The 144179-nt window shown below is 42.9% G+C and overlaps 1 protein-coding gene across 1 annotated transcript; it reads left to right on the forward strand.

Annotated features, from left to right (window-relative positions):
• Positions 1–1208: 1208 nt before the first annotated feature.
• On the forward strand, positions 1209–110466 carry LOC147748031 (uncharacterized). The gene is made up of 3 exons (XM_086926795.1): positions 1209–1313; positions 5384–11090; positions 109970–110466. Exons 2-3 carry the CDS (start codon positions 5423–5425, stop codon positions 110464–110466), a joined length of 6165 nt encoding a protein of 2054 aa, XP_086782921.1. The 5' UTR covers positions 1209–1313; positions 5384–5422.
• The last annotated feature ends 33713 nt before the right edge of the window (positions 110467–144179 follow it).

Genomic DNA, 144179 nt, shown 5'->3' on the forward strand with positions numbered 1-144179 from the left:
CTTAGGAGGCTCATAAACGTAAAAAAAAAAAAAAAAATTCTTTAATTTTTCGCGGGGGTAGCGCCTGGTGCGCGCACCTTTAAGCGTACCCGAAAGCGTACTTTGGTGAAAAATAGTGAAAAAAGTTAGAAAAAAATAAACGCTTTGAATGATCAGAGTTAGGGTAGCTCTGAAAAGAGCTTTTGGGTTCTGTGGTTGATTTAGGTACCTACAAGTAGGTTCCAATACACATTCTTAAATTCAGGAGGAATATTCTATTCCCCTCATCTGAGAAGTGCACTCCATCTCCTCTGTAGATGTCTTGCATGTTGTAACGCAAGTTATTATTGTATAATGAACCCATTCCATAGTCTCTCATGTAAGCAGAAACAGATTTATTTACATGTTTCCGTGCTTTCTCAAATTGTGGACCAAATTGGTTGGACCAGTTCCATTTCTGTCTTTGGCATATATTGGAATATACCAAGGCAGTGTGGGGAAAAAGTATCATCAATTGATGAAAGGTGTCCTTTAATAGCATTTCCAGACCTACCCCAGTTAATGTGCCTAGATCGTTTCCACCACAGTGCACAATTATAAGGTCAGGTTCTGGCAGATGCAAAAAGGTTTTCACCAATGGTATCAATTGGTGACATTTTAATCCTCTGTGGCCAATCCACTTGATTTCCACATTTGATAAATCAAGGTTATGAAAATTTCTGCTAGCTGCATACCTTTGAGCCCAGTGGATGTAGCTATGTCCAATAACCCAAACAGAGTACATGATGTGAGAAGGTTCTGGTCCAGTCAGATGAAGTGTGGGAATGAAATGGCAGTTGGAACAGTAGGAGTTCACAAAAAAATAATTGTGGAGTTTCTGTGCTCTTGAATCACTAGCAATGATTGGTGGATTCAGATAGTTGAAAACTGAAAGTTAGGGTGTATGGTTATGTTGTGTGAAAGAAGCAATTTGAATGGTTTAAAAAAAGTCACCAAAAGCAAAAATACCCTGTATAGGCTGCTGTATTGACAGGTCAAACATCCTTGCTGAGTTAATTTGCAACATTGTAAGATAAACTTTTGAACCTTACAGTTCAGTTAGGAGGGAGTTGCTATGGTAACAGATAGAAAGGTTTGAGAGGGGGATGGGTGTTGGTTTGAAAATAGTGAGGGAAGAGTTTTCATTGGTTGAATTAAGGCATATGTGTACAAAGATAGAGATTTTCTATGCCAGTCTTGGTTTCAGTGTATTGAGAGCACACCTTCTCCTCTGCTAAAGAAAAATTGGTGTGTGTGTCTGACACTGTTTTCAATCTCCAAAAGCATTTCTAAAGGTAAGTAATGATTCATTTAATTTAGATAGAGATTTATTTTCTCTATGGAGAATATTTGGAAGCAGATAGTTATGTTTTAGAAGTGAAATTGTATGTTAGTATATAAGTCCTGCGCAGTGTTTTTTACATGTTATTTAAAAATCGATTTTGGGTGCAAATGAATGGTATTTTTATTTGGCCTTTTTTATGATTGCCATGTGCAGTTGATGCATGACTTTAAACATGGGTAATAAGTGATGCACTGGTGGCGCCAGGCTTTTATAAATGAGGCCCTGACTTTGTTTGATGATATTGAGTGGTTGTAGTTAGGTTCTGTGCAGTGTTTCTTACATGTTATTGAAAAATCGATTTTTGGGTGCAATTGATTGGTATATGTATTTGGCCCTTATTTATGAATGCCATGTGCAGCTGATGCATGACTTTAAACATGGGTAATAAGTGACGCACTGGTGGCGCAAGGCTTTCATAAATAAGGCCCTGACTTTGTTTGATGATATTGAGTGGTTGTACTTAGGTTCTGTGCAGTGTTCCTTACATGTTATTCAAAAATCGATTTTTGGGTGCAATTGATTGGTATATGTATTTGGCCCTTATTTATGATTGCCATGTGAAACTGATGCATGATTTTAAACATGGGTAATAAGTGACGCACTGGTGGCGCAAGGCTTTCATAAATAAGGCCCTGACTTTGTTTGATGATATTGATTGGTTGTACTTAGGTTCTGCGCCGTGTTTCTTACATGTTATTGAAAAATCGATTTTTGGGTGCAATTGATTAGTATATGTATTTTGCCCTAATTTATGATTGCCATGTGCAACTGATGCATGACTTTAAACATGGGTAATAAGTGACGCACTGGTGGCGCAAGGCTTTCATAAATAAGGCCTGACTTTGTTTGATGATATTGAGTGGTTGTACTTAGGTTCTGTGCAGTGTTCCTTACATGTTATTCAAAAATCGATTTTTGGGTGCAATTGATTGGTATATGTATTTGGCCCTTATTTATGATTGCCATGTGCAGCTGATGCATGACTTTAAACATGGGTAATAAGTGACGCACTGGTGGCGCAAGGCTTTCATAAATAAGGCTCTGACTTTGTTTGATGATATTGATTGGTTGTACATAGGTTCTGTGCAGTGTTCCTTACATGTTATTCAAAAATCGATTTTTGGGTGCAATTGATTGGTATATGTATTTGGCCCTTATTTATGATTGCCATGTGCAACTGATGCATGACTTTAAACATGGGTAATAAGTGACGCACTGGTGGCGCAAGGCTTTCATAAATAAGGCCTGACTTTGTTTGATGATATTGAGTGGTTGTACTTAGGTTCTGTGCAGTGTTCCTTACATGTTATTCAAAAATCGATTTTTGGGTGCAATTGATTGGTATATGTATTTGGCCCTTATTTATGATTGCCATGTGAAACTGATGCATGATTTTAAACATGGGTAATAAGTGACGCACTGGTGGCGCAAGGCTTTCATAAATAAGGCCCTGACTTTGTTTGATGATATTGAGTGGTTGTACTTAGGTTTTGCGCAGTGTTTCTTACATGTTATTCAAAAATCGATTTTTGGGTGCAATTGATTGGTATATGTATTTGGCCCTTATTTATGATTGCCATGTGCAACTGATGCATGACTTTAAACATGGGTAATAAGTGACGCACTGGTGGCGCAAGGCTTTCATAAATAAGGCCTGACTTTGTTTGATGATATTGAGTGGTTGTACTTAGGTTCTGTGCAGTGTTCCTTACATGTTATTCAAAAATCGATTTTTGGGTGCAATTGATTGGTATATGTATTTTGCCCTAATTTATGATTGCCATGTGCAGCTGATGCATGACTTTAAACATGGGTAATACGTGACGCACTGGTGGCGCAAGGCTTTCATAAATAAGGCCTGACTTTGTTTGATGATATTGAGTGGTTGTACTTAGGTTCTGTGCAGTGTTCCTTACATGTTATTCAAAAATCGATTTTTGGGTGCAATTGATTGGTATATGTATTTGGCCCTTATTTATGATTGCCATGTGCAACTGATGCATGACTTTAAACATGGGTAATAAGTGACGCACTGGTGGCGCAAGGCTTTCATAAATAAGGCCTGACTTTGTTTGATGATATTGAGTGGTTGTACTTAGGTTCTGTGCAGTGTTCCTTACATGTTATTCAAAAATCGATTTTTGGGTGCAATTGATTGGTATATGTATTTGGCCCTTATTTATGATTGCCATGTGCAGCTGATGCATGACTTTAAACATGGGTAATAAGTGACGCACTGGTGGCGCAAGGCTTTCATAAATAAGGCTCTGACTTTGTTTGATGATATTGATTGGTTGTACATAGGTTCTGCACAGTGTTTCTTACATGTTATTCAAAAATCGATTTTTGGGTGCAATTGATTGGTATATGTATTTGGCCCTTATTTATGATTGCCATGTGCAGCTGATGCATGACTTTAAACATGGGTAATAAGTGACGCACTGGTGGCGCAAGGCTTTCATAAATAAGGCCTGACTTTGTTTGATGATATTGAGTGGTTGTACTTAGGTTCTGTGCAGTGTTCCTTACATGTTATTCAAAAATCGATTTTTGGGTGCAATTGATTGGTATATGTATTTGGCCCTTATTTATGATTGCCATGTGAAACTGATGCATGATTTTAAACATGGGTAATAAGTGACGCACTGGTGGCGCAAGGCTTTCATAAATAAGGCCCTGACTTTGTTTGATGATATTGATTGGTTGTACTTAGGTTCTGCGCCGTGTTTCTTACATGTTATTGAAAAATCGATTTTTGGGTGCAATTGATTGGTATATGTATTTTGCCCTAATTTATGATTGCCATGTGCAACTGATGCATGACTTTAAACATGGGTAATAAGTGACGCACTGGTGGCGCAAGGCTTTCATAAATAAGGCCCTGACTTTGTTTGATGATATTGAGTGGTTGTACTTAGGTTCAGCGCCGTGTTTCTTACATGTTATTGAAAAATCGATTTTTGGGTGCAATTGATTGGTATATGTATTTGGCCCTTATTTATGATTGCCATGTGCAACTGATGCATGATTTTAAACATGGGTAATAAGTGACCCACTGGTGGCGCAAGGCTTTCATAAATAAGGCCCTGACTTTGTTTGATGATATTGAGTGGTTGTACTTAGGTTCTGCGCCGTGTTTCTTACATGTTATTGAAAAATCGATTTTTGGGTGCAATTGATTGGTATATGTATTTGGCCCTTATTTATGATTGCCATGTGCAGCTGATGCATGACTTTAAACATGGGTAATAAGTGACGCACTGGTGGCGCAAGGCTTTCATAAATAAGGCCCTGACTTTGTTTGATGATATTGATTGGTTGTACATAGGTTCTGCGCCGTGTTTCTTACATGTTATTGAAAAATCGATTTTTGGGTGCAATTGATTGGTATATGTATTTGGCCCTTATTTATGATTGCCATGTGCAACTGATGCATGACTTTAAACATGGGTAATAAGTGACACACTGGTGGCGCAAGGCTTTCATAAATAAGGCCCTGACTTTGTTTGATGATATTGATTGGTTGTACATAGGTTCTGCACAGTGTTTCTTACATGTTATTCAAAAATCGATTTTTGGGTGCAATTGATTGGTATATGTATTTGGCCCTTATTTATGATTGCCATGTGCAGCCGATGCAAAACTTTAAACATGGGTAATAAGTGACGCACTGGTGGCGCAAGGCCTTTATAAATCAGACCCTGACTTTGTTTGATGATATTGAGTGGTTGTACTTAGGTTTTGCGCAGTGTTTCTTACATGTTATTGAAAAATCGATTTTTGGGTGCAATTGATTGGTATTTGCATTTGGCCCTTATTTATGAATGCCATGTGCAGCTGATGCTTGACTTTAAACATGGGTAATAAGTGACGCACTGGTGGCGCAAGGCCTTTAAAAATAAAGCCATGTGTTGCTATTGTATAAACTTAAATATGTTGCAATTTATTGTTTATATTGTTTGCTTTTTAACATTACTTTGTTGTTTGCTAATAGTGGTCTTTCATGTGTTTTTTTAACAGAACAACAGATTCAAATCAACTTCTGAAAAGGAAGCAAAAATGCCTTCAAGGCAAAGAAATATCAAAAATACCATACGGAAAAGGAGAACATCAACAACAGAGTTTATGGAATCCTCTTCAACAACTACTTCAAAAAACACCAGAAAAGCTTCTGGTAAGCCAATTAAGTCTTTTCTTCGCAACATATGTCGTAGGAAAAAAAATGAAATTGCTAATGTGAATATACAGAAAAAGTCAACAAATCTAAAAAGGAAAGAGAAGCCCACAAAAAATGTTTCCATTGGACCAGGAGAGAAGAGAATGGTTAGCAATAGAAGGGTAAATGTTTTTAGGGACATTCGTAGGCGAATGTTTCGCAATAGGGTAGTTTTAAATTTGCTAAAAAATGAAAAGAAAAGTAAACTAAAAGCTGCTTTTTACAAGAAAAAGAAAAGTGTAGAAAAGATTGTTGATCAGGCTTTTGAAGTTAAGAAAAAATTATTTATTTTAATAATCAATAGAATTAGGATACTTAATAAGGCAATGGATGTTTTCAAATCGAACAGTAGATGGAAAAGAATTATTAATCGGAGTAATTTTTGTGAAGTATTTTCTGGTGAATGGATGCATAGTTCAAGTTCTGAGCCTTTTTTTAATGAGGAGAGTTACTTTCAGGAAAATGATTTGGTGCATGCAGTTGACACCAGTGGTCGTGCATATGAGGTGAAAGATAGTTGTGTGATGGAAAAAGAGAAACTTGTATCTAGAGATGCAGAAGAGGTCTTAGCTGATGAAGTTTTAGGGAGACGTACTAAGGGTCCAGTGTACACATGGAAATGCAGTAGTATTTGTAGTGTGCGACAGGAATCAATTGATTTGCTTCGAAATTTCTTACGTACATATAGTAAAAAAAGTCTCAAACAAAAAATGAAGATCCTGCAAGAGTTAGATCCTTGCAGAGTGAGAGAAAGCACAGGTTTGCAAGGGCATTCACTAGCATGTCTTTCTAGAAAAGTTTGTCGGAGTGTTTTTCATCATTTTAGGATGTTAGCAGTGCATCATAATAACGTAAGGAAATTAGTGAGGAAGTTGTATTATGCAAAAAGTCCTGCACTTAAGCTTAAACAGTTAAATAGTGCTCTTTTGCATGGATCTGAAGTGGATGTGAAGACTATTTGTGAAGAAATTGAGTTTTGTTATTTTGGGAACAAAGAGGACAGTGTAGAAATAGATATAGTAATGGATGGTAATGCAGAAGATAATGGACAAATTTCAAGTATTGAAAAGTTTGATGAGGAAATTATCAAGTTTAAGGTGAAATCAAGTGAGAGGCCTAATGTAACTTGTGTGTGTTGTCGACGGACTCATTATAAAATTCAGACTAGGTTAGTTGATTTATATGCAAAAAGTGAATTGGAAAATAATAGTGAATGGGAGGATTTTGTAAGTTATTTGTTGGTGGAGAATTCTTTTGATTTGAGTTTGGATCAGCGTATTTGCACTTATTGTTTGAAAAAATTAAATGAAAATAGAATGCCTGCAAGAGCAGTTTATAATAATCTTCAGTTGATAGATATTCCTTCTGAATTGATGGATCTAAATACTTATGAATCTATTTTGATTCAATGTGTCCATCCTTTTCAGGCTATTGTTCGCATGGAGCCTAAGACAGGGAAATTGCCTCCATCAGATTTACTGAGAGGATTAAAGGGAAGAGTTGTTTATTTGCCTCTAGATGTAAAGAAAAATATTAATACAATTGGTGTAGAAAGAGTAGAAGAAGATCCTTTAGTTATTCTAGTTAATGGGGTTCCAACAAAGAGTAAGAAAATTTGGCAAGATTTAGTGGATGTTAAAAAAGTCAAGAAGGCAACGTTGTATTTAGTTAAAAACAATGAGTACTACAAACATGTAAGTGTTGGAGTAGAGGAAACAGCTACAGAAGAAGATAGTGATTCTTCAGTTGGTCAAATTGAAAAAGTTGATGTGTCTAGAACTGAAGAAATATATGAACATTATACTGTTCATCCTTTGCATTCCAAAGAAGTAATGGGAAATGCAATTGACTTGTTTCAAATGAAGGCAGCAAAAGGAAGTCCCATTAGTGTATGGGAAGAAAGTTTGGAAGCTCGTTGTTTTCCACAATTATTTCCAACAGGTTGTGGTGGACGATATGATGATCGACCAGTTCAAATTCCTGCAGCTGAATACCGGACTCTAAGATTATATGCAGAAGATCCAAGGTTTCGTCAATGCATTCCATATTTATTTCATCTACTGTTTGAAAGTGATTTGTCTGGGCTTTCTTATGCAGTTAATCATATATTAAAAAGTGGACCTCATTTGCAAAATGTATGTGCAAGGGACTTTATGGAGAAAGTTAATCTGCAAGACAGTATTTTGGAATCTCAGCTAATCAATCTCATGGCATGTCAACGTGGAACCAACGAGTATTGGTTTCGTCGTCATGGAGAATTGAAATGTATGCTAAGAAACTTAGGAACTCCTACATGGTTCCTCACTCTTAGCTGTGCTGAGTATGCCTGGGACGATTTACTTCAATTTCTACGAGAGGCAAATGAAAACATACCAAATATAGAATTGAAAACACCAGGAGAACTGTGTTCTTTAGATCCAGTGAATGTTTGCAGATATTTTAATCATAGATTTGAAGCTATGATGTCTTTTATTACCAACAAAAAAAATCCTCCCCTTGGAGAGGTTTTGGATTTCTTTTGGAGGAAGGAATATCAAGCGAGAGGTGCTCCTCATATACATATGTTGTTGTGGATTAAAGATGCACCCAAATTTGGATCAGATTCAGATGAAACAGTGATGAGTTTCATTGAAGAGTATTCAACATGTGCTGTTCCAAAATCTACTGAAGAAAACAATTTAAGGCAACAAGTTTTACGTTTTCAATCTCATCGTTGTGGAAAGTACTGTCGTCGAAAATTTAAAAACAAGGAAAAGTACTACACGAAATGTCGTTTTGCATTTCCTCGACCAGTGATTTCTAAAGGAAGAGTAAATAATTTGATGTCATCTCTACGACATACTGTGACGAGAAAATCTCCCAAAAACACATATAATTTGAAAAGAAATGAAGAATCTAAGTACATCAACGATTACAACCCAGTGATTTTGTCCATGTGGAATGCTAACATGGATATTCAGTTCGTTGCTGACAACTCTATTGCTGTGGCTCGATATGTGACATCTTACATCACCAAAAAAGAAAAGACAGAACTGAAGGAAATGTGGGAGGACATTTCACATGAAAAGAGTCTAAGCAAGAAATTATACAGTTTCAGTCTGAAGATGTTGTCGCATCGAGAAATTGGAGCATATGAATGTTCTGATCGGTTATCATCAGCAAGTCTCTATGCCAAATCAAGAACAATCATTTGGGTGAGTCTTGGTCTTGCTGCAACACGAAACCGAGTTTTGAAATCTGTACAAGAAATTGAATATTTGGCGGAAAAAGAACCAAACAGTACAGATATTTTGAAGACAAATATGTTGGATACATACTATCCAAATAGAAGTACTCACCTTGAGAACACATGTTTGTATGAAGTTCTTCAAAACTACAGTTATAAGAGGAACATCACAGAAGATATCAATAATGGAAAATATGCACTCATTGGCTATGAAGGATGTCTAGTGAAGCAGAAAAAAGGCCATTTGATTAATCATCGAAAATTGAGTTGTGAAGTTCCAGACAAAAGAGAATTTTACTATTTAGCTCTTTTGCAACTCTTTAAGCCATGGCGTACAGAAGAGGAACTACTTGGAGATTTTCTCTGTTATGAAGACTCTTTTAATGCAACTAAGGATACCATAGAATGTCCTATTTTTCTAAATTATCTGCAAATGTTGAATGAAGAAATGGAGCAAGAAACCACAATTGCTGAAGAGATAGCTAGAAACAGTTCTCAAGATAGTCAGAGTTCTACTTCATTGAGCCAGGATCCACTAGGAGGACCAATTATCCAAAATGAAGCTGCCACTGCCATGGATGAGGTGGAAAGAGCTATGGAACAAGCTCAAGAGGATGGAGTTAACTTAGAAGATTTGGTAACGCAACTAAACATTGAGCAGAAAAAGATATATGATGAAGTCACAGAGCAGATTGAACATGGATTCAGACATGAGAAAAAAGAGTGCTCATGTATATTATTTGACCCTGTCCGACTGTATGTAAGTGGAGAAGCGGGGACAGGAAAAAGTTTTCTAATTAAAGCCGTTGCAAGTTATCTGCAGAAAAGGACTGATTCACCACTGTCTTGTGTTGTAACTGCTCCAACTGGTCTGGCAGCACATAACATTAAAGGGATTACTCTACATCGTTTATTGATGCTGCCAGTTGAACATGATAATAAATTGCATTACAACAAGCTATCTGGAGATGCGTGTTCTGAAGTTTCAAGAGTCTTGAAGAAAATGAAACTTCTTATCATAGATGAAGTAAGCATGGTCTCAAATCTAATGCTTGCTTTTGTGCATTTGAGAATGCAAGAAATTCTTAAAACAGACTATGATGTGTTATTTGGAGGAAAACACATTATTGTTTTTGGAGATCTATTGCAGTTGACTCCAGTAAAAGGACAACCAGTGTTTAAAATGCTCACGCATGAAGATACCAGGAAGTCCCTTGGAAGCATTGGAAATGTTAATATATGGCTAAATTTTAAATATGCTGAACTGCTTCAAAATATGCGACAGGCCAAGGATGAAGATTATAAAAATATTCTACAAGATGTAAGAATTGGAAAAATGACTGAGAAAGGGAAAAAAGCTTTGCATAGTCGATTAATTTCAAATTTGTATGCAAATGAAAACATTCTTCCAGAGAATATTTTTAAAAAAATGACTGAGAAGAAATCTGGGATATGTTTGATGCCAACTCTGCAAGAATGTTCCATCTTCAATCAAAAAATGTTAGACTTAGAAAATGAAGAGATTGTGAAACTGGAAGCAATAGATAAAATAGAGCATATGGGTGCAACAATTGTTTTGTCAGAAAATTTGAAAACTAAATTGCATTCATTGGAGAAAAGTATTTCAAAAACAGCTGGTTTTGAAAAGACTCTGAATGTGTGTTTAAATTGTCGTATCATTTTGAGAAGGAATTTAAATGTTGAAAGCGGTCTGGTAAATGGAGCAATGGGTTATGTTGTTGATTTTGTGAATTACAGAAATAGAGATGGAATTGAATTTTTAAAAATAAAATTTGATGGCATTGAACAAGTACAACAAATAAGTCGTTGTTCTGCTAGATTTTTACTTGTAAAAGACTTATATGTTCGCCGAAAACAGTTTCCTGTTTGTTTGGCGTATGCAGTGACAATTCATAAATCTCAAGGTTTAAGTGTAGATAGTGCATTGGTGAACATTGGAAGATCTGTGTTTAAAGAGGGTATGGCATATGTGGCATTATCTCGAGTCAGAACTTTATCAGGATTGTACTTGATTGCGTGTGATGAGACAAAGATTTCTGCCGATCTAGATTGTGTTAAAGAATACAATAGGTTAAGAAGAGAGTATGCTCCACATTTGCCTCAATATCCTCTGTTTGAAAAACGTGTGGTAGGCCGAAAAAGAAGAAATGAGGATAATTGTAGTGAGGTAGTTGCAAAAAGACAAAAAGTAGAGAAAACTGTAATTGAAAACAGGAAGAAAAAGAATTGTGGAGAAAATGTTGTTGGATTTCAGTTTGAAAACAGTTCTGGTGTCAACTGCTATGCTAATGTAGTGGTTAATGTTGTTTTTTTTCTTAAAAGTTTACAAGAACAGATTGTTGAAAATCGGGATCAAAGATTGTGTGGTTTATTGAATTCTGTGTTTCAGAAATGTAGCAGTGTTACAGCACAAATAGAAAGTGTAACAGAAATTCGAAATATTTTAGATTTGTGTTCTGGTCAAGATAAATTTTCACAGAACATTCAGCAGGATTGTCAGGAATTTTTAATGTATATGTTTGGTGTTTTGGAAGATGAAGGTGTAGATGTAGATAATCTTTTCAGTCTTTCTTATCAATGGCAGCATGACTGCCACAATTGTAGTTTATCAAGTACTACTACAATAGACACTGAAAGATTTATATATTTGACTTTACCAGACTGTAAATCAGTGTCTTTTAAAAATCTAGTTAAAGCAGCAGATCATAATATGGTGTGTACCCAATGTAACTGTACAATGCTGTCCACATTATTTATACAAAGGTATGGGCAGTATATTATTTTAGTTTTCCAACGATGTAGACCTGATGGAACTAAATTGACAACTTCTATCAAAAATTTTGTGGCTTCTCAGTTATCAATTTCTGGAAGGACCTTTACAACTGAAGCTATTATTTATCATGATGGATCTTCGACCACCTCAGGACATTATACATGCTACTTAAAATCTGAAAATGGATGGAGTTACTGCAATGATTCTCATTTAACTTATAAACAACGTTTGCCTTATGACTCTACAAATTCTTATCTAGTGTTTTTAAAACCAAAGTTTTAGTAAAGGGAATTGGCCTTTGAAGACGGGAATAGTTAATAATAGTTAGTTAGTTAGTTAGTTAATCTAATATTTGAAATTATTTATCTCATGTAGATACTTTAAGTGGATCTCAAAGTAAAAAATACTGATATATCTGACACAAATTGGCCGTGAGGAAAATGTAAGATATGATGTTGTTAGAAGTTGATGAAATCGAAGTTATAGAGCACAGCAGACTTTTTTTCACCAAAAGGACCTTCACTATCTGCAATCTCATGTAGATACTTTAAGTGGATCTCAAAGTAAAAAATACTGATATATCTGACACAAATTGGCCGTGAGGAAAGTGTAACATATGATGTTGTTAGATCTTTTTTCATAGGAAGTCGATGAAATGGAAGTTATAGAGCACAGCAGACTTTTTTCCACCAAAAGGACCTTCACTATCTGCAATTTGGTCTCACGGAAAAGTAAGTGAATCAAAGATTAGTGTACTTATATGAGATGTATGTTTGAATGGGTTTTTTTAAACACAATCTTTTAGATTGTGTTTTTTTTTTCCCGCTGTTATATGATGAAGACTTTGATCTCACTAATTTAAGTGAAATTCAATATATTCTGAGAACAGCAAAAATAAATAATGTAACATATTGTAGAAGTTATTGTGTAGTTTGCATTGTGTAATTTATATTGTGTTCACATTGTCTTATACTCATTTTCTTTTTCACCCTTATTTACCTCTCTTTACTAATTTACACTCTTTTTTCATCGCTGTTTCTTTAGTGCACTTCATTCACAACTTCTTAATCTAATAGGAACTGTCTGCATTTCCTCTGTTCCTTCCACCACTTTTTATCTTTTTCATATTCTCACAGTACCACTGCTTTAGTTTCCTAACCCTCTCTTTCTTTTTCTCCTTTTTTTTTCTTTCGCATCCATTGTACTGTAGTTCACTTAGTTCTTCCTTTTGTCTTTCTGTGTACTTACTCTCTCACTCCTGTTTTATCCATCGTTCTATACTAACTTCATTCCTTTCATCCCTTCACTCTGTTACTTTACTTCACTCACTCTCAATCATCTTCTATTCCTCTTTTTTATTTATAGTTTCTCAATCAGACTTCTCTCCTTTTCACTCATTTTTCTTTTATTTTCTTATCTTTACTGATTTTGATTTGATATCTTACATTCTTTTAGTATCTTATTTACCTTTAGGAATTTGTTCTCTTTCTATTTCTTTTTCCTTTTTTTTTCTCTTTCTACATTACTTTCTTTCTGTTTTTGTATCCTTCACTATTGCATCATTTCTTAGTAAACTTTTGTAGATTTTTAAACCTCATGAACTGTTGTTTCTATTTTATTATATATTTTTAAGAAATTATAACGTGTTTTTTCTTTTATCTTTCATAGATACAAGTTTGCATTGATTATATGGTAAGTGTGTTTACAAAATCTTTTTTGTTATCACCTTTTGTTTTATTTTCACTATTTTTCTGTCACCCTACCGCACCCCTATTTCCTTACTTTGCTTCCCTCACTTATTCTTTTGTTCCATGTTTACTTCCGACCACATTCAATTTCTTTCAGTACTTCTGCCTATGCACACTCCTTCACTTACCTTTTTTACTGGTTCACTTAGTCCCTTTGTGACAGTCCTTCTTTTACTCTCTCTCTTGTTTGTCTCTATTACTCCCCATGTGTTACCCTTATTCACTTACATGTACCCTCTTTCACCCCTTTTTACTTATATTCACTGATATTTACTTTCCCTCAATCACTGCTATTCTTTTCCTCTGATTCCGTCACTACCTGACATTCCCATACTTAACTGTCCTTCTTTTTACTTTCAACATCCATTTACAATCTCCCTTAACCTCTGCTTTAGTCTTCTTCCTATTTCTTCTTTCTTTTGCTCCCTTATTCATTTTTCTTTTCTCAGTTACTTCCTTTTACACTTTTTATCTGTCTTACTATCTATTACACAGTCCCTCCTTCATTTTTTTTTCTTTTTTTTTGTTAGTGCGCTGACGGTACGCGCACCGGTGCGCGCACCGAAAGCGAAATATAAAAAAAAATATTTTAAATTAAAAATATTATCTCAATATACATTATAGTGTTCATTTTTACAAAAACATACTTTAGCAATTCACTAAAAAACACATAGGTATGAGTCTGTATAAAAAGTTAGGAATTAGCATTAAAAAAACCTATGAAATTCACTGAAAAAACCAAAGGTTTCACACCAGTTATAGTTAGGAATTAGCATTTAAAAAACCTATGAAATTCACTGAAAAAACCATAGGTTTCACACCAGTTATAGTTAGGAATTAGCATTTAAAAAACCTATTAAATTCACTGAAAAAACCATAGGTTTCACACCAGTTATAGTTAGCTGGAAATTTTACTGATATAAAACCATTGAAATTCCCACGTTATAGTTAGTCGGACTCACTATAACTTGCGCGTGCAATGCACTGCTGATGACATCACATATTACATCACTCATGACATGGTCAGTGACATCACTCATGACACCATCCTTGTGACATAGTGACAGACCTCCTTTCACTATAATGTAACCCTTGAGACACATATTCAAAAATAGAAACTGAAATTTTTAATAAAATGGAGATACCTATATCAGTTACAACAAGCAATTCAGTAATTCCACTATCTATATACACATCCACTCATTCACCAACAGTTCTATATAGTCACTCATACATATACTCACTCATCATATGAAGTGATACACCTATACATCCTGTTACACACCGACATTCATCCAAAAGTTACTCACACACATATTCACACGTGCAAATAAACTATTGAACATCCATTTATTTGAATATAGAGTTATACACACACTTCCACCTTACTTCTATTTAAAATTACACATATTTATTCTCTTAAACAATCACTTATAGAAACACATACTTATTTAAACAGGAACTCTTACAATCTCTTACTCTCACATATACTCACTTATATACATCAATATTCATATATACTAGATTAAAACATATGTAGTTACTGATAAAGACACTAGTGAGACAGTCATTCACTCACTAACAAACACATATAGACACTCATCCACCCATACAGTCCTGTACATATGTTGTCTTCAAAACACATACAAACAAAGAGTCAGTCACTCATGCATCTATGTGCTAAGTAATACCCCCACCAAACCATATAGACACTCATACTGATACTAATAAAAATATCTAATAACCCATATACATACACATGAGTGGATGTGTATTAGATGGTGATATTACTGAATTGGTTGTTGTAACTGGTATGGGTATATCCACTTTTTTGAAAATATTAGTTTCTATTTTTGAATATGTGTTTCATGGGTTACATTACACTGAAAGGAGGTCTGTCACTGTGTCACAAGGATGGTGTCATCAGTGATGTCATGAGTGATGTCACTGACCATGTCATGAGTGATGTAATATGTGATGTCATCAGCAGTGCATTGCACGCGCAAGTTATAGTGAGTCCGACTAACTATAACGTGGGAATTTCAATGGTTTTATATCAGTAAAATTTCCAGCTAACTATAACTGGTGTGAAACCTATGGTTTTTTCAGTGAATATATATATATATATATATATATATATATATATATATATATATATATATATATATATATATATATATATATATATATATATATATATATATATATTGTCGCTCCAGGTTGTCCACCTTTGAGTAGCACCCGAGCAGCAGCTTTATTTATGCGTAGGTGAGGACGGGGATCCGCTTGTAGACGCCGCTCCGTAATGGATCTGCCCGACGCGTTTCGAAGCTCCATCTGCTTCTCTTCAGGGGCTTTAACGGAAGCGGTGTGCGCACCCGTTACACTTCTCCAATTTGATATAACTCAGCCATCGATGGGAGGCTCCAATGAGACTTCTGGGAAGTGTAGTGCGGAAAGCACACAATCAAGTCCTGTATGGACTCCACAAGTGGGCCCGTCCTCGATCCCATGTACGGCTGCTACTTCACTGCCGTGACCCCCACGTTAACGGGGTGGTGCAAACTCCGCGGCTGGACTGCCGCGTGTAAATTGTCGCTCCAGGTTGTCCACCTTTGAGTAGCACCCGAGCAGCAGCTTTATTTATGTGTAGGTGAGGACGGGGATCCGCTTGTAGACGCCGCTCCGTAATGGATCTGCCCGACGCGTTTCGAAGCTCCATCTGCTTCTCTTCAGGGGCTTTAACGGAAGCGGTGTGCGCACCCGTTACACTTCTCCAATTTGATATAACTCAGCCATCGATGGGAGGCTCCAATGAGACTTCTGGGAAGTGTAGTGCGGAAAGCACACAATCAAGTCCTGTATGGACTCCACAAGTGGGCCCGTCCTCGATCCCATGTACGGCTGCTACTTCACTGCCGTGACCCCCACGTTAACGGGGTGGTGCAAACTCCGCGTCTGGACTGCCGCGTGTAAATTGTCGCTCCAGGTTGTCCACCTTTGAGTAGCACCCGAGCAGCAGCTTTATTTATGTGTAGGTGAGGACGGGGATCCGCTTGTAGACGCCGCTCCGTAATGGATCTGCCCGACGCGTTTCGAAGCTCCATCTGCTTCTCTTCAGGGGCTTTAACGGAAGCGGTGTGCGCACCCGTTACACTTCTCCAATTTGATATAACTCAGCCATCGATGGGAGGCTCCAATGAGACTTCTGGGAAGTGTAGTGCGGAAAGCACACAATCAAGTCCTGTATGGACTCCACAAGTGGGCCCGTCCTCGATCCCATGTACGGCTGCTACTTCACTGCCGTGACCCCCACGTTGACGGGGTGGTGCAAACTCCGCGGCTGGACTGCCGCGTGTAAATTGTCGCTCCAGGTTGTCCACCTTTGAGTAGCACTTCACGGCAGTGAAGTAGCAGCCGTACATGGGATCGAGGACGGGCCCACTTGTGGAGTCCATACAGGACTTGATTGTGTGCTTTCCGCACTACACTTCCCAGAAGTCTCATTGGAGCCTCCCATCGATGGCTGAGTTATATCAAATTGGAGAAGTGTAACGGGTGCGCACACCGCTTCCGTTAAAGCCCCTGAAGAGAAGCAGATGGAGCTTCGAAACGCGTCGGGCAGATCCATTACGGAGCGGCGTCTACAAGCGGATCCCCGTCCTCACCTACACATAAATAAAGCTGCTGCTCGGGTGCTACTCAAAGGTGGACAACCTGGAGCGACAATTTACACGCGGCAGTCCAGCCGCGGAGTTTGCACCACCCCGTTAACGTGGGGGTCACGGCAGTGAAGTAGCAGCCGTACATGGGATCGAGGACGGGCCCACTTGTGGAGTCCATACAGGACTTGATTGTGTGCTTTCCGCACTACACTTCCCAGAAGTCTCATTGGAGCCTCCCATCGATGGCTGAGTTATATCAAATTGGAGAAGTGTAACGGGTGCGCACACCGCTTCCGTTAAAGCCCCTGAAGAGAAGCAGATGGAGCTTCGAAACGCGTCGGGCAGATCCATTACGGAGCGGCGTCTACAAGCGGATCCCCGTCCTCACCTACACATAAATAAAGCTGCTGCTCGGGTGCTACTCAAAGGTGGACAACCTGGAGCGACAATTTACACGCGGCAGTCCAGCCGCGGAGTTTGCACCACCCCGTTAACGTGGGGGTCACGGCAGTGAAGTAGCAGCCGTACATGGGATCGAGGACGGGCCCACTTGTGGAGTCCATACAGGACTTGATTGTGTGCTTTCCGCACTACACTTCCCAGAAGTCTCATTGGAGCCTCCCATCGATGGCTGAGTTATATCAAATTGGAGAAGTGTAACGGGTGCGCACACCGCTTCCGTTAAAGCCCCTGAAGAGAAGCAGATGGAGCTTCGAAACGCGTCGGGCAGATCCATTACGGAGCGGCGTCTACAAGCGGATCCCCGTCCTCACCTACACATAAATAAAGCTGATGCTCGGGTGCTACTCAAAGGTGGACAACCTGGAGCGACAATTTACACGCGGCAGTCCAGCCGCGGAGTTTGCACCACCCCGTTAACGTGGGGGTCACGGCAGTGAAGTAGCAGCCGTACATGGGATCGAGGACGGGCCCACTTGTGGAGTCCATACAGGACTTGATTGTGTGCTTTCCGCACTACACTTCCCAGAAGTCTCATTGGAGCCTCCCATCGATGGCTGAGTTATATCAAATTGGAGAAGTGTAACGGGTGCGCACACCGCTTCCGTTAAAGCCCCTGAAGAGAAGCAGATGGAGCTTCGAAACGCGTCGGGCAGATCCATTACGGAGCGGCGTCTACAAGCGGATCCCCGTCCTCACCTACACATAAATAAAGCTGCTGCTCGGGTGCTACTCAAAGGTGGACAACCTGGAGCGACAATATATATATATATATATACATATATATTCACTGAAAAAACACTTAGGTTTAGGTATTTTATAGTTAGGAATTATTATTTAAAAACCTTGCAAGTTCACTAAAAAAACCATAGGTTTTAGCCTCGTTATAGTTAGGAATTAGCATTTAAAAAACCTTAGAAATTCACTGAAAAAAACATAGGTTTCACGCATGTTATAGTTAGCTGGATGTTTCACTCATACAAAACCATTGAAATTCCACCATTATAGTTAGTTCAGCTAACTATAACTCGCGCACCCGCAATGCACTGCTGATGACATCACATATTACATCACTCATGACATGGTCAGTGACATCACTCATGACATCACTCATGACATCTCAAATGACATCACTGATGACATCATGCTTGTGAAAGTGGCAGACCTCCGCTCACCCATTGGTAAACTGTGGTTCTTGACCCACTACTCCGCCCGGTGGGACTACGAGTACCAGCATCCTTAGGACCTTCCTCGTGTCCTCCTTCGCTTTCCATGTATCAACCGAGCTAGCATTTAGAAGCACCCAAACCAGCCCGCGTCATGGACTTCCTTTACGTCCTCGGCATCTAAAAGGATTGAATCCGTAGTGCACACGTAAGTTCTTTCCCCGAGGCCCCCAGCCGACTTTGTAGACTAATCACTCACTGCTGTAGGTAATATCGAACGCGCCTCTCTTTTCCTTGTCTTCCAGTGGCTCCGTGCGGCTGAATAATACCCGCGTAAGACAAAACAAAAAAACGAATAAACGAAAGACTCCCCGGCTCCGTCCCAAATACAGCCGTTCAACTTGTCATACGGCGTGCAGGTAGGAGACGCACTTTGAATTAAGGTACCAATCCGCGGCCACTTAATGGGTTCCCGCGGTCTGATGTGGTGTATATATTCTTTCCTTTCAGTTGATCTAAAGAATGTGAGCCAAGTCACGATCCAACAGCGCACCGCTTTGCGGGCGCCCTGTGCCTTGACATCTCCACAACTTTATACAGGTATTTCACCGTTTAGAAGCACGAAAGCTCTCTATGTGCCCTTGGTGTGTGCGCCTAAGCAGCACATTCATTTGCCCTGATTGCCACTCATTTTATTTCTACAGATAGTTTCCCCTGATTCACAGTCTTCCTCCACTCCTGCAATCCCTTTGCTTGCTGTGCAGGTAAATTGCCTTTATGTTATTGTGGACAGACGGAGAGGTTCCTTAAATTGTGACACTACCAGTTTGACACCACCCTTTCTAATTTTTTCACAGTGAAGTCTATACCCAGTCCCTGTCCTGAGGAGAACCTGTAATTCTTTTTGGTTCGAAACACGTTGACCCCCAGCCCGTGACAAGAAAGAAGGGTGCAGCTAGGGATCAACTAATTCCACTGTTGTGGGCCCTTGCTTGCAATCATATTAAATACTCCGTCACAGGTTTTGTGAGACAGGCAGGCAGTCTTATTCCATCTCTAGTTCCGCCTGTCCACTGGTATTTTATTTAAAGGACTGGCTTTTCCCTTTATGTCTTCTGTAATGTTTTTTGATCGCAATTGATTTGGAATGTATGTACTGTGTATCAAGTCGTATTTTGGTGTCATGTCATTTTTGAGTATTCATTATCAATGTCTGCAAATTTTGTATTTATTGTGCACACAATTGTTTGTGTTTGCTTTTGACTTGACTGTTTTTGACAGCTGTTTCCTTTGAAGACATGTTTTTATGAATTCTTGAAGCTTGATTATAAATGAAAATAAATGTTTTGCTAAACAAATTGCTGGGTCACGCAGCATACATGGGCTGTGTAGGTTCTAACTTCCCCTTAAAGTATCCTGGCTAGCCACTTTGTTCTGTTTTGCAACTGTTGAGGTCCAGGCTGGTCAGTTGTAAACTACGCCAAAGTTATTAGCAAATCAAAAAATGTTTTTCCTGTGTAAACTAGGTTGTAACTATAACTACCTACTGGCAACCACCAGTAGGATATATATATATATATTACCTACTGGCGGTTGCCAGTAGGTATATATAGTTAGGATTTTTTCTCTATGGAACTTTTGAAAATTCTATGTCTAATAACTTTGGCGTTTGTGGACGGAATCGGCTGAAATTTTCAGGAAAATGGCACATTCTGTTTCTGAGCAGCCACTAAAAATGTGGGGGGTTTTCGTCAAGGGGGGGCCGAGAAAAAAGGGGGGTCCCAAAACGCGTTTTTCCCATTCATTTTTCCATAGGGCGTTTGGCCTCACTTTTAGCTCGAACGGCTGAATGGATTTACACGAAACTTGGCAAAATTGTAGGGACTGTTAGCCCTATGTGCCTTTGCTGGGTCTCAATATATGTGCTCCAGTGGATTTCGAGAAATTAACATTTAAAAAAACAGATATATCTGTGACAGCGTCCTGGATAGCGCTCGAGATCGCGTACTTTTTGCGTAACGGAGCTTTGCGAAGCGAAGCTGATTGGCTCTCCGGTGTCTGTCAACATTCTAAACAGTCCGGTGCGGCCGCCATCTTGTCTCTCGGTAGGATCGAGAGACAAGAGGAGGAGAAAAACGAAGGTGTAATTTAATGAAAGGGGGCAAGGTAGACCCCTCTTGACCCCCTAGGAAAGATGTTGGGGTTATTAAAGGGTCCCGTGGGGCAAATAAAAAAAAAAAAAAGCGGTAGAAGCGCTTCCCGGTTCGTGAACCGGGTCGCAAACTGGTAGCGAAACGGGAATTCGCCATTTTGTGTTTCGATTTAATTAAATTACAAGATGGATGAAAAACAATGTGAGAAATGGGTATAAGGGGGTACGGGAGATGTATCCTGACCCCCTATGTTTTCTGAGGGTGGTTGAGGAGGCTCATATATGTTGATACTTGTCTTCCAGCGGCTGCGCGTGAGCTTTTTTTTTTTTTTTGCTGCGTGACGTCTGTTGACGTTCGATTCGAAGGAAATCAGGAAGTGTTGACCGCCATTTTGACACTGCGAGTAAATATATTGTTAAAAATAATTGGTATAAATTAATCCGTATTGATAAACATTGTGTGCGCCATCTTGCTTTTTTTCCAATGCCACACTTTTGTCGTGCACGGCAGCCATTTTAGATGCTTTGACCAGACCCACTCTCTGCACGCTGCCGATCCTCAGCATGGCTCCCCACCCTTGCAAGCATCTCCCCCACGCACTGGTCACCCCCGCTCTCTGTCTTATGCATGGGCCATAAACCTCCCCCCATTTGCGCTGCTCTTCCCTGAGAATCACACCCTGTGCCCGTCCGACACCTCCCTTTCACCCTATTCACTACCGCACCCTCTGACACTCCTCTTCCTCTGTGTCTGATTGTCCAGGCCGGTCCCAGGCTATCACCTAGCCCTGCGGATGTAGTTTATGGCCTCAACTGTAAAGAATCACCCCTCTTCAAAGGAGTTACAGTAGATCAAGGCCCCCACCCGATGAGATCCGTCACACTACACGCGTTCCTACAATCTGATAACCATCCTGTATTGTGATTGGGGAGGGGATTCTCACTGTGAGGGTGTGTGGGACGGAGCCTGAACCGTAAGATTCCAGGGATGCCTTTTTGTACATCAAAGTCTTCACAATGATGTGTCACATTAAAAATATATAGCACTCCAACAAAGTAGTAGGATTATAACACTTTAATAACTTATAAATATATACAACTTATATATAACTTTTATGCCCAAATTACGAAAAGATTTAGCTAATTTGCTAAAGGGGGGAGTCGCCATTTCTTTACAATAATCAATAATGAAAAATCGACATCAATAGGGTTGTCCGTATTCCCGATGCAGCACTATAGTGCAACATACACAGCACCTGGGGTGTCAAGAGTGAACAGGTCCTAGCTGCTTTACCAATGACTGACAAATGCTATATTAAACACTTACTATGTATAATACTTTCGTTCACAATAGTTTTACTTTACAAAACAGAACAAAAGATGTCCCCTGTAAGTAAACCCATATTAGCTGTTTCAGTTATTGAACATCCTAAGGTTTTATGACATGGGGAACAGTAGTGATATCCTGGGCGGGTGATGGAACTGGGTTTGTTAATGGAAAAACATCTACAGAGAAAACTATTGGTAAATTATACTTCTCCGGAAATTTAAAACTCACAAATGTTTCATTTGTGTAATCGTTTCAAAAACATGTACATTAAAAAACTAAATACGCTCCACTGTTTTAGAAAATCTTTACAGTTTGCTACATCACCCTTTAAAGTTACAACTACGAAAACCTACTTACTTAAGCTGTTAAATTCGGCTTCAAATGTAAAGCATAAGTTCAAGCTAGCATATCATATTTTTAAAAGGTTAAACATAATTGATATGCAAATTTAAATACTACCCTTTCTTAATGGTGACACCTTATCTGTCCTATATCCCACAATTTCGATGAGCAAAGCAAAAGAAATTCTGAGGCCCTGAAGAAATAAGGCTTACTGTGGGGTTCAACTCAATCTGGTGTTTGGGCGCTTTCATATTTTGGGGTGATATTCTGTGATAGGGTGCAGGCACCAGAAGAATTTTAGCCTAGTTCATCACATTGGAGAATGAGGGTCTGGGTAAATATCTAATCTGGTGAAGAACCATCCCTTTTTTAAACCCCATGGTGACCAACTATAGTTTATTCTCTATTTCGTTTCCTTGCCATAACAAAATAAAAGTCTTGGGTTATTTATGGAAGGGAAGACTTTTTGTTTCTTCCAATTTTTTTTAAAAAACAAAGGTTTAAGGAAAGGCAACCCTTAATGTGCATGTTTTCAACAGAAATTTGCTTTTGAAAACTAGAGGCAATAAATAAGGCCGAAATCTGTATTTTGTTTTTGGATACACATGTTATTTGTGTCTGTGTATTCATTTTTATGCATGACTTTATATGGAATGGTTAAAATAACTTATGATGCAACTTAACAGGAAAGATCACAAACATTCCAATGAGTGCTATGTCCCATGTTTTACATAAAGTAGTGTTTACCTAGAGTGGTGCTGTGTAGGACACTCTGAATGGAAATTAACCAGAACTATAACCATCTACTTCCAATAATATAACTTTTATGCCCAAATTACGCAATTATTCAATTTTCGATGATTAATCAAATGGCCTTTTTTCTGCTTCACTAGACATCCTTCATAGCCAATGACTGCATATTTTCCATTATTGAAAAAACTAAAGTGACAACTTCCTCATCCTTAATTTGTCTTTCTTTGTTCCTTAAGATGTCATCTGTGTCAACCTCTTCCGAGAATGCAGATGCGTTAGGGATTTCCTTGTGTTTCTTAATAGCATTGGTGTCTGCACACTTCTTTGTCAATTCTGTGAACATGACAGCTGCTTCATAGACAGACAATATCTTTGTTAAGTCATTAGTGTTAAGTGTGTCTGAAACTACAGTGACCTTCTCTGTTTTACTTTCCTCAGACACTACAGAGTTTTGTGTGTTGTTCTTCTGAGCGACAATGATTCCAGATGTTATTCTAGCGTTGTTCTAGCATTTCACTTGCCATTCAGCGGTTTTCCGCCCGCTTTTGCTGCACTGTGTCTCGTCAGTAGCGGTCTGTTGTGCGAATAGTCCCAAGGCAGCAGAACGCGCTGAGATCTGGACGGCACCCAGGTCATGTCCAGTAAGTTGCCGCACTGGTTTTGGTATCCTACAATGCTGTTCCGAAAAACGGCGTGGGGCGCCCCGGGGGGGGGCGGCGTGAATGGGCCTCCCCAGGTGGAGGCTCGTCTGCTGTAGTGGGGCACCCCTTTACCGTTTCAGTTGCCATTCCGCCCGCTTTTGCTACACTGTGTCTCTTCCGCCATTCAGCTGTTTACCGCCCGCTCTTGAAGCTACAGCGTCTCGCTCACCATGTAGTTGAGTTGCTTCCACTCTTGCAATGCAGCGATAGGCGGCTGCCACAGGACTCTTAAAATGGCGGCCGGCTCTTCGGATTTGGGCGTGGTCCACTAAAATGGCCATGGGACACCTTGGAACTCGGACACTTGTCTGCTAGGGCATGGGCCCCATTCCCGAAAGCGTCCCCTCAGACTTGAAGATTCTATAAAAGTCTTGGGGTCCCCCGACTCCCGCAGGCTTCCGGTGGGGAGCGGCTGCCATGATTGCTTGCGGAATGGCCACGACGGAGCTACGAGATGGTGGTGCTCTCATGCTGACGCCAGCTTCAGTCTGAAACATCCAGAAACACTGTAGACTATCAATTCGATGAGTTCCAGTGGAGCCCCAACGTGACCCGGTAGGGAAGAACTTGCCCTCCCCTTTTTTGAGTGATGGTTCTTGTTGCCTGTCCCCTCTGTTGTCATCTAAAGTAATCTTTTTTGATTGCTGAGTGAGAAAAAAAAAGGTGGGTCTTTCATCGTTTGGGAAAAAAAAATGTTTTAATCCAATGAAAAGGGTTATTTTTAGGTCATATGATCAAGCCTTCCATCATTAGGAAACCAAAAGTAAAATGAACCAATGAAAAGTTTTATAAACAAGTCACATGACCTGTTATGCGGCTTTGGGTTATAAAAAGCATACAAAACTCGTTGGCCCATGAGGCGGCGTCAGTAGCGGACCGATGTGCGAATAGGCCGAAGGCAGCACAACGCGCCGAGATCCGGATGGCACCGAGGTGGTGTCCAGCAAGTTGCCGCACTGGTGTGGCCATCCTACAATGCTGCGCCGAAAGACGGCGTGTCTTCCACTCAAAATATATAAAATGGCGAAAGACGGCGTGTCTCCCACTCAAAACATATAAAATGGCGAAAGACGGCGTGTCTCCCACTCAAAACACATAAAATGGCGAAAGACAGCATTTCTCCCATTCAAAACACATAAAATGAAGTCTAGACTAAAAGGCAATGATCATATTTTCTACTCTTGCTATAGTTGTTCATGCACTGAGGGTGCTGTAGAAAAAAAGTAGAAAAATTTACCCAATTCAGCACTATAGTGCAACATACACAGCACCTGGGGTGTCAAGAGTGAACAGGTCCTAGCTGCTTAACCAATGACTGACAAATGCTATATTAAACACTTACTATGTATAATACTTGCGTTCACAATAGTTTTACTTTACAAAACAGAACAAAAGATTGTTTATTAGCATAGTGATTGGAGCAGTTATATACATATTCGGGCATAGCAATAATCAGAATGTCACATTCACATGTCTGCTCAGTGTTTACAGGTACTTAGTATCATTGATTTTTCATTTTCGTCTGGACCATGGTGACCAACTATAGTTTATTCTCTATTTCGTTACCTTGCCATAACAAAAAAAAAATCTTGGGTTATTTATGGAAGGGAAGATTTTTTGTTTCTTCCAATTTTTTTTTAAAAACAAAGGTTTAAGAAAAGGCAACCCTTAATGTGCATGTTTTCCACAGAAATTTGCCTTTGAAAACTAGAGGCAATAAATAAGGCCGAAATCTGCATACACAGCACCTGGGGTGTCAAGAGTGAACAGGTCCTAGCTGCTTAACCAATGACTGACAAATGCTATATTAAACACTTACTATGTATAATACTTGCGTTCACAATAGTTTTACTTTACAAAACAGAACAAAAGATTGTTTATTAGCATAGTGATTGGAGCAGTTATATACATATTCGGGCATAGCAATAATCAGAATCTCACATTCACATGTCTGCTCAGTGTTTACAGGTACTTAGTATCATTGATTTTTCATTTTCGTCTGGACCATGGTGACCAACTATAGTTTATTCTCTATTTCGTTACCTTGCCATAACAAAAAAAAAATCTTGGGTTATTTATGGAAGGGAAGATTTTTTGTTTCTTCCAATTTTTTTTAAAAACAAAGGTTTAAGAAAAGGCAACCCTTAATGTGCATGTTTTCCACAGAAATTTGCCTTTGAAAACTAGAGGCAATAAATAAGGCCGAAATCTGCATACACAGCACCTGGGGTGTCAAGAGTGAACAGGTCCTAGCTGCTTAACCAATGACTGACAAATGCTATATTAAACACTTACTATGTATAATACTTGCGTTCACAATAGTTTTACTTTACAAAACAGAACAAAAGATTGTTTATTAGCATAGTGATTGGAGCAGTTATATACATATTCGGGCATAGCAATAATCAGAATGTCACATTCACATGTCTGCTCAGTTTTTACAGGTACTTAGTATCATTGATTTTTCATTTTCGTCCGGACCATGGTGACCAACTATAGTTTATTCTCTATTTCGTTACCTTGCCATAACAAAAAAAAAGTCTTGGGTTATTATGGAAGGGAAGATTTTTTGTTTCTTCCAATTTTTTTTAAAAACAAAGGTTTAAGGAAAGGCAACCCTTAATGTGCATGTTTTCCACAGAAATTTGCCTTTGAAAACTAGAGGCAATAAATAAGGCCGAAATCTGCATACACAGTACCTGGGGTGTCAAGAGTGAACAGGACCTAGCTGCTTAACCAATGACTGACAAATGCTATATTAAACACTTACTAAGTATAATACTTGCGTTCACAATAGTTTTACTTTACAAAACAGAACAAAAGATTGTTTATTAGCATAGTGATTGGAGCAGTTATATAAATATTCGGGCATAGCAATAATCAGAATGTCACATTCACATGCCTGCTCAGTGTTTACAGGTACTTAGTATCATTGATTTTTCATTTTCGTCCGGACCATGGTGACCAACTATAGTTTATTCTCTATTTCGTTACCTTGCCATAACAAAAAAAAAGTCTTGGGTTATTTATGGAAGGGAAGATTTTTTGTTTCTTCCAATTTTTTTTAAAAACAAAGGTTTAAGAAAAGGCAACCCTTAATGTGCATATTTTCCACAGAAATTTGCCTTTGAAAACTAGAGGCAATAAATAAGGCCGAAATCTGCATACACAGCACCTGGGGTGTCAAGAGTGAACAGGTCCTAGCTGCTTAACCAATGACTGACAAATGCTATATTAAACACTTACTATGTATAATACTTGCGTTCACAATAGTTTTACTTTACAAAACAGAACAAAAGATTGTTTATTAGCATAGTGATTGGAGCAGTTATATACATATTCGGGCATAGCAATAATCAGAATGTCACATTCACATGTCTGCTCAGTGTTTACAGGTACTTAGTATCATTGATTTTTCATTTTCGTCTGGACCATGGTGACCAACTATAGTTTATTCTCTATTTCGTTACCTTGCCATAACAAAAAAAAAGTCTTGGGTTATTTATGGAAGGGAAGATTTTTTGTTTCTTCCAATTTTTTTTAAAAACAAAGGTTTAAGGAAAGGCAACCCTTAATGTGCATGTTTTCCACAGAAATTTGCCTTTGAAAACTAGAGGCAATAAATAAGGCCGGAATCTGCATACACAGCACCTGGGGTGTCAAGAGTGAACAGGTCCTAGCTGCTTAACCAATGACTGACAAATGCTATATTAAACACTTACTATGTATAATCCTTGCGTTCACAATAGTTTTACTTTACAAAACAGAACAAAAGATTGTTTATTAGCATAGTGATTGGAGCAGTTATATACATATTCGGGCATAGCAATAATCAGAATGTCACATTCACATGTCTGCTCAGTGTTTACAGGTACTTAGTATCATTGATTTTTCATTTTCGTCCGGACCATGGTGACCAACTATAGTTTATTCTCCATTTCGTTACCTTGCCATAACAAAAAAAAGTCTTGGGTTATTTATGGAAGGGAAGATTTTTTGTTTCTTCCAATTTTTTTTAAAAACAAAGGTTTAAGGAAAGGCAACCCTTACCAAATTACGCAAAGATTTAGCTAATCTACTAAAGGGGGGAGTCGCCATTTCTTTTCAAAATTTATTCACCCATCCGTAGCCTCTCTAATCTCCACTACAATGTGTTTGTTGCTATCGCTAGCTGATGAAAAAACTAAAGTGACAACTTCCCCATCCTTAATTTGTCTTTCTTTGTTCCTTAAGATGTCATCTGTGTCAACCTCTTCCAAGAATCATCAGCCTGCATAAATACGAAAATGTTTTTACTTACCACGTACTTGACATTTTACAGCTTTTCATATTTGCTATTAAAAAAACCATTGAAATTCACTGAAAAAACCTTAGGTTATAGACCATATATAGTTAGGAATTAGCATTTACAAAACCTGAATTTACTCGCACAAAACCATAGAAATTCGAATATATAGTTAGTTGCAATAACTATATATCGCGCACCCGCAATCCACTGCTGATGATGTCACATATTACATCATTCATGACATGGTCAGTGACATCACTGATGACATAAATGATGACAACTCAAATGACATCACTGATGACAACTCAAATGACATCACTGACAACATCACTGATGACATCAATCATGTGATAATACGATCAACCTCTTCAGACTCTAATATAACCTTAGATACACTCAGAGTAAACAGACACTCACAGACTGTCACTCATCCATGGAGTTACTCACACACCTAGTCAGTCATGCACTGAATCAATCACACCTCTATTTCCTCAACTATACAGTTATACACACCTTACTTATTCAAACATATTCTAACACATATTTACTCTCTTATACAATCACTGATACAAGTTTTCAATGATCCATTCAGCCACTCACACATTCACTGGCTCTTATACACAGTAATTTATATATGTGAATTCTCACATGTACTGTGTTTTACATATGTACTTACTTTGACATGTAGCACTGAGATGTCCATTCACTCACCAATACACTCGTACACAGTCAACCACCCATACAGCTGTTTCCACATGCAGTTTTGAACCCATAGATCTAGTGAATCAACTGTTCACACATGTATGCACAGAGTCACACACCTCCTAGCCACCCCCACACACACACTCACTCTCCCATACAAATACTTGGGCAACCAATCAATAACCCATATAGTTACTCATATAGCTACTGAACAACATATGCAGCAGTTCATAGAACAACAGATATAATGATGCACAAATTAAGACAGTTTAGTCACTAACCCATGCACTCAGTGAGACACATTTAATCACTCTCTCATACCGTCAGTCATGCACCTACTAAATCCTTCATCTAGACACTTATACATCCACTCATTCTTCAATATGTAAGACATATTTTAACTTTACAGAAACATACAGTCACTGGATGATGTCATCAGTGATGTCATCAGTGATGTCAATGACCATGTCATGAATGATGTAATATGTGACATCATCAGCAGTGGATTGCGGGTGCGCCATATATAGTTATTGCAACTAACTTTATATTCGAATTTCTATGGTTTTGTGTGAGTAAATGAAGGTTTTGTAAATGCTAATTCCTAACTATATATGGTCTATAACCTATGGTTTTTTCAGTGAATATATATATATATATATATATATATATATATATAGATTCCAACCGGAAAGTTCGTGCGACGCTTCCACACCGAACCCAGTGCGCAGACACAGGTGAATAAATCCACAGCCAGACTTACTTAGGATATTTCTTCGTCCTTTATTGCATATAAAGTGCAGAGGTGCAACACACTGCCAAACAGACGCGTTTCGGGCGTGAACGCCCTTGCTCACTGTCCACTCATTCTTCAATATGTAAGACACATTTTAACTTTACAGAAACATACAGTCACTGGATGTTGTCAACAGTGATGTCATTTGAGATGTCATCAGTGATGTCATCAGTGATGTCACTAACCATGTCATGAATGATGTAATATGTGACATCATCAGCAGTGGATTGCGGGTGCGCGATATATAGTTAGCGCATCTAACTATATATGGAATTTCAATGGTTTTATGCGAGTAAAATAAGGTTTTGTAAATGCAAATTCCTAACTATATATGTTCTATAACCAATGGTTTTTTCAGTGAAATTTCAAGGTTTTGTAAATGCAAATTCCTAACTATATATGGACTATAACCTATGGTTTTTTCTGTGAATTTCAATGGTTTTTTAATAGCAAATATCAAAAGCTGTCAAATGTCAAGTACGTGATAGGTAAAAACGTTTTCGTGTTTATGCACGCTGATGTGCTTTGAACGCTGCCCCCCCCCCCTCTTTTCTCTTAGTAGTACTCTCTCTTTGCAGATAGTGAAGGGTAGTTAACGCAGACCTTTACCCCCGTTGTAATCCGTCGTACCTGCTTGTCTCTCCATTTGATTGATTGTTATCCAAGCATTTACTGTTTTAGAATTGGTTCTCTTTGGATCATTCTCTATTTACAAACAAGCACAAAGTCGCAATACTCTGTTTAGTCTTTGCAGATAGTGAAAAATCGTGTAAAAAAATGAAAGTAATCGAGCAAAATCAGTAGACCACTAATTGGATCTCTTTTTGACCTCACTAAAATACAAACATTAGGAACAACCCTTCATGAGAAATACGAAAATAGTGAGATGAACTGAGCTCCACACCATGATGGCTGCAAGACAGCTCGACTCCGCCACCCACCCCGCCCAAAATAACAAACCCTATGCAAATATTATAAATATATACAACACACCAGCAAAGTAACAGGGTAAAACATTTTATAAATAACTATTTACATAACTATTTTATACTTTTTGTTGCCCGATCCGGCTAGCTCAATCGATCGAGCATGAAACTCATGCACTGATAGCAAGCGTTGAGAGTTTGTAGAACGATGGCTCCAGATTTTCTACATACGGTGTGGTGGCGCGAACTGGGAGGGGGCGTTTGGATCCTGCCCCTTCCCCAAATAAGATTTTCATACGTGAGTGTTCGTTCATGCTTTTGGTCCCTGAGTTGCTTCGATGTCACTGCCTTACACAAATGGCATAAGTCCTGGATGTTGAGTGCCATACTTCAGAGTTCTAAGCAGCGCTTGTAACACTGTCTAAACCTTATTTGCACCTGCTGCAGCTTCACTATTCAAAGTAAGTGGGGTCCGTTTGTGGACCTGACTGCATTGGAAAACAATGTGATACGGTGCCTCCCTAAACCGCTTGACGGAGGCCCCCGAGGGGCGGTGAGATGGCGCGGACTGGGAGGGGGCACTTGGCTCCTGCCCCCTCCCCAAGTCGTGTTGCCCTGGTGTGGCCTGAGATCGCCCCCGACATAGGCGGCCGGCTCCCGGGGTCCGGCGGAATTTTTTGCCTTTTGATGACTCTTCCATTCTGGACCTTGTCCCACAATCCGTTTGACCTGAAGACACGCTGTAGTGGGGCGCCCCTTTACCGTTTTAGTTGCCATTCCGCCCGCTTTTGCTACTCTGTGCCTCTTCCGCCATTCAGCTGTTTACCGCCCGCTCTTGCGACTACAGCGTCTCGCTCACCATGTAGTTGAGTTGCTCCCGCTCTTAAGATTTAACAGAACTTTTTGGACTGCTGAAAGCGGTTGTATTCCGACCGCTGGTTGGTGGAGACATTTTGACTATATTCTGGACCTGCGTTGTCGCGTAATGCGTCATATGACGCGCCGCGTTAGCGCACCCGGAAGTGCTCCGGTGTGCAAGGCGCAGCTTCCCGGAAACGATCCAGAGCGCGCCGCGCAGCGCGTAACGTAAGCATAACTGAAATAGCAGCGGCAGGGTGTTTGATGGAAATCTAAGGATACAGACTGGGGAATTGAAGGCATAAAACACAAGTTTGCACCTGCATACAGGACAGCATGTATACTCCATACGAATTTTAAAGAAATCGATACCCTCAAACCCACTTTGCATATTTTAATTCAATACAAACATTTAAAGAATATATAACTGAATCTATAACTGCTTCATTTTTAGTACAATAAATACATTAGTAGATAGTGCTCAAACCTTTATTATTTTTCAACAATAAATTTATTCTTGTAACATCTCATAATTTAACAGACATTCCAGTACAACTTCATCAGATATGTCATTCAGATCAATTTCCTCATCAGCAGGTTCTGATTTAATGTGTTCTAAAATTTCAACATAATTTAAAACTTCAACAAAATCTGAATCAAACCTTTCGTCTTCAAAATTACAATTCATGTCTGCAGCACTAATTTCCCCTTCTTCACTCTCATTTCCTGTGACAGATACGATAAGTTATTCAATTACACTCAATGTATGAGGCTGTTCTATTTCCATAATTATTCCTTTATGTTCTTGCTCCTGGTATAAAAATATAAACAGTTAATTTTATCAATTTTCGTAAAATATAATAATACAAAACTACTGTTTTCACTTATTTTGGCTACAAAAAATACTATATAAATACCTTTATCTAAGAACATTCCATTAGTAGAGTTTTAGTCCTTTGCAAAATTATTCAACTATAATTACTTTTAAGGATATCCTGTTCTTAGCTTTTCTTAAAATTTGAAAACAGTCACTCCTTAGGACTATAGGAAAAGACTCAGGCTGTTACAGTAAAATACACTACTAAAAAATGTAGAATATGTCTATCCACCTTACCCTTTCCAAAACAGTAAATGTGTTTTACTATAATGGAAAAGAGACTATTCATTGTCCTGAAGAACACTGTGTATCTGTGTATATTTAGACATCATTATCACACTACTTTTTAAATACTTCATATGTTTACTCTATCTCTATTCCTCATCTACAACTTAGTCTAACCCTACTAATTACCTACCCCTTCCAATTTTGAACAAGCCTCTCTTCTAGTATTTATTTGCAATTTACGGTTCTTTATTTTTTTCACTGCTTTTAACCTATTATTACGTGATATTTATTAACCTAAGCCTCTCAGTTTATTGTCTCATTTTCATATTATTAATTTCCTTTTGTTCTTCTACTAACTTTTCTTTATGCAGTTGCTAGTTATCTATTCTGTCAATCCTTCATTATCTTGTGTTTTTCATTAATGTTCCTTATAATTCAAAAGTCTTTCTATCATTCCTAACTCAATGTGTTCTTTTCCCTTAAGACCTTGCTTAACACAAATTTTATTGTTTCTTCTTTTAAGTTAGGGAAAATACATCGACTGAGTACATTCAATATTGTCTATAATGTCAGGTAAGTTTACTTACTCACTAACTTGTCAAACAACATTCTTTAACTCTCACAGAAATATTTCCACTATTCACGAATGTCTAAAGAGCAACAGAAAATGGGTCTGAACTCCGGAATGTCTTCGGTGAAGTGTGCATTAACGCGCGCCTCACCAAGGAATCCCCACAACTCTGTGGTAAATGACTGGATCGCAACCGCGTCTTTCGGCCACGGCCCGTGCAGGGACTTGCAATGGGGCAGCCAGGACGGGCTTGGGAGCGGCAGGGTGAGGAGTGATAAACAACGGAATCTGCATAATTGCAGGTAACTAAACAATTACATTTATAAAACGAATTTCGGGCCATATTATCATCAAAAGGCGATATCAACAAAAGGCGTCACATTATTTCCGCTTTTATTAGCAGGAAAGTGCTGATAAAGTGGCGATAACCCATCTCGTTTTGTTGATAATATGACCCGAAATGCATGCTAATGGCTTCGTGGTGACGATCATGCGTGGTTAGGAGGTCGTACATGCAAGTTTAGGCTTTATTTTTTTTAAAAATTGCAGCGTACACGAACAGAAATATGTACAATTACGAGCAGGAGCTGAATGCTGATTGACTGTCAATACTTCAAACCAGGAAGTGTTGCAAGCCATCTTATTTGTCACGGCAGCCGAGTCACAAGGAAACAGTAAAAAAAAGTTGACGTATAAGGAAAGGGGGCATGATAGAAACATTATGAACCTATAGTGTTGGTCAGGGGGTGGTAGATTTATTGTACGCGTACCAACCACGTATGGATGATGTACAGCTGTAATGTTGAAAGTCGTCATGTAAGCGTACGTAAACAAGAAAACTAAAAATAATTTTAGATATTTATGAAGTGTATTTGTTTATGTGTTGTGTGGCTCTAAAAAGAGCTGTTGTGTTTATTGCGAGATTTTAGTACCTACAAGTAAGTACCGATGCAGAGTCTTAAGTTTATGAGGAACACTTTGTTCCCCTCATCTGTAAAATGTAAACCAACTTTCCTATAGATGCCATGCATATTGAAACGCAGATTATTGTTATAAATGGACCCCATTCGGTAGTCTCGGAAAAAGGCAGAAACAGATTTATTCACATGTTTCCTAGCTTTTTCAAACTGTGGACAATAGTGGTTGGACCACTTTCATCTCTGCCTTTGGCATATATTAGAATATACAAAGACAGTTTTCGGGAACAGTGTCATCAATTGGGCAAAGGTCTCCTTCATGAGTATTTCCAGAGCTACCCCAGTCAAAGTGCCTAGGTCATTGCCACCACAGTGCACAATTATGAGGTCAGGGTGTTGGAGATGCATAAAGGATTTCACCAATGGCATCAATTGGTACAATTTTAATCCTCACTGTCCAATCCATCTAATGTCTACATTTGGGAAACCTAGGTCCTTGTGAATTCTTTTTTGTTGTGCGTACCTTTGACTCCATATAAAGCTGTGTTCCTCAATCCACACTGTAAGCATTTTGAAGAGAGGTCTGGATGCACTCTGATGGTGTCTGTAAATGAAATGCTAGTTTCAAAAGTAAGATTTTTCTAAAATGGTGGACAACATGCAGTTTTCAAAAAAAGAAAAAAAATGATTGGTTGTTTTACAACATTTTACAATAAACTAGGTTCCATATTTCTGTTTTTTAAACGCCTTATTTTTTTGGTTAAGAAAAAGTGATAAAAAAGTACGTTACATAAGATAAGCTGGTATATTCTCCAATCAAGTAAACTTGCTGTTTTAATTTGCAACAATGTATGATGAACTTTTCACCTGTGTGCTGAGTTAGGTGTTCCCTGGTGTTTCTACGGTAACTGGCAGATTATGGAACGGGGAAGGGTTGAAAGTTCTATTAGTTCGAATGCTTTGGAATGTTAAACCAATAGAAATGTGTGTTTTTTTTCAATTAATGTGAACAGGATTTTAATTGGTTATTTATATGTATATATGTGTAAAATGAGAGGGAAAATGTTCAATTTGACAGTTGTGCTTCAAACACTGAACTCCAGAGATTTTGTAGAAGAATATCCACTGTGTGAGTGGTATTCCTGTTAATCAAGAACTCAATTTGAAATGTGAGTAGAAAAGTTGTATGGGAGTGCGTCTTTGCGGTGCATCTTTGTACATTAACGAATTATGGGGTATATTATCAAGCCTTGGCGATACAATTATCGCCACTTTATCGGCAGGAAACTGCTGATAAAGTGTTCATAATCTTATTGCCTGTATTGATAATATGTTCCTATATTCATCCGTTGTTAAACGTTTTAGAGTAGTAAATGTGTTTTGCTATAATGCATGCTGTTATGTTTTTTTCTTTAATATCATTTTGTGCCTCTGTACATTAAGGGATTATGGGCCATATTATCAATAAAGAACGATACATTATCGCCGCTTTTATCGACAGGAAACTGCCGGTAAAGCAGTGATAATGCTCTCGATAATATATTCCCATAGAAATCCAGGTTATGGTATTAACCTGGGCTTCTATGGAAATTCACAAGGATATATTATTGAGACCATTATCGCCGCTTTAGTGGCAGTTTCCTGCCGGTAAAAACAGCGATAATGTGTCGTCCTTTACTGATAATATGGCACTGATGGGCATATTATTAAGGACCAGTGTAAAAATTATCTACGTTTTATGGACAGGAAACTTCCGATAAAACGGCGAAAATGGGCTTAATAACAGCTTCTTGTAAATTGCTATAGAAGCCCAAGTTCTAGTGTTATCCTGGGCTGGTATGGGAATTCTCAAGAGCATATTATAAAGCTCATTATCGTTGCTTTATCAGCATTTTCCTGCCGATAAAAACGACAATAATCTATCGCCTTTCGTTGATAATATGTCCCGAAATTCATTTTATTAATTTAATTGTTTACTTACCTGCAATGATCCAGGGGGCTTTTTACCAAGGGGGCGATAGCCAGTTATCACTGATTTAGCGTCTGTTTTGGGCCGCTAAGCGGCGATAATTCTATCGCCCTATTAGCAACATGTCGCTAACTGATGTTAGCAACAGCTTTTAGGCGATAGCGAGCAGTTTGGGACCCGCTTTGCATATCGCTAATGACGTGCAAAGTGGGCGTACCCAACCAGTTAGCGACTGAAAGCAGTCACTAACGTCGCTATCGCCTATTAACAAGGCAGGCATACCATTGGAAATATTCGCATTAACCGCGAATATCTCCAAATACTAACACCTGCCCAGACCAGTTTTCAGCCATGTTATCCAATGGCAGATGGATAACATGGCTAAGACCATTTTGTCTCTAATGCGTGAATATCGCTGTATACTCAACAATATTCACGCATTTCGCCGCTATCCTTGGATATTTTATAACAATGGAGAAAAACGTTGCTAATAGCATGTTTTCTCCGCTAACATATCCAGCGATACGCAGTGATAAAAAAATCGTCGCTAACCCTATTTAGCGATAAATATCGCTACTTGTTGGTAATATGCCCCCAGATTCCGTTGTTTATCACTCCTCACCCTGCCCCTCCTCCGCCCCACCTGCCTGCCCAATCACAACTCCCTCCACGGGCCGGGGCTGTTTCTATATTCCGTTATATTGTACTGTCAATTTATTACATTACATTTTCCTTGCTTCATACTCCTTGTTCTTTTGTTGTAAGTCCTCTTATTTTTATACTCTGAGGTTTGTCCTCATACTCCTCCCTCTGTTCTTGAAAGTAATATAATAGAATATTAGATATTTCTTTTTTTGTAATGTTAAATATTTATTTTTTTATTATAGGTTGTGTTTATTGATACTGAAAATACTGTATGATGCCTACGAAGTTACAAAAACGCAAGCAACGAAAGAAAAGTGTGGATTTGAAGCGAACTCACCAAGAAGATTTACATGAAGAGAGATGTCTTAACAAACAGAAAGAAAGTCTTGGTAAGACCAGGAGCACTTTTTTGAGGAAAATACAAAAGACCAAGAGTAGAGTTCAGAAACAGAAAAATGTCTTAATTGTATCAGCAACGAAAAAAAACTACTAATAAAGAAAAGAATAATGGAAAATCAAGTGCAGACAAAACTGTGTATAGTACAAGGAGAATAAATCAATTCATGGAAATTAGGAAAAACATGTTTTTTAATAGATTGGTATCAAGTTTAATGAAAGAGATTAAGCTATATAAGAAAAAAACTGTATTTTATAAGAAGAAGAAAGCTATAAAAAATGTAGTTGAGAAAGCTTTGGAATTGAAAAGAAAAGTGTTTATTTTAGTAATCAATAGAGTTAGATCACTAGATAAGCAAATCCATTTAATGAAGTCCAAAAGTAAGTGGAGACGATTAATTAACAGAAGTAATTTGTGTGAGTTTTTTTGGGTGAATGGAAACATAGTTCAAGTTCTGAGCCTTTTTTAATGAAGAAAGTTATCTTCAGAGTAATGATTTGTTGCATGCAGTTGACTCCAGTGGTCGTGCTTATGAGGTTAGAAATGGTTGTCCTGTTGAGAAAGAGAAAATTGTTCCTAGAAATGCAGAAGAGGTGTTAGCTGGTAAAGTTTTAGGGAGACGTCTTAAAGCTCCAGTGTACACTTGGAATTGTAGTAGTATTTGCAGTGTGCTTCAAGAATATATTGATTTTTTACACAATTTCCTACGTAATTATACCAAGAAAATTGTTAAACAAAAGATTAAGATGTTACAAGGACTAGACCCTTGCAGAGTGAGAGAAAATACCAGTTTGCAAGGTCATTCTCTGCCTTGTGTTTCTAAAAAAGTATGTCGAAGTGTTTTCCACCATTTCAGGATGTTAGCAGTTCATCATACTCAATTGAGGAAATTAGTCAGAACACTGTATTATGCGAAAAGTCCAGCACTAATGTTAAAAAAGTTGAACAGTGCTCTTTTGCATGGATCTGTATCAGATGTAACAAATGTTAATGATGAAATTGAGATTAGTTACTTTGGTCCTCAGGAAGACAGTGCAGAAAGTGAGAGATTAATAGAAGAAAATGTGGAAGAGAATGTAGGGCAGTGCGGTGTAGAAAATTTTGAGCAAGAAATTATACAGTTTAAGGTGATTTCAGGTGAAAGGCCAAATTATTCTTGTATCTGTTGTCAACGAATTCATTATAAAAATCAGACCATGACTTTTAATCTGTATTTAAAAAGTGAAAAGGAAAATAATAATGAGTGGAAGGATTTTGCAACTTATTTGTTGGTAGCGAATTGTTTTGATTTGGGTTCTGATCAGCGTATTTGTAAATATTGTTATAACAAATTAGAAGAGAACAAAATGCCTGCTAAAGCTCTGCATAATAATCTTGAGTTGGTAAATATTCCTTCTGAACTGATGGATTTAAATACTTATGAGTCTATTCTTATTCAATGTGTGCATCCATTTCAGGCTATTGTTCATATGGAGCCTAAGACAGGAAAATTGCCTCCTTCTGATTTACAAAGAGGATTAAAGGGAAGAGTTGTCTATTTGCCTCTAGATTTACCATTAGATATTCTTGTTAATGGCGTTCCTATTAAGAGTAAGAAAATCCGGCAAGAATTAGTGGATGTTAAGAAAGTGAAAAAGGCAACGTTGTATCTGGTAAAAAATAATCAATTTTACAAAAATGTGTATGTGGGAGAAGAAATAACTATACAAGAAGATACTGACTTGCCATCTGGACAAATTGAAAAAGTGGATGTGTCCAGAACTGAAGAAATCTACGAACATTACAGTGTTCATCCATTGCATTCCAAAGAAATGATGGGGAATGCTATAGAGTTATTTCAAATGAAAGAAGCAAAAGGAAGTCCCATTAGTGTATGGGGAAAAAAGCTTGGAAGCGTGTTGTTTCCCTCAGTTGTTACCTACAGGGAAAGGAGGACAATATGATGAACGACCTGTGCAGATTCCTGCATCTGAATACCGGACATCAAGATTATATGCAGAAGATGCAAGATTTCGACAATGTATTCCATATTTGTTTCATCTTTTGTTTGAGAGTGATTTGTCTGGACTTTCCTATGCAGTAAACCACATATTGAAAACAGGTGTACATCTGCAAAATGTTTCGGCAAAGGAATTTATGGATAAAGTACAGCAGAAAGATAATGTTTTGGAAACTCAGATGATTAATCTGATGGCATGTCAGCGTGGTACTAATGAGTACTGGTACCATCGTCATGGAGAACTTAAATGTATGCTAAGGAACTTAGGAACTCCTACATGGTTCCTTACTCTAAGCTGTGCTAAATATGCTTGGGATGATTTTCTTCAATTTCTTGGAGAGGCAAATTCAAATATACCAAATATCGAATACAAGACACCTGGAGAATTGTGCTCTTTGGATCTTGTTAATGTATGCAGGTGTTTCAATCATAGATTCGAAGCTATGATGTCTTTTATCACCAATAAAAAAAATCCTCCTCTTGGTGAGGTTCTGGATTTCTTTTGGAGAAAGGAGTATCAAGCGAGATGTTCTCTTCACATACATATGCTAATATGGATCAAAGATGCTTCCAAATTTGGAACAGACTCAGATGATACTGTGTTGTCTTTTATTGAAGAATATGCTACATGTGATGAACCCAAAAGTACACAAGATAAGGACTTAAGACAACAAGTCTTACGATTCCAAAGCCATCGTTGTGGCAAATACTGTCGTCGAAAGTACACATCTAAGGACAAATTCTACAGCAAATGCCGTTTTGTAATTCCTCGACCTGTAATATCAAAAGGAAGAGTGAACAGATTTATGTCATCTTTGCGACACAATATCACAAGAAAATTTCCAAAAAATACCTACAACTTAAGAAGAAATAAAGAGTCAAAATACATAAATGACTACAACCCAGTCATTTTGTCCATGTGGATTGCTAATATGGATATTCAATATGTTGCAGACAATTCCATTGCTGTTGCTCGATATGTGACATTGTACATAACAAACTCAGAAAAGACAGAATTGAAGGAAATGTGGGAAGAGATTTCCCATGAGAAGAGTCTAAGTAAGAAATTATAGAGTTACAGTTTGACAATGTTATCTCATCGAGAAATTGGAGCGCTTATCATCTGCAAGTCTATACTCCAATCTAGAAGAATCATTTGGGTGAGTCTAGGTCTTGCTGCAACATGAAACCGAGTTCTTAAATCTGTACAAGAAATTGAATATTTAGCTGAAAAAGAGCCAGAAAGTACTGATATTGTGAAAACAAATATGTTGGATACATAATATCCAAATAGAAGTCATCATCTTGAGAACATTTGTCTCTATGAAGTGCTGCAAAATTATATTTTTAAACAGAATATTACCGAAAACATTAATAATGGCATATATGCCGTTATTGGTTCTGAAGGATGTCTGGTGAAACAAAGAAAAGGACATTTGATTAATCACCGTAAACTGAGTTGCGAAACACCTGACAAAAGGGAATTTTACTATTTAGCTCTTTTGCAACTTTTCAAGCCATGGCGTTCAGAATTGGAATTACTTGGAGATTTTGATAGCTATGAAGATTCCTTCAATGCAACTAAAGGTACTATGGAATGTTCCTGTTTTGGCTAATTATGTCAAAATGTTGAATGACGAAATTGAGCAAGAAGCTACAATTGCAGCTGAGATTGCTAGAGACAGTTCTCAAAACAGTCAAACTCCTGCTCCGTTGAGTCAGGACCCACTGGGAGAACCAATTGTTCTAAATGAAGCAGCAACTGCTATGGAAGAGGTGGAAACAGTAATGTATCAAGGTCAAGAACACCTAACAAACTTAGGAAACTTGGAAGAACAACTAAATCTTGAGCAGAAAGAAATATATGAACAAGTGAGAGAACAGATTGACCATGGATTTCTTCATGAGAAGAAAGACTGCTCTTGCTCATCATTTGAACTTATCTGTATGTATGTGAGTGGACAAACTGGAACAGGAAAAAGTGTTTTAATTAAAGTCATCAAATGTTTTCTACAGAAAAGAAATGACTCACATTTGTCTTGTGTTCTCACTGCTCCAACTGGGTTGGCAGCAAACAATATTAAAGGAATTACTTCACATCGTTTATTAATGCTACCAGTAGAGCATAACAACAAATTACAATACCACAAGCTATCTGGAGAAGCTTCTTATGAAGTTTCAAGAGTGTTGAAGAAAATGAAGCTTTTCATTATTGATGAGCTAAGCAAGGTCTCAAACATAATGCTTACCTTTCTGCATTTAAGAATGCAGCAAATTCTTAAAACAGAGTATGACGTATTATTCAGAGGAAAACACGTCATAGTTTTTGGAGATCTTCTACAACTTATTCCTGTAAAAGGACAACCAGTGTTTAAAACACTGGTGCATGAAGATACTAGAAAGTCTTTAGGCAGTATTGGCAAGGTAAATATTTGGTCATATTTTCAGTATAAGGAACTTACTACAAATATGCGCCAAGCAAATGATGTTGATTATGGAACTATTCTTCAAGATATAAGAATTGGAAAATTGACCGAACATGGCAAACAAGCTTTACAGACACGATTACTTTCAAATTTGTTTCCAAATGCAAATATTGTCTCAGAGAAAATATACAAGAGAATTGCAGAAAACAAATCTGTAATCTGCCTAATGCCAACACTGCGTGAATGTTCTATATTCAATTTACACATGTAAAATTTGGAAAATGAAGAAATTATACATTTGGAAGCAATTGATAAAATAGAACATGAAGGAATCCGAATTATTTTGAGTGAAAACTTGAAGAGGAAATTTGATTCTTTAGAGAAATTGATAAGTAAAACTGCTGGTTTAGAAAAGAATTTGTATCCATGTGTAAATTGTAGGGAAATTTTGCAACTTAATTTGAATCTACAAAAAGGTTTAGTAAATGGAGCAATGGGTAAAATTGTTGATTTTGTTAATTATGTAAACAGAGCTGGAATTGAATTTTTGAAAATCAAATTTGATGAAATTGCTGAAGTACAACAAGTTAGTCAATGTGCAGCTCGTTTTTGTAGTAAAAGATTTGTATGTCTGCAGAAAACAGTTTCCTGTTTGTTTGGCATGTGTGGTGACCATTCATAAATCTCAAGGTTTAAGTGTAGATTGTGCTTTAGTAAATATTGGAAGTACCGTGTTTAAAGAAGGTATGGCATATGTTGCTTTGTCTCGAGTCAGAACTTTATCTGAATTGTACTTGATTGATTTTGATGAGACAAAGGTTTCTGCAGATGCAAACTGTGTGAAAGAGTATAATAGGTTAAGGACAGAATATGCACCCAATTTAGGTCAATATCCAGTGATTGAAAAGTGTGTGGTAGGTAGCAAAAGAAGATTTGAGAATATCTGTTCTGAAACTGTAGAGAAAGAAAAAAAACAAGATGAAGTTGCGCCTCCAAGCAAAAAGACAAAGGAAAGTTTTGAAGAGAATGTTGGTTATCGGTTTGAAAATAGTTCTGGTGTCAACTGCTATGCTAATGTAGTTGTTACTGTTGTTTTTTTTCTTCAAAGTTTACAACAACAGCAAATTGTAGAAAATCGGGACAAAAGATTCGGCTCATTGGTGAATTCTGTTTATGAGAAATGTGCTAGTGATAAAAGTAAAAGACAAAGTGTTTCTGATATTCGAAATGTTTTGGACATATGTTCTGGTTCTAGTCAATTTACGCAGAATATTCAGCAAGATTGTCAGGAATTTTTTATGTTTATGCTTGTTGTACTGGAAGATGAAGGTATAGATGTTGAAAACCTTTTTGGCCTTTCTTATAAATGGCATCATGACTGTTGAAATTGCTTGTTTACATGTAGCACTGACATAGACACTGATAGCTTAATATATATTTGACTTTACCTGACTGTGAATCAGTGTCTTTTAACAATCTAAGTAGAGGAGCAAGTCAAAACATAGAGTGTAGGCAATGTAAATCAGAAATGTCATCAACAATATTTATACAAAGATATGGACAGTATGTTATTTTAATGCTGCAACGTTGTAGAACTGATGGAACAAAATTGAAAACTTTAATTAAAAATGTTGTAGCTGGACAATGTTCAATATCAGGAAGAACTTTTATAGCTGCTGCTATTATTTTTTATGATGGACCTTCTACCACATCTGGACATTGCATTGTTTATTTAAAATGTCTGAAAGGTTGGATACAGTGTAATGATACTCAATTAGTGTTTAAGGAACGTTTGCCCAAAGTGTTACCAAATTCTTACTTAGTATTTTTAAAGACAAAATTTTAAGATCAAAATTTGCCCTTTAGGATTACTGCTGTTAAGGTATATTAGTATGGTGTTGTAGAGTATTTTGTAAGTGGGGGTGAGGAGCTTGAAGGTGATCCTTTTATTGATATTGAGGCAGTGTAGTTGTATCAGGTGGTGGGTGATGTGAGTGCAGCCGGGGACATTGATGATCAGTCACGTAGTGGTCTTTTGGATTTGTAGTAGTTGTTGTAGGTGTTTGGCTAGAATTCCTATGTAGAGTGTTTTACCACAATGTAGTCTGCTGCTGATGAGGGCCTGTGTCACTGTTCTTTTCTTTTGGCTAGGATCCACTTGTAAATGTGGCGTAGCATGTGGAGGGTGTACGAGGACACGGTGGAGACTTGCTTACACATGGAGAGGGAGCAGTTGAGGTTGAATCCTATGATGTGCACATGGTTGGTAGGTGTTGGTACTCTTCACACTGTAGTCAGGTAGCAGGAGTTGTCTGAGTCTGATGGAGTGGGTCTGAGGATGAGTACCTTCATCTTCTGCAAGTTTGTGTTTACAGTACTACTCTTTATGTAGTTAGTGATGTCCTTCATTGTGTCGTGGAGGTTGCTTTTGGTGGTATGTGGATTCTTGGTGAGGAAGAGGATGAGCTGGGTGTTCTTTGTGTAGGAGATGTTCTTGAAGTTGTGATGGTGGCTACTTGTGTTAGGGTGGCCATGTAGATGTTGAACAGCGTCGGACTGATGGATGAGTCCTGGGAGACCCTTAGATGATGATGGTGGTTTTGGATCAAAAGGCTGGGAGGCGGACAATCAGGATTACTATGGAACAACTTCCAAACAAAGGACTTGATGCATACTATTTGGCCATAAGGAAAAGTGTGTGAAACCATTAAGGACTTTTTGCTGTGTATTTTGTCAGCATCTATTTGTAAGTAACATTATTTAAAGTGTAAGAAAATTAATCAGAATGTATTGTTATTTTATGATTGTTTGAGATGTTATATTTACGCAAGAAATTGCTCTTAGAAAAACATTTAAGATATGTTTTATTTCTATTTTTTATATTGTTATTGAGAATCTTGACTGGGTTTTTTTAAGATATCCTTATGGATAGTCTTTTTTTTGCCCGCTGTTATGTGATGAATACTATTGAACTCACGGTTTGTAGTAAAACTCAATATATTCTGAGAACAGCAAAAAAGGCAAAAAAATGTTTTACAAATTATTTTGTGTTTTAAAATATATCTAGTAACTGTGTTTTTTTGTATCTTTCACAGGTGACAATTTTATAATATATACTTTTTTTAAATGTATTATGCTTAAGGTAAGTACAATTTACTGACTCAGCCGTGGCCCGTGGAGGGAGTTGTGGTGAGTTAGGCTAGTGGGGCGGGGGAGGGGCAGGATGGGGTGTTATAAATAGTGGAATGTGGATGATTGCAGGTAAGTAAACAATTAAATTAATAAATTGAATTTCGTATACTGCGCCCTGCATCGCAAAATGTGATTCAGGGCACAAAACAAAGTGGCATATTATCCACAAAAGGCGATACATAATCGCAGCTTTTATTGGTAGGAAAAATTCAGATAAAATGGCGATAATGGGCTTGATAATAGGGCCTTGGAAATTCCCATAGCAGCCCAGGTTCTGGTGTTAACTTGGGCTGTTATGGGAATTCACAACTGCCTATTATCAAGCCCTTTATCGCCGCTTTATCAGCAGTTTTCCTGCTGATAAAAACAGCAATAATCCTAATAATGTCTTTGTGTTGACAAACACGCGTTGTAATGGCTGTGACTTACGTCCTTCAAATTAGTTTTTAGGTATACGTGTGACCAAGTCTGATAACAACAGAGTTTAAGGACAAATACCGTGGTGTCTCTGCCTCAAAATCTTGTCGATCACAAAGAAAATAGGAGGACGATAAAATTAAAGTAACAGATATAATAAAAACAATGGTGAAAAACTACTAAAATGGTGGTGGACGGAGTACCTCATCAGCTTTTGGCTCCTCGACACTACGTTCCAAATAAATGTAGATAAAATACGAATATTAATATATTACAAAAGTACAACAGCGGATGACACACACAACCCGGGAACACAAAGGGCCAAATTTAACACCTTAAATAAAGAAAGCTTTGTTTGTTGAACTTGAAGAAAAAGAAAAAAAAGTCAGCTCCGAAACGAGGCTGCGCATGCGTAGATAGTACAACTGCTACACAAAAAAAGGAAAGTTTTACATACTATCATAGAAATGAAGGGGCATATAATCAACAAAAGGCGATACATTACCGCCACTTTTATCGCCAGTTACTGCTGATAAAGCGGCGATAATGGGCTTCATAATAGGCCCTTGTAAATTCCCATAGCAGCCCAGGTTCTACTATTAACATGGGCTGCTATGGCAATTCACAACGGCATATTATAAAGACCATTATCGCCGCTTTATCAGCAGTCTCCTGCCAATAAAAGCGGTGATAATGTATTGCCTTATGTTGTTGATAATATAGCCAGAAATTTGTTTTATTAATTTAATTGTTTACTTGCCTACAATCATCCAGATTCCGTTCTTCATCACCCTCCACCATGCCCCTACACCGCCCCGCCTGTCCCACCACAACTTCCTCCAGGGGCCGTGTCTTGCTTGATAATACGCCCTTGTTAATTCCCATAGAAGCCCATGTTAACACCAGAACATGAGCTTCTTTGGGAGATTAACAAGGGCGTATTATCAAGACCATTTTCGCTGTTTTATTGGCACTTTCCTGCCCATAAAACAACAATAATTTTAACACCGTTCCTTGATAATATGCCCATCAGTGCCATATCATCAGTAAAGGGCGATACAATATCGCCGCATTTATCGGCAGAAAACTGCAGCTAATGCGCTGATAACGGGTTTGATAATAGGCCCTTGTAAATTCCCATAGCAGCCCAAGTTCTAGTGTCAACATGAGGTTCTATAGCAATTCACAAGGATATATTATCAAGCCCATTATCGCCGGTTTATCGCCAGTTTCCTGCCGATAAAAACAACAATAATGTATCACCTTTTCCTAATAATATGGCCCATTGCTCTTTTTTTGACCAGTAAACTTGGCTGCATATCATCAACCACTGGTGTTAAAATGATCACCATTTTATTGGCAGGAAACTACCGATACAACAACGACAATGAGCTTGATAATACGGCCTTCTTATTTCCCATAGAATCCCATGTTAACACCAGAACATAGCCTTCTAGGGGAATTTACAAGGACATATTATCAAGCCCACCTTCCCAACATTAATAAAAATCCATAGGCCCTTGTAAATTCCCATAGCAGCCCAGATTCTCATCCAAACCTAGGCTGCTATGGTTATTCACAAGTGCATAATATCAAGCCCATTAGCGCCGCTTTATCGGCAGTTTCCTGCCGATAAAAGTGACGATAATGTAACGCCTTTTGTTGATAATATGGCCCATTGCTTTTTTTTTGACCAGTAAACTTAGTTGCATATTATCAAGGACCGGTGTTAAAATTATCACCGTTTTATTGACAGGAAACTGCTGATAAAATGGTGATAATGAGCTTGATAATACGGCCTTGTTATTTCCCATAGAATCCCATATTAACACCAGAACATAGCCTTCTATGGGAACTTACAAGGACGTATTATCAAGCCCACCCTCCCAACATTAATAAAAAACTCAAGATAATACAGGTACCCGGAGCTGGAAGGTCGTTTTACATATCACTGCCCCAGAAATGTGCCGTTCCCCGTGACGTGTACCGGGAGAGAGAGAGAGAGAGCTCAAAACACATTTTTTTTAAAAAGACCCGAGGGGTGCCACTCACCGAGACTGGGGGAGTAGGACCGTAACCCCCGCATATTTCAGAATAAAACCAGAGGAGCGCCGTTCCCCAGTGCTCGGGGCACCTTACAAGCCCCCATTATGCAGAAAAATTGCACCCGTCATTTGCCCCCCCCGGACCTAATGAATAAAATGAACTTCTACTTTTTTCACCTTTTCCATCGCGTACAAATACTGCACGAGTACCCCACCATTTTATATTTTAAAAAAAATTGAGCCTAAAGATCCATGTACCACCCCCTGACCAAGACTATAGGGTCAGAATGTTTCTACCCTGCCCCCTTTCCTTATTTCTCAACTTTCTTTTACTGTTTTCTTCTGACTCTGCTCTCCCGACAAACAAAATGGCTGCCAACATTTCCTGGTTTGGAGTATTGACAGCCAATCAGCATCCAGCTCCTAATTCTACGTATTTCAATACGTGTACGCCACGATTTGTCTTTAAACAATAGAGCCTAAACATTGATATACAACCCCCTGAGCATGCCTAGAGGGTCGGAATGTCTCTAGCCTACCCCCTTCCCTTATTTCTCAACTTTGCTTTACTGTTTTCTTGTGACTCGGTTCTAGCGAGGCACAAGATGGCCGCCCACACTTCCTGGTTTCGAGTGTTGACAGACAGTTCACAGCCAATCAGCATGCAGCTCACGCTCATAATTGAGCGGATTTCCGTACGAGTGCTGCACTTTGTCTCTAGAAATCGCTATGATTTTACTTGCAATTTTCTCAGAAACTACTGAATGGATTTACACCATGTAACAAAAAGCACAATCTGCAAACAGAACTCTACCTCTCTGCCAAATTTGGTGTAATTCCGTTCAGCCATTTGGGCTGTAGCCCTGGCTAAAGGTCCCTATGGAAAATTGCATGGGGAAATTCACGATGATTCGTCTACCAGCGCCAAAGTTATTCCAAATAGAATGTTGTGGATTTCCTATGGAAACTAGGTCCTAACTATAACTTCCTACTGTATATATGTATATATGTATATATTACCTACTGGCGGTCGCCAGTAGGTATATATAGTTAGGACTGTTTACCATAGGAAATCCCCAACATTCTATTGGGAATAACTTTGGCCCTGGTTGATGAATCTTCACAAATTTCTCAAAGAAGATGGCTCGCTCCGCTCTGCTCCTTCCCTGAAAGTTTGGGGAGGATTCGTCAAGTGGGGGCTGAGAAAAAAGGGGGGTCCCAAAACGTGTTTTCCCCATGTTAATTTCCATAGGACCTTTAGACTCAGCTACAGCTTGAACCACTGAAGGGAATTACACCAAACTTGTCAAAATGGTAGTGTCTGGTATGCAGATCACGCTTTTGGTAAAATTGTGTAAATCCCTCCAGTGGTTCCTGAGAAAATTAAAAGAGAAATCAATTATATATCTATAAGCGCGAACGCGTGCGGGCACCCCGCGATTTTTCGCGATTTTTTTTTTTGGGGGGGGACTTGGGGGGGGCTTGGGGGGTTTGTCTCTTTCATTTTAATGTTTTTGTTTTAATTTCGAGGGTGCCCACCCCTCGTTTTGGCCCCCGAGATCACCGCCGCCGCCCGAGCTGCCTTAAGATGGCCGCCGCCTGTTGTGGGCGGGGCCGATTTGTCAAGGAGCTCTGACGTCATCGCGGGGCTCGCCTCAGGGCCGCGCTGGGATTGGCCCATCGCTCGGAGGTTAACTCCTTTTGCCGACATAATTCACATTGCTTTGTAAACTTCACTAAATTGGCCACGACCAATCTTCTTTTCGATTTGAAAGTTGCCTAGCGTATTGTAGCCCATGTCGGGCCTCAAAGCTTTCTGAAAGCAAAAAACAACAGTTTATTTCACTACACACAAGGTACTACAGAAAATGGTAATATTGCCAAAAACGTTATGCTGCAAGGAAAAAAATCATAATCTACTAAAACCAACCATGCTGCATGCTGATACGAATAAATGCAGGCATTGTAAAGGTGTGCTCTACAATCACAAAAAGAAACGTCATGCACTGCTAAGGTAGGAGGTGAGTGGACCCATCTTCAGCCAGTTAGCTTTATGTGAGAATTAACAGTAAAATGAAGGGTAGCAAACATTTAACGCAGACAACAGAGGCATGTAATAAAGGGCGCGGGGACATAATTGAAAACGAAACATTAAAAAACTGTATCTATACATGAATGATGTAATATGTGACATCATCAGCAGTGGATTGCGGGTGCGCGATATATAGTTATTGCAACTAACTATATATGGAATTTCATTGGGTTTTATGTCAATAAAATGTCCAGCTAACTATATAGGAGGAATTTCAATGGTTTTTTATATGTTAATTCCTAACTATATAAGGCCTAAAACCTATGTTTTTTTTAGTGAATTTCATTGGTTTTTTTAAAGGCTAATTCCTAACTATATATAGTGTATAACCTTTGGTTTTTTCAGTGAATATATATATATATATATATATATATATATATATATATATATATATATATATATATATATATATATATATATATATATATATATATATATTACCTACTGGCGGTCGCCAGTAGGTAGTTATAGTTAGGACCTAGTTTCCATAGGAAATCCTCAACATTCTATTTGGAATAACTTTGGCCCTGGTTGAAGAATCTTAGCGAATTTCTCAAAGAAGATGGCTCAGTCCGCTGCGCTCCTTCCCTAAAAGTTTGGGGGGGATTGGTCAAGTGGGGGCTGAGATAAAAGGGGGGTCCCAAAACGTGTTTTCTCCATGTTATTTTTCATAGGACCTTTAGACTCGGCTACAGGTCGAACGGGTGAAAGGATTTATAAGAAATTTGGCAAAACTGTACAGTCCGGCTTGCAGATTACGCTTTTTTTGGAATGGTGTAAATCCGTTCAGTAGTTGTTGAGAAAATTAAAGTTAAAGTCAATTATATATCTATAGGCGCGCACACGTGCGCGCACCCAAGCGGCTGCGCGTGAGCGGTATTTTTTTTGGCTGCGTGACGTCTGTTAACGTTCGATTCGAAGGAAATCAGGAAGTTTTGTCCGCCATTTTGTCACTGCGAGTAAATATATTGTTCATTTCAAAGCGTTGAAACATGGAAAGGGGAGAAGGTAGAGATTGTCTTCCTGCGTAGGTTTTCTCAGGGTGTGCAATAAGGCCCTTAAACGCGAAAAGATATAATTGTTCTCCAAAAGAAAAATACGGGGTGCGCGCACTCGGTCGCGCACACCTATTTACAAGAGTGTGAAAATGGAGGTAAATCAGAAGTTTGAGTGCTTAGATATAAGGTGGCTCTGAAAAGACCCCTTGTGTTAATTGAGTGTTTTCTGCATTTATAAGTAAGTACCGATGCAGAGCCTGATGTTGCAGAGGAAGATTCTGTTTCCCTCATTCGTGAAATGAACACCGTCTCTCCTATAGACGTCTTGCATGTGGTAGCGCAAGTTGTTGTGGTAAATAGAACCCATGCTATAATCTCTGAGAAACGCAGAAACAGATTTATTTACATGTCTCCTTGCTTTCTCAAATTGTGCACAATGGTGATTGGACCAATTCCATTTCTGTCTTTGGCATATTTTGGAATATACCAAGGCAGATCGAGGAAAAAGTGTCATCAATTGTCGAAAGGTGTCTTTTAGAAGCATTTCCAGACCTACCCCAGTGATTGTGCCTAGATCGTTCCCACCACAGTGCACAATTATAAGGTCTGGTTCTGGGAGATGCATAAAAGTTTTCACCAATGGAATCAATTGGTGACATTTCAATCCTCTTTTGGAAATCCATGTTATGTGTACATTTGGTAAGTTGATGTTGCAAATTCGTCTGCTTACTGCATATTTTTCACTCCAGTGAATATAACTGTGTCCTATTAGCCAGACCTTCATTTTCAAGGGATTTGTAGTCGTCCTCCGATCGGTTCTGGAAGTGGAATGGTAGTTAGAAGTTGAAATTCTAAATAAAGAAAAAGGAAGAGGCTGGGTGTGGTTTAAAAAATAAAAATGATTGGTTGATTGTAAGAAGTGGAGATTGAACAGTACGTTGCATGTTAATGTTTATGTTAAACGAAAAGTACTATTGGGTGTGAAAAAACAAGACATGTAACAGAGTTGTGGATTGGCCGGTGTTTCTGGAGGGAAAATAGTGTTATTAGTTAGCTGTAGAGCGTTGAGACATGAACTTTTGACCTCTGCCTTCAGCAAGGTGCAGAATGAGGTGTTACCATGGAAACAGCCGGAGATGGCAGTTGGTGATGGGTTCACTCTTTGGTGCCTCTGCATCTGAGTCTGTTCTCTGGTGGCTGGAGGACAACTGTTTGTTATTGTGGAGATGAAAGGGTGATAAGGAGAGAAATACGACATAGCGTCTGGCCTGTAGAAGCGTGGGAGCAGTGATTAACTCTGAGTAAAGCGGAACTGTGTCGGTGCTTAGTAACAGTAAAAAAAAAAATTTTAACAGTGGTATAACTGTGTTTACGGTGCGCGACCTACTAAGAAAGAGTTCACGGGCCGTAATTGGCTTGGAGGTTCTAGTATCAGTAAGTGAGTTCAAGAAAAGAAAACATTCAGGACTTTATTTATGAAGGCCTTGCGCCACCGGTGCGTTACTTTTTCCCATTTTAAAAAATGAGACCCCGGCGGCGGAAGGTCTTCATAAATAAGGTCCTCAGTGTCTACAGTTAAGGTTATGTGGAACCCATGAATAGTTTTTCAATATGAAATCATTTCAGTTGAGATTATGGATTAAAAGAGAAACCGTGAATATTTGAAATGTTTATTTAGAAATGTACTATTTTAAAGGCAAATCATTATGTAATATGAGTACAGAAATTGCAAAAAACACAGTAATTGGTATTGTCAGTAGTACATGGAATACAAACGCTATAGTTGAAGAAAAATGAATATTGTTGGAAAAAAACATTGTACAGTCTTATAAGGAAGTATATTATATTTTAATAAATGGAAGAAGGTTTGTGGCCTTTCAGTTTAGGAACGATATATGAAAATGCAGGTGGTTATACATCATTACTTTATGAATCAGCTGTCAAACAACACGAAATCATAATGTCCATTGTTAGTAAAGCAAATAGGTCTGTTCTTCAAAAGAAAATATGGAAAATAACGTGAAGAATATAGAAAACCAAAAGGAAATGAGGACGTCAATGGGTTGTTTGAGAGTTATTGAAGCATTGTTTAGGCAAAATAGGTAGTTTCTGCTTGTAACAGGAAATCAGTTTTATCATTTGAAATTATGTCAGCTATCCAATGGAAAAGAGTAAAGCAGTACTGATAATCTCTTATAATCGGAGCCTCTTTTACCATCAGAGTGCAGGTCGGTGGGTTTTTGATGTAGCTCGCTGTTAGGAAAGAGTTAATTGTCCATTGTGTAGGCAAAGTATGCAGCAAGTGCCTCTAACATGAAATCACTGTTATCATCTGAAAACATGTCAGCCATCCAATTGAGAAGATCAAAGGAGCATTCATGATCTGTCATTATTGGAGCGTCTTTTACCATCATTGGGCAGCTCGGTGGGTTTTCGATGTAGCTCTCTGTTAGGAAATCTTGCTCCGCTGCGAATATATTCCAATGACCCAGAACTCCTTGTATCGCTGCAAAGGCCATAAACCCTCCGTTGTAACAAAGCTGTTCATGATCAAGTAACGGATTCATGAGGTGATTGTAATTCGGTTCAGGAGGTACCAAATTGCAGAGACATAAATCCAGGGCCCACGTGAAATCACAGCTCAGGCAATGAAATACAGGCTGCACACAGGTGAAATATGAATATCGAAATGATAATCGATATGATGCATTCAAAGTCGAGAGTGGTAAGATGCCGTAGTAGTCAATCATCCTCTGGCGAAATAGTTCTAAGTGGCCCGGCTCGTTTGCGAAGGCAGGAGGGACATCCATTTTGAATTTCCCAAGATGGTAAAGGAAACGACGCAGCACCGCTGGTTGTATAGCAACTCCACAGAATTAGGTCACCGGCTATGCAGTGGAGAGAAGCAGAATTACTTGATACATTTTCTAAGAGTCTAGTCACTTATATATTGCTTAGTGGTTATTAAAAAAGTAGCTTTTTTTGAACTGGAGGATGCGTTAAAAAATAAGGGAGTGATTTGAGGGAGTTGTAAAGCAAGGTAATTTTTTTTTACATCAATGCTGTTTTCTGTGAATGTTAGCTTAGTGAAAGATATGTGTGTGAGCAGATGCAACGTTCAGTTTTAAATGTGACAATGGCGGTCTTGTTCATGTCTTCCGATTCAAGGTCGGTATTCGCTGCCAAATACAAAGATTAAGAAACGCATGCGTGGGGTACATAGTGTGCATTCTTAAAGGAAAGCAAATGAAGGGTTATTTTTACCGCGTTAGCATTGTCGTACAAAAAGCTATAGTGATTTCTATTATATGTGAAGAAAGTGTCACTGATGAAGACTGAAAATAAATCCTTATAAATGATACGGACTGGTGTATTTTAGAAAAGGTTTGTAACATTACATGAATTGTGTAAAAAAAATAATGTAATTGAAAGTGTATGGTTTGAAAATGAAAAGTAGAGGTTTATAGTTCATGTTTTGAAAGCAGTTCTAGAGGGTCAGAAGAAAGTGTATGGTTTGAAAATGAAAAGTAGAGGTTTATAGTTCACGTTTTGAAAGCAGTTCTAGAGGGTCAGATGCATGATAGATTTATTAAAAATAGAACATGTTTTTAAATAGTATTTTGGAAAAAATATGTGCCTTTATGTACTATTTACATTATGTGCCTGTTGCGTATTCTTTGAGTTTTAGTAATCCTGTGTCTTATAAGTTTTCTAGGGGCGGTTTGAGGTTCATGGTGGGTTTGGGCAGGGAGGGTAGGTTGGGGGTTTGTAATAGGGGGTTCGGCCGGGGTGGAGTGCGGAGTTTAGTGAAAAGTGAGGGGGGCGGGGAGTTACGGTGTTTGGTAATGGAGCAGAGTCAGAGGACGCCACATTTGTGTTATGGGCTGCCACGGAAATATGTATTTATTCTCAGAGGTTTATTATATTAAGCATATATATTAGCATGGTGGCTCTTGTCGTTTTGTGGTTCTGTGTATGTTTATAATGCTGGCTCTGTCGTTTTTGTTTATGGACCTTATTGCGACACACAGGGGACCTACGTTGCACAGTTGGAGATCAGAGACTTAGGAAATAAAACTTTATAATTGTAAGGGCTGCAAGCGATAGAAATCGCCCGTTCTCGGTGTAAAAAATATCACCGCTATTGGTGGTATTTTCTACGGTGTTGGTACTCGAAGGAGACTAGTAACATATATGTGAAAAAAAATTATGTAATAGGCTCAGCATTTTACATTATCTTGGAAAACAAAAGTTGCTTTTACATAGCAATACATCTCTTATAATTAAGGGACGGAGTGTATATAGTGCTATTTAGTACTCTGCTATGTGATTGATGTCGAATATTTCATAAGAGGAGGCTTTAAAAGTTTTACGATAAACTGGTTTTCTAGGGAAGTGGGTGGAGTGTTCCGTGTAAATTGCAGAATAGAAACTAGTAAGAACCAATTGGAAGTGTTGTTTTAAAGTCACATGACTGCACATGCGTGTCTCGACGCGATAGGTGGGTGCGCGCACCCGGTCGCGCACTATAAGAAAGCGGCGAGAAAATATCAGCTACTATGCTCTTCAAGCTTGTTTTGGTACAAAGAGTTAGTTCTGAAAAGAACTTTTTTTTTTTATTTTTTTTTTTGGAAACAAGTGTTATGATGCTTTTGATTTCTTAAAGTTGCGACGACATTTTTCAGTATGTCATACTATCCAAATAAAGTGAAGAAATTTAACTTTTCTTGGAGCATTTATGACTCTCAATTATTTGTTTAATTAGAGTAAAGCTTTGCTCTCCGTATACAAGAAGTTCTCCACAGTTCGTGCATTTCATGTGCACGTTCGCCAGATATGGTCTCAAGTCCATCTCAGCACTCGATGGAGATACAGGTCGTCTACCGGAAGATGTGTTGATTACTTCTGATGGTAATAGCGTGGCCTCCGTTTTTCTTGTCAAAGGTGGTCGCTCATTTTCATCAGATTCGGAAGATGAATGCGGAACGGTACCCATTGTACCGAAGTCTTCGGGAAGATGTTCGACGTTGTTGTCTCTTGAGAGTAGAAAAGAAAGTGATGGTAGTGGGTGGAGTGCTGCGTGTAAATTGCAGAATAGAAACTACCAAGAACCAATTAGAAGTGTTGTTTAGAAGTCACATGACTTCACATGGGAGTGTCAGGTCCTGTACGCGATAGGAGGGTGCGCGCACCCGGTCTCGCACTAAAATAAAGCGGCGAAAAAACATCTTATAATATGCTCTTCGAGCATGTTTTGGTGGAAAGAGTTAGTTCTGAAAAGAACTTTTTTTTTTTTTTTTGGAACCAAGTGTTTTGATGCATTTGATTTCTTAAAGTTGCTATGATATTTTTCAGTATGTCATACTATCCAAATAAAGTGAATAAATGTAACTTTTCTTGGAGCATTTATGACTCTCAATTTTGTGTTTAATTAGAGTAAAGCTTTGCTCTCCGTATACAAGAAGTTCTCCACAGTTGTTGCATTTTATGTGCACCTTCGCCAGACATGGTTTCAAGTCCATTTTAGCACTAGATGGAGATACAGGTCGTCCACCGGAAGATGTGCTGATTACTTCTGATGGTAATAGCGTGGCCTCCGTTTTTCTTGTCAAAGGTGGTCGCTCATTTTCATCATATTCGGAAGATGAATGCGGAACGGTAGCCATTGTACCGAAGTCTTCGGGAAGATGTTCGACGTTGTTGTCTCTTGAGAGTAGAAAAGAAAGTGATGGAAGTGGGTGGAGTGCTGTGTGTAAATTCCAGAATAGAAACTACTAAGAACCAATTAGAAGTGTTGTTTGGAAGTCACATGACTTCACATGGGAGTGTCAGGTCCTGTACGCGATAGGAGGGTGCGCGCACCCGGTCTCGCACTAAAATAAAGCGGCGAAAAAATATCTCATAATATGCTCTTGGAGCACGTTTTGATAGAAAGAGTTAGTTCTGAAAAGAACTTTTTTTTTTTTTTTGGGGGGGGAAAGAAGTGTTATAATGCTTTCGATTTCTTAAAGTTGCTACTACATTTTTCAGTCTGTAATACTATGAAAATGAAGTAAAGAAATTTTTCTTTTCTTGGGGCATTTATGACTTTCAATTTTGAGTTGAATAAGAACGAGGCTCTGCTCTCCGTACAAAAGACTTTCTCCACACTCGTTGCATTTCATGTGCACCGTCGCAAGATATGGTCTCAAGTCCATCTCAGCACTCGATGGAGATACAGGTCGTCCACCAGAAGATGTGCTGGGCACCTCTGATGGTAATAGCGTGGCCAGGGCTCTTGTCGATGCTTTTGCATAATGCTCAGGGTGCCTTTGTTTAACATGCCGCAGCATGGTGTGTATAGAAAAGGAATATTTTCTATTTGGATTTCCCCTTGAGAGCTCCGAATTGCATATCGTGCAGGTTACTTTTGGCGCATTCACTTTCTTTTGATCTTCAGGATAAGTGAAAAATTGCCAAATGAAAGATTCCTTTTTTCTTCTTAACGGTGGTCGCTCATTTCCTTCAGATTCGGAAGATGAATCTGGTAGGGCAGCCATTTCAGCAAAGTCTTCCAGAAGATGCTCGACGTTGTTGTCTCTTGAGAGTAGAATGGAAAGGGGCGACCAATCGGTCCCCCCGAACGTATGGTGGAGTACCCCGATCCCCCTGGGAAGCCATTTTGGGCGGGAGGCGCGTCTCGGCTGGTATGCCCGAAGCGGCGTAGCCGGGGCGCGCTTTTTCCCGCCCAGAAGTGGGTTGTCCTAGACACCGAAGCCATCCGCCACGCCCAGGGAGGCGGAAGGGGGCGGGTTCACGCCCGCCCCGAGAAGAATAAAAGGAGCCACAAGCCAAGAAAGCATCCTCTTCTTCCTGTGCTCTGAAGCTGCACCTCCTCGCTGCACGTGAGCTCGAGACGGAACGAAGAGCCATTTTTGAAATTTGTAATTTCTCTCTTTTCTCTTCTAGCGCTGCAAATCATGCCGGGCAAGAGAGTCGCGAAGAAGGTCAGCACCGATCAGATGCTCCGGATGTTGGTGAAGGACATGGCGGAGATGAAAAGAAAAATGGCGGCCAGGGACGGTGCGGGAAGGCCAAAAAGACCCAACCCGACGGAGGCCCCGGCCGGCAGAAGGAAGAGGGCCAGGAACGGGCCAAACGACGACGAGGTCCCGGTTCTGGAGGCTCCCCCGATGAGCCCCCCGAGACCGGCGGAGATTCCCGCGCCGGTTCCTGCTGAGGGTCAACAGATCCCCATTGTGGTTACCCCAGTGGACGAAGAGGACATGCCCCCGGAATTGGCCGCCCAGTTGGCAGCATGGCTGGGTAATAGCAGCGGGCGTCCCGCGGCTCCAGGGGACACGGCTGAGGAAGCCAAGCAATTAATAAGGCAGTTGCGGCAGTCTCGCGAGGCCGCGAAACCTACTTATCCGTTTATTTCCCTGCAGGCCCCAGTAGAGCAACCCGCAGCGGGCTCGAGTTCGGCAGCAACGGCGGTTACAGCTTCTAGCTCAGGTAAGCAGCTAATGCCGATTGCGGGGAAGGGGTCGGTACCCTCGAGGAGGGAGAGATTGGCTCAACATATCCCGATGGAGGTCAAAGAACGGATATGGGCTGAGAAATATGTAAACATGTTCTCCTTACTAACCGACCACTACGAGATCGAGCATGTGAAAGTTCAGAAGGAACTCATGCATCCGAGTGTTTGGCACGCAAAAATGGCCGCCTTTAGAGTCAATGAGACGATAGGTAACTGGGGTAGGGCTTTTGGCATATTTACTTCAATTATGGGGGAACGGAGACCCGATTTATTGACCGAGTTACCTGAGTACCAGTCACGTATTATGGAATATTCGCAGACATATAGCGGCAACGAGTGGTTTTGTTATGATAATATTTTTCGTAAAGCCAAAGAGTTCGATGCATCTATGACGTGGGATTGTTATGACTCCATTTCTTGGCAAAAGATGGAGCAATCAGGCATGTTGAAGGCGCCACTAGTGGGGGAGGGCGGGGGTGAACTTTCCCGCCAACCAGCCGGGGCGCCCTTTCGGGCGGGAGCAAGTAACGAGCATCACCCTAAGCCGAGTGGCAATACAGGTAAAAAAGGGGTATGCTGGAACTTTAACAGGGGAAAGTGTACGAGGCCCCATGGGTCATGCAAGTTTAGACATGAATGTGGGGGGTGTGGGCAATCTTCGCATCCCGAGACCATGTGCAGAGCCAAAACGGGTGATAGCGGCAGTAAGGGAAGCGCCAAACAGGTCTGACATAGTCCGAGGGGCGGCTTTACCTACACCGGTTGATACCATGGCAATGATTCCTTGGCTCAGGGAATACCCTGATCATGCCTCTGCTGGGGTGCTGCGAGATGGTTTTTCTTACGGTTTCCGCATCCCGGTGGGGAATTTTCAGGGGAAAGCACAGTGTAGGAACCAACTCTCGGTCCTACATAATACGGCAGTGGTGCAAGCAAAGATTGGGAAAGAGGTGGCCCGGGGTCGGGTGGCAGGACCATTCGACGCGCCACCAGTTCCTAACTTCATTTGTTCACCTTTGGGAGTGGTCCCCAAGAAGGACCGGGGTGAGTTCAGACTGATACATAATCTGTCAGCCCCGAGGGATATGTCAGTTAATGATGCAATAGACCCGGGGCTGTGCTCGGTGAGGTACGCATCCTTCGATGATGCAGTCGCCATGTTGAATCGCCTGGGGCCCGGAGCCCTGATGGCCGGTTGCTCCCAGTACACCCGGACGACCAGCGCCTCCTGGGCTTTATGTTTCAGGGGCGCTATTACATGGATAAATGTATGCCAATGGGCTGTTCCATATCGTGTGCTTATTTTGAAAAATTCAGTTGTTTTCTGCAATGGGCATTCACAAGGGTTACGGGGTTTCAGCATGTCATGCATTATCTGGATGATTTTCTGTTTCTGGGGGCAGCTGGGGACACAGAATGTGCACAGGCTCTAGATGAATTTTGTGATTTGATGAGACAGTTTGGTGTGCCATTGGCACCAGGTAAGACCGTGGGGCCCTCAACTTCGCTCGAGTTTCTTGGAATAGAGCTCGATTCCGAAGAAGGTTGCCTCCGCTTGCCAGAAGGAAAAGTGCGGAAATTCAGGGCTTCCCTTGAAGCATGTATTAAGGAAACTAAGGTGAACTTGCATCAATTACAGCAGACTGTGGGACAGTTGAATTTTGTCCTTAGAGTGATGCCAATGGCCCGCCCCTTTTCCCGTTCGATTGCACAAGCCATGGTCGGTCTTAGAGAGGGGCACCACCGCACAAGGCTCTCGGCCGAGATTCGCCAGGACATGCGCATTTGGTTGGCATTTCTGGCGGACTTCAATGGTCGGGTTGTCTGGACGAAGCCGGCGATGTCCTCTGGAGAATTGGGGCTGTGGACAGATTCGGCGGGGAGTATAGGCTTTGGCGCCATCTTTGGCAATCACTGGTCGGCCCAAAGGTGGCCGTCATGGTGGCACGAGTGTGGACTTACAAGTAACATTGCTTTTCTTGAATTGTTCCCCATTCTGGTGGCTTTGAAGACATGGCCTGAGGGGTTTAGGGATCACTCTGTGGTGTTCTGGTCTGATAACATGACCATGGTTGAGTGTATCAATAGTCAGGCAGCACGATGCAAGTGGATCCTGAGGTTGCTCAAGGAAATTGTTTTACTATGTATGCAATTGAACGTGCTCTTCAGAGCGAGGCATGTGCCAGGGGTACTGAATCAGGCTGCTGATGCGCTTTCTCGTTTCCGTATGCAGGCCTTCTGGGGTTTTCTGCTCACAGCGGACCCGGTGGCGGCACCATTTCCCGAAGCTCTCTGGTCTCTCGGTGCCCCGAACTACAAAACCTCGTGGGAGAGAGTTTAGCACCTAGGACAAGGAAGGCATATGAAGGGGCGTTCCGTTCCTATTTGTCCTTTTTGGGTTCAGCTAGGGGAGAGCTTTGGGGTCAGGAAGAATTGGTCATAAAGTTTTTACTGTCTCTACGCAGGGCAGGAAAATCGGTGGCCACGGCCCAGAGGCATCGGGCTGCCATTTCCTTCATGGCACGGGCTCATGGTATCCAGGACCCTACAGCGTCTTTTGTGGTTCAGAAAGCGCTGCGTGGGTGGCAACGCCTTGAGGGTCGCAGAATAGATGAAAGGCACCCTATAGGTCTGGATAGGTTGGCTCTATTAATGTCCGTACTCCCTGCTACTTGTTCATCCCAGGCAGAAACAGTGTTATTCCGGGCCGCTTTTGCATTAGCATTTCATGGGGCTATGCGGGTAAGCGAACTGGTGGCAAAGAATAAGCGGGATACGGGGGGTGGACTGTGCCGAGAGCACATTCAGGTAAAAGGGGAGACGATGATTGTCTTGTTTGTCAGGTCCAAGACTGATCAAGGCGCGATCGGGGACAGTGTAGTAGTCCAGCGGATCCCCGGATCTTCCATGTGCCCGGTTGCATGCGTCGAGGAATATTTGGCGCAGAGGGCGGCATCATGTGGAGGGACCTTGCTGAGGCATGCAGATGCCACCCCACTGACAAAGTTTCAGTTCCAGCGGGTGCTTGCAATGGCAATCTCGGCCGCGGGCCTAAACCCGGCCGAGTTTGGGACTCATTCCTTCCGGATAGGGGCTGCCACAGAAGCTACAGCCAGGGGTCTGAGTGTTGATAAAGTGAAACAGTTGGGGCGTTGGTCCTCGAATTGTTACAAAAGGTATGTGCGGTTGCACATGTTGTGAAGCTGATATCATGTACTCACGCTTCTTGTTTTTGTTTGGTTACAGTTTCGCAAACCTACGAGGCGGGGCGGACTGTGCAGTCGGCCCGACACCTGGGAACCAGCGGTCAGAGACCACCGGCTGATGAAAGAGTGGTGTGGGTCGTGGGCCACTCATACGTGAGGCGTGCCGGGGACGTATTCAAAGCAGGTGACATGATTCACACAGCTGGGGAATACGGGTACAGGGTGACCTTCCACGGAAGGGGCGGGCTCTGTATTGACCAGTTTCAACCTTTTCTTGAGGGTTTGTTAGGGCGGACGAGGTCACCGCCAGCTATAATCATAGTACATCTTGGGGGCAATGATTTAGTGACCACTGGTAGACGACTACTTCTCGAGGCGATACTATCCACAGTGAGTTGGTTGGCGAGGAGAGTTCCAGGGTGCACAATTGCATGGTCCCATATGATTCCACGAAAGGTGTGGCGGGGGGCTAATTCAGTGTCTGCTATAAATCAGTCTGTGAAGAAGATTAACAACAAGCTTGGTAGACTGTTCCGTACCAGTACTTTGCATTCGATTCCTCATGGTTGTATCAGGGGGGACAATATGTATCTAGAGGATGGGGTCCACTTGTCCCGGGTGGGGAACTCTTTACTAATAGGAGACCTCATAGCATGGCTAAGGAGTTTACAACATGACCTTTAGGTAGGAGTTTTGTGGGGGGTCCGGATAGCCGGTCAACTATCCGGCCTGTGGCGGTAAGGTCATGATCGGTGAGCAGTCATTGGAAGATCCCTAGGGGGGGGCATCACCCATTACGGATGGGAGCGCCCGGGGGGAGGTGGCCATTGGCCCCTCAACGGGGAGGCGGTCCCTTCTAAGGACGGGACGCCTAAAGGAAAGGGAAGGCGGTCAAGGCCCCTCCCTGGATAGGAGGGGCTACGGGCCCCTCCTGGGAATTTCCCGGGGCCAGGACATCTGCGACGGCAGATGTGGTAAGTTGTGTAAGGTGGGGAGGGGGGTCTACGCTACCTTCTAGACACCTCACACGAGTCCTCGGATGACCACGTACTTGGCGTCGAGTTAACAGGGCCCCCGCTAAGACAAGGGAAATTGGTATGGCACACGAGGTGAAGTCCTCTGTGCGACCGCCCCTCACAAGTGAGGGGGGAGTTCTGGTTTAGGGATCTGACACCGGTTACGACCTTGCCGTTGGCCCTTAACGTTAGGATGTACAATTTCAATTTGTAATGCAATGTTGTAAGGATGTTAGTATCGGCTAGGAGAACCTTTGTATTAGATATATGTTAAGGTTAGCCAAACATCGTAATGTTGATATGAAATTGTACAGGATATGAAACTGTTAATTTTAATGTTTTGATTTTGTTTCATATTTTAATAAATACGGCCGGGAAGGGTAACTCCCTTCCCGCCTTCCAAAAGTTCAAGAACTGTTTCCGGTTTCCCAATTCTTGGGGATTGTATTGAGAGGGGGTGGCGGGTATCTCAGCCATATGGAAAGGGGCGACCAATCTGTCCCCCCGAACGTATGGTGGAGTACCCCGATCCCCCCGGGAAGCCATTTTGGGCGGGAGGCGCGTCTCGGCTGGTATGCCCGAAGCGGCGTAGCCGGGGCGCGCTTTTTCCCGCCCAGAAGTGGGTTGTCCTAGACACCGAAGCCATCTGCCACGCCCAGGGAGGCGGAAGGGGGCGGGTTCACGCCCGCCCCGAGAAGAATAAAAGGAGCCACAAGCCAAGAAAGCATCCTCTTCTTCCTGTGCTCTGAAGCTGCACCTCCTCGCTGCACGTGAGCTCGAGACGGAACGAAGAGCCATTTTTGAACCCACCCACCATCCCCTGAAGACAGCAAGTTGTTTGGGTGTAAAATTCGTTTCTCATAATTGGTTTTTTCTTGCAGGTTGTTTCGAATAAAGTTTATGATTCGATGGCAATAAAGTGGATAATTTTGTACGTATACTTGATTAAAGATATTCATCGGAGTGTTTTTTAAAGTTTAGATGTTTTAGGTAGAGATGTGATCCTTCCATTAGGTATTTCTCTTGTTTTTAGTCATTTCTCTTGTCGTATTTATTGTCGGGCGGTAAGGTCATGATCGGTGAGCAGTCATTGGAAGATCCCTAGGGGGGGCGTCACCCATTACGGATGGGAGCGCCCGGGGGGAGGTGGCCATTGGCCCCTCAACGGGGAGGCGGTCCCTTCTAAGGACGGGACGCCTAAAGGAAAGGGAAGGCGGTCAAGGCCCCTCCCTGGATAGGAGGGGCTACGGGCCCCTCCTGGGAATTTCCCGGGGCCAGGACATCTGCGACGGCAGATGTGGTAAGTTGTGTAAGGTGGGGAGGGGGGTCTACGCTACCTTCTAGACACCTCACACGAGTCCTCGGACGACCACGTACTTGGCGTCGAGTTAACAGGGGCCCCCGTCAAGACAAGGGAAATTGGTATGGCACACGAGGTGAAGTCCTCTGTGCGACCGCCCCTCACAAGTGAGGGGGGAGTTCTGGTTTAGGGATCTGACACCGGTTACGACCCTGCCGTTGGCCCTTAACGTTAGGATGTACAATTTCAATTTGTAATGCAATGTTGTAAGGATGTTAGTATCGGCTAGGAGAACCTTTGTATTAGATATATGTTAAGGTTAGCCAAACATCGTAATGTTGATATGAAATTGTACAGGATATGAAACTGTTTATTTTAATGTTTTGATTTTGTTTCATATTTTAATAAATACGGCCGGGAAGGATAACTCCCTTCCCGCCTTCCAAAAGTTCAAGAACTGTTTCTGGTTTCCCAATTCTTGGGGATTGTGTTGAGAGGGGGTGGCGGGTATCTCAGCCATAAAGATTGTGAGGAAAGTGGGTGGAGTGCTGCATGTATATTCCAGAACAGAAACTACTAATAACCAATTGGAAGTTTTGTTTTCAAGTCACATGACTTTGCATGCGCTTCTCAGGACGTGTAGGCGGTGATACTATCTAGTTACGAATGTGATTATATACTTAGGAACTAGCATTCAAAAAACCTTTGAAATTCACTGAAAAAACCATAGGTTTTACACACGTTATAGTTAGGAAGTAGCATTTGAAAAACCTATGAAATTCACTGAAAAAACCATAGGTTTGACACCAGTTATAGTTAGCTGGAAATTTTACTGACATAAAACCAATGAAATTCCACGTTATAGTTAGTTGGACTCACTATAACTTGCGCGTGTAATGCACTGCTGATGACATGAGATGTCATCAGTGATGCCATCAGTGATGTCACTAACCATGTCATGAATGATGTAATATGTGACATCATCAGCAGTGGATTGCGGGTGCGCGATATATAGTTAGTGCATCTAACTACATATGGAATTTCAATGGTTTTATGCGAGTAAAATAAGGTTTTGTAAATGCAAATTCCTAACTATATATGTTCTATAACCAATGGTTTTTTCATTGAATTTTCAAGGTTTTGTAAATGCAAATTCCTAACTATATATGGACTATAACCTATGGTTTTTTCTGTGAATTTCATTGGTTTTTTAAAAGCTAACATCTGTAGCTGTAAAATGTATTCTTCTTTAAAACCCAAAATATATTTTAGATGTTTATTGATAATTTTTTTAAAAAAAAATTTTTTCTTCGCTTCCGGTAAGCGAACCGGGAAGCTTTCCGTTAGCTCATCTTGATGCCGCAATCTAGTACGCGAACCGGTAAACGTTTCGTTAGCGGAACTGTGACGCGTCGTGGAAGCGCGACATATCACGTTGTCGCGTAATGCGTCTTATGACGCGCCGCGTTAGCGCTCCAGGAAGTGCTCCGGACCGCGAACCAGAAACGATCCGGGACGCGGCGCGCACCGCGTAACGTAAGCGGAACAGGTCATGTGACTTGTTTATCAAATTTTTCATTGGTTCATTTCACTTTTGGTTTCCAAATGATGTATGACTAGGTCATGTGACCTAAAAATAACACTTTTCATTGGTTCAGAACTTTTACTTTTCCCAAATCATGTAAACCCCTCCTTCTTTCCTCACTCTGACTTTCATCTTGGTGAGAGAAAGACCATTTTCCAATTTGATTGCAATGGCTTCTATCCTTGCTTCAGCTGGTGGACCCCCACCACCACCTCAACCTCCTCATGACAAGAGAGGACCACCATCACAATTCATTTCCAACAGAGAGGAGGAAGAGGAGGACTTAGAAGAAGAGGACACTGATGAACCTGAATTTATTCAGGAGTTGCCCCGTGTTTCCCGAAGGAAAACAAGTTTTATATGGCAGTTTTTCTCAATTCCTCGAGGGGAGAAGAAGGTTAATGCCAAATATGCCACCTGCCTAATCTGCAAATACAGATTATCTCGAGGCACAGATAAAAAGTATACTATGGGCAACTATACTATGCATCGCCATATGGTCAGGTGGCATCCATTAAATTACAGCCGGGCAGAGTTAAGGGACCTTCAAGATAATCCCCCGACAACTCCAGTGGCCAGATCAACATCAAGTATATCTTTAACTGCAAGAGAGGCACAGGAAACTGTGCCAAACATATAGCCAAACTTCAAGCACATGAAGTTTACGTGCATACATTGTGGTGCTATGCTCTCATGTGGCAACATGAGCGTGAACTTAATCAACTTGGTGTTTGAAAACCATAACTGCCCTAACCCACCCAAGCAGTATTTTTTTTTTGCTCCTGTTGAGCCCTTTTCAATGCCTGTTTTTTGTTGTTTCCCCTCCATGAAAAACACAAAAAAAAATTAAACTGTTCTAAAAATACAAAAAAAACAAAAAATGTTCAAAAAAAAAATAAAAATAAATAAAACAACAAAAACATTAAAAAAAAGTTCTTTTCAGAACTACCTCCCCTTTCAAATAAAATTGCTAGAATGTTTAGCACTCTGGCAAGCTCTAATTCTTTTGGTTCGCTTTCCAGTTCGCTGCCCGGTTCGCGAACTTGAAGCGAACCAAAAAAATTTTTTTTTTAAAAAAAGAAGAGTTAGTATAAGGGAAGTAAACAGAGAGTAATGTAAAAAGAAAGACAGCTATAGGGAGTAAACCAGAGATACTGTTTAATAGATCTATTTATTAATTCAGGATGACGATAAGGTGTGATGTCTCCTGAGGTTTGTTTAAGGTGAGACCTACTCAGGGTTATAGATCAATTTTACACTTGTTGAAGAATACAGAGCAGATAAAGCATGTGAAGGCCTACCAATGAAGTAAGTCATGTCCTCTTATTACATCATTCATGACATGGTCAGTGACATCATCAGCAGTGCATTGCCGGTAAAAAGAGTAGAAAACATTTACCTTATAATTCTTGTTACCTTTTTTAAATATTTTTTCATACTTTCAATCTGTAAAAGAGAGAACAAACATTTCCAAAAATATTACAACATGTATTTAAAAATTAGAAAAGAAAAGGGAAAAGGTTCAAGAAGAAACAGTTTTTCAACAACTTTGACATTTACAGAAGCCTCTGCTTCTCTACGTCCCCTACACAATCCTAAAGATATATATTTTAAACAAACAGTATCTTCATGCTGATGAACTGAGACCTATTTTGGAACATGGTGCTTCTTTTGCACTGCTGATGTCTCACAATAGTGATGCAATAGCAGCGCAAAAAAGATGTATAGCCATCATAAAATTGTGTCTAATATTTTAAATGATTGTTTCAGGATGCAAATAAGATGTGTGCTTTCAAGAGCTTTCTTTGAGGTGAGGCCTATTCCTTTTTTTAAAAAAAACAGTACCCAGAAGTACAGCACTGTAAGCATTAAAATTAACACTTACAGAAGACTCAGTTTCTCCATATCTACCTCACATTTCTAAATGTATATCATAAGTACAAAAAGCAGAACATTAATTATACATGTTAAATGGTTTATTTTTGCTGTTCTCAGAATGTATCAAATTTCACTTAAATCAGTGACTTGAAGGTATTCATCATGTAACAGCGGGGAAAAAAAACCACAATCAAAATGATTGTGTTTAAAAAACCCATACAACCTAAGAAATCTGAATTCAAAACTCCTTAAAATTAACTTACTTTCAATGACGTCGAAGGATCTCCTATGAACAGCGTCCACTCTGTTGTGCTATAAATATTTCAGCCCGCCACTTTCTGAAAGAAAACCTCCATCGATTCGAAAAATATGTTACATACAAGAAAAGACTTCTCTCATTCTATCACATGTTTCCACTAGGCCAAATCATGTTGCCGCGATTCGCAAGTCTTGTAATTCTTCCAATCAAATCCCGACATTTTCTATTTTCGCAACTTTCAAAAAGAATACATTTAAGATTATTTTCACAATCCTGGACTACTAATATCTTACCCTTCTTTGTCACTCATGTTCTCCTTTTCCTATGACACTGATACTGCTTACTATGAAGCAGACTTACTTGCATCAGGTTTATATAGTTGGATTTTTAAATTGACATTATAATTAAAGGTTTTGGACCAATAATCTAGACAGCATTGCAGACTTACATTCCCTCTACTTGATGAACCTTTTGCAATTCTTCACAGGAAATCCCGAGATTCTTTCTTTAAAATTTTGGTTTTAAAAACACCAGGTAAGAATTTTTAAGGTCAAACGGCAATTTTTTTTTGAAAGTTACAACGGAATCATTGCAGAATGACCAGCCGTTTCGAGATTTTAAATAAGCTGTATAATGTCCTGATGTTGTTGAAGGACCATCGTGATAGATAATTGCTACAGTTACAAAAGTCCTTCCTGATATTGACAGCTGAGAAGCCACAAATTTTTTTATTAAAGTTGACAATTTTGATCCATCAGGCCTACATCGTTGGATCATTAAAATGACATACTGGCCATATCTACGTATAAATAATGTTGACATCATATAAGATTTACATTGGCTACACTCCATGTTGTGATCCGCTGCATTTACTAGCTTATTAAAGGACACTGATTTACTATCTGGCAAAGTTAAATATATAAATCTTTCTGAGTCTACACTAGTAGTACTTGATACCCTACAATTCTCGCAGTCATGCTGCCATTGATAAGAAAGCCCAAACAGGTGATCTACATCTACACCCTCATCTTGCAATACATCAAGCATATACATTAAAAACTCCTGACAATCTTGCTGATTATTTTCAGAGAAGTCTGTTTGACCTGAACATTCATCTAACAGATAACGAACTTCAGACACACTTTCTACTTTTGTTCTATCAGTGCTACATTTCTCGAAAACAGAATTCAATAAACAGCATAAAATTTGTTCTGAATTCAACAGAATCTGTTCTTTTAAACTCTCTAGTGAAAAGAGAACATTAACCACTACATTTGCATAGCAGTTGACACCAGAACTGTTTTCAAATTGAAAACCGACAACATCTTCAACAGAATCCACTTTCTTTCTGCTAACAATTTTCGGTTCATCGACTTTTGGTCTTTTTGCTACAACCTCCCTACTATTACTGATATTTCTACGTTTCCGGCCTACCACACGTTTCTCAAACAAAGGATATTGAGGCAAATGTGGCGCATACTCTCTTCTTAACCTATTGTATTCCTTAACACAATCTAGATCCGCACAAATGTTTGTGACATCACAGTCAATCAAGTACAATCCCGATAAAGTTCTAACTCGTGACAATGCCACATATGCCATACCCTCCTTGAACACAGAACTGCCAATATTCACCAATGCACTGTCTACACTTAAACCTTGCGATTTATGGATTGTCACCGCATATGCCAAGCAAACAGGAAACTGTTTACGGCGAACATATAAGTCTTTAACAAGCAAAAACCTAGCAGAACAACGACCAATTAGCTGTACTTCCTCAATGCCATCAAATTTAATTTTTAAAAATTCTATTCCATCTCTATTTCTGTATTTCTCAAAATCAACAACATTACCCATTGATCCATTTACCAGACCTCTTTCAACATGTAAATTCCTTCTCAAAATAATTCGGCAATTTAAACACACATTCAAAGTCTTTTCAAAACCCGCTGTTTTAGATATAGTCTTCTCTAATGAATCCAATTTTGATTTCAAATTCTCTGACAAAATAATTGTTGATCCCATATGCTCTATTTTGTCAATAGCTTCAAGTTTCACAATCTCTTGCTTTTCTAAATTCAACATTTTGTTGTTGAAGATGGCACATTCTGCAAGAGTTGGCATCAAACATATTCCGGATTTCTTCTCAGTAATTTTCTGAAAAATATTCTCAGCCACAATCTCTTGTTCGGGATATAAATTTGAAAGTAATCGTGCATTTAAAGCTTCTTTTCCATGCTCGGTCACTTTTCCAATTCTAATATCTTGTAGAATATTCTTGTAATCTTCATCTTTTGCCTGACGCATATTTTCATGCAGTTCAGCATAATTGAAGTTTAACCATATATTGACGTTGCCAATGCTCCCTAGGCACTTCCTGGTATCTTCATGCGTGAGTATTTTGAACACAGGTTGTCCTTTTACTGGTGTCAGCTGCAGAAGATCTCCGAAAACAATGATGTGTTTGCCACCAAATAACACATCATATTCAGTTTTAAGTACTTCTTGCATTCTCAAATGCACAAAGGCAAGCATGACATTGGAAACCATGCTTACTTCGTCAATGATAAGTAGTTTCATTTTCCTCAAGACTCTTGAAACTTCACAGCAAGCATCCCCAGATAACTTGTGGTATTGTAATTTGTTGTCATGCTCCACCGGCAGCATCAGTAGACGATGCAAAGTAATACCTTTAATGTTATGTGCTGCAAGTCCAGTAGGAGCGGTGACAACACAAGACAGCGATGACTCAGTCCTTTCCTGCAGATAGCATGAAATTGCTTTAATGAGGAAACTTTTTCCAGTTCCCGCTTCTCCACTCACATACAGTCGGACAGGCTTCAACGATGTACATGAGCACTCTTTCTTCTCATGACTTAATCCATGCTCAATTTGCTTGGTAACTTCATCATATATTTTCCTCTGCTCAACGTTGAGTTGTTTTTCCAAGTCTTCTAAGTTAACTGAATCCTCCTGAGCATGTGCCATGGCTCTTTCCACTTCATTCATAGCAGTGGCAGCTTCATTTTCGATAATAGGTCCTCCAAGTGGATCTTGACTCAATGAAACAGAACTCTGACTGTCCTGAGAACTGTCTCTGGCAATCTCGGCTGCAATCGTTGCTTCCTGCTCAATTTCCAAAGTTAGCATTTCTTGATATTTGGGAAAAGCAGGACATTCTATGGTCTCCTTAGCAGCAGTGAAAGAGTCTTCGTAACAGAGGAAATCTCCAAGCAGTTCCTCTTCTGCACGCCAAGGCTTGAAAAGTTGCAAAAGTGCTAAATAGAAAAACTCCCTTTTTTCTGGAGATTCGCCACTCAATTTTCGATGGTTTACTAATTGGCATTTTCTTTGCTTGACCAGGCATCCCTCACTTCCAATTACAGCATACACTCCTTTCTCAATATCTTCTTTGATGTTCCTCTTGAATATATAATTTTGTAGAACCTCATATAGACAAACATTCTCAAGGTGACTGCTTCGATTTGGATAATATGTATCCAACATGTTGGTCTTCAAAATGTCGGTACTGTTTGGTTCCTTTTCTGCCAAATATTCCATTTCCCGGACAGGTTTTAGAACTCGATTTCGCGTTGCAGCAAGACCAAGACTCGCCCAAACAATACTCCTGGATTTGGCATAGAGACTTGCTGAAGACAATCGATCTGAACATTCGTAAGCTCCGATTTCTCGATGCAACAACATCTTCAGACTGAAACTGTACAACTTCTTGCTGAGGCTCTTTTCATGGGAAATGTCCTCCCACATATCCTTCAGTTCTGTCTTTTCTTTTTTGGTGATGTAAGATGTCACATACCGAGCCACAGCCATACAGTTGTCACCCACAAACTGTATATCCATGTTAGCATTCCACATGGACAAAATCACTGGGTTGTAGTCGTTGATGTACTTGGACTCTTCGTTCCTTTTCAAATTGTATGTATTTTTGGGTGATTTCCTCGTCACATTATGTCGCAGTGAAGACATCAAACTGTTCAATCTTCCTTTAGAAATCACCGGTCGTGGAAAGTTGAAACGACATTTGGTGTAGAACTTGTCCTTGTTTCTGAATTTACGACGACAGTACTTTCCACAACGATGGCTTTGGAAACGTAGAACTTGTTCTCTTAGGCTTTTCTTCTCCGTTGCATTTGGAACAGCACACGTAGAATACTGTTCTATAAAATTCATCACTAAGTCATCCGGATCTGTTCCAAATTTAGGTGCATCCTTGATCCACAACAACATATGTATATGAGGAGCACCTCTTGCTTGGTACTCCTTTCTCCAGAAGAAATCCAACACCTCTCCAAGAGGTGGATTCTTCTTATTTGTGATGAAAGACATCATAGCTTCAAATCTATGATTGAAGTACCTGCATACATTCACAGGATCCAAAGAACACAGTTCTCCAGGTGTCTTGAATTCAATGTTTTCAATATTTCCATTTGCCTCTCGTAGAAATTCAAGTAAGTCTTCCCAGCCATACTCGGCACAGCTCAGAGTAAGGAACCATGTCGGAGTTCCTAAGTTCCTCAGCATACATTTTAAGTCACCATGACGACGGTACCAGTACTCATTAGTACCACGCTGACACGCCATGAGATTAATTAAGTGAGAATCCAAAATACTGTCTTGGACATTGACTTTATGCATAAAGTCCCTTGCCGAGATATTTCGCATCTGTATACCACTTTTTAAGATGTGGTTCACTGCATATGACAGTCCAGACAGATCGCTTTCAAACAGGAGATGAAACAAATAGGGAATGCATTGACGAAACCTAGGATCTTCTGCATACAATCGTAAAGTCCGGTATTCAGACGCAGGAATTTGATGAGATCGCTCATCATATCTTCCTCCTTGACCTGTGGGAAATAGCTGTGGGAAACACCGAGCTTCCAAACTTTCCTCCCAAACACTAATGGGACTCCCTTTGGCTTGTTTCATTTGAAACAACTCAATAGCATTCCCCATGACTTCCTTGGAATGCAAAGGATGAACACTATAATGTTCATATATTTCTTCACTTTTAGAGGCCTCTACTTTCTCAATTTGGCCAGCACACAAATCGCTATCCTCTTCATCACTTACTTCCTCTTCTGCAACATATACATTCTTATAGTACTTATTATTTTTCTTCAAATACACTGTTGCCTTTTTGACTTTCCTAACATCCACTAAATCTTGCCATATTTTCTTATTCTTTGACGGAACCCCATTAACCAAGATAACCAGAGGTTCCTCTTCCACTTTTTCTATTCCAATTGTGTTAATGTTTTTGTTCAAATCTAGAGGCAAATAAACAACTCTTCCCTTTAATCCTCTCTGTAAATCTGCTGGAGGCAACTTCCCTGTCTTTGGCTCCATTCTTACAATAGCCTGAAAGGGATGGATACTTTGAATCAAAATAGATTCATAAGTATTTAAATCCTTCAATTCAGAAGGAATCTCAACCAATTCCAGATTATTATGAACTGCCCTAGCAGGCATCTGGTTTTGGTTTAATTTATTACAACAATAAGTGCACACACGTTGATCCGATCCCAAATCAAAATAATTTTCTACCATCAAGTATGTGGCAAAATCCTTCCATTCACTATTATTTTCCCTTTCACTTTTTGCATATAAATCCACTACCTTAGTCTGATTCTTATAATAAGTGCGTCGACAACATACACAAGTGAAATTAGGCCTCTCACTTGATTTCATCTGAAACGTGGCAATTTCCTTCTGAAAATTATCTATACTGGAAACCTGCACATTATCTTCAACATTACCCTCTACTTCAGGGTCAATTTGAACATTCTCATCTTTACTACTAAAGTAACAAAACTCAATTTCTTCACAAATATTCTTCACATCTATTTCAGAACCATGCAAAAGAGCAGCACATAATTGTTTAAGCATAATTGCTGGACTCTTAGCATAATACAACATTCTCACTAATTTTCTCACTTTATTATGATGCACTGCTAGCATCCTGAAATGATGAAAAACACTCTGGCATACTCTCCTGGAAAGACAAGCCAGTGAATGACCACGCAAACCTGTCATTTGTCTCACTCTGCAAGGATCTAAATCTTGCAACAACTTCATTTTCTGCTTCAAACTTTTCTTATTAAATGTCCGTATAAAATCACAAAGCAAATTGATGGAAACCTGTCGCACACTGCAAATAGAACTACACTTCCAAATGTACACAGGACCCTTAGGACGTCTTCCTAAAACCTCATCACTTAGCGCCTCTTCTGTCTCTGTTGTCACAAGTTTTTCTTTTTCAACTGGACAACCATCCTTCACTTCATAAGCTCGACCACTGGTGTCAACTGCAAACACCAAATCATTATCCTGAAAATAACTCTCCTCATTAAAAAATGCCTCAGAACTTGAACTATGCATCCATTCTCCGGAAAAAACTTCACAAAAGTTACTACGATTTACTACTCTCTTCCATCTACTGTTTGTTTTGAAATCAGAAATTACCTTGCTTAGTTTCCTAATTCTATTGATTACCAAAATAAACAACTTTCGCTTAATTTCAAAAGCATGATCAATAATTTTCTCTACATTTTTCTTCTTCTTATAAAATGCCACTTTCTGTTGGCCTTTCTTGATATTTTTTTAGTAAATTAACTATTATCCTGTTACGGAACATTCGTTTTCGAATGTCCCTAAACTGTTCTTTCCTTCTACTATCATGCACAGAGTTATCTCTTCCTCTACCAGTAACATTTTTGATGGGTCTTTCCTTTCCATTTAAATTACTCTTCTTTTTCTGAACTGAAACATTTTTGCGATAAATACTTTTTTTACTAAAAATATTTTTTAAGAATGATTTTGTGCTCTTACCCGGAGCTTTCTTGGTGTTTTGATAAGTATTTGGGGAAGAGGACTGCTGCAATAAAAGATCATCCTGCTGTCTTTGACGTTTTGTAGCCTTTCTAATTCTATTTTTCGTAGGCATTTTTCAAAATATGAAAAAATCTGCAGTTGAATCTGTGGAAAAATATAATAAAAAATGTTAATAACCACTATTACCAAACAGTAAATGAATAACAGTCATCAAAAACTTAATGCCCTACTTATTATTTAACATAGCAAATCTTTTGCACCAGCACTGCATCACAAAAATGACACACAGTGCTACAAAACAGCTATACAACAATCATAAATCTCTCCCTAATATTTTAAATGATTAAATCAGGATGACGATAAAGTGTGGCCTATCTAAAGGTTTGTTTAGGCCCAGATCTTTGGACTGGGGTGAATGTGTGTCATTGATCCTCATTCAGTCCATCGCCTGTTTTGTTTATTTGAGGTGAGGCCAACACATGGTTGCAGATAAGATTTTCACTTAAGAAAACAAAGGAGATAATACATGTGAAGGCCTACCAATGAAGTAAGTCATTATTTGAAATCAATTACATTTCTGGATATGTACTGCTAAAGCTTCATAGGTTGTTTTGGGTCATATTTATAAGGCATATGAGTGTGTATGATGTTATTTTTCCTTTTTAAATGGAAAGCGTTCTTCATGGTGCAAGTTTCTTGTAAATACGCTCCCACCTGCGAAACGGAACTTTGCGATGCGAAGCTGATTGGCTCCCCGGTGTCTGTCAACATTCTAAACAGTCCGGAGCGGCCGCCATCTTATCTCTCGGTAGGATCGAGAGAGAAGAAGAGGTGAAAAACGAAGGGGGAATTTAATGAAAGGGGGCAAGGTATACCCCTCTTGACCCCCTAGGAATGTTGTTGGGGTTTTTAAAGGGTCCCGTGGGGAAAATAAAAAAAATATATTTTTCACGGTAGAAGCGCTTCCCGAACACCGAACTGGGCCGCAAACTGCTGGCGAAACGGGAATTCGCCATTTTGTGCTTCGTTTTAATTAAATTACTAGGTATAAGGGGGTGCGGGAGACCATTTTGTGCTTCGTTTTAATTAAATTACTAGGTATAAGGGGGTGCGGGAGACGTATCCTAATCCCTTATATTTTCTGAGGATGGCTGAGGAGGCTCATATATGTTGATACATGTGTTCCAGCGGCTGTGCGTGAGCTTTTTTTTTTTTTTGCTGAGTGACGTCTGTTAATGTTCGATTCGAAGGAAATCAGGAAGTGTTGACCACCAATTTGTCAGTGCGATAAAATATTTTGTTATAAATGAATCCTTATTGATAAACATTGTCTGCGCCATCTTGCCTTTTTTACAATGCCACAATTTTGTCGTGCACAGCAGCCATTTTACATGCCAGGCCGGTCCCAGGCTATCACCTAGCCCTGCAAATGTAGTTTATGGCCCTAGCTGTAGAGAATCCAGACATGCCAACCCTCCCGATTCAAGCGTCAGACTACTGATTTCAGTGCTACTCTCCCGCCTCCCGATTCCTGCAAGCAAAAACCCGGGGGCATATTACCAACAACTAGCGATAACTTGTTTAGAGACAAAAATTATCGCCGCACATCGGCGATTTTTATCGCAGATAAACCTTGCTATTAGCAAGGTTTATCGCAAATGCGATAAAAAACGGCCGCAATGCATGAATATCGCTGAAAAGTCAGCGATATTCATGCATTATCCAGCAAATGCTCTTAGCCATGTTATCCACCTCCCATTGGATAACATGGCTAAGAACTGCTCGCAAATGCGATAAAAAACGGCCGCAATGCATCAATATCGCTGAAAAGTCAGCGATATTCATGCATTATCCAGCAAATGCTCTTAGCCATGTTATCCACCTCCCATTGGATAACATGGCTAAGAACTGCTCGCAAATGCGATAAAAAACGGCCGCAATGCATGAATATCGCTGAAAAGTCAGCGATATTCATGCATTAACCAGCAAATGCTCTTAGCCATGTTATCCACCTCCCATTGGATAACATGGCTAAGAACTGCTCGCAAATGCGAAAAAAACGGCCGCAATGCATGAATATCGCTGAAAAGTCAGCGATATTCATGCATTATCCAGCAAATGCTCTTAGCCATGTTATCCACCTCCCATTGGATAACATGGCTAAGAACTGCTCAGGGCCCCATGAGGAACGCTTTCCATTTAAAAAGGAAAAAATAACAACATAGAAAAGAATCGTTTTTAAACACAACATATAAATCAATTGTATACCTGCATTCAAGAGGAAATGACTGAAAATGTCCTTGAGACACATGAAAGCGTTTTCTGGAATGCCCTAGCACAATTTTTGGACATTATTAACATGGCTATGTAACTCCCATAATCAAAATCTAAATTTGCCAAGCGCAGGTGGGAGCGTATTTACAAGACACTTGCCCCATGAGGAATGCTTTCCATTTAAAAAGGAAAAAATAACATCAAAGACACTCAAATGCCTTATAAATATGGAAAGGGGCGACCAATCGGTCCCCCCGAACGTATAGCAGAGTACCACGATCCCCCCGGGAAGCCATCTTGGGCGGGAGGCGAGTCTCGGCTGGTATGCCCGAAGCGGCGTAGCCGGGGCGCGCCTTTTCCCGCCCTCGAGTGGGTTGGCCTAGACACTAACGCGGCTGGCCACGCCCTTGGGGCAGGCAGGGGTGGGTTTACGCCCGCCCTGAAGACGGATAAAAGGAGAAGCAAGACCAGAAGGCATCCTCTTGTTCCTGTGCTCTGAAGCTGCACCTCCTCGCTGCACGTGAGCTCGAGACGGAACGAAGAGCCAATTTTGAGCGTTGTAATCGTTCTTGTTTGTTTTTCAGATATTCTGTTGGAGAATGCCGAGGAAGGTGGGAAAGCGAATGACTACCGACCAGATGCTGCGTGTTCTCATGAAAGAGGTGACCGACCTAAAGAGGCGAATGGATAAAGACGAGGAAGGGGGGCCGAAACGTCCTTTGGCGGGAATAGCCCCGGAAGGAAAAGGCAAGAGGCCCAGGAGGGGAGCAGCTGGGGGAGACATCCCGAGTCCCAGTGTCCCGCTCGAAGCACCCACTCCCGTGCCAGAGGAAGGGAATCCGATTCCCGTTGTGGTCACCCCCGTGTCCGGGGAAGATATGCCGCCCGAGCTGGCGGCACAATTAGCAGCGTGGTTGGGTAAAGGTAGCGAGGGCGCCACGGCTGTCGATGCGCAGGTGTTGATGAAGCAACTGCGTGAAACTCGGGAAGCAGCGACGGTATCCACGCCGGCTGCGGCCGCAGAGAAGCCACGGGGGACAGTTTTAGTCGCAGAGACAGCGTCCGGTGCAGGTAAGCGGCCATTGCCGATTGCGAGGGAGAAGTCGGCACCCTCTCGAAGGGAGAAGTTGGGCCAGCATGTCCCTTTAGCTATTAAAGAAAAGATATGGGCAGGGGAGTATGTAAACATCTTCTCGTTGCTTACTGATCATTATGAGATGGAGCATGTTAAGGGTCAGAAGGACCTCATGCATCCGAGTGTTTGGCGCGCAAAGATGGCCGCCTTTAAGGTAAATGAGAACATTGGCAATTGGGGCAAGGCGTGGGGGGTTTTCACATCGATCTTGGGAGAACGAAGGCCCGAATTGCTACCCGAATTGCCGATTTATCAGTCACGAATCATGGGGTACTCGGTATCACACGAGGGTAATCATTGGTTCTGCTATGATAATATTTTTAGAAAAGCAAAAGAACATGATAAAAACTTAACTTGGGATTGTTATGATTCTGTGTCCTGGTCCAAAATGAAGGATACTGGCATGTTGAAATTGCCATTGGTAGGGAGCAACGTGGGCGAATCCTCCCGTCAGTATGCGGGGACGCCCTTTCGCTCAGGTACGGGTACCGACAATCACTCGAGGCCTACCGGCAATGCAGGTAAAAAGGGGGTTTGTTGGAACTTTAACAGGGGCAAATGTACTAGGCCCCAGGGGTCGTGCAAATTTAGACACGAATGTAGTGGGTGTGGGCAATCATCCCATCCTGAGTCCATGTGCAGAGCCAAAACGGGTGATAACGGGGGTAGAGGAGGTGCCAAACAGGTCTAACATAGTCCGAGGGGCGCCTTTACCTACCCCGATTGATACCTTGGCAATGATTCCCTGGCTCAGCGAATACCCGGATCGTGCTTCCGCTGGGGTGGTGCGGAACGGGTTTTCATATGGTTTCCGCATCCCAGTGGGGGACTTTCAGGGTGTGGAAAGATGCAAGAATCAGATATCGGTCTTGCAGCATGCGACCGTGGTACAGGAAAAGATCCGGAAGGAGGTTACTCGAGGTCGAGTCGCCGGTCCGTTTAGTGTACCCCCGGTTGCTAACTTTGTTTGTTCTCCTTTAGGGGTGGTTCCCAAGAAGGACCCGGGTGAATTTCGGCTGATACATAATTTGTCAGCCCCACGTGGTCTTTCCGTAAACGAAGCGATAGACCCGGAAATGTGTTCAGTACGGTACGCATCCTTCGATGAGGCCGTAGCCATTTTGAATCGCCTGGGGCCCGGTGCGCTGATGGCAAAATCTGATATCGAGTCAGCGTTCCGGTTGCTCCCGGTACATCCAGACGATCAGCGTCTCCTGGGATTCATGTTTCAGGGTCAATATTACATGGATAGGTGTATGCCGATGGGATGCTCTATATCTTGTGCCTATTTCGAGAAATTCAGTAGTTTCCTACAATGGGTCTTCACAAAGAAGACGGGTTTCCAACATGTGATGCATTATCTAGATGATTTTTTGTTCCTGGGGGCAGCCGGGGATCCGGAATGTGGGCAGGCTTTGGCCGCATTTTGTGTTTTAATGAATCAGTTTGGCGTGCCACTGGCACCAGGTAAGACTGTGGGTCCTTCGACTTGCCTCGAGTTTCTGGGGATCGAGTTAGACTCCGGAGAAGGTTGTTTCCGTTTACCAGGTGATAAAGTGTTAAAGTTCAGGGCATCCCTGCAAATGTGTATGAGCGAATCTAAGGTTAAGCTGCATCAATTACAGCAGTTAGTGGGACAGTTGAATTTTGCCCTAAGAGTCATACCAATGGCCCGCCCTTTTTCCCGTTCGATCGCTCAAGCCATGGTCGGACTGAAGGAGGGCCATCATCGCACAAGGCTCTCGGCAGAGGTCCGCCAGGATATGCGCATTTGGTTGGCATTTCTGGCGGATTTCAATGGTCGAGTCGTCTGGAACAAACCGGCCGTGTCCTCTGAGGAGCTGGGGCTGTGGACAGATTCGGCAGGGAGCATAGGTTTTGGTGCCATTTTCGGCACTCGATGGTCTGCACAAAAATGGCCGGCATGGTGGCATGACAGTGGACTGACAAGTAACATTGCTTTCTTGGAACTTTTCCCCAATTTTGTGGCCCTGAGAACGTGGCCCGAAGGGTTCAGAGATCACTCTGTGGTATTTTGGTCTGACAATATGACCGTGGTTGAGTGTATCAATAGCCAGGCAGCACGATGCAAATGGATTTTGAGACTGCTTAAAGAAATCGTATTACTGTGTATGCAATTGAATGTGCTATTCAAAGCAAGACATGTCCCGGGGGTAATGAACCAGGCGGCTGATGCTCTTTCTCGTTTTCGTATGCAGGCCTTCTGGGGTTTTCTTCCCACAGCGGACCCGGAGCCGGCACCCTTTCCCGAAGCTCTCTGGTCTCTCGGTGCCCCGAACTTCGTAACCTCGTGGGAGAGAGTTTAGCACCCAGGACGAGGAAGGCATATGAAGGGGCGTTCCGGTCCTATTTAGCCTTTTTGGGGACTGCTAGTGAGGAGCTTTGGGGCCAGGAGGAATGGGTAGTGAACTTTCTGATGTCTTTACATCTGGCAGGGAAATCGGTGGCCACGGCCCAGAGGCATCGGGCTGCCATTTCCTTTGTTGCTAGGGCTCATGGGATCCAGGACCCGACAGCGTCTTTCGTTGTGCAAAAAGCGCAACGTGGGTGGCAATGCCTTGAGGGTCGCAGAGTAGACGAGAGGCGCCCGATAGGTTTGGATAGGTTTGGATAGGTTGGCCCAGTTATTATCCAGACTCCCTACAACATGTTCATCTCACTTTGAGACAGTGTTATTCCGAGCCGCTTTTACGCTGGCATTTCATGGGGCTATGCGGGTAAGCGAATTAGTGGCGAGGAACAAGCAGGATGTTACGGGAGGGCTGTGCGCAGAGCACGTTCAAATCAGAGGGGAGACAATGACTGTCTCGTTTGTAAGGTCCAAGACTGATCAGAGCGGGATGGGCGACTGCATAATTATACGCAGGATTCCCGAGTCGTCCATGTGCCCAGTGAAGTGTTTAGAGGATTATTTAACACGAAGGGTGGCATCATGGGGGGGGACCTTGTTGAGACACGCGGACGCCACCCCACTGACAAGGTTTCAGTTTCAGCGGGTGCTTGCGATGTCGATTACAGCTGCGGGCTTGAACCCGGGCGAGTTTGGGACCCATTCCTTTCGGATAGGGGCTGCTACAGAGGCTACAGCCAGGGGTCTGAATGTAGAACAAGTTAAACGTGTGGGGCGTTGGTCCTCCAATTGTTATAAAAGGTATGTGCGTTTGCACATGTTGTGAAGCTGTAATGATGTACTCACGCTTCTTGTTTTGTTTGGTTTTCAGTTACGCAAGCCTACGAGGCGGGGCGGACTATGCAGTCGACCCAACACCAGGACAGCGGTCAGACATCACCGGCTGTGAAAAAGGAGGTGTGGGTCGTGGGCCACTCATACGTGAGGCGTGCCGCGGACGTATTCAAGGCAGGTGACATGGTGCACGTGGCTGGGGAATACGGGTACAGTGTGTCCTTCTACGGAAAGGGCGGTCTCTGTATTGACCAGTTTCAAACATTTTTCGAGGGTTTGCTAGGGCGGACGAGGTCACCGCCGTCTGTAGTCATAGTACATCTTGGGGGCAATGATTTGGTCACCACTGGTAGACGACTTCTCCTGGAGGCGATGCTTTCCACTGTAAGTTGGTTAGCGAGGAGAGTTCCAGGGTGCACAATTGCGTGGTCCCATATGATCCCACGAAAAGTGTGGCGGGGGCTTTTTCTGTTTCTGCTTTAAATCACTCTGTGAGAAAAATTAATAACAAAGTGAGTAGGTTGTTCCGGTCCAATGCACTGCATTCTATTTCGCATGGGTGTATTAATGATGACAGTATGTATTTGGGGGACGGTGTTCATTTGTCTCGGGTGGGGAATGAGTTACTCATAGGAGACTTCATAGCTTGGCTAAAGACGTTAAAACATGACCTTTAGATAGGAGTGTGGTGGGGGGTCCGGATAGCCGGTCAACTATCCGGACCTGTGGCGGTAAGGTCATGATCGGTGAGCACTAATTGGAAGATCCCTATGAGTGGGCGTTACCCATTACGGATGGGGGCGCTCGGGGGAGGTGGCCATTGGCCCCTCAACGGGGAGGCGGTCCCTTCTAAGGATGGGTCGCCGAAAGGAAAGGGAAGGCGGTCAAGGCCCCTTTATGGGTAGGAGGGGTTACAGCCCCCTCCTGGTGAATTTCCCGGGGCCAGGACGTCTGCGACGGCAGATGTGGTAAGTTGTGTGGGGTGTGGGGGGGGGTCTACGCTACCTTCTAGATACCTCACACGAGCCTCGTACAACCTTTAAGTGGCGTCGAGTTTTATTGGGGCCCCCGTCAAGTCAAGGGAAATTGGTAGTTGCACTTGAGGTATGCCTCCGTGCCGCCCCTCACAAGGGAGGGGGATATGTCTGGGTTAGGGATCTTGACACCGGTTACGACCTTGCCGTTGGCCCTTAAATGTTAGGATGTACAATTTCAAAATTTCAAGTAAATGTTTTGTAGGATGTTAGTTCGGCTAGGAGAACCTTTGTATTAGAGGATATGTTAAGGTTAGCCAAACATCGCAATGTGGTAATGAAATTGTACATAATATGAAACTGTTGATTTAATGTTTTCATTTTGTTTCATATTTTAATAAATACGGCCGGGAGGGTCACTCCCTCCCGTCTTCCAAAAACTTCAGAACTGTTTCCGGTTTCCCATCCTTGGGGATTGTGTTGAGAGGGGGTGGCGGGTATCTCAGCCATATGGAAAGGGGCGACCAATCGGTCCCCCCGAACGTATGGCAGAGTACCACGATCCCCCCGGGAAGCCATCTTGGGCGGGAGGCGAGTCTCGGCTGGTATGCCCGAAGCGGCGTAGCCGGGGCGCGCCTTTTCCCGCCCTCGAGTGGGTTGGCCTAGACACTAACGCGGCTGGCCACGCCCTTGGGGCAGGCAGGGGCGGGTTTACGCCCGCCCTGAAGACGGATAAAAGGAGAAGCAAGACCAGAAGGCATCCTCTTGTTCCTGTGCTCTGAAGCTGCACCTCCTCGCTGCACGTGAGCTCGAGACGGAACGAAGAGCCAATTTTGACCCACCCACCAGCCCCTGAAGACAGCAAGTGGTTTTAATAAAGTTTGATGGATAACTCGGATTTTCGTTTACAGGTTGTGGTATTATCGTGAAGATTTTGAGTATGCAATAAAGAATGGTCGATTTGTGTTATGTTTTGCAAATAAAGTAATTCTGCTTTAGTGTTCATCAGTATGCATGCTTTGAATAAAGTTGTTGTTGCTACTGTTGGTTATATGTAGTCATTTAGTATTTAGTTAGCATTGTCGTATTTATTTTGGTCGGGCGGTAAGGTCATGATCGGTGAGCACTAATTGGAAGATCCCTATGAGTGGGCGTTACCCATTACGGATGGGGGCGCTCGGGGGAGGTGGCCATTGGCCCCTCAACGGGGAGGCGGTCCCTTCTAAGGATGGGTCGCCAAAAGGAAAGGGAAGGCGGTCAAGGCCCCTTCATGGGTAGGAGGGGTTACAGCCCCCTCCTGGTGAATTTCCCGGGGCCAGGACGTCTGCGACGGCAGATGTGGTAAGTTGTGTGGGGTGTGGGGGGGGGGTCTACGCTACCTTCTAGATACCTCACACGAGCCTCGTACGACCTTTAAGTGGCGTCGAGTTTTATTGGGGCCCCCGTCAAGTCAAGGGAAATTGGTAGTTGCACTTGAGGTATGCCTCCGTGCCGCCCCTCACAAGGGAGGGGGATATGTCTGGGTTAGGGATCTTGACACCGGTTACGACCTTGCCGTTGGCCCTTAAACGTTAGGATGTACAATTTCAAAATTTCAAGTAAATGTTTTGTAGGATGTTAGTTCGGCTAGGAGAACCTTTGTATTAGAGGATATGTTAAGGTTAGCCAAACATCGCAATGTGGTAATGAAATTGTACATAATATGAAACTGTTGATTTAATGTTTTCATTTTGTTTCATATTTTAATAAATACGGCCGGGAGGGTCACTCCCTCCCGTCTTCCAAAAACTTCAGAACTGTTTCCGGTTTCCCATCCTTGGGGATTGTGTTGAGAGGGGGTGGCGGGTATCTCAGCCATATGACCCAAAACAACCTATGAAGCTCTAGCAGTACATATCCAGAAATGTAATTGATTTCAAAAATGGTTTTTAAAAACAACATATCTGTTTCAGCTTACATAGGAGACCATGGAATGGGCTTCATATACAACAATAACTTGTGTTACTGCATGCCAGAATGCTACACCGAATATGCAATTACAATTTCTCAAAGTAACAAAATCTATTTCTATATCACTACAGACAAAGCCACAGTTTAAAAACACAGCTTTCTTCATCATTTTCTCCTTAGCAAGGTTTATCGCAAATGCGATAAAAAACGGCCGCAATGCATGAATATCGCTGAAAAGTCAGCGATATTCATGCATTATCCAGCAAATGCTCTTAGTCATGTTAGCCACCTCCCATTGGATAACATGGCTAAGAACTGCTCGCAAATGCGAAAAAAAACGGCCGCAATGCATGAATATCGCTGAAAACTCAGCGATATTCATGCATTATCCAGCAAATGCTCTTAGCCATGTTATCTACCTCCCATTGGATAACATGGCTAAGAAATGCTCAGGGCCCCATGAGGAACGCTTTCCATTTAAAAAGGAAAAAATAACATCATAGAAAAGAATCGTTTTTAAACACAGCATATAAATCAATTGTATACCTGCATTCAAGAGGAAATGACTGAAAATGTCCTTGAGACACATGAAAGCGTTTTCTGGAATGCCCTAGCACCATTTTTTGGACATTATTAACATGGCTATGTAACTCCCATAATCAAAATCTAAATTTGCCAAGCGCAGGTGGGAGCGTATTTACAAGACACTTGCCCCATGAGGAATGCTTTCCATTTAAAAAGGAAAAAATAACATCAAAGACACTCAAATGCCTTATAAATATGACCCAAAACAACCTATGAAGCTCTAGCAGTACATATCCAGAAATGTAATTGATTTCAAAAATGGTTTTTAAAAACAACATATCTGTTTCAGCTTACATAAGAGACCATGGAATGGGCTTCATATACAACAATAACTTGTGTTACTGCATGCCAGAATGCTACACCGAATATGCAATTACAATTTCTCAAAGTAACAAAATCTATTTCTATATCACTACAGACAAAGCCACAGTTTAAAAACACAGCTTTCTTCATCATTTTCTCCTTAATTCATACTATTCTCTATCTAAAATAAATAAATCTTTTCTCACCTTAGCAAATACTTTTTGAGTTTTGAAAACAGTCTCAGAAATACACCAAATTGTCTTCAGCAGAAGAAAAAGGATGCACTCCAGAGGCTGCTGCTATTGAAAGCACAGAAATACAGATATTCATTTCACATATCTCTCATATTAGCCAATCATAACTCTTCCCTCACTTTTTTCAAATCAAAACCCTTCCCCCCTCTGCCCTCTCTGCCTTTTTTCCATAGCAACGACCTCCTGGAAGACCTCTCATGTTTGCAAATTCACACAACAATGTTTCAATTGAACTCTGAACTCTCAGTGCACCTGCATATCCAGTGCAATCTTTCATTAAAAGTTTCTTCCTTGACCATTCAAATTACATCTTTCAAAGAACACATCCATGCACCCTAACTTTCTGTTTTCAGAAATGGAAATGCACCAATCACTGCTAATGAATCATTAGCATTGGAAATCCACAGTTTTTTTTCTTTACAAACTCCTACTGTTTCAACTGCCCTTTCATTACCACACTTCATCTGACTGCAGCCCAACCTTCTCCCACCATGTTTAAGGTCTGGATTGTTGGACATAGTTACATCCACTGGGCTCAAAGGTATGCTGAGAACAGAAATTTACACAACCTCAATTTACAAGATGTGGAAATTAAGTGGTTGGGCCAAAGAGGATTAAAATGTCACCAATTGATACCATTGGTGAAAACCTTTATGCATTTGCCAAAACCTGACCTGTTAATAGGGCACTGTGGAGGTAATGATTTGGGCACTTTGACAGGGGTAGGTCTGGAAATGCTTTTAAAGGACACCTTTGAGCAATTAATGGCACTTTTTCCTCAAACTGCCTTGGTATATTCCAATATATGCCAAAGACAGAAATGGAGGTGGTCCAACCAATTTTCTCCACAAATTGAGAAAGCGAGGAAGCATGTAAACAAATCTGTTTCAGCTTTCATGAGAGACCATGGAATGGGCTCCCTGTACAACAATAACTTGCGTTACTACATGCAAGATATCTACAGAGGAGATGGAGTTCACTTCTCAGATGAGGGCAACAGAATTTTCATTCTGAATTTAAGACTGTGCATTGGTACCTACTTATAAGTACCTAAATGTACCATAAACCCAAAAGCTCTTCTCAGAGCTACCCTTCATCTGATCACTCACAATTATTATTTTTTTCTAACTTTTTTCACTAATTTTCCACAAAATACGCTCCCCGGGGCGCTACCCGGTTCGCTAACCGAAAGCTAACCTCGCGGAATTTTTTTAAAAAATGATTTTTTTCCGCACATATAAGCCTCCTCAGCCACCCTCAGAAAACCTAGGGGGTCAAGATAAGTCTACCATGACCCCTTCTACCCATTCTAAACATTATTTGCCCTCCATCTTGTATCTTAATGCGACCGAAACACAAAATGGTGGTCTCCCGTGACGCTTAAGGTTCGCTAACCGGGCCGCTTTCCAGAAAGCGGTCCTAAAAAAAGGTGGGAAAGTAATTTACAGAAAAACGACTAGAGACACTCTCACCAAATATAGATTAGCTCATACTACATAACAATCCCTTTCATTCTCACAAATTTGATTGAAATTTCATTTAGCCATTTAGCCTGTAGACCTATCTGAATACCCTGAGGTAAATTACTTCACAAAACACATCTAAAGTATTGGAATTGACAACCAATGAAAATTTTACTTTCATTTTCAATTTTTTTTTCTTGACATTTGATTGGTTATGTACCTGAATATATATAAAAGAAGAGAAGGAAACACAGCCATTTTCACTACTACTTCCTGAACTACATTTCAAGAGCCTTTTCACCTCCCTGTAAAGTAAATTGATAATTTGTAAGTGGCACTTTAAATTAATTTGTAAAAACGTTTTTTGATAATTATTTACAGTCCCCCTGCTATAGTTATAGATACAGATAAGCTCCTCTGTTATATTTATTGATTGACTTACACTTCTCTGCTATAATTATGAATTTACTTACTTTAACTTCACTGTTAAAAAAACAAAACTACCTGTCTGAACTTAAACCCAACAGTGCCCTAACTCTTCTAATATAATTATTTTTTTATGCAATTTACAGCAAAAAAATGGAAGGGGAGCACGAAAAAAACAATGTTTCCTTCGACATTACAACAGAAGAGATTTTAAATGAAGAAATTTTGGATGAAGATTTTATGGATGAATCTTTTGATGAACAATTTATTGAAAGCTTACAAGACATAGAAACATGCATGTTTGAGGAGATTCCAGATGATGTAATGCTGGAAGTTTTAATGAACTATGAAAATTCTGACCCATAAATATTTTTTTAATCAAAATAAATAAATAAATAAAAAAAACCGAACAAAAACAACAAATAATTAACATACAGTATTAGAAAAGTCTATCATTCTTTTATCCTTATAGTACGCTGCCCAGAACGCTTTCCGGTTCGCGAACTTGGCGCTTACCACGCAAAAAAAAAAAAATTTTTTTTTACCCTCCTGGGCCCTTTTAAAACCTCCACATAAAACCTAGGGGGTCAACGAGGATCTACTATGCCCCCTTATGGTAATTTCCCCTTTGTTTTGGCCTCCTCTTGTCTCTCGATCCTACCGAGAGACAAGATGGCGGCCGCTCCGGACTGTTTAGAATGTTGACAGACACCGGAGGGCCAATCAGCTTCGCATCGCAAAGTTCCGATACGCGAAAAGTTTGCAAACCGGATCGCTGCCCGGAGTGCTGTTACAGATATATATCTTGATTTAAACGTTAATTTCTCAAAATCCACTGAAGCACATATATTGAGACCTAGCAAAGGCACATCGGGCTAACAGTCCCTACAATTTTGCCAAGTTTCGTGGAAATCCATTCAGCCGTTCGGGCTAAAAGTGCATTACACGCGCAAGTTATAGTGAGTCCAACTAACTATAACGTGGGAATTTCAATGGTTTTATGCCAGTAAAATTTCCAGGTAACTATAACTGGTGTGAAACCTATGGTTTTTTCAGTGAATTTAATAGGTTTTTTAAATGCTAATTTCTAACTATAACTGGTGTGAAACCTATGGTTTTTTCAGTGAATTTCAACGTTTTTTTTAATGCTAATTCCTAACTAAAAGTCTCACTTTATAAGTAAGACTGTTACCGCTCTAGGTGTTCTTTAGAACACTCTGGTACATACTATCATTGGGCTATAGTTGCGCTACATCTGGCTGATATTTGGTCTACATTTTCTTTTTTTTGTCTCTGGTGGCCATCTTTGGGCTACATTGGGCTACATTGGGCTACATTTGGGCTACATTTGGGCTATAACATATATAAAGCCCAAAGTAGCCCGATATATATTTTTTAAAAGTTAATTTTCTTAAAAACAACTGGAGCATATATCTTGAGACATAGCAAACGCACATGGGGCTACCAGTCCTTTCAATTTTTCAATTTTTTTTTGTTCATTTAAAAAAAAAAAATAATAATAATTTGTCTTGGAGCGCTCCCGGTGCGCGCCCCGGTGAGCGCCCTGGAAAGCGTAGTATTTTGAAGCGCCCCGGTGTGCGAACCAGGAAGCGTCCCGTTAGCGCCAATGTCCCGATCGAAAACAACATTGTGACGCGTCGCTTAAGCGTGACGTATTGCTTAGCCACATGATGCGTCTTATGGCGCGTCACGCAAGCGTGACGTATCACGTAGCCACGCGATGTGTCTTTTGACGCGCTGCGTAAACGCACCCGGAAGCGCTCTGCGGCGCGGCCCGGAGCGAGTAACGTAAGCGCGCCGGGCCGCGTAACGTAAGCACATCGGGTCATGTGACTTGAAAATAACACTTTTCATTGGTTCTCATCATTTTTTTTCTCCAAATAATGAAAGCCCCCTCCTTTTTTCCTCATTCTTACTTTCTTCATTGAGAGAGCAAAGCTATTTTGGAGGAAACAATGGCATCACTTGTTGCTGCAGCTGGTGCACCCCCACCACCAAGAAAAGAAGGTCCACCACCACAGTTTCTTGGAGGACAAGAAGAAGAGGAGGAAGAAGAGGAGGAGGATCAACAATGAAGGCACTTCCTCCCAGAAGAACCAAGACAAAGGCACGTCAAAGTGCACTTCATTTGGCAATTTGTTTCTTTTCCAGATGACCAAAAAAGGTGAACGCCCCCAAAGTCACCTGTCTTATATGTGACAAAGTTCTCTCCAGGGGCAATCCCTCAAAGAAATATTCTTTTGGTAATTTTACCATGATTCGCCACATGGAGATGTGGCATCCCAATAATTCGGCCCGGGCTGAAGTCCAGGAACTTCGGAACAACCCACCCCCTGTGGCCAGCACTTCCTCTTCTGTACCCTCACTTTCTGGTCCTGAAGAACGCCAAATGGTGCCAAATATTCAGCCAAAATTTGGCAAGCTCAAATTTCATTTTCTGTGGCAAAACATTATGCTATGGTGAACTTAGCGTCACCTTAATTAAGAATGCTGTAGACAACCACCAATGCAGCAAGGAAAGAAAAGAGTAATTCTTTTCTTTTTTTTGCTCCTGTTGAGCCATTTCCAATTCCCTGTTTTTTGTTTGTTCCCTTAAAAAAAAAAAAAAATATATAAAATTGTTTAAAAACACAAAAAAAAAAAAATGTTCAGAAAAATAATAAAAATATAAAACAACAAAAAGAATTTAAAAAAAATTTCTTTTCAGAACTACCTCCCATTTATAAAATATTGGCAAAAATGTTAAACTCTGGCATTTTTTTTCCTCTGTTGTGCGCTTCCCGGTGCGCATACCGGGCGCTCCCTCCGCGACAATCGAAAAAAAATACATCAAACCTAGGGGATCAGGGGGGGTCTACCCTGGCCCCCTTATGGTCATTTCCCCCTTTGTTTTTGCCACCTCTTGTGTCTCCATCCTACCGAGACACAAGATGGCGGCCGCTCCGGACTGTTTCGAATGTTTACAGACACCCAAGAACCAATCAGCTTTCTGCGCGCAAGTCGCGTGGCGCGCCCGGAGCGCGTACCAGGGCGCTGTCATAGATATATATATTTTTTTGAACCTAAATTACTCAAAATCCACTGAAGCACATATCGTGAGACATAGCAAAGGCACATCGGGATACCAGTCCCTACAATTTTGCCAAGTTTGGTGGAAATCCATTCAGCCGTTCGGGCTAAAAGTGAGGTCGACCGCCCTATGGAAATTAACATGGGTAAAACACGTTTTGGGACCCCCTTGTATCTCAGCCCCTGCTTCACAAATCCCCCCCAAACTTTCAGGGAAGGACCAGGGCGCCGCGAGGCCATTTTGAGGAAATTTTCAGGCAGATTCGTCAACCGGCACCAAAGTTATTCCAAATAGAATTTTGAGATTTAACATTGAAAAAAATCCTAACTATAACTACCTACTGGCAACCGCCAGTAGGAAAAAAATCCTAACTATAACTACCTACTGGCGACCGCCAGTAGGTAATATATATATATACTCAGTGTGGCTTTGTTGCCTGCATCCTAAACGCCTATGGTGCAGGTCAGGGGCGTATACCACGCACGGCTCTTTAATATCAAACACACCTCCACTTCCAATAGAAAGGAGCCTGCACTCTTTTTCCAACCTCCGGATAAATGTATCTATATATATAGCGAATAGAAGGGGTGAGCAAGGGCACCCCTGTCTAGTCCCCCTAGTAATAGTGAAATTTTCTGACAGGATCCCGTTGATCAAGACACTGGCTCTAGGGTTTACATACAACTGTTTAATAGCAGTTATACATTTTTCACCAATACCACAGTTTGCCATTGCTGCCCACAGGAACTTCCAGGAGACCCTATCAAATGCCTTTTCTGCATCTAGCAGGATGAGTGCCATAGGGTCTCCTGTAGTTCCTGTGTAGTCAAAAAGAGAAATAACTCTTTGTACATGGTCGATAGTAGACCTTCCTGGTATAAACCCGTGTTGCCTCTCAGAGACTATTTTATGAATCAAAGGTGCCAGTCGTGATGCTAATAATTTATAATAAATTTTGGAGTCCCCGTTTATCAGGGTAATTGGTCGATAAGATCCCATTTCCTGTTGGTTTTTATTTTTTTTAGGAAAAACTACTATTTTTGCTGATGACCATGACCTCGGTGGGTTCCCCCCTTGCCCAATGGATTGAAAAAGTTCTAAAACAATCCCCCTGATTTGTGGCGCAAATTTTACATAAAATTCTGTGGGTATTCCATCCAAACCTGCTGCCTTACCATTAGGCATGGAATTCACTGATAATAGAATTTCTTCCCACTGTATGGGACCATCTCGTATATCCCTCCTATCCTAGTACGAGATATGGATACAAAATGCTTAGGATATGCTGATGACATCGCCATTGTTACAGGAGACCCTATAAATGCTATAAATGTGATAGAAACAGAAGCACTACTCTTTGGTGAAGCCTCTGGGTATAAACTGAATGCTAGTAAGACACAGATTGTGTTGAATAACAAGATTATGATGAATGACTTTAGAGTAACTGAAAAGGCGACATATTTGGGGGTCAGCATCTGTGCTGCTATAGAGTGCATTGTCAGCATCAATATAGATCCACTTATACAACGCACCAAGAAAGAACTGACCAGACTGAATAATCTCCATCTAACTATTGATGGTCGAACTAACGTAATTAAGATGTTGTTTTTACCTAAGTTTCTGTATTTTTTTCAGGCTATCTGTTTAGAATTTTCCCCACAGGTATTTAAAAATATAGATACATTGTTCTCTAGATTTGTCTGGGGATATAATCGACCGCGCAGGGCATTGCGGTGGCTCACTAATTCAAGAGAACGTGGAGGTTGGGCTCTCCCCAACTTCAAGTTATACTACTGGGCCACAGTATTAAGGTATAGCTTGAGTCTTATAACTGGTAACCGAGGCAGCGGCAATATATTAACACCACAAGAACTTATTTTGGGAGAAGGGGCCGCTGGATGCCTATGGCGACATGTTAATGACGGGTATTTCAAAAAAGTCAAATTTAAGACTATCAATAATGTAAGCAAAGTCTGGGGGAATGTTAAAAAACTATTAGGAATAGGTCGCTATTCCTATTACACTCCCGTAAATCAGAATTCAGATCTCCCTGAGATCTTCCACGACAATTATATAAAGAAATGGAACGATCTGGGGATTCCCCATCTTGGTTGTTTTTTCTCAACTAATGGATTTAAATCATTTGCCGAATTAAAGTTAGAATTCAATATTCCTAATAGGGATTTTTTTTAATTTCTTCAAGTGAGAGATTTTTTACTGAAGAAAGGGGGTGGCCGGATTAAATTTCAACCGTGTTCTTTCATAGGTAACTTATATAGGGAAACGCGCTCAAAAATTGGTGAAATCTATGGGGCTATGAATATATTGTTACCAGATGACATGAACAAACATATAATAGCATGGCAGACCAAACTTGGATTATCTAACCAAAGTTTGGCATATTCATATGAATTGTCACTTTCATGCTTTATGTCCATAAGGCTTCAAGCACAATATTATAAGACCTATTTTTCATTGTATTATACTCCATCTAAAATAGCTAAGTGGGGAACTGGGAAAGGCACAACTTGTCCACACTGCTCACTCCCAGCAGCAGATGCCATTCACATGTTTGCCTCCTGTGACTCGCTAACTAATCTAATAGCTGAAATATCAAGCTTTCTCACAGAGATAGCGCATTATGAGGTAAACATCACAACATCAGAAATCATGCTGGGGGTGTCAAACAATGAAAGGCCAAAACAGATTCAGGGGCTAATTTTTGTCGCTATGGGGGTGCTTCGTCTGTGTATTGCGTCAGCCTGGCTTGATCCAATACCACTGTCATATATACAGTGGAGGGCCAGACTGCTGGCAACATGTAGTATTGAAGTTGCTATCTATAGAAACAAAGGGTATAATACTCGTAGAAGAGGAATGAAGATTTGGGGTCCCCTACTTGACTGGATAGAAGAGAATGATTAGGGGGAATAATCGGAGACATTAGAAACCGGAATATGTTTATATTATATAAAATTGTCTTCTTTTCTCCTTTCCTGTTTATGTACTCCTTTCTTTTCTCCTTTTTGTTTCTACATCTTTACATATATCTTCAACATAATATTGAGCTGTAATTTGTATCTACTTATGTTTGATTGTATAATTACCACATGGTCTCCTGGGGGGCGGTGGGTGGGGGGTTGGGCCAAATGTATAGTTAACAAAAATCTGCAATAAAGATTGTTTAAAAAAAAAAAAAAAAGAAAGGAGCCTGCACTCAAATGAGGAATATTTTCTTATTTATTTGCCAGCAAATACGCAAAGCTGTCAGGAACACGTTTCGGCTGACTTAGCAGCCTTTCTCAACCTGTAAAATGCGCACTTTTAAACCTTTGAATACCGCCTAAGTTGTGCCAAAGTCAAGCCCTGCCTGTCAGCGCCTGTCCGCGCCAGGCCGGCGACAGGCCAACTTTTTCCTTGAACTCCTGACAGCCCATCGTCGCCAAACAGGTACTAAAATTGCCATTCTTACAACTCCTAAATATGATTACTTATACCCGCACAGAGCTCCTGTCCTTTAATCCGTCCCACTCAGCTATCATTGCGCCTCCTATCAATCTTGGCCCCCCGCCAACTCGTAAACCACTGACCTGCCTTTACGGAAATGTGCGGTCACTCCCTAAGCATTCCTTAAAGAACTGGGACTTACTCGATCAAGAAACCCCAGATCTTTTCTTTATAACCGAAACCTGGCTATCAGAAACATCTGACCCAGACATAGCAGCAGCCTTGCCCTCTGATTATAAAATAGTCAGACTAGATAGAACTGGGAAACGAGGGGGAGGGACCGCAATAATTTACAAAATGGAGATCGAAATTAACATCATTTCCACTCATCTCGAGACTTGGGGAGAGTTTTTAATCTTCTCCCTTATCCTCACTGGGAATGAGTCCTGGAAAGGAGCCCTGATTTACAGACCCCCAGAGACCAAGGCCAATTTTGCCACCCAGCTAGTCGACATCCTGGCACCCCATATACTAGCCTGTAAAAATTTCCTACTGTTAGGCGATTTGAACCATCACATGGAAATATACAATGACCCGTACACAGTGGAACTAATGAATGGAAAGGGGTGACCACTTGGTCCCCCCGAACGTATGGTTGGGTGCCCCGATCCCCCCGGGAAACCATTTTGGGCGGGGGGCGTGGCTCGGCTGGTATGCCCAAAGTGGTGTAGCCGGGGCGCGCCCTTTCCCGCCCAAGAGGGGTTGTCCTAGACACCCGCACGGAAGACCGTGCCCAGTAGGCGTACCGGAGGAGGGTCCCGCCCTCCCGCAGACGGATAAAAGAGCGGGAATCCGAAGAAGCGTCCTCTTGTTCCTGTGCTCTGAAGGCTGCACCAACTCGTTGCTCGTGAGCCCTCGACGGAACAAGCGGCAATTTTGAGAACTTGTAATCTTGTTGTTTCTTTTTCAGTTATTTCGAGTACGAAGGATCTGGGACCTCGTTGATCGACTAGAGCGGAGTAAACGAAGCTATGGCCGGCAAAAAAGCAGGAAAGCGCTCCGAGTTGGAGAAGGTACTGCGCACCTTGTCGAATCGAATGGCGATCATGGACCGAAAATTCAGTAAAGTTGACTCGATCGGTCGAGGTTTGGCCGAGGTTAAAAAACAGTTAGCAGCTCAGAACAGCTCAGGCCGTCCTAAGAAGGTAAAAGGCCCGGACTTGCCGGGAATCGTCCCTGAGGGTAGGGGGAAGCGTATTAAGAGGAGGGCGGTTCCCGGGGAGGATCCGGTTCCTGAGGTGCCCCCAGTCGCCCCATAACACCAGCAGACACCCCGGTACCAAACCCAGATATAGGTTTACCAATCCCGGTTGTAATTACCCCTGTTAATGATGAGGAGATGCCCCCAGAACTGGCCATCCAGTTAGCGGCAGTGTTACCCTGGCTCAAGAAGAAAGCGGGGGCAGTGGCTGCGGGGGACCCGGCCGAGGAGGCTAGACTAATAATCGAGCAGTTACGGCAGTCGAGAGAAGCCGGGACGGCGAATGTTCCTCTTGTTCCCCCACAGGTGGCGCCAGGAGCACCTACGGTTAGCCGGGAAAAAGCGGCAGACACGACGGTAGAACCCGGTAAGCACACATTGCCAATGGCAGGGGAAGGTTCGTTACCTTCAAGGCACGAAAGGGTGGCCCAGCACATCCCTGCGGCCACAAAGGAATTGATATGGGGGAAAAATATGTGAATATGTTTTCATTGTTGACTGACCATCGCGAGATGGAATATGCAAAATCCCAGAAAGATTTATGGCACCCCAGTGTATGGCGGGCCAAGATGGCGGAATTTAGGGTCGATGAGACCGTAGCAAATTGGGTGAAGGCCTTTTCGATATTTACAGCAGTCATGGGCGAACGAAAGCCGGAAGTGCTGACTGAGTTGTCCTGTTACCAGAATAGGATTATGGATTTTTATACTATGTATGAGGGGGACGAGTGGAAAGGATATGACATGAAATTCCGAAAAGCGAAAGAGTTTGATACATCTTTGACCTGGGACTGCCTCGACTCGGTGTCATGGTACAAGCAGCTCTTGCCTGGTGCGGCGGGTACGTCCTCGCCGGGCGGGAGGGGTCGGGGTCAGTTCGCCAGAAGCCTGCGGTGCCCTTTTGAGCAGGCGCAGGTGGGGAATTTCAGCCCAAGACCGCCGGAAATGGCTGCAAGCGGGGGGTTTGTTGGGGCTTCAATAGAGGCAACTGTAGCAGGCCCCAGGGAACATGTAGGTTCAGGCATGCGTGTGCGGGCTGTGGGAACTCCTCACACCCGGAGAGTAGCTGTAGATCTAAGAACAGCGGAACGGGAGGAAAAGGAGGGTCTAAGCAAGAGTGAGGTGATGCTTGGGAACCGATTGCCTACACCTGTCGATATCATGGCTCTGACTCCTTGGTTGAACAAATACCCTGATCATGTATCCGCCGGGGTGTTGAGGAATGGATTCCTAAATGGCTTCAACATCCCGGCGGGGGATTTTCGGGGGGACTCCTTTTGTAAAAATCAGTTATCTGTCCAACAGAACCCAAGCGTAGCAGCAAAGAAAATTTCCAAAGAAGTCAGCTTGGGGCGGGTGGCGGGGCCTTTTCATTGCCCGCTGGTGGCGGATTTCGTGTGTTCCCCGCTAGGGGTGGTTCCAAAGAAGGACCCAAGGGAGTTTAGACTCATTCACAACTTGTCTGCCCCAAGGGGTTCCTCGGTGAACGAAGCCATTGACCCAGATATTTGGTCAGTGCGGTACGCATCGTTCGACGATGCCGTTGCCATATTAAATCACCTAGGCCCCGGAGCGCTGATGGCGAAATCGGACATCGAATCGGCATTCAGATTGCTCCCGGTACACCCGCGAGACCAGCGCTTGCTAGGTTTTGCGTTTCAAGGGAGTTATTACATGGATAAATGCATGCCTATGGGTTGCTCCATTTCTTGTGCATATTTTGAAATGTTCAGCTGTTTTTTAGAGTGGGCATTCACCGAGGCCACGGGGCATAGGCACGTTATGCACTATCTAGATGACTTCCTGTTCTAGGGAGCGGACGGCAATACGAAATGTGCGCAGGCGCTGCAGGACTTCTGCATCCTCATGCGGGAGTTCGGAGTCCCATTGGCACCAGGTAAGACGGTTGGACCATCTACTTCACTCGAGTTTCTGGGAATTGAGCTCGATTCTGTGGAAGGATGTTTCCGTTTACCGATGGAAAAGGTGGCCAAGTTTAGGGCTTCCTTGACGCAATGCCTGGGCAAGGAAAAAGTGACCCTGCACCAGTTACAACAAACAGTGGGTCAGCTTAACTTTGCCTTAAGGGTGATTCCAATGGCCCGCCCCTTCTCACGCTCTATTGCACAAGCTATGGTTGGCCTCAAGGAGGGACACCACCGTACGAGACTGTCGGCAGAGGTTCGCCAGGATATGCGCATTTGGTTGGCATTTCTGGCGGACTTCAATGGTCGAGTTGTGTGGAACAAACCACCAGCATCTTCGGATGAACCAGGTTTGTGGGCCGACTCAGCTGGGAGCGTGGGATTTGGCGCCATCTTTGGTAACCGATGGTCGGCACAAGTATGGCCGACGTGGTGGCACTCCATCGGTCTAACAGGTAACATTGGGTTCTTAGAGCTATTTCCCGTTTGGGTTGCTCTGATGGCATGGCCAGACGACTTCAGGGACCGCTCAGTGGTGTTTTGGTCTGATAATATGACTGTGGTTGAGTGCATTAATCAGCAGGCAGCCCCCTGCAAGTGGATCTTGAGATTGTTGAAAGAAATTGTTTTACGTTGCATGAAATTGAATGTACAGTTCAGGGCAAAACATGTGCCAGGCGTACTGAATTATGCAGCTGATGCACTCTCTCGTTCACAAATGCAGGCTTTCAGGGGCCATCTACCCACAGCGGACCTAGTGGCGGCACCATTCCCCGAAGTGCTATGGCTAATCGGTGCCCCGGATTACAAGACCTCGTGGCAGCCAGCTTAGCTCCCAGGACAAGGAAGGCTTACGAAGGGGCGTTTCGTTCCTACTGCACATTTTTGGGTCCGACAGGGAGACAGAGCTGGGGGCAGGAGGAATCCTTCCTGGGGTTCCTGGTAGCGCTGCACAGAGAAGGCCGATCAGCGGCAACAGCCAATAGACATAGGGCGGCCATTTCGTTCATGGCACAGCTGCACGGCACAAGTGACCCGACGGGTTCCTTTTTGGTTAGGAAGGCACTCCGCGGCTGGCAACGCCTCGTGGGTCACAAACAGGATACGAGGCGCCCGATTGGCTTAGACAGATTGTCTCTGCTTTTAGCAAAGCTGGATGAGACGTGCTCCTCCTGAGGTTCCGTGACGATTTGAACCCGTGTTTTCAATATTGTCGGAAATACATAATATTAGTATCAGCGAACCGCAAATGATCCATTTAGCATATCCTGGTGTTTTCGCTACGCTACGAGCAAGAGTACTCCTGTTACAAACATATTTCCGATCTACCCATGGCATCCATCTCAGATCATGGCAGCCATTTTGTGTTTCTTGCCCTCACATACGCAATAACCTCTGATCACTTCATTTCAATTAAGGACACGTAGCCTTAGCCGACGATTCACCTTTTTAGTGACACGTGCACCTTAGGACAGAACACGCTGTAGCTGCATGACTCGACAAAGGCTGCCTCCTCTGTCCGAGGCTAGTCCTGCTATACTGGTTCTTGTGGTCGTTGGCCTGATCATGATTAGGCGGCCGAAGCTGGTAGCCTTGCCCATTTACAACCCACAAACATCCCTTATCCTGCTTTTCTATCTTCTGCACCTGGCTCTGCTCCTTTCCTTCTGGGCCTTTATTAGGGGGAGGTAACGAACTTTACGATGAGGCGGTCCAGGTCTTGAATGAAAACTTGACATGAGATTATGATGGAAAAGTGGGAACCCCTCGTTCGTAATGTTTTGACATCAGATATTGTCGACGATTCCTGTGCAACACCAAATATTTATTGTTTAGGACACAAAGGTTTGGGAATGTACTAACATGTGAAGAATTTGCCTGAAGCCCAATTTTTAGTATATAAGGAGCAACCCTCTTTGTACAAATCGAACAGGCTCCTAGACACTGCCCATGCGTAGTTTCTGTGACTTCTGTGTCCCTGCAGTAATAAACCTTGGTCTTTGACGCCACCATCGAGAAGCCCGTGTTTCTGTTTATTTGTGCACCAAGACAGGTGGAACTGCGGGGTCTTCGGGTGTTGTTCCCTGACACCTCTGGACGGAACCAAAAAGTCCAGAACTCCAATTGGCGCCCAAAGTGGGGCGACGTCATTCGGTACCGGTCCAAAAGCCTGAAGAGTTCGAGAAGCTTCGTGTGAAGATTCCTGAGGGAGGCGCCCCACTTCATCGATCCCGGCATATCGCAAAAGTGGCCCGAAGTTCTCTTCCACGAGGGTTCCCGTTTCGGACGGCTGCAGTGGGCCGTTGCCTTGACCGTCGCCCTGTCTTGGACCCGAGGTGCAGTCCTTAGTACGGCGAAACGTGACGGGTTTCTCCTTGGTGACGTCTTCAGTACCTCAGTTAAGTATTTAGTGGTTGCTCTTTGGTTACCTCGTGAGGATTGTTAAAATCCGTTTTGGTTCTTGGTTTGGTTCGGTTTCGTAAGATTATCACTGGTTGTTCTGGTTACGATAATCTATTTGGTTTAGTTTGGGTATCGATACATCAGTTCGCTTTCGGTAGGCCTAAGTTCTTGGTTCAAGTGCACATATCTGTTTCTTGTTTTGTTTGTTTTGTGTCCTGGATTACAAAATGGTAAGTCGAAAAAATTGTATGTTGTCTTGTTTTGGTTGCAGCAGTGATTCACGATTGGAGGACTCATGTTTGGTTCCTCCGATTGGGACTCCTCTATATGACTTGTATAGTCAGTTTGGTGTGGGTCCTATATCTTATAATGAGGTGTGGGTCCGCTATGCGAAAAAGGATGGTGTCCTTAGTTGGCCACTGCATGGTAGTTTTGAACCCGAAATCCTTGATAATTTGGAAGCGAAATTGTTTAGGAAGAAAGCCCGGCCGGCAATGTTTGATTCTTTCCGTTACTGGCGAAAAGAATCCAAACAGAGAAAAATTAAAAGGTTGAAGAAAGAACAAAAAGAGCAAGAGTTGACTCTAGAACAGGCTGTTAAGCAGCTGCAAGTCAACGAGTCTGAGAAGGCCGTAGAGGTGGCCATTAGAGAGCATAATTTAGCGATTGACAAATGCTATCCTGCCTTGCCATCGAAAACAACTAAGATACTGGAGGACCCCGAAAACGATCCTCTGTTGTCTTATCTGTTACAGTCACCTCCACCGTATGCACAAGGTGCTACGGCTCCGCCTGTACCGAATGTTCAATTGCCGGTTGCTGGACAACCTGGTATTCCTGCTCCTGCCCCTCAGAATCAAGCTCCTGTACCTCCTTTAATTAATGTGAATATTCCTTCGGCACCTCCACTCCCTGGGTTGCCGGCTTCTATGCCTATACCTGTATCGCTTACACCTCCTGTTTCACAAGCTGTCTTACCTGATACTCCTACTGTCCCGCTATCTATTCCTACTGCTTCTGTGTTCTCTACATCTGCTAGTATTATGACTCCGCTTACTGTTCGTCGAAGAGTCACTGATTCCGTCTCTAATATTCTGTCTCGTTTCTATAAAACCTTAATTAAGACTCCTGCCTCTGACTCTGTACAGAGACCCAGTCAGCTTCCAGGTACTGAGGAACGGGGAATCTTGGATTCCACGGCTCTTAGATGGATTTCGAAGAGTAGGAGATATAGTACGAGAGATGTACTAGATACTTTTATGCAGTGGAAGGAACCAACGCAACAATATGTTTTTGACGAGATGTGCTCTCTGTTGCGTGATGAATTAGAAGAAGATGATTCTGAATCGAACCTAGAAGAATTAATTAATGTTCAAAAAGAGTTTGCTGCAGGTATGATAGTGGGTCAAGATATAAAAGAAGCGATGGAACTGATTTTAAGTTTTAGAAATGATCCATCTCTTCGTTCACCGAGGGACTTAGAGAAAAGTAGTACGAAGCGGACTGGCCAATATCCAATGAGAGAGGTTCCTCCAATTTGGCGTGAAGCTGTGCAAGCTAATGTAAACCTTGGTATTGCAGCCGCTCCGGCCCAATTCCAGAGAGTGTGGATACACATTCCTTGGAAGCGAGCCGAAGTGTTGGCAGTAAAACAGGCCTTGCCAGATCCGCGTAAGAATCCTGCTGGATATTATAAGGAGTTAGCACAAACAGTTGAGGCTTGTGTTATGAATCTAGCGGACATTGACATGTTATTTGGGAATGTAGTTCCGCAACCAATTTGGGCTAAAATTCGTAGGGAGAATCATCCAGTTGCCCTAGGTGGTGATTGGGCAGCTATCATTGCAGCAGATGGTCAGCAAATAGGGGGTTCCAAACCCGAACCTCTAATTGCTAATCTTCCAGGTAGGATAATCGACTTAATGAAGACTCTGATGCCAGCATTGCGCGTTAACTGGGACAAGTTGTCCGCATGCAGGCAGAAGACGAAAGTGTCTCCGACTTCTTCACGAGGTTCGAAGAGACTTTTGTAGATCATAGTGGTCAAGATATGAGCACAGAAGGAGGACAGAGATTATTTGTCGATAAATTTGTACACAACTTGCTACCAGAGCTCTGCAACAAATTGAAAGATTCCGAGAGTGCGTGGGCTGTCTCTACTACTGCGCAAATACTTGCAACTGCACAGTATTATGAAAATAGGGATAAAGAGGAGAAAGAGAAATCAGATAAGAAAACGAAAGATTTAAAAACTAAGGTTCTTTTGCAACAGGCGTATCCGCCTCGCATGAATCAAAATAATACACAGCAAGGATCGTATCAAAGGACAGATTATAGTTCACCGAGGCCACAATATCAATGGAATCAGTGTGCGTACTGTAAGAAAGAGGGTCATTATAAGAATGAGTGTCCAGGCTTAGCGCAAAATAACGCGACAGCAGCCCAGAGAGGTCGTGGTGGTTTTGTACAGAATTCTAGAGGTCGAGGACGAGGTGCTATGCCTCCACAAACGAATGATCGCCCTTCCAATCACTTTGATCAACGAAATGGACAGTCTGCCCAGCAAAATAGATCTCAGCAGTATCATGTTGAAGACTATTGTGAAGTGGATGAGGGATTTCAGCAAAATGGGTACTAGGACAGCCATGGACAGAGAGAGGGAGTAGTATCAGTTCCAGTGGATCAGAGTGGGCCTTATGTCGCAGTAGCAACATCAGGTGTAGTCGAACCGTTTCTGTTGGATACTGGTGCCGCAAAAAGTTCTATCATTCATGCGAAACTCCCTGGCGCACCTTTGTCCGGCTTAACGAATGTTTCTGTAGGTTTTTCAGGCGCCCCTGTTTACAACCCCATATCTGGTCCTTTGTCTATTTCTGTTGGACCGTGTCAATTGAAAGCACCTTTGATTTTGACGACAGGTTGTAATGAAAATCTGCTTGGTTTAGACTTGTTAAAACGCCTATATGCGACATTGTACTGTTCTCCGGAAGGAGTACAGCTTACGTTGGGTAAAAGAATCACCTCTCCGATGTACTTGTCAATGGATGCACTCCCGCCAGAGCTGCGTTCGCTCCCTGATACTCTTTGGGCGACTGGTCCTAATGATGTAGGCCTTTTAGAAATACCACCATATGTAATCACTTTAAAAGCAAATGTAAAATTTCCACGAATTCCCCAATACAAAATTTCTAGTGAAGGTGAACGTGCACTTTTATTGATCGTACAAGATTTGATTAAGAAAGGTGTGGTTGAAGAAACTAGAGGAAATGTCTGTAACAGTCCTGTATTACCGATTTTGAAACGTACTGACCCGACAAAACCTCCAGTATATAGATTTGTCATTGATCTTAGAGAGGTTAATAAGATTATGGTCCCACAGTTCCCTGTGGTTCCAGACATTACTGCCTTGTTAACATTGATTCCTGCAACAGCAACATGGTTTTCAGTCATCGACTTGAAAAATGCCTTTTTCAGCATTCCGATAGCCGAGGAAAGCAGGGATATTTTCGGCTTCTGTCTAGGAGGTCGAAGCTTCAGGTTTAAACGTGCTCCACAAGGCTATTGTGAGAGTCCGTCCATTTACAGTCAGGCATTAAAAAGTCAGTTAGATTCTTTTGAACTTCCTCAAAGTTCTGCCCTAGTGCAGTATGTAGACCATCTTCTAGTGGCTGCCGATGACAAGGAAACTTGCAAAGCAGCTACGATTTCGTTATTGCATCATTTGTCCAATTTGAATCACAAGGTGTCACCTTCGAAATTGCAATACTGCTGCCAAGAAGTGACCTACCTAGGTCATCTCTTGTCAAAGGAGGGAAGGAAGTTGACCCCAGAGAGAATAAAAGCAATTACTCAGATGAGTGTTCCCCGCACTCAGAGAGAAGTACGTGCCTTTCTAGGTATTACCTCTTACTGTAGGCAGTGGATCCCAAATTTTTCTCTTTTAGCGAAACCATTGGTAGCTTTGACTGGGAAAAATGTTCCGAGTCCGGTGCCATGGTCTGATGAATGTCAAGAGAGTTTTTCTGAGTTACGAAAAGCATTGTGTTCAGCTCCTGTATTGGGTACACCTGATTACAGCAAGCCATTCACGCTCTACGTTCACGAGAGAGAAGGTTGCGCGTTGAGTGTTCTGACACAGAAATTTGGTGATAAACAACGCCCCTGTGCGTATTTTTCATCAACATTGGATCCGGTAGCTAGAGCGTTACCTAGTTGTTTGAGAGCTACAGCGGCAGCTGCGGCTTCCATTCGACAATCTGCTGGTTTGGTGATGAACAACATGTTAGTGGTTATGGTTGATCATGCTGTGGATACACTCATGAACCGAACCAAGACACAACACCTTACCAGTGCGAGATTATCTGGCTATGAGCTGACACTGCTAGCAAGTCATATTCAAATTAAAAGATGCAATGTATTGAATCCAGCAACATTGTTGCCGGCTAATCAAGAGTCGAGTGATTCCGAGCCCCATGATTGCTGTTTTAGAACCGAGGAAGAGACAAAAGGACAAATTGATTTAAAAGACACTCCGTTGTCAGATCCAGATGGCACGTTGTACGTTGATGGGTCATGTTTTAAATTGGAGAATGGTGATGTGACTGCTGCCTATGCGGTAACGACTTTGAGAACGATTGTGGAGACTGCAAGGGTGAGTCAGAATTCTGCCCAAGCTGCAGAATTAATAGCTCTAACAAGAGCGTGTGTTTTAGCTAAAGGAAAGAGAGTGAATGTGTTCACAGATAGTCAGTACGCGTTTGGCGTGGCCCATAGTTTTGGCCTTTTGTGGAAAGAAAGAGGTTTCATTACGTCCCATGGGACTAAGATTCAACATGGTCAGCTAGTTAACGACTTGTTGGAATCTCTAACCTTGCCGATTGAAGTTGCAATTGTGAAATGCAGTGCTCATAAAGCAATCACGGATGATGTTGGTCGGGGGAATGCTTTTGCTGATGAAACTGCTAAACAAACAGCGAGAGATATGATGAGTAGAATGTATGTTGCTATGTCTGCAAGATGGATTCCCGAGTCTGGAATGTGTGAGGACACAGTGGAAAGTGTGAAAGAGATTCAGAAAGAGGCAACTGAGGAGGAAAAACGTGCATGGAAAGAAAGTATGGGCAAGTTGGATTCAAGTGGGTGTTGGATTGATTTGTCGGAACAACAGCGTTGGATGTTGCCTGATGCGTATGTGCTTGCAGTGGTGACAATGGCACATGGAGTAGCGCACATAAGTTCTAAAGGAATCTGTAAAATGTTGGCTCCAGTCTGGAAGAATGATGGGATCAGTAAATGTGCAGAAAGAGTGGTGAAAAATTGTATGGTATGCCTGATGCATAATCCTGGCAAGGGAACCCCAACTCCTGCTGGTCACTTCGCTCCTCCTTCCTGCCCCTTTGAAGTAATTCAGCTAGATTTCATACACATGGATCGGTGTAATAATTTAAAATACGTTCTGGTGGTAGTTTGTGCTTTTTCCAGATGGATCGAAGCATATCCACTGAAGGACAATACTGCCCTATCAACTGCCAAAATTCTTCTCAAAGAATATTTCCCTAGGTATGGAATGCCACGGATTGTATGGTCAGATAACGGAAGTGAGTTTATAGGGAAAGTTATGCAGAGTGTGTGTGCCGGTTTGAACATTAAACAAAAGTTCCACAGTGCAAACCATCCCCGTCTGCTGGTTTAGTAGAGGGCTACAATGGCACCCTCAAACTAAAACTAGCTAAAATACAGGCATCCACAGGTTTATCCTGGCCAGATGCATTACCCTTGGCTTTGTTATCAACGAGAGCAACTGTACATTCTAGAGTAGGACTTAGTCCTTACGAAATTGTTTTTGGCCGTCCGGCAAATGTGTGGGGAGTGCCTAGGCCGAAAGAATTTTGTTCTCTAGAATATCCTATGTTGATCGATTACCTTTACGACTTGACTGCTAAATTGAGCCTTATCCACCAACAGGTTTTCGATGCATTGCCAAAGCCTCCGGAGAGTCCAGGGCATCAGCTGAAACCCGGCGACCACGTTGTGGTCCGAAATTTTACGAGGACAAAGAACCTTCAGCCCAAGTTTGTCGGCCCCTTCCAGGTGCTGCTTGCAACGAGAACTGCCGTTCGTGTGGCTGGACGTAAGCACTGGATACATGCAACTCATGTCAAACGTGTACCTTTGCCACTTCCTTACGACGACTGGGTGAAGAAGGGAATTGGTGCCTCTGAATGCGAGCAAACACCGAAGTTTATCCCCTTCAGCAATGCCAAATTGATAACTGATACTCCGAACTCTGACTCTCCTCCCGAAAAGACTCCTTTGAACTCTGAACATTTGTCCACTGCATCAGAACAAACTCTAGCATCTGCGAACCTGAACACTGCAACAGCTACTAGTGATACGTTATTTGCCGATCAAACAGTTCCTGCAAAACAAAGATACAACTTACGACCTCGTAATATGGACAAATAAAGCAGGCAACTGCCTATTGTGATACTTTGAAATTTTGAACTTTTGCCTTCAGCCAGGAAGTTTGCTATTGTTTTATTGTTGTTTAAAATTGCCTTGCCGTCTGGGTAGCCGTAGGGTTGTGGCTGTGTGCCTAGTTGAATCTGCGGGGGTCTGACACAAGGTCGATCTTTCTGTTGGTTCTGGGAACTCCCAGGGCTGATAGAGGCATTTTCATCTACGTACACATCATCAGTGGTCGCGAGCGGATTGTAGAAGATGGAGCTTCCTGCGCTGCAACGAGAAAATGTGATTTATGTTCGCAGAAACAGACTTTACAAAATTCTTCATAGCAAATGCTTTTTGATACAATGTGCCATTACATTTTTGATTGTTTTGATAACGTTGGTGGGTGGAATCGTCTTTGGTATGAGTTTGATTTTTGTACCAGTAACTACAGTACCTCCCCTTGATCCTGCTACTTCTACTGTTTCTTCTATGCACTCTTTTCACTCGTTTCCTGAACATGAGCAAGCTCGACGCTCAGAATTCATCAATAACACTTTTGTACAGCTCTTGCACCAACACCAACTGGTAGTTAACACTACAGACTGCTGGGTGTGTGGCTTGATACCCCACACTATGGATAAAGGTATTCCCTATCTGGTTTTGCCTTTCAGCTATAATGGATCATTTCAGGCCTTTCAAACCATCTTTGCTTATGCCCTTGAAACCTATCCTCCGCGTCCACCACGTTCCACTAAATATAACTCTGTCAACAAAGCTTTAATCCAGAGTATTATTGATATGATCAAGGATGTCAATAACACTCCATCTTACCCTAGAGACGAATTACAAGTATATTTGAGTTGGAATTCTTCAGAGTATCACCTTAGTTTGGGAGAAAGCAAGCTTAAAAGCTCAACTCCAATCTGGGTTGTACCTCACCGAGGTCAGGTCTGTTTGCAAGGTAATGGGAGAAATCCAAGAGCTCAGCTAGGGAGGAGTGAGTGCATCGAAACTTACGTGTTTCCGTCTAGCTCCTCCCCTGCTTTTCTCACTGCTAGGGGTACCTACTTCATCTGTCAAGACAGAGCGTATACATGGTTACCTGCTGACTTTTCAGGGTCATGTTATATTGCTCGATTGTTGCCTCCAACATACACTGCTTCATATGATTATCACAAAACCAGAGTAGCAAGAGGTGTCTTCAGCAAGGAAGATACCGCTGGTCAGGAAGCTGGAGACTTCTTCAAAGGTTTCCTTCCGTTCTGGGGGCCTATGGCCAATAGTAGAAACATACGTCAGCTAACACGGGTAGTTGAATCTACTATTACCGAAACTGCTGGTGCCCTTAGCAACTTGACAGCTGAGCTTCAGGCGGATAGACTCATGACGTTGCAGAACCGTATGGTTCTAGACGTAATACTTGCAGATCGAGGTGGGGTATGCAGAATGATCCAATCGAGCTGCTGTGTCTTTATTCCCAATAATGCTCCAACAGTTTATGAGGCGATTTCTAAGCTCCACAAGATTTCCGACTCTATTCATGTAGACAAGGGAAACTGGTCCTTCATGGAGTGCTTTTGGACTCTGATATCAGCGTGGGGATGGAAGGTTCTAATGGTCGTTGGTGTCATCTTAGTATTCCTATTCTCATGTTGCCTGATTATCCAGTGTGGTCCAGCTCTGTGTAGTCTTTGTGCTGCAACCTGTTTTAGAAAACCACCTGCGTTTGGAGAAAAGGCACGAGAAAGGATGATGATACAACAACATGTCACTGACCTGATGAGCATAGAACTAGATTCTGACATAGACTGAGTAATTGCCTATGTAAGGGCAAAAGGAGGGTCTAAGGTTCCGTGACGATTTGAACCCGTGTTTTCAATATTGTCGGAAATACATAATATTAGTATCAGCGAACCGCAAATGATCCATTTAGCATATCCTGGTGTTTTCGCTACGCTACGAGCAAGAGTACTCCTGTTACAAACATATTTCCGATCTACCCATGGCATCCATCTCAGATCATGGCAGCCATTTTGTGTTTCTTGCCCTCACATACGCAATAACCTCTGATCACTTCATTTCAATTAAGGACACGTAGCCTTAGCCGACGATTCACCTTTTTAGTGACACGTGCACCTTAGGACAGAACACGCTGTAGCTGCATGACTCGACAAAGGCTGCCTCCTCTGTCCGAGGCTAGTCCTGCTATACTGGTTCTTGTGGTCGTTGGCCTGATCATGATTAGGCGGCCGAAGCTGGTAGCCTTGCCCATTTACAACCCACAAACATCCCTTATCCTGCTTTTCTATCTTCTGCACCTGGCTCTGCTCCTTTCCTTCTGGGCCTTTATTAGGGGGAGGTAACGAACTTTACGATGAGGCGGTCCAGGTCTTGAATGAAAACTTGACATGAGATTATGATGGAAAAGTGGGAACCCCTCGTTCGTAATGTTTTGACATCAGATATTGTCGACGATTCCTGTGCAACACCAAATATTTATTGTTTAGGACACAAAGGTTTGGGAATGTACTAACATGTGAAGAATTTGCCTGAAGCCCAATTTTTAGTATATAAGGAGCAACCCTCTTTGTACAAATCGAACAGGCTCCTAGACAATGCCCATGCGTAGTTTCTGTGACTTCTGTGTCCCTGCAGTAATAAACCTTGGTCTTTGACGCCACCATCGAGAAGCCCGTGTTTCTGTTTATTTGTGCACCAAGACAGGTGGAACTCCGGGGTCTTCGGGTGTTGTTCCCTGACACCTCTGGACGGAACCAAAAAGTCCAGAACTCCACTCCCCTTTCGAAGCAGTTCTGTTCCGGGCAGCTTTCACCTTGGCATTCCATGGGGCTCTGCGGGTAAGCGAGCTCGTAGCAAGGAACAAGAAGGATATGGAGGGAGGCTTGTGCAGGGATCACTTACAAATAAGGGGTGATTCGATGGTAATCTCGATAGCCAGGTCCAAGACAGACCAAGGAGCTATGGGAGATAGTGTCGTCGTGCAGCGCGCACGAGGGTCCCCCACTTGTCCGATAAAGTGTTTAGAGGAATACTTGGCACTGAGGACGGCTAGATGGGGGGGAGCCTGCTTAGGCACAATGACGGCACCCCACTGACGAGATTTCAGTTTCAGAGGGTGCTAGCACTGTCAATCGCTGCCGCGGGCATGGACCCGTGCGATTTTGGGACCCACTCATTTAGGATAGGGGCTGCTACTGAGGCTACGGCCCGGGGTCAGAGTGCTTAGGAAGTAAAACAGCTGGGCCGTTGGTCCTCGAATTGCTTCAAAAGGTATGTGCGATTGCACATGTTGTAAAAGTCAATTGACATGCACTCACGCTTCTTGTCTTTTGTTTGAATTACAGTTTCGCGAGCCTGTCACGCGGGGCGGAATTGGAAGTCGACCCAACATCAGGAGACCAGCGGTCAAGGATCACCGACTGGCGAGAGAGTGGTATGGGTCGTGGGCCACTCATATGTGAGGCGCGCCGGGGACGTATTCAAGGCTGGTGACGCGACTTGTGCATCTGGGGAATACGGGTACAGAGTGACCTTCCATGGGAAGGGCGGGCTCTGTTTTGACCAATTTCAATCGTTTTTTGAGGGTCTTTTAGGGCGGCAAAGGTCACCGCCATCTGTAGTCATAGTACACCTTGGGGGCAATGACTTAGTGAAGCTGGGAAGACGAGTGTTATTAGAACACATCCTGTCGGCAGTTAGCTGGTTGGCTAAGAAACTCCCGGGGTGCACGATTGCCTGGTCCCACATGATCCCCAGGAAGATTTGGCAGGGGGGTCTTTCAGTGTCAGCGTTGAACCACTCAGTGAAAAGGGTCAACAATAAAATTGGGAAATTGTTTCGCTCCGCGCAGTTGCATAGCATTCCTCACGGGTGTATTCGGGGTGATCACATGTATCTGAATGATGGGGTTCACCTGTCCAGGGAGGGGAATGATTTACTCATAGGAGACTTCATAGCATGGCTAAGGGGTGTGAGGAAGCATGACCTTTAGGAGGAGTGGGGGGGCCGGATAGTCGGTCAACTATCCGGCCTGTGGCGGTAAGGTCATGATCGGTGAGCAGTAATTTCAAGGTCCCTAGAGGGGGGTGCCACCCAGAATGGATGGGAGCGCCCGGGGGGAGGCGGCCATTGGCCCCTTCCACGGGGAGACGGCACCCACTAAGGATGGGTCGTCTAGGGGGAGACGGCCATAGGCCCCTCCCAGGGGGGAGGCGGCTAGATGCCCCTCCTACGAATTTCCCGGGGCCGGATATCCGCGACGGCGGAAGAGAGTGTGGGGATGGGGGGGAGTCCACGCTGTCCTTCCTACAGATACCTCACACGGGAACTCGGACGACCTTTAAGATGGCGTCGAGTGAAAGGGAGCCCCCACGACAAGGGAAGTTACAGTTGGCAATGAGGGTAAAGTCCTCTGCGCATGCGCCACTCACACCGTGAGGGCGGGATTTTGGTAGTAGGGATCTGACACCGGTTAAGACCTTGCCGTTGGCCCTTAATGCTAGGATGTACAATTTTAATTTAGAATGTATGCATTTTAAGGATGCTAGACTCGGCTAGGAAACCTTTGTATTAGAGATCTGTTAAGGTTAGCCAAAGAGCATGTCTTCATCAAAATGTAATAAAAGTAAAATTGTACATAATTCATGAAACTTTTATTTAATGTTTTAAATTTTGTTTCATATTTTAATAAATATGGCCGGGGGGGTAACTCCCCCCCGCCTTCCAAAAGTTCAAACCTGTGTCTGTCTTCTCCCTTTGGGAAGTGGTGTTGGGAGGGGGTGGCGGGCATCCCGGCCATATAGTATTGAGTCCCTAGATCTAAGACTACTCGAAACCGACCCTACACATAAAGCGGGTCATACGCTGGATATTATATGTACCAACTTCCAGGACACGCATATTAATGAACTAATTCCTGTTTTATGGACAGACCATGTAATAATTAAATTCACCATTAAAACAAATGAGTCCCCACATGTCCACTCTAAAGAAAAAAAGATGAGCCGCCCATGGAAAAAGATTAACTTAGAAATGTTTGCCAAAATCTTTGCCCCTCCGAGAGTAACTGAGGACACAGAGCTAGATAGAGCGGTCCTAGACCTTGATTCCGCAATCAGTAATACTCTGGATTCTATAGCTCCTAAACGCCTAATAAACTGCCCGAAACTGAAATCGCCTTGGTTCACTGATGAATTGAAAACTATTAAACAACTCACCAGGAAAGCTGAACGTAAATGGCGCAAATCAAAAAACATTGATGATAAACTACACTATAAAATTGCTCATAAAGAATATATGAACAAAATCGCCAATGCCAAGAAAACCTATCTTGGGGAAAAAATTAAAGCAGCTGGAAATTCACAGAAAGAACTTTATGCAATTGTAAAAGACTTCTCAAACCCCATTGCTTGCCAAAAGGTCATTTAGGAATCCCAAGACTGGGCCGATGAACTAGCCACCTATTTCAAAGTCAAAATTAATACAATCCATGAATCACTTCCCACAGAAACAGGCACAATAAGTGAGTTATACCAGGCTGATCCCCCCACAAACCCCATACAGCAAAATGTAGCTGATTTCGGAATAATCACTGAGGACGAGGTAGCCAACATACTAAAAAAGGCCAAATCAGGTTCCCCCAAAGACCCAGCGTCCGCCCAGATTTTAGCTAAACTAGCACCTGCCCTGGCTCCCACATTGACCTCTATCTTTAATATGTCCCTAACTCGTGCCTTGTTCCTTACCCCCTGGAAAGAAGCCATTGTGAGGCCAATCCTTAAGAAAAATAATGCAGACCCCAAGCAACCGATTAATTACCGCCCCAGATCTTTACTACCACTCTTCGGCAAATCTATAGAATCTATTATTAATGCTAAATTGGTCAAATTCCTTGAAAGTCACTCGCTATTAGACTCCTCACAGTCAGGATTCAGAGCTTCCCATAGCACTGAGACTACATTGATAGAGGTGGTTGACAATATCCGGTTGGCATTGGACTCCAAAAAGTCGGCTATTCTCATCCTGCTAGACCTTTCGGCGGCCTTCGACACCATATCCCACAGAGTCCTATTAAGGCGACTAGCGGGGATAGGTGTCGAAGGCCAAGCCCTAGGCTGGATCCAGAGCTATCTCACAGGCCGCAGCTCTAGGGTCAAATCAGGACCTTTCTCATCAGAAGCTATTGACAATGATAAGGGAGTGCCTTAGGGCTCAATTTTAAGCCCAACCCTATTCAATGTCTAGGTATCACCACTGGCCAAAATAATTAGGGACTTCGGCTTCGACACACTGTCGTACGCCGATGACACCCAAATTCTCATAACTCTTGGCTCTGATCCAGCAGAGACCAAAGTGAGATTTAGGAATTGTATTCTAGAAATAAAGGGCTGGATGACCAACAATTACCTAATGCTCAATGCAGGCAAATCCGAAATAATGCTTTTCGGTGCGGCCAAATCCATCTGGTCCCAAGAGTGGTGGCCGACAGAACTTGGACCCTGCCCATCCCCTAAAGATACTGTTCGGAATCTGGGCTTCACCCTTGATGACAAGCTGTCCATGGTCCCCCATACGAACAAATTAGTACACACCTGCATAGGTCTTATGAGGACCTTAAGGAAAATATTTAAATGGCTACCCCGTGCTATCGCAAACCATTGATTCAAGGCTTAATTACTAGCCGCCTTGATTATGGCAATGCACTCCTCGCTGATGCAAACGAGGGCACACTAAGTAAACTGCAGACCCTCCAAAATGCAGCAGCCAGACTGACCCTCGACCTACCCCCACGCACTTCCTCTGCCCCTTGCCTGAAGTAACTGCACTGGCTTCCAGTCAGAAAGCGCATAAGGTTTAAGATCTGTTGCCTAGTGCACAAATCACTAAATGGACAAGGCCCGAAATACTTAAAAAACAAACTTCAGGAACATTGCCCAGAAAGAACATTACGATCCTCAAACAAATATCTCTTAAAGATACCTAGAGTTCGTACTGTTAGAAATGGAGACAGGAGTTTCTCAAAGGTTGGCCCTTTGGCATGGAACTCCCTGCCTACAGCTCTAAGATCCAATCAGAATCACAAAATCTTCCGGAGAGAACTTAAAACACTACTATTCAAGGCAACAGCATAACAACCTCTCCCTTTCGCATCTCCCATACCCTCTGCCAGCGCTATGAGACCTAATGGTGAAATGTGCGCTCTACAAAAACAAATACATACATACATACATACTGCCCACAGATGTTGCTTTGTACGACGCCATTCTGTCATTAAAGGCATATTCCTTACTGTGTGCAAATGTCTGTGAAAAGCAGTATGATAAAGTTATTTGTGATATTAAATGGGCAGTCTTTATCAATACTAATGTTAAAAGTTCACATCCTTTGCTGGCAGCAAACACGTGCTTGCTCAATTTAAAAGATCAAACTGCTGAAGTAAAACAGTAGAGCAAGCGCTGCCAATTATATTCCTTATTTACTCACAGAAACAACTGTAAATCCCGGCTCCGAGCTCCCAGAATGTCAGGGCTCCAGCCCTTTTGTTGAAGTACTCGGTGGCAGCCAATCAACTATACACGTCCTCGGTGTGGCTTTGTTGGCTGCATCCTGAACGCCGTTGGTGCAGGTCAGGGGCGAATACCACACACCCCTCTTTAATATCAAACACACCTCCACTTCCAATAGAAAGCTTTACAGGTTGAGAAAGGCTGCCGAAACACGTTTCCTGACAGCTTTGCGTATTTGCTGCCAAATAAATAAGAATATTTCCTTCATTTGAGTGCGGGCTTCTTTCTTTCGGAAGTGGAAGTGGAAGTGTGTTTGATATTGAACGTGTCAAGGGGGAGGGGATAACCCCTTGAGATTAATGCATGCGAGAGACCCCTTTTTTGCTCTACTTCTGCAAGGCCTATGGGAAAGGTGTCTTTCAGATGCACACATTTATATTTCGAGGGTTCCCTTATGATTAGAGGTTCCTCAAAATGACAAATACAAGGAAAAAAGGAAATGTGGTGGGATAGTAAGGCTGCACAAAGAGTAAGGTCTTTTGTTTTGTGCAACAACAGTAAAATACTGTGATGTGGGAAGTCTAAACCTTGAATGGTGTGTTAACTTCAGGCCACCATGACTATAGCTTATCGCATGTGCTAATTACTCACTCAAAGACATAATGATTCTTTGTCTCAGTGACCATAGTAATTAATTCCCAGTCTGTCTTCACTTATCCTCTGTTCTCTCTTTATCCTTTCTTATGTTCCATTTTTACCAATGCAGTCTGGAAATGACCAGTATTGGTGTAAGCAACTTAGTTTTAGTCAAGCAGCATTCTTTGTGAAGCCACCTCTCTTTTTTAAAATTAACCATTTTTCAAGGGGGAGCACTGTTCTTCTGTAGTACAGTGTGCCACTTTCCTCACGAACCCTTTCATGCAGTTATATCTTTACAATTGGACCTAGATCCCTGTTCTCAAAAGGCATAACAATATCAGAATATGTACGTGCAATTAAATTCTAAGTCAAATGACAATTTCAGCTTCAGAACCAGTGAGTCGTCTTCACTCTTGATCCATTCTTGATCCACTTCACTTCTGTGTTAATCCAGAGGAGGAGATTATTATGGTCTAAGAATATATATTCTATCAACATTGAGGCCGCACATGATCCATAGGTAAATGTGTCAGACTAAGGGCTGTGTCAGGCTAATGGCTAAAAAGCACCACCAGTTGACTGGCCACCACCACCCTATACCAGTCTCAACTCCTCTCAAAGCCACACTTAGAATGGTAAATGGGGGAGATAAAAACTTGCCAGGATTGTAAATCCGAATGTCATTGACAAAAGTATTATCTGACATTAATTTTATATCGCACACCCCGTTCGTTGGGTATTGGTTTTCAATTTTTGACATCAACGGGGTGACACTTTTGTCAGCATATTAAGTCACACTATTTTTCTCAGGTGATACTCTGTCCATGAAACCCTCGTTCCAGACCCTTTCCAGAGGTAGAGGCACCTTGAACAAACTGGACACCACCCGGAAGCAATAGCAACACATATCTGGGTTAAAACAACACATTCGGAAGGTTATATATTAGATATATATCAGAGATGAAGAAAGCAAGAGCTTAAAAAGGATTCTCTTCATTTCCTCTCCTTTAACACTTTACCCTCCCCCAGAGGATTAGTCCGGTACTTTGAAAAACATACTTTCAAAGTAATGCCTTTTAGTATGAAAGTGAGGCCTCTAACATTAATTGCAATCTGTAAAAGCTATCTGTGTCAAAGGCAATAAGTCTTGCCTTTATGATTTAATTCTCTTTATTCATTTACGTCTGAGAATACAATGTAAGTGCAACACTGTTTGCAATTGCTTCACATAAGTCTGCAGTTCTCGGCATTGAGTCATAACCAAACTGAAACATACCCATCTCCCTCCCCAGTACATTTGTCTTACCTCTGTAAACGTATGCTAACAGTATCACAAACACCATTTCATGAGTCAGTCTCTGAACGGATGGTGGGGACAGGCTCAGGTAGGCACAAGATGCAAAGGTATTTAGGGCATGTCAATTCCCAAACATCTTGTGAGAGGAGAGACAGGTTAGGGCGCCAAAGTTCTCAGGTGTGCCTTGGTTGGTGAGAGAGAGTGTAATCTTTTCCATACAGAAGATATACCACAAGAAGTAAAGCCGTCATAGGTGTGTGGGCATGTGTGTCGACCCCCAGTTTGTGAAAATGTTCTAGATCGCTGCTCATTAAGCTAAGCCATTCTACCCCCCTCGTCAAGACCTCAGAGGATAAATGAGTTTGGGTAAGCTTATAAGTATGCAGGTGGAAAATCAGGGAAGTTGGATGCCAAAGTGCCAGCCAATGTCATCAAGTACCTGAGCCCAGTAGGCTTGGATCCGCGGACAGCCCTGTTAGAGAAGCTAGGTCCCTGTAGCTCTGCACTCCCGTCCAACAGTCCGCACTTTTGTTCAGGTCAATCCTCTGCAGCCGCTCCAGGGTTAAGTACCAGTATGTAACCACCTTAGTAAGCTTTTCGGTAAGGGCTCTGTTGTAGGAGGTATGGTGGGCCCTATAGTATGTGTCCTCCCACTCCTTGGTGATCAGCTGCCTCTACCTCTCGCTCTACCTCTCCCTCTGCCTCCCTCTCTCCCTCCCAGTGGGTTTGGTTAGATTTATATATGTGTCTAGTGGGTTTGTTTAGAAGGGCATATAGCTCAGAGATAAACCGTTTGTCGTAGGCTTTATAAATCAGCCATCTCTCATAGGGGGTAAGGTGTCTTTGAATAGTGGTCCTATTGTCTGGGTAGAGGAGCCAGTGGCGGAGCTACCAGTAATGTAGATGCTTAGTCTCAGGAAGCGCAAAGTCTGCGCACAACAGCGTAAAGGGGATCACCCCCTCCTAATCTATCATATGTCCCGCTGAGCGGCAGTTGGTCTGGTGTCTTTTAGCATATATGCCAGGACCATGCCCTGGCGAGAAGTCTGGGCTGTCAAACGGAGGTGTCAGGGGGGAGGGTAAATGACATAAAGACACACCTAGTGTTTAATCGGGCCCAAGCATCCATAGTCGCTTTCATTATCGGGGAGAGTGAGGTTCCGTGACGATTTGAACCCGTGTTTTCAACATTGTCGTAAATACATAATTTTGGTATCAGTGAACCGCAAATGGTCCATTTAGCATATCCTGGTGTTTTCGCTGTGCTACGAGCAAGAGTACTCCCGTTACAAACACATTTCTGATCTACCCATGACATCCATCTTAGATCATGGCAGCCATTTTGTGTTTCTTGCCCTCACATAGACAATGGACACGCAATGACCTCTGATTTCTTCATTTCGATTAAGGACACATAAGCTTAGCCGGAGATTCACCTCTCTAGTGACACGTGCACCTTAGAGCAGAACACGCTGTGGCTACGTGACTCGACAAAGGCTGCCTCCTCTGCCTAAGGCCAGTCCTGCTATACTGGTTCTCGTGTTCGTTGGCCTGATCATGATTAGGCGGCCGAAGCTGGTAGCCTTGCCCATTTACAACCCACAAACATCTCTTATCCTGCTTTTCTATCTCCTACACCTGGCCCTGTTTCTTTCTTTCTGTACCTTTATTAGGGGGAGGTAACGAAATTTACGATGAGGCGGTCCGGCTCTTGAATGAAATGTTGAAATGGGATTGTGATGGAATAGTGGGAACCCCTCTTCGTAATGTTTGACACCAGATATTATCGACGATTCCTGTGCAACGCCAAATATTTATTGTTTAGGACACAAAGGTTTGGGAATGTACCAGTATGTAAAGAATTTGCCTGAAGGCCAATATTTAGTATATAAGGAGCAACCCTTCTTGTACAAATTGAACAGGCTCCTAGTTACTGCCCGTGTGTAGTTTCTGTGACTTCTGTGTCCCTGCAGTAATAAACCTTTGGTCTTTGACGCCACCATTGAGAAGCCCGTGTTTCTGTTTATTTGTGCACCGAGACAGGTAGAACTCCGGGGTCTTCGGGTGTTATCCCTGACACCTCTGGACGGAACCAAAAAGTCCAGAACTCCAATTGGCGCCCAATGTGGGGCGACGTCATTCGGTACCGGTCCAAAAGCCTGAAGAGTTCGAGAAGCTTCGTGTGAAGATTCCTGAGGGAGGCGCCCCACTTCATCGATCCCGGCATATCGCAAAAGTGGCCCGACGTTCTCTTCCACGACGATTCCCGTTCAGGACGGCTGCAGTGGTCCGTTGCCTTGACCGTCGCCCTGTCTTGGACCCGAGGTGCAGTCCTTAGTACGGCGAGACAAGACGGGTTTCTCCTTGGTGACGTCTTCAGTGCCTCAGTTAAGTATTTAGTGGTTGCTAGTTGGTTGCTTTGTAAGGGTTGTTAAAATCCTTTTAGTTCTTGGTTTGGTTTGGTTTCGTAAAGATTATCACTGGTTGTACTGGTTAAGGTAATCTATTGGTTTAGTTTGGGTATCGATACATTAGTTCGTTTTTGGTAGGCCTAAGTTCTTGGTTCGAGTGCACATTTCTGTTTTGCGTTTTTGTTCGTTTTGTGTTCCGGATTACAAAATGGTAAGTCGGAAAAGTTGTATGTTGTCGTGCTTTGGTTGCAACAGTGATTCCCGGTTGGAGGACTCATGTCTGGTTCCTCCGATTGGAACTCCTCTATATGATCTTTATTGTAAACATGGTGTGGGTCCAATATCTTATAATGAGGTGTGGGTCCGTTATACAGACAAAGACGGTGTCCTTAGTTGGCCACTGCATGGTAGTTTTGAACCTGAAGTCCTTGATAATTTAGAAGTGAAACTGTTTAAGAAGAAAGCCCGGCCGGCAATGTTTGATTCTTTTCGTTATTGGCGAAAGGAATCTAAACAGAGAGAAATTAAAAGATTGAAGAAAGAACAGAAAGAGCAGGAGTTGACTTTAGAACAAGCTGCTAAACAGCTGCAAATCAACGAGTCTGAGAAGGCAATGGAGGTGGCTACTAGAGAGCGTAATTTAGCGATCGACAAATGCTACCCTGCCTTGCCATCGAGTACAACTAAGGTGGTAGAGGACTCCGAGAATGATCCTTTGCTGTCTTATTTGTTACAGTCACCCCCACCGTATGCACAGGGTGCTATAGTTCCTCCTTTACCGAATGTTCAATTACCGGTTGCTGGACAACCTGGTATTCCTGCTCCTGGTCCCCTGAACCAAGCTCCTGTACCACCTGTGGTCAATGTGAATGTTCCTTCGGCACCCCCTCTTCCTGGGGTGCCGGCTTCTTTGCCTATACCTGTATCGCTTATACCTACTGTTTCACAAGCTACCTTACTTGATACTCCTACTGTTCCTATTCTATCTGTTCCAACTGCGACTGTGTTTTCTACATCTGCTAGTATTATGACTCCGCTTTCTGTTCGTCGGAGAATCACTGATTCTGTCTCTAATATTCTGTCTCCTTTCTATAAAACTTTAATTAAGACTCCTGCCTCTGAGTCTGTACAGAGACGTAGTCAGCTTCCAAGCACTGAGGAATGAGTAATCTTAGATTCCACGGCTCTCAGATGGATCTCGAAGAGTAGGAGATATAGTACGAGAGATGTATTAGATACTTTTATGCAGTGGAATGAACCAACGCAACGATATGTTTTCGACGAGATGTGCTCCCTGTTGCGTGATGAATTAGAAGAAGATGATTCTGAATCGAACTTAGAAGAATTAATTAATGTTCAGAAAGAGTTTGCTGCAGGTACAATAGTTGGTCAAAATATAAAGGAAGCAATGGAACTGATTTTAAGCTATAGGAATGATCCGTCTCTTCGTTCACCGAGAGATTTAGAAAAACATAGTACGAAGCAGAATCGCCAATATCCAATGAGGGAGGTTCCACCAATTTGGCGCGAAGCCATTCCAGCTGATGTGAACCGTGGTATTGCAGCCGCTCCGGCGCAATTCCAGAGAGTGTGGATACATATTCCATGGAAGCGAGCTGAAGTGTTAGCGGTGAAACAGGCCTTGCCGGATCCGCGTAAGAATCCTGCTGGATACTATAAAGAATTAGCACAGACAGTTGAGGCTTGTGTGATGAATCTAGCGGACATTGACATGTTATTTGGGAATGTAGTTCCGCAACCAATTTGGGCCAAAATTCGTAAAGAGAATCATCCAGTTGCCCTAGGTGGTGATTGGGCAGCTATCATAGCAGCGGATGGTCAGCAAATAGGTGGTTCCAAACCCGAACCTCTAATTGCTAATCTTCCAGGTAGGATAATTGACTTAATGAAGACTCTGATGCCAGCATTGCGTGTCAACTGGGACAAGTTGTCCGCATGCAGCTAGAAGAAGGGCGAAAGTGTCTCCGACTTTTTCACGAGGTTCGAAGAGACTTTTGTGGATCACAGTGGTCAGGATATGAGCACAGAAGGAGGACAGAGATTGTTTGTCGATAAATTTGTACACAATCTGCTACCAGAGCTTTGCAATAAATTGAAAGATTCCGAGAGTGCGTGGGCTGTCTCCACAACTGCGCAAATACTTGCAACTGCACAGTATTATGAAAATAGGGATAAAGAGGAGAAGGAGAAATCAGATAAGAAAACGAAAGATTTAAAAACTAAAGTTCTTTTGCAACAAGCGTATCCGCCTCGCACGAATCAGACTAATACACAGCAAGGGTCATATCAAAGGACAGACTATAATTCTCAGAGACCACAATATCAGTGGAATCAGTGTGCTTACTGCAAGAAGGAAGGTCATTATAAGAATGAGTGTCCGATCTTAGTGCAAAATAATGCTGCAGCAGTTCAGAGAGGTCGTGGTGGTTCTATGCAAAATTCTAGAGGTCGAGGAAGAGGTGCTATGCCTCCACAAACGAACGATCGCCCTTCTAATCACTTTGATCACCGAAATGGACAGTCTGCCCAGCAAAATAGATCCCAACAGTATCATGTTGAGGACTATTGTGAAGTAGATGAGGGATTTCAGCAAACTGAGTACTAGGACAGCCATGGACAGAGAGAGGGAGTAGTATCAGTTCCAGTGGATCAGAGTGGGCCTTATGTCGCAGTAGCAACATCAGGTGTAGTCGAACCGTTTCTGTTGGATACTGGTGCCGCAAAAAGTTCTATCATTCATGCGAAACTCCCTGGCGCACCTTTGTCCGGCTTAACAAATGTTTCTGTAGGTTTTTCAGGCGCCCCTGTTTACAATCCAGTATCTGGTCCTCTGCCTATTTCTGTTGGACCGTGTCAATTGAAAGCACCCTTGATTTTGACGACAGGTTGTAATGAAAATCTGCTTGGTTTAGACTTGTTAAAACGCCTATATGCGACATTGTACTGTTCTCCGTCAGGAGTACAGCTTACATTGGGTAAAAGAATCACCTCTCCGATGTACTTGTCAATGGATGCACTCCCGCCAGAGCTGCGTTCACTCCCTGATACTCTTTGGGCGACTGGTCCTAACGATGTAGGCCTTTTGGAAATACCACCATATGTAGTCACTTTGAAAGCAAATGTTAAATTTCCACGAATTCCACAATACAAAATCTCTAGTGAAGGTGAACGTGCGCTTTTATTGATTGTACAAGACTTGATTAAGAAAGGTGTAGTTGAAGAAACTAGAGGTAATGTCTGTAACAGTCCTGTATTACCGATTTTGAAACGTACTGATCCTTCAAAGCCTCCAGTGTATAGGTTTGTTATCGATCTAAGAGAGGTTAATAAGATTGTGGTTCCGCAGTTTCCTGTGGTTCCAGACATCACTGCATTGTTAACGTTGATTCCTGCTACAGCTACATGGTTTTCAGTTATCGACTTGAAGAATGCCTTTTTCAGCATTCCAATAGCCGAGGAAAGCAGGGATATTTTCGGCTTCTCTCTAGGAGGTTGAAGCTTCAGGTTTAAACGTGCTCCACAAGGCTATTGTGAGAGTCCATCCATTTACAGTCAGGCATTAAAAAGTCAGTTAGATTCCTTTGTACTCCCTCCTGGTTCTGCTCTAGTACAGTATGTAGACGATCTTCTGGTGGCTGCCGATGACAAGGAAACTTGCAAAACAGCTACAATTTCGTTATTGCATCATTTGTCTAATTTGAATCATAAGGTGTCACCTTCGAAAATGCAATACTGCTGCCAAGAAGTGACCTACCTAGGTCATCTCTTGTCAAAGGAGGGAAGGAAGTTGACCCCAGAGAGAATAAAAGCAATTACGCAGATGAGTGTTCCCCGCACACAGAGAGAAGTACGTGCCTTTTTAGGTATTACCTCATACTGTAGGCAGTGGATCCCAAATTTTTCTCTTTTAGCAAAACCATTGGTAGCTTTGACTGGGGAAAGTGTTCCGAGTCCGGTGCCATGGTCTGCTGAATGTCAGGAGAGTTTTTCTGAGTTACGAAATGCACTGTGTTCAGCTCCTGTGTTGGGTACACCAGATTACAGTAAACCATTCACGCTCTATGTTCACGAGAGAGAAGGTTGTGCGTTGAGTGTTCTGACACAGAGATTTGGTGATAAACAACGCCCTTGTGCGTATTTTTCATCAACATTAGATCCGGTAGCTAGAGCATTGCCTAGTTGTTTGAGAGCTACAGCGGCAGCTGCAGCTTCCATTCGACAATCTGCTGGTTTGGTGATGAACAACATGCTAGTGGTCATGGTTCCTCATGCTGTGGACACACTCATGAACCGAACCAAGACGCAACACCTTACTAGTGCTAGATTATCAGGTTATGAGCTGACATTATTAGCGAGTCATATTCAAATCAAAAGATGCAATGTATTGAATCCAGCAACATTGTTGCCGACTAATCAAGAGTCAGAACCGAGGAAGAGACTAAAGGACGAATTGATTTGAAAGACACCCCATTGTCAGATCCAGATGGCACGTTGTATGTTGATGGATCGTGCTTTAAATTGGAGAATGGTGATGTGACTGCTGCTTATGCAGTAACGACTTTGAGTACGATTGTGGAGGCTGCAAGAGTGAGTCAGAATTCTGCCCAAGCTGCAGAATTAATTGCTCTAACGAGAGCGTGTGTTTTAGCAAAGGGAAAGAGAGTAAATGTGTTCACAGATAGTCAGTACGCATTCGGCGTGGCCCATAGTTTTGGCCGTTTGTGGAAAGAGAGAGGTTTCATTACGTCCCATGGGACTAAGATTCAACATGGTCAGCTAGTTAACGACTTGTTGGAATCTCTAACCTTGCCGACTGAAGTTGCGATTGTGAAATGCAGTGCTCATAAAGCAATCACGGATGATGTTGGTCGTGGGAATGCTTTTGCTGATGAAACCGCTAAACAGACAGCTAGAAATATGATGAGTAGGATGTATGTTGCAACGTCTGCAAGATGGATTTCCGAGTCTGGAATGTGCGAGGATACAGTGGAAAGTGTGAAAGAGATTCAAAAAGAGGCAACCGAGGAGGAAAAGCGTGCATGGAAAGAGAGTACGGGTAAACTAGACTCGAGTGGAGGTTGGATTGATTTGTCGGCGCAACAGCGTTGGATGTTGTCTGATGCGTACGTGCTTGCAGTGGTAACAATGGCACATGGAGTAGCACACATTAGTTCTAAAGGAATTTGTAAGATGTTGGCTCCAGTTTGGAAGAATGATGGGATTAGTAAGTGTGCAGAGAGAGTGGTGAAAAATTGTATGGTATGCCTGATGCATAATCCTGGCAAGGGAGTCCCAACTCCTATTGGTCACTTCGCTCCTCCCTCTTGTCCCTTTGAAGTGATTCAGTTAGATTTCATTCACATGGATCGTTGCAACAACCTAAAATACGTCCTGGTGGTAGTTTGTGCTTTCTCCAGATGGATCGAAGCATATCCACTAAAGGACAACACTGCCCTATCAACTGCCAAAATCCTTCTTAAAGAATACTTCCCTAGGTATGGAATGCCACGGATTGTATGGTCAGATAACGGAAGTGAGTTTGTAGGGAAAGTTATGCAGAGTGTGTGTGCCGGTTTAGGGATCAAGCAAAAATTCCACAGTGCAAACCATCCCCAGTCTGCTGGTTTAGTTGAGGGTTACAATGGCACCCTCAAGCTGAAACTTGCTAAAATACAGGCATCCACGGGTTTGTCCTGGCCAGACGCGCTACCCTTGGCTTAGTTATCAACAAGAGCGACTGTACATTCTAGAGTAGGGCTTAGTCCTTACGAAATAGTCTTTGGTCGTCCCGCGAATATTTGGGGAGTGCCAAGGCCGAAAGAATTCTGTTCTCTGGAATATCCAATGTTGATTGATTACCTTTACGACTTGACTGCTAAATTGAGTCTTATTCACCAACAGGTTTTCGACGCATTGCCAAAGCCACCGGAGAGTCCAGGCCATCAGCTGAAACCTGGCGACCACGTTGTGGTACGGAACTTTGCGAGGACGAAGAACCTTCAACCCAGATTTGTTGGCCCCTATCAAGTACTACTAGCAACGAGAACTGCTATCCGAGTGGCTGGATGCAAGAACTGGATCCATACGACGCACGTCAAACGTGTGCCCCTGCCGCTTCCTTATGATAACTGGGTGAAGAAGGGAATTGGTGCCTCTGAGTTTGAACGAACGCCCAGGTTTATCCCTTTCAGCGATGCCGAATTGATAACTGACACATCAAACTCTAGCTCTCCTCCTGAAACTACTTCTTTGACTTCTGAACACCTGCCCTCTACATCAGAAGAAACTTTGCCTTCTGCGAACTAGAACATTGTAACCTCTGCTGATGAGACACTGTTTCCAGATCAAACAGCTCCTGCAAAACTGAGATACAATTTACGGTCTCGCAATATGGACAAATAAAGCAGGAAACTGCCTATTGTAATATTTGAATTTTGACACTTTTGCCTTCAGCCAGGAAGTTTGCTATTGTTTCTATTGTTTTAAAATTGCCTTGCCGTCTGGGTAGCCGTAGGGTCGTGGCTGTGTGCCTAGTTGAATCTGCGGGGGTCAGACACAAGGTCGATCTTTCTGTTAGTTCTAGGAACTCCCAGGGCTGATAGAGGCATTTTCATCTACGTACACATCATCAGTGGTCGCGAGCGGATTGTAGAAGATGGAGCTTCCTGAGCTGCAACGAGAAAATGTGATTTATGTTCGCAGAAATAGGCTGTACAGAATTCTCCACAGCAAATGCTTTTTAATGCAATGTGCTATTACATTTTTAATTGTTTTGATAACATTGGTGGGTGGAATCGTCTTTGGTGTAAATTTGATTTTTATGCCAGTAACTACAGTACCTCCCCTTGATCCTGCTACTTCTACTGTTTCTTCTATGCACTCTTTTCACTCGTTTCCTGAACACGAACAAGCTCGACGCTCAGAATTCATTAATAACACTTTTGTACAGCTCTTGCACCAACACCAACTAGTAGTTAACACTACAGACTGCTGGGTGTGTGGCTTGATACCCCACACTATGGATAAAGGCATTCCCTACCTGGTTTTGCCTTTTAGCTATAATGGATTATTCCAGGCCCTTCAGACCATTTTTGCTTATGCCCTCGAAACCTATCCTCCGCGTCCACCACGTTCCACTAAATACAACTCTGCCAACAAAGCTTTAGTTCAGGGAATTATTGACATGATTAGAGACGTCAATAATACTCCATCTTACCCTAGAGATGAATTACGGGTATATTTGAGTTGGAACTCTTCAGAGTATCGCCTTAGTTTGGGAGAAAGCAAGCGTAAAAGCTCAACTCCAATCTGGGTCGTGCCTCACCGAGGTCAGGTCTGTTTGCAAGGAAATGGGAGAAATCCGAGAGCTCAGCTGGGGAGGAGTGAATGCATTGAGACCTATGTGTTTCCGTCTAACTCTTCCCCTGCCTTCCTTACTGCTAGGGGTACCTACTTCATCTGTCAAGACAGAGCGTATACGTGGTTGCCTGCTGACTTTTCAGGCTCATGTTATATTGCTCGATTGTTGCCTCCAACATACACTGCTTCGTCTGATTATCACAAGACCAGAGTAGCAAGAGGTGTTTTCAGCAAGGAAGATACCGCTGGTCAGGAAGCTGGAGACTTCTTCAAAGGTTTCCTTCCGTTCTGGGGGCCTATGGCCAATAGTAGAAACATACGTCAACTAACACGGGTAGTTGAATCTACTATTACCGAAACTGCTGGTGCCCTTAGCAACTTGACAGCTGAGCTTCAGGCGGATCGACTCATGACGTTGCAGAACCGTATGGTTCTAGACGTAATACTTGCAGACCGAGGTGGGGTATGCAGAATGATCCAATCGAGCTGCTGTGTCTTTATTCCCAATAATGCTCCAACTGTTTATGAGGCGATCTCTAAGCTACACAAGATTTCCGACTCTGATGGTCATTGGTGTCATCCTAGTATTCCTGTTCTCGTGTTGCCTGATTATCCAGTGTGGTCCCGCTCTGTGTAGTCTTTGTGCTGCAACCTGCTTTAGAAAACCACCTGCGTTTGGAGAAAAGGCGCGAGACAGGATGATGATACAACAGCATGTCACTGACCTGATGAGCATAGAACTAGATTCTGACATAGACTGAGTAATTGCCTATGTAAGGGCAAAAGGAGGGTCTGAGGTTCCGTGACGATTTGAACCCGTGTTTTCAACATTGTCGTAAATACATAATTTTGGTATCAGTGAACCGCAAATGGTCCATTTAGCATATCCTGGTGTTTTCGCTGTGCTACGAGCAAGAGTACTCCCGTTACAAACACATTTCTGATCTACCCATGACATCCATCTTAGATCATGGCAGCCATTTTGTGTTTCTTGCCCTCACATAGACAATGGACACGCAATGACCTCTGATTTCTTCATTTCGATTAAGGACACGTAAGCTTAGCCGGAGATTCACCTCTCTAGTGACACGTGCACCTTAGAGCAGAACACGCTGTGGCTACGTGACTCGACAAAGGCTGCCTCCTCTGCCTAAGGCCAGTCCTGCTATACTGGTTCTCGTGTTCGTTGGCCTGATCATGATTAGGCGGCCGAAGTTGGTAGCCTTGCCCATTTACAACCCACAAACATCTCTTATCCTGCTTTTCTATCTCCTACACCTGGCCCTGTTTCTTTCTTTCTGTACCTTTATTAGGGGGAGGTAACGAAATTTACGATGAGGCGGTCCGGCTCTTGAATGAAATGTTGAAATGGGATTGTGATGGAATAGTGGGAACCCCTCTTCGTAATGTTTGACACCAGATATTATCGACGATTCCTGTGCAACGCCAAATATTTATTGTTTAGGACACAAAGGTTTGGGAATGTACCAGTATGTAAAGAATTTGCCTGAAGGCCAATATTTAGTATATAAGGAGCAACCCTTCTTGTACAAATTGAACAGGCTCCTAGTTACTGCCCGTGTGTAGTTTCTGTGACTTCTGTGTCCCTGCAGTAATAAACCTTTGGTCTTTAACGCCACCATCGAGAAGCCCGTGTTTCTGTTTATTTGTGCACCGAGACAGGTAGAACTCCGGGGTCTTCGGGTGTTATCCCTGACACCTCTGGACGGAACCAAAAAGTCCAGAACTCCAAGATGTAGAGACTCTTAGGCCTATGCAACTTCTTCAGAAAGGGGATTTCCATAAGGAGGTTCCGGTCACTGCTCTGTCTTGGAAAAGCCAGTTCCTCTCAGATTCGTCCCTATTCCACTCAATTAAATAATACAGTTGAGCTGCCTTGTATATGGTTGAAGGATTGGAATGCCAAGGCCTCCAGCGTTTAGGGGAAGATAAAAAATTTCTCTCCTCATTTGAGTCCTCTTCCCTGCCCAAAAAAACGGGTGCAATTTGGCTTGCAGTTTGGGGATCATCCCCTTCGGAGGTGTCCAGGGGAATGTTTAGAAAAGACAAAGGATTGTGGGCAAGATAGTCATCTTAAGGGCCGCAAATCTTCCTTACCAGGAGATTGGGTGGTGTCTCCAGCGAGCTAGTTCAAATATAATGTGTCTGTGTAGGGATCGGTAATTAAGTGAAGAGTTCATCTGTATAGAGGACGCCAGTCGGATCCCCAAGTATGGCACCGTGGTCTTCGCCCACTTGATGTGGGTATTGTGCTGCGAGTTGAGCCTCCAGTGCGGGGGATAGGGATAGGTTTAGGACCAGATATTTAGCCATGTTGAGTTGGAAGTTTGAGGTGAGGCCAAACACCACGAGCTTGGACATGAAGGCTGGAAGTGCAGAGGCCGGTTTATCTAGGGTCACCAGCCAAGCACTTCATCGGCATAAAGAATAATTGTGTGTTGTTCCTCCTCAAACGTGGCCGCTGTGATCTCGGGGTTCTCAAGGACTCTTTGAGCCAAGGGCTCCATTTAAAGAGCAAACAACAGGGGCGACAGTGGACACCCCTGCAGAGTTCCTCTGTTGATGGGAAAGGGAGCAGACACACAGCCATTTACTCTGATTGATGCTGTGGGGAGGTGGTAATCGTTTAACACCCAAGTCCTAAATCCCTCCACAATTCCAAAATGGGCCAGAACTTGTTCTAAAAAGGGCCAGTGGACCCCATCGAAAGCCTTTTCAGTGTCAATCATGCGTGAGGCCTTTTCTGTGATGTGCAAGATGTGCTTTTTAAAAAAAAATGTTTAAACTTTATTTTGCATTTTCTTATTAGACAAAGGCGAAGAACAGAGACCATTTACATTATGGCCTATGCATGAATACCTGGTTAAGCTGGTAAGGTTGTCGCACAAGCACAGTTAGGGTCATGAGTTATAAAGTATTTTAACACAATAACTTCTCGCTTGGTCCGTCTAAGGCAACCCACTGATTTCCATAGGTATCATCACACAATTTTCAGGCCAGTAAGCCCTACATCAGCCATTAAATAATCCCCTGTTCCGGGAAACAGCAGAACAAAGTAATGCCTTAAATGGTGTGGTCCCCACGTACGTCTATCCCACTCCCGTTGGGACAATTGTTGTGTGGGGGATATGTCTGCGGTGAGACCAGGAATGTTCTGAAGGGGCCCCAAATGTCTTCAGGTCTCGAGGAGGAGGGGAAAGTGTTGGCGTATAGACCACTCTTCATAGAGCAGGATGCCAAGCTATGGATCCAACCCTTAATCTTGGGTGAGTGCATGCTTCCCCAGTGTATAGCAACTTCCTTTTAGCCAACAGGAGACAGATAGCTAAACATATGTGGATTTTCTGTGGAAATTGAACTACATAACCCAATAAGGCAATTTCTGGCAAATGTACTATCGGCATCCCAACCATACTGCTGAGCATTTTGTGTATACCTGTCCAAAAGATATGTATGCTGGGGCATGTCCACGCGAGGTGGGCAAAGTCAGCATGTGGGAAGTTGCATCTTTGACATCAGTGTGACCTAGTAGGGTCCATCCTGTGCACTTTGGTTGTGGTTATTTACATTCTATGTAGGAATTTGAAATGTATCAGCTTGTGGCGGCTGTTGAGGGAAGCATTATTCATGACTGCACAACAGGCTGCCCACTGCTCGTCCGTTATGGGGTTGCCCAGATCGGACTCCCATGCGCCGCATATCTTGTCATTGTTCACTGGCATATTGTCAGCACACCCCTTGTAAAGCCGGGATATAATATGGACCCCTCTACTACTGTCTATCACTGTTGTCAGGGGGCAGAAGGAAGCAGGTTCAAGTGGGTATTCCATGAGCTTAGCCCGCAGTGCAGAGCGTAGCCTCAGTAGGATACATCAGTCCATGAATGTGATGTCAGGGAAGGCGGACTCATCGTCCGGGTCGAAAATGTGGCCCCCTGGATATAAATTCCCTATTTAGGCAATGTTAAATTTATATCAGGTCTTTGTACCAATTTATTAGCAGTGATGGTAAGCCACTCAGCATTAGGAAGTGGAAGGGCTGAGGAGTAAAGTGTTTGAGTGTTTGTGATGCGTCCTAGCTTAATCCAGGTCCAACTAGTGGTTGAGACTGGCTGTATGTCTTTGGGGTCCCTAGGAATCCCCATGGGCAGAACGGAGGACAAGGCATCCGGGAGGACAAAGTCTGATTCCAGACATAGGACGGGGATCCTGGCGCCCGGGTGAAACCATGTTTGCGAAAAGCAACATTGTGCCGCTAGATAATACAGCTGCAAATCTGGGACTTCATACCCTCCCCTGTTGCAGGAGAGCGTCATTACCTGCCAGCGCACCCTGGGCTGTTTCTTTCCCCACACTAGCTTGAGTAAGAGGGAACGGAATGTGCTAAAACACTAATTTGTGAGTGGGATAGGTATAATCTGAAAGAGATATAAACATTTGGCAGTACATTCCTCTTAATGAGGGAAACCCACCCTGCCATGGATAGTGGGAACTTAAGCCATGTGTCTACTTGCATGTCCAGTTTGGAGATGGCCACACCGTAGATGCTACAAGGGACTTGTTTCAAAGACGTTGACTCTTGGTTAGCGAGTGGTTTGACAATTTCCACCCTCTTGTATCCACAGGATATCTGGTTTATTTCAAAGCAACATGAATGCAGGGAAGGTAAAGATAAAAAAGAGAGCTAGAGAAAGTGGGTTTGTTCTGCAATAAATCTTTACTTGGTAAAAATGATGATACGGGATGGAAACATAAGTAAATTCAAGCAATGAGAGTCATGAACTAAGAAAGACAATCAATTTCTCAATAATTCATAACCCTAAATATCAGCTCCAAATGGTTCATCAGGACGATGTTATGTTTCAATGCTGTGAACAACTCCCGGAGAGTGTTTAGAAAGGGCCGCATACAAGTATTCAGGCGGTCTGTGGGGCAATCTTATAACTAGGCGGAGGTAAGCCCACGTTTTTGAAATGTGTTGATTAGTCCAGGCCAACTAGTGAGCTGTTTAATTTTCTCAAGGACGCCAGCAACACGGGGAAAAACACCTTCGGTTCGTCGCAAAACACCCGAACCGAAGGTGTTTTTCCCCGTAACATCGTCCTGATGAAGGTCTTATTGATGAACACAACCAAGACCGAAACGTCGACATCTAGTTATCATCTCCTCTAAACGCTGTCGTTTGACGCCATCTTACAACCACGTTTTATTGTTTAATCTGGGTTGTTTGGTTGAACCATTTGGAGCTGATATTTAGGGTTATGAATTATTGAGAAATTGATTGTCTTTCTTAGTTCATGACTCTCATTGCTTGAATTTACTTATGTTTCCATCCCGTATCATCATTTTTACCAAGTAAAGATTTATTGCAGAACAAACCCACTTTCTCTAGCTCTCTTTTTTATCTTTACCTTCCCTGCATTCATGTTGCTTTGAAATAAACCAGATATCCTGTGGATACAAGAGGGTGGAAATTATCAAACCACTCGCTAACCAAGAGTCAACGTCTTTGAAACAAGTCCCTTGTAGCACCTTATGTTTTGAACTATAAACTGCCCAAGCCTACAAGGGTTTATTGGGTTTCCCCTGTGAGAGAACACACCGTAGTTGCGTCAGATAATCTGGTCTGTCTCAAGATGTATGTGTACGCCCAAATATTTCACTGTATCTGAGCACCACTCCAGGGGGAACTCTAGATCCCAGCGGGTTGTGCTAGCTGTGAGGGGGAAGATCACTGATGTATGCCAGTTTATACCCAGCCCGGAAAAAGTGCCAAATCCAAGTATTACCCTAATGAGGGGGTCTAGGTTATCCTGGGGGGTCTTGAACATATAATATGGTGTTGTCGGCCTGTGGTGAAATGCAAAATGCGGTGTAGGTGTTTTTCTTGAAAATGTCTGATCAGGGGGTCCATTGCCAAAATAAAAAAAAGAGGTAAGAGCGGGCAGCCCTGCCTCGTGCCACGTGATAAAGAAAAAGGGGCCGCTAGGGTACCATTCAGTTGGAGCCTGGCAGTGGGTCGACTGTACAATAAGGCTGGAGTGGCAATAAATCCATTGGGCATTCCTATACGCTGCATTATGGACAAAAAGAAGGGCCACTCTAGAGAATCAAAAGCCTTCTCTGTGTCCAGAAGGATTACCACGGCGGGGGTATCTGGGTTTATTCTGTGAAGGGTAATAAAAAATGTGGGTAAGTTAAGAGCGATGGAGCGGTGGGGTACAAAGCTAGATTGTGCAGGTGATATTATAGCCTCCATTAATAAGGAGAGGCAGCAGGCGAGAGCCTTGGCCAAGATCTTGTAGTCGAGATTTAAAAGCGATAAAGGTCCATATGAGCTGCACAATTGGGATCCTTTCCAGGCTTAGGAAGTATTATTATGACCGCCTCACGAAGAGTAGGGGGAACACCTGCCTCTCCAACGCTTCAGCATAGACCTCCAATAAACGGGGGATCAATAAGTCTTCGTACGCCTTGTAGAATTCACCCGTAAATCCGTCAAGGCTAGGCGCTGTGGAGTATTTAAGGGCAGAGATTGCTTTATCAATGCTATCCTCATATTTGGGTTCCACAAGGAAGTCTTGCATGAACTTTTCAAGGTACACCAATGCAATTTCTGACAAGAAGGCCTCCTGATCTGTACGATCCTGCCCTAGTCTGGGGGAGTACAATGCTTTTAAGTAGGAAAGGAACTCCCTCTGGAATTCTAGTGAGTCAGTGGTTGGTTGTTCAGATGCCGTTTGTAGCTTGGTAATGAGTGCCTTCGTGTACTAGGGTTGAATCATTTGGATCAAGACCCTTCCCGGGCGGTCACCCTCCATAGATCTTGGCGTTGTGGTATTTCTCCATAAAGAGGAATTCCCTCTATGCAGTCTCTCTATGTTCCAAGCGTAAAGTCGCCTGTTCTTTGTCTAAGTCCGGGTTCGATGCCTACAGCTGTCTCGCGTCCAGGGCCCCAAGCTCCGCTTCCAGACGCGCTAGGGATTTATGAAGGTCCCGCAGTACACCAGTGCTCTTGGAGATGCACACACCTCACAAGTAGGCCTTAAAATCCTCCCACAGTACCGCCTCAGAGTCAACCAAGCCTGTGTTTATGGCGAAGTAGTCTTCTATTGCTTCCCGTATTTCCTGCCGAAAAACTTTGTCCTGATTTTTTGTGTGCTTGAGTCCCTCCTGAGGCGGAAGCCAGGAGGTTGTGTTGCCTTGCTCTTAACCTGTTTAAAATCGTAATTACTGCTAAAATCGGCGTATTTTAATCTTGAACTGCAACATTGCCCAAACTGCTTTATTAATAAGCTTTTCATTGCTAAATCCTTCCCCCCTCCTCCCCGCACCCCTGGTCCACTCCCAGCCGAGTATTGACGCGGTGGAGTTGGTCCCGGGCACAGAATTGCGGCGGCCATATTGGGTGTGGCTGGGACTTCTCACGCTCTAGTTGCGCATAAAAGACCCCCTTCGACCTTGCGCCTGATTGTTTGTGTGCTTGAGTCCCTCCTGAGGCGGAAGCCGGGAGGTTGTGTTGCCTTGCTCTTAACCTGTTTAAAATCGTAATTACTGCTAAAATCGGCGTATTTTAATCTTGAACTGCAACATCGCCCAAACTGCTTGATTAATAAGCTTTTCATTGCTAACTCCTTCCCCCCTCCTCCCCGCACCCCTGGGCCACTCCCAGCTGAGTATCGACGCTGTGGAGTTGGTCCCAGGCACAGAATTGCAGCGGCCATATTGGGTGTGGCTGGGACTCCTCGCGATCTAGTTGCGCATAAAAGGGGACGTCCATTCCTCCACGCAGCGGACGTGCTCAGCGGTCGCGCCGGATCTGTGCCGGAGTCGTGCCAGAGTCCTGCCCGTCTGTGCCAGTCCAGGGCTGAGGGGCCAGGGATGCTGTCACCACCCTTACCTATTCACCCACTGCCCTTAGGAAACTACAATCCGCACATTGCACTCCCTCTCAAGCGAGTCGAGATTGTGCCTCCTCATGCGGCATTGCGCGCAATACCTCCCCCCCATGCCCTACCTGTAAGCCCCTAGCCTGCCCTAGTACCACCGAGACACATATCCGTGTATTATATTTAAATACACGTTCTTTTGTGAAATACCAGGCCGACCTTTTTGTCCTCCTCAGTGAGGAAAGACCTGACATCCTCCTACTCACTGAAACTTGGCTGACTGACGATTCTCTCCCTGACATCTTGGCTGCTCTGCCCCCTGACTATTACATGCTTAATATGAATCGACCATCGGGTCGGGCTGACGGAGGGGTGGCAGCTGTCATTTGAAAGGAGTTCAAATTTATCTCCACGTCCTCCTTCACCCTCACTGATGTGAACAATCTCATTATCAGCCTAGAAACTGGAGAGGGAGCTCTTACCCTTATCGTTCTCTATCGTCCCCCCATCCCATGCCTCTGTTCCCCATCGCCTTTAGCGAACAGCTAGCTAACCTGATCACTTCCTCTGCTCGAGTCGCTGTTCTCGCCGATTTCAACTATTGGTACAATACTGCGATGCTGGCCCCCATGCGGCCGAGCTGTTCGAAGTTCTCTCCAGCCTTAAGTTGACCCAACTCGTCACCTCCCCCACTCACATCAGGGGCCATATACTAGACCATATCTGGACCCACAATCTTACTTTCTCCTGTCCCGTGATCACGCCCTGTATATGGTCTGATCATTATATGATCAACACCGTGATCACTGTCAGGGGCCGGGTAAAGGTCCCCCCACTCACAGGTGGGGTAGCCCGCAAATGGAGTGCACTTGACTCTCAAGGCTTCCTCTCATTCCTGGCTGATACTCGCCCCCAGCTGCGCAGCGCCGCGACTGTTCACATACTGGAGGAAGATTTCTCTGGTTGGATCACCAAGGCTAGCGACCAATTTGCCCCCCTCTCCAGATACCCTCGCTCCAGGCATAGCAAACCTCACAGGTGGTTCAACACCGCTCTGAAAACTCAGCAACTGGAATTGCGCCAGATGGAACGTAGGTGGAGACGCAACTACTCGCCCACCGATAGAGAGTTATATGTCACTGCACGACAAAAATACAAAAGTGAAATCCTGGCACCTAAATCGCTACATATCTCTGAAAGGATTCTCACTGCCCCGAATAAGTCTAAGTATATCTTCACAGTCATGAGCGAGCTCACGTCCGACGCTAGAACCCTCTCTTCTCAGACCCCCACCCAAGAGTCCTGTAATGCCCTAAACAGTTTCTTCATTGATTAGATCACCAAGATCAAGAATACTATCCCCCCTGTCCCCTCTGTTGCCATATGAGCCTCTACCCCTGGAAACCCACTTTCATTTCTAAGTTTCCCTACCCTTGACTGCAACGCTCTAGCTAAACTCACTGCTCGAGTCAAATCGGGCTCGCCCAAAGACTGTTGTCCCCCCTCTGTGTTCCACGACATCTGCCGGGCTCTGCCGGACTGTATCTTACCCCTGTTAAATACCTCCCTTGAGACAGGCACGGTGCCCAACTCCTTCAAGGAGGCAGTTCTGGTGCCTTAGCTAAATAAACCTGGTGCTGACCCAGAGGACCTTGCGAATTATCGGCCTATTTCCCTTCTGCCCTACCTATCCAAATTTCTGGAGGCACATGTCACCAGTTGCCTCTCTCAATTCGTCGAGTGCTCCAACTACCTCGAACCCAACCAAGCCGGTTTCCGACCAGCCCACTCCACCGAGGCTGTGATCCTGGCAGTTATGGATTCCTTAAGGGACAATGCCGACAAAGGGATACCTCAAGCGCTCGTCCTATTAGATCTGTCAGCGGCGTTCGACACGGTGGACCATAACATCCTTCTCCACCGTGTCGAGCAGGCCGGCATCCAGGGCCTGGCCTCTGCCTGGCTCAAATCCTTCTTGTCGGGCAGAACCCAAGTGGTTCGCTTGGGCCCTTTTATGGCTGCCAAGGTGCCATCGACCTGCGGAATGCCTCAGGGATCTTCCCTATCCCCTTTACTTTTCAATCTTTATCTTCAACCTCTCATTCACTCCCTGAAGAGGTGGGACATCACCGTCTTCAATTATGCAGGCGATCTGCAAATAATTTTCCCTCTTAATACCCCAAATGCCGCCACTGACTGTCAAGCGGTGATGTTACACATCCAACAATGGATGAATTTGAACCAGCTTAAGCTAAACCCGGGGAAAACAGAGTTAATTCTCCCAAGTAACAGCCCCACGTATTGGGGTCCACAGTTCTGGCCAGTGGAGCTTGGCTCCCCACCCGTTCCAGCTAAATCAGCAAAAAGTCTTGGAGTCATTATCGACACGGAGCTTTACCTGAAGCCCCAGGTGGGTGCTGTTGTGTCCTCATGCATGTTCCAGCTTAGGAAAATCAGGAAAGTCTCCCATCTCCTTACACCCGAGGCTCTGATACAAGTCCTGATCGCCCTGGTACTGTCCCGTCTGGACTTCTCAAATTCTCTGTACCATGGCCTACCCAAATCCCTTCTTCTCAGGCTTCAAATAGTACAGAACCAGGCAGCCAGACTGGCCTACAAGACCACGAAGTGGCAGTCCGCAAAGCCCTTACTTCGCAAACTTCATTGGCTGCCGGTTGAACGGAGGGCTGCATTCAAGATCGGCTGTCTAGCATTCAAAGCTGTCTCTGGAACCTCTCCCGCCTTTCTCAAATCCATGGTCACCCTCTACCGCCTGGCACGCAATCCACGGTCCTCTCATCACCTGCTCCTAGCTACTTCCCTAACTAAGCTTAAAAAATTTGGTGGCCGCAGATTCGCTCACTTAGCCCCTAACCTTTGTAACCCGCTGTCTCTTCCGCTCAAATCTTCTAGTTCTCTTCTGGAATTTAGAAAACTTCTGAAAACTTTTCTTTTCGCACAGTCTGGCTAGACCCCCGTGCTTTCACCTCTCAGCACCCAATCAGCACCAGGAAATTTATGGTGACAGAGCGCTATACAAAACCCCCTTAAGATAAGATAAGATAAGATAAGATCTAGTGCACGAATGGGGAAGCGCACTGCCTCTCAAACCCCTCCAGGCAGGGGATCCCTGGGGATTGCAGACATGGGGAGTGGTCGGAATAAGTTCTGGAGAGCGTCCGAAGGCCATGAAACCAGTTGGAGATCTCCGGAGTTGCAAGCCAATAATCGATCCTTGTCCATGTGTTGTGAGGGCTAGTGTAGTGAGTATATGTAATATGTCCTGGGTTGCGGGCACGGCCCAAGTCCATCAAGGAGAGCTGGTCACAAAAGGAGTTCAAGGCCTTGCGTGCTTGGGGTTTAGGATCTGGTGCAGTCGAAGTGCTGTCTACGGTTAGAATAAGACCGATGTTAAAATTGCTCCCTATCAACAGAGGCATAGGGCCGAGCTTAGAGAGCAACGAGTAGTAAAAATCAGGGGAGTCTGTATTGGGGCCATAGACAAAAACCAATGCTATCCTGGGACTCATTAGCGACCCTACCACTATCACGAATCTGCCATCGGGATCACACACTAGGGTATGGAAGTGAAAAGGGATGCATTCATGAATGAGAATGGCAGTGCCCCTGGCATTATAACTGTAATTGGCAAAATATCTATGAGGCCCCGAGTTGGCGGCAAAGCGAGCTGGGTCACCAGGGGGAAAGTGGGTCTCCTGTAAAAACGCCACGTCAACTCCATGCCTGAACAAATAATGGATTACTTGTCTCCTTTTGCGAGTGTCATTCAAACCCCGGACATCCATGTGGCCAGTGTGATGCCTGAGGGGCCCGAGTTATGACCTATCTGCTCCATAGTTTGAGGTTTGGATGGAATATGATGTGTAGTAGATGTGTGTTTGTGAGGCGCTACCATGTGCTTATCTGCATTAGTCCCAGTGCAAAGCAACAAAAAACAATTTACTCCCAGATATTTCCTCCTGGCTTCTTGAACCATGACTGTAAAGTTGGGGTACAGAGACAGTTTGGAGCCCTTCCATAACGTTTCGCCGCGCTCGTGAGCCAGCTGTGGCACAGTATCTCTGTCTCTACTCTAGTGATGATGGATCTAGGCGGGCAGCCCGGTTTGGGTCTAGGGCCTAGTGATCTGTGGGCGCGTTCCACCACAATTCCGGTGGTGAAGGCTTCTCTCCCAAACATATCAATCAGGATTGTCTCATACTAGGGTGTCCATGCGACCCGCAGCTGTAGATTCAGTATCTTCAAAAATGCGAACATTGTTGCGGTGACTACGTGCCTCCAAATCCTCATTCTTTATTGCGACCTTCTTGCGAATACGGTTCATGCGGTCGAGCCTTTTCAGAGATTGCGCCATCCGGTCCTCTAGATCTGAAGTGCGGGATTCAACTACATCAAGGTGCCTGTCATGTACCGTGATGTTTGAGCCAAGGTCCGCCATATGTTTATCCAGCATGTCAAAGCGCACATCTAGGGCCTTGACACCCGCCCTCATTTCCTCTAGGAATGGCCCCAACTGACCTGAGGTTTAATCTGGAATAGAGGAGGACTACCCGCCTTCTTCCATTTCGCTGGGGGGGGTCTGCGATGAACTCTGCAACTTTCTCAAACAGGAGTAATCGCTGCTTAGGGTCCTTGCGGCCATGCCGCTGCACTGCAGGAGAATAGGTAGGAGGGCTGTAGAGATCGCCGCTGGAATTGAGCCAGGAAGGATGTCAAGGTCAGGGCACTGGTGAGCCAGTTAGGTGACAGGAGATCTAGTTCTGCCTAGATGTCCGCCTGGCGGAAAGGACCGGGTCGCGCCTGATAAGGATTGCAAGGAGCCCCAGTCTTGTGCGTCAGCGCAGGTGAATCGGAGCAGGGACAGGCTGTGAGACGTAGGACTAAAGTCAGAAAGGATGTCAAGGTCGTGGCACTGGTGAGCTAGTTAGGCGACAGGAGAGCCAATCTAGTTCTGCCCAGATCTCCGCTTGGCGGAGAGCCTATGTCATGCCTGATAAGGATTGCAAGGAGCCCCAGTCCTGGGCATCAGCGCTGGTGACTCAGTGCAGGGACAGGCTGTGAAAGGTAGGGCTCGAGTTTGTGCCTGATGGAGGTGCGGAGGGCCCATTTTCGGCGGCTGTGGACCGCGAAGTTTTGGAAACTCTGGGCTCACACTTGCTACTGTATAACAGTGAGGAGGGACCACTGATGAATTTTGTGCTGAGGAGGGGGGCGGCTTGGGTCAGCCCCGGGAGCCACCACACTGCAGCAATGTTGCCCTCTTGAGCGCCAGCCCAATGGGAATTGCAGGGATCTAGAGCAGGGCCCAAATAAAAAAGTGCGAGCAGGCCCTGACCCTGCCCGCACTAGTGCAGGCTATTTTTCAGGTCTCTCTATGCGGGCAGCCAAACGGGTCTCTCGCGGGGGTGGGGGCACTTACTGCTCAAGTGTGTGGCCTCGAGGTGGATTGGGGCTGAATCCGTGACTTACCGCACCACAGCAACCCGGATTGGAGCCTCCCAGCTACTCTGCCTCTGCTGCTCCTCCTCTCTGCCACAGCCACGCCGCCATCTTGCATCCCGTGTCGGATCTCTGTTGCTGTTATTTTGCTGGTCTGACGTCTGAGGATAAAGCCTACTTGATCCAGATCTATAATAGACGGCAAGTGTAGACCCAGTCTAGCTGCTAAGATGCGGGTGAACGGCTTGAGGTCCACGTTCCAAAGAGAAATTGGCTGGTATCAGCTGAACAGTTGTCTAACTGTGATGGGCTTGGGGATTTCTCCTCTAAGGCTGTCAACATCGAGAAGGGGATGGCACCTGGGGCAGAGAAGGAGTTCTACAGCCACGCTTGGATCGGAACATTTTTATAAAAAACAGACATGAATCCGTCTGACCTGGGGATTTCAAAGTCTTTAGTCGGGAGATGGCTCTGATGACCTCCTCCACCCAAATATCATGTTCTAGTGCATCAGCTTGGACCAGGGATAATGGAGACGTGTGAGAGTTGCTGAGATCCGAAGCGCAATCTGTGGCGTTTAACTGTTGGCAAGTGCATAGCTCTGCATAAAAGTCCTTCAATAGGGTAGCAATAGAAATGTCATCTGTGATAGGTGTCCAAGCCGAGTTGTGGAGTGAGTGCAGTCCCACACTTTGTTGATGGATGTGCAATGTTTTATGTAACAATAGGTAGGGGAAGACAAGGATCAATTATGAGACAGTAGGGCATTGATTACCATTCACAAGAGAAGGGAATGGAAGGTCCGGCCACAGTCGTCGCCCCAGATATGAAGACAACAAAAGAGATGACTGGGCTGTTAGGGAAGGAAGAAGGAAAGGGTCACTAGGGAAAAGGGTTAGTGCTCAATGGAGGACAAACCCTGGGTATCCAATTTGTTGGATATAATGGCCTCACACACCCTTGCGAGTGTCATGCTTCATCATCGGCAATGCTCCTCGTTGGGCAGGCAGTGCAATGCCCAACGAGCTCACCTTAAAGTGGGGCTCTTTATCTGAGATCTTTTATCCAACTGCCTATGGGTGAAGTGGGGGTGAGGGGCCAGGACAGAGTAAATAGTGTGGGTTAGGATAAAATGTGGCACAAGGTAGCGGAAAGCAATTTTATTCTGGTGGTCCTTTGCCACAAGTAAAATCAAGGATAGCCGGTGCTCATGGGGACTATGGTTTCCCAGAGTGGACCAGGGCTAAAGTGCAAATGGTGTGGTCAACATGTTTCTCGCTTCTAGTACATTGACTGCGATTCTTCAGGACCTAGTAAAAAACTACAATCTACAAAACATGACCTAATGATTAGTATCAGTTTAAAAACAGCACATAATTTGTACTACCTGTATGACACTGGTCTTGCCTAGAGAGGGGAAATAAAGGAGAACATTACCACAGGTAAGGAACAACATGTGACCCTGTAGTGACCGTGAACACACTGTGAGGAAGTGACATACTAGTGCAGATAGTGACTAGTATGTGATTAAAAACAAGTTAAAAACTGGTAGCAGCAGTATCCATTTGAACTACTTCACACACCCATGGAATCGGTAATACTGTTACTCACCTAAGGGTTAGAGTTATAGGGTGTCAACAGTTCCCGGTGGGTCTGACATCAAGGGAGAAGCCATAAAGTTTGAGGCTGGGAAGGAAAGGACAAGAGTGGGATGGTATTGAGATAAGTGGTCAACTCAAATGCTGGGCGCATGTGTATCCTGCTGCCTCGGTGAAGACGTTCTGTGTGTGAGGCCATTATATCCAACAAATTGGATACCCAGGGGTTGTCCTCCATTGAGCACTAACCCTTTTCCCTAGTGACCCTTTCCTTCTTCCTTCCCTAAGAAACAGCCCAGTCATCTCTTCTGTGCAATTTTTTAGCCTAGAGATGGCCACTCTTATACCCTCCTACATAAAAGGCGTGGCGAAGATGTAGAGCTGCGGACTCCGCGCTATCAAGGTCAGTGCTTGCTAATTGCTCAATGATAGCCATTAGTTGATGTCAAATCCTACCTCTCCAATTCTTTCACTTGCTTGGACAGGTGTTCCCACTTTTCCTTATGCAATTTATTGTCTGTAGTGGAAATAGCAATGAATTCCCTGCAGATAACTGTTATGAGGGCTTCCTAGAGTGTGGCAACAGATACTTCAGGGGTGTCGTTCAGGGCAAGAAAATCAGTAACCGCTTTGTGGACTTGCTTTACCAGGATACCATAATGATGTGCCTCTCAGTTGCCAACTCTGTGTTGGGCAGTGCGCTGGGGGAAGTGTCATTGTGAGTGAGATCACTGTGTGGTCTGAGAGTGCCGCCAGAATTATATCCGATTCTGGGGTGAGTGTGAGGATGTCTTTCATGCCCAGGAAGTATTCCAGGCATTCATAGGTTTTGTGTGCATGTGAAAAATAGGAATATTCACATTTATGGGGATGAAGTGCTCTCCATATATCCTGGAGCCCCATGTCTTTGAGTCACCTGGGTCCCTCCCTCATAAACGCCCTGGTTTGGTTGTGTCTATACGTTGAGCTGCTTAAGTCATTATCCAGAACTGGGTTAAGGTCCCCTCCCACTAGAACTCTCCATTCTTGTGTGGGGAGGACCTCTCTCAGTGCTGAGCGTAGGCATACCTCTTGACCCTCGTTTGGGGCATAGATGGAGGCCACTACATAGGACTAGTTGTTGAGGGTGAGGTGGAAAGCGAGGACCTTCACTTCTGCCACTGTGGCACCAATTGTCCAAATTAAGGAATGCACTGCACCGAGGACCACCCCTGCTGTCTTGGTACGTGTGGATGAAAATAATTGGTTGGGAAGATGCGTGAGCGGAGTCTGTGACAATCAGGTAGAAGGTGTATCTCCTGCAGTAGGCATATATCCACCCCTGTGTTCTTCAAGCATGATAATACCGCCCTACGTCTAACTGGGATATTAAGTCCCTTCACATTGAGGGTGAAGTTCGTTAAGTCCTTAAGGGAAGTGTCCTTCATTGTGCATCTGGATGAGTTTATGGGCTGCCCCAAAAGACATTTGGTGTACAATTTGAGGGCTGGTATGGTCTCTCCGGGGTCTTGCTATTGCCATGTGTGTACCACGTTGGGACTGCTGTGAGTGTGTCCCCCAACTAAGCAGAACCCCCCTCAAAAGAACAAGCAAAATTGTAAACAGGAACATATGTACTCAATCAAAAAAACATATCTACAGTTCTGAGTTTCAATTGTAGAGAATCCAATCCATGACCACATTTCCCCATTACTCCCTCCGCCTGCCACCCAACCCCCGGCAATACAGTCAGCATAGTTACTTGCCCAGCTGTGTTATGAGGGATCAGTCTTGGTCAGCGCCCCAGGGATCGACTCTAATGCTGCTTTTTGTCCCCTGGCAATCGTAGATGAGTCTGGTCAGGCACTTCTTTTTTCCCGACCAACATGTACAACAGCGAGGGTGACTGTTTGTTGAAAAAATGGGGATGCCCGAGGCGAGGAGCATACCACTGCCATGTATATGCCCAGTACCCTGCATGTTTCTTCCAATGATCATAGCTGAAAAGTTTCCCATCAGGGCGCAAGATACGGTAAAACAGATGCCCCTAAGAAAAGGGCACCCCCAGGCTCTGGAGGTGAGAAGTTGCCAGCTTAAAGGCATGCCTTTTCTGCAGGGTAGTCGCGGCCCGGCCTTTGTAGGGAGATTTGTCGTTTGATCCCTGAAGGTGATGGGGTTTTCTCTCGGGTATTGCGCAAAGATATTTTCCTTCACCTGGAACTCGAGGAAACAGAACAGAATGTCCACAGGTGGGGCGATCTCTGCCCGGAATGGTGCAACTCTGTGTGCTTGGTCGATCTTTATCTCCTGAGTTGCGGGGTGTCCAGGATTCTTTGGGCAGAGGCTGCACACCAGCTGGGATGTGCACAAGGTCACCGCCAAGGTTATAGCTTGGCCACGCTAAGCTCTATCCAAGTAGTGGAGCGCTACTGCAAGTGTCAATATGTGACCTTGTCGCCGCAGTCTGCCCGTTTCAGCCACAAACGGAAAGCAGCATCTGGTCAAACTGAGGCAGCCAGGCTCTGCCAGGAGAATGCCCAGAGGCCGCCAATCCGTCGCAGCACGATGATTCCCACAGTATGTCAGTGCGGAAAGCCTAGGGCCCAGTCTTAGCCAGGCCTGAGAGCTCCTAGTTGCAGTCCACACTCAATTGTTAACTGGCCGCTCTCCACCTTGTTCCCAGCTTGTTGCAGAAGTCTACATAATTCTCCTTTGGGCCCCACCGGCTATCCGGTTAGGCAGTAGCTTCTTTCAGTGCCCCAGCAGCTCGATCCAGGTTGGATGCCCTGCCAGGAAGTCCATGGTGCTGAGCAGGCACTCGCAGTGTCAGAGGGGATGATATATAGGTGACACCACACCTCACCTCTTGTCGTTTCATCCTTAGAAGCAACTCCATGTCAAGGAAAGTCCTCGGGTGCATTGCTCTTGTCTCCTTGCAGCTGCCGGCCACTCCTGGGCCAGATCTCGCACCAGGAGTGCCCAATCGGGGCGATCAGATAGTCATCCGTGGGGTCCCAGATAGAAGCATCGGTCTGGGTTACAACCGGCAATGTGAGTCTTTGCAGCCACAGCCATGAGAGAGTGCAGCTTCAATGTGTCGGCCCCACCCAGGCCTGATCTCTCTCGATCAGCGTCTGCTCCCAGGCCCTCGGCCTCCAGGTTCAGCCAGCAGAGTTCCTGCAGGGCTCATCCGGGTCCGTTCTAGGGCTAAAAGCTGACACATCGGCTCACAGATCACCAGCAACACCAGTAGTAGCTATGGAATTGCAGTTGCTGAATTTCTGGTGGCAGACATGGACGGCAGTGCCAGAGAGACTGGGAATAACATCTCACTCGGCCGCCATCTTGGCCCCTATAAGTCTTGCCTTTAAAAGTTCCGTGCGGATCTATTGTCATTGCCACTGCCTTTTTTTCTTGGTCTTCTGTGAATATCCGCGAGTTTTGAATGTAATCTTCTAAAATGATTGTCGGTCATGTTGGAAGAGTAAATTATAAACATGGCAATATTACATTGGTTCGTCACGACGTAGGCTCACTAGCATGTGCATGCATTAGCAATTTTGGAACAAGATGACAGGGCATGCATGTGCCTACATTGTGATGCACCATACGCTATTTTTTATTTATTGACTAGCTTACCCGTCGCGCGTTGCTGCGATCTCAGAAGAAAGAAAATTTAAGGAAACTTGTTATGATAACATTCAATTTACATTGTGTCATTTTTATTGAAACTTATTCATTTTAAAATGGAAAACAATTTAAAGTGTTGTTTTAATTCTGCTTATTTATTCAAGTGCTTGTGGATACACAGTATTTTTAGTTTTTCCGTCTGGTGCATACACAAATAAATCAGAAGGTTTTCCGACGCGTGACCTGGCCACATACAGTTGTCCATGTGAGAAGCATGGATTCTTCAAATCTAGTCCACGCACTTCCAGCGATTGTCCTTGTGCTTTGTTGATGGTCATTGCAAAAGCGAGTCGCCCCGGAAACTGTAAACTTTCAGTATTGGAAAGAATATGAGGGCCCTGGGGGGCTGGGGGGGCGATATTTAACAATTTTGTTTTTGCCAGAAACCTTCGTGGGAGTGTACTCAACAACTTTTAACAACTTTTTTTTTTTTTTTGCCAGAAACCTTCGCGGAGTGTACTCAACAGCTTCCCAAAGTTTCATGCTGATCGGATGAATGGTGTAGTAATGCATAAAGGACAAACAGACAGACATATATTTGTTTTTATATATAAAGATAAAACACAATGGATGGCCATTTTAAAACATGAAATTAAAATAAGTATTTACGCGTGCATGATCGGTAACCGAAAGAAGTGGGTGGCCTGATATCAGTGTGCTGTTGCCAGGACCTTGCAGAAGGAAAACAAAATCGGTGTAAGAAGGGATAGGGTGGTTGTCAGAGGGCAGTGGCGCAACAGACAGAGAAGAGAGTGGCCTGGTAGCAGGGTGCATCTGCTGAGCAATTAGGAAAAAAGTAATAACAAGTGCAACTCTACATGAGGGTGTGGGGAGCAACAGGCAGGAAAACAGAATGTCTGTCAGCAGTGTGCAGATACTGAGCAGTCCTGCCAAATACCATGCATCAGCATTAGACGAACACATTTTAGTGAGATGGTTCACATCACCACACTAAAATGCACCAGTCATGCATTTTAGTGCCTCTACACCACCTGCTCACTGTGAGGGAGACAATGTGAGTGATTACAAGCATCATAGAAAAGCTAAATTAACAGCATCACAGCCGGTGAGTCCTTTGCAGAATGTGCTGCAAGAATCATACTGGAGTTGTTCAATCAGGTCTGTGTGTAAGTGACTTTGAACATAGCAGGTTGCTCTCACTATGGAACTGTCAATCGCTCGGGCTTCTCTCAGCTGACTGCATTCATTTATAATATGCAAAAAGAACAATTGATGGACAGAATGCAGAACAATGTCATACATTTACCCCAG

This window comes from Lissotriton vulgaris, chromosome 1_1 (genome assembly GCF_964263255.1).
Source record: "Lissotriton vulgaris chromosome 1_1, aLisVul1.2, whole genome shotgun sequence".
In the NCBI taxonomy this organism is placed as follows: Eukaryota; Metazoa; Chordata; class Amphibia; order Caudata; family Salamandridae; genus Lissotriton; species Lissotriton vulgaris.

Excerpts from the sequence above, each read along its gene's own strand:
- LOC147748031 (XM_086926795.1), top strand. The coding sequence starts at position 5,423 with ATGCCTTCAAGGCAAAGAAATATCAAAAATACCATACGGAAAAGGAGA. Across the intron at positions 11,091-109,969 it reads TGGATTTCAGTTTGAAAACA|ACCATGTAATAATTAAATTC; the intron begins GTTCTGGTGTCA and ends TTTTATGGACAG.